The sequence below is a fragment of the Nycticebus coucang genome, chromosome 19 (assembly GCF_027406575.1).
Source record: "Nycticebus coucang isolate mNycCou1 chromosome 19, mNycCou1.pri, whole genome shotgun sequence".
NCBI classification, from domain to species: Eukaryota; Metazoa; Chordata; class Mammalia; order Primates; family Lorisidae; genus Nycticebus; species Nycticebus coucang.
Genome location: NC_069798.1, coordinates 53,487,267 through 53,625,161, shown reverse-complemented (window position 1 = coordinate 53,625,161; position 137,895 = coordinate 53,487,267). Strand labels below are relative to the sequence as shown.

General features: G+C 42.9%; 1 protein-coding gene and 1 pseudogene across 1 annotated transcript; one reads left to right on the top strand and one right to left on the bottom strand.

The window, feature by feature from the left end:
• Positions 1-20,265: 20,265 nt before the first annotated feature.
• Positions 20,266-24,237, top strand: LOC128571719 (DNA primase large subunit-like; annotated as a pseudogene).
• A 9,500-nt stretch (positions 24,238-33,737) lies between these two features.
• ONECUT2 (one cut homeobox 2) lies at positions 33,738-88,855 on the bottom strand. Its single transcript, XM_053571363.1, has 2 exons — positions 87,314-88,855; positions 33,738-48,752 (listed from the first exon to the last, which is right to left on the bottom strand). Exons 1-2 carry the CDS (start codon positions 88,539-88,541, stop codon positions 48,466-48,468), a joined length of 1,515 nt encoding a protein of 504 aa, XP_053427338.1. The 5' UTR covers positions 88,542-88,855; the 3' UTR covers positions 33,738-48,465.
• Positions 88,856-137,895: the final 49,040 nt, after the last annotated feature.

Genomic DNA, 137,895 nt, shown 5'->3' with positions numbered 1-137,895 from the left:
TTCTTATGTGTATTAGCCTGACATTTATTTTTTTCTCTTCTGTAAATTATCTATTCATAACCTTTACCCATTTTTCTGTTTCTTTTTGTTATTGATTTATATGGTTGCCTTATATAGTAAGAATATTAACCTTTTGCCTGTCATGTATGTGGCTAATATTTTTTCAGTTCATTGTTTGCTTTTAGTTTTTTTGACATCTGGATGTTTGAAATCTTTGTGTGATCTAATCTGTTAGTTTTTCCTTTGTGACTTTCTGCATTATTTTATGGTTAGGAAATTCTTTCAATGCAGGGATCAGATAAATATTTATCTCCATTTTCTTGTAGTTTTTAAAAATGTTTTCTAGGTCTTATAATTTTAATATGTCTGGAGTTTATTTTGTGATGCGGGATGAGGATTTAGATGCTTCTCACTACGAAGAGAGCCAACTTTTCTAAAATCACATTTGAGCAATTAACCCATTTCTCACCAACTTGTAATACCTGTTTCATTAGCTATGGGGCTCTTATTATGAAAATCGTACTAAGACTCAAAGTTGTCATGAAAATAGAATGAGACAAATTGATGTGAAATGGTTTCTTAAGCTCCAGAACATTCCACAAATGCGTTAGTGGCTAACAAAAGTTAAGAAAGAGAAAGAAAAGAGAAAGTGAATGGCAAGGTGCTTAGCATTTTTCTAAAGAAAATGTACATGATGATACACAATCAGCTATCACTTACATTGGCTTTGAGCTACTATGAAGATCATATGGCTTTTCTTCTTTTATAATTGTGCCTCTCTTTACTCACATTCACATCTAGACAAAGCCAGTAGAAGAAAAGGCAGACTCTTTTCTCTCAAGTCTTATAAAACGATGGGGGAGGCAATTAGTTCTTGGGGGACCCGTGGGGACAGGTAGAAGGTTATAGGATAGTATACCAGCCCAGATCTGCTTAAAGAAAACATTAACAGCAGCAAGTTTAATCTACCTATTGTCTAGAGATTCCAGTTCTCTCTTATAATCTTTACTCTTCAGGTCTCCAGATAAGAGCTGGCTGTATTTAACAGTTCAGTCAACGGAATAAGGATTTATCGAGGCTTTGCCAGGAGTACTAGTCATGGTGACAGACACTGATGTGTGTTTGAGGAGAGCAGGATGCACTCATGTGAAAGCCAAGTGAACTCAGGCAACCCATGGTCAAAATGGGGGGCACAGAAGAGCTGGTGTGAATCATGACTGTTCTTGGTGATGGGAAACAGAAAATAAAACAATAAATATATGTCACTTTGGGGGGTGAGGATCAGCTAGAAAAGAAGATGAAAAAAGTGACACAATAGGTAGGCTCAGATTTAAAAAAAGAATGACCTTGTTTAGGCCTGTTTTCAGGGGGGCGGAGGATGGCCTGAACGAAGTTCTTCTCCCAAGATACCTTCTCCCTGAGGAGAGTGACTAATGCTGGTAAGGGGGACCTGAGCGATGCATACTGGCTTCTCAGTCCCTAGAAAGCTGTTCCCCATGAGCCAAAACCTTAGGGATGGAAATTAGCTTGGGTGGAGAAGGGATAGAAGGAAAGGCAAGGTCATGGAAAAATTGCTGGACGTTTTTGTGGCATTTCGTTCCATCACATGAGATGGAATATGAATTCCATCATATTCCAGACTATGAAATGAAAGTGGTTTTCAGAAGATGACACGTTCTAAATCTTTAATTAGATCTGGGCAGGTTAAACTTGATGAGTGATTTTTCTAGAATTTTTGTCTCACTTGTGTTTTTTGTTTTGTTTTGAGAGTTTTTGCTCTGGTGCCTGCAGTACAGGGCAGTGGTGTCATCTTACCTCACAGCAACCTCAGACTCCTGGGCTCAAGTGATCCTCCTGCTTCAGCCTCCTGAATAGCTGGGACGACAGGTGCTCATCACAATGCCTGGGTAATTTTTTTATTTTTAGTAAAGTTGGGGTCTTGCTTTGCTCAGGCTAGTCTCTAACTCCTGAGCTGAAGAGATCCTCCTGCCTTGGCCTCCCTGAGTGCTAGGATTATAGGCATGAGTCACTGTACCCAGCTCTCACTTGGGGTTTGATGCTTCCTTCGAATAGAAAATCATCTACACCCACTCCCCTGTGGATTCTCTCACTACGTCCCTAGCATGCATATAATATCAACCTCAGGGTCAAGTGGTCACAGACTTCGTGTTTTCTTAGGTAGTTCTTCTATTTCAAAACCAAAGAAAGTCACGTTGCTCAGTATTCAGAAAGCTCTGAGTCTAGACAGGGGGTTATTAAGTGGTTTTTCTTTTTCATAGAGGACATTGGTGTTAAATGTAGCATCCATTCCATCCAGCCCCGCGTAATTTTTTTCCTGTCGTCTTTAAGGATGATGCACAATGTGTGAATATGGCCCACAACTGAGGCCTAATTACGATTCTCCAGCGAGTGCTGCATTTAGGAGGAAGTCTTAAACGAGCACTTAAGCAGCAAGGCCTCTGAGCGCGCCCTATGGATGTGGAGGAGGCTTTGACTCCTGCACCAGGAGCAGCGGACGCCCCGCTGCTCCCACAAGCACTTTCATTGCCAAGTTATTAGACCATTATGGTCTGCGCTTGGCCTTGGATTTTTTTTTCTGTTGTCAGATGTGAGGAAAATGACGTGTAATATGATCCAAAATGCTCTTGTTTGTTTTAATCTATTGTTTTACTGTATTATGGCTTTCTGCCATTACTCTGCTCTGGCAGGGCCTCAGGGCCCCTTGGAGACAGCAGGAGCCTGGAACGTGCTGGGCAGGCGGGGGCTTGGTGCAAAGCCTCGGCACACGTGTTCCTCCAGGTGGGACCCAGAGCCAGGCATGGACCTGGAAGCTGGATCTGGAGGCTGTGGAGGTCAATAGAAAGAGGAGTGGCCTGAGGACTGGCAGGTGGAACTAACTGTCCAAGAGAGCTCTTGTAGGCCATGAGTTCCAGCAGCCTTCTTGGACTTGAAGTAGGTTTAAGGCTGTTTCCTAAAACCTAGCTTGGCAATGTTGAGGAGAGATAGCCACCATGAAAATGTGCTTCAAAATGAAGCTATCATTGGGTGAGGTATGAAAGTTACTTACATAGAAAAACAACTAGTATCTTTAGGTGAAGCAATACACCATAAAGATAAAAAGATGATTCTAGACCTGTGCTATCCCATACAGTAGCCAGGAGCCACAGGTGGCCATTCAGCGCTTGAAATGTGGCCAGTCCAGACTGAGGTGTACTCTCAAAGACTTAGTAACAGAAAAATGATGGGAAGTATCTAAATAGTAACTTTTAAAATACCGAATACATGTTGAAATACTATTTTGGATGTACAGAAATGGGTTAAATAAAAATACTCTATAAAATTAATTTCACCTGTTTCTTTATATTTTTTAATGTTGCCACCAGAATATTTAAAATTACACATACGGCCCACATTCTGTTTCTCTTGTACAGCATTGTTCTAGAAGCATCCAGAGAGACAGAGAAAGAGAGAGAGAGAGAGATTACTAATAAAAGAATGAGAGTGTGACAGGCTTCACTGGAGGACAGAGACTATAGTCTTTAAATTTCTGGGGGCAGAGAAAAGACCATAAATCTAGAATTCAATATCCAGCCAAACTATCAATCAGGTAGGAACATGAAATAAAGGCTGGATTAAGAATGAATTCAGGGTCTTCTGTTCCAAACAGTCCATCTAGAGTATAGCCGGAGAAAAGCAGACCGTGGTCCAGGAAACAGGGCTACCATTCTAGGTATGAACAGGAAAGGAATTTCGGGTGGGCACCTCCACAGCAGGTCTCACCTCCACAGCTCAAATCAGAAGATGAATTCAGAGCACCCTGAAGAAATCTCTTCAGGAATAGAGAATCAGTTAACAGGCAGGGCAATTAAGAAGCTGCAGAAGCTCAGCCAGAAAGAAAGAAGACAGGTGCTTTCTTCCCCACCCCCAACAGTAAAAAGGAAGCACACTTGAATTGCCAAGAAAAATGTAGAAAAACTGGAGAAGAAAATTTTGGTTCAAATTTTACAAACCCAGCAAAAATGTGGCCTGATTTTGAGCAACTGATGGAATGTAAGAAAACAGAGTCCCTTTGCCCTTCTCCCAAGGACATTCTTCTTAAAGAGAATCAGCTGGTGACACACGGTCATATTCCTTTTTCAATGAATCTGATCACACTATTTGTACAGTGACTAAAAGTCATATAATCAGGCTCAGTGCCCATGCTCAGTGGTTAGAGACTAAAGCAGGTGGGTTTGAACCGGGCCCCGGCCTGCTAAACAACAATGAAAATTGCAACAACAACAAAAACAAAAATAGCCAGGCATCGTGGCAGGCGCCTGTAGTCCCAGCTGCTTGGGAGGTTGAAGCAAGAGAATCACTTAAGCCCAAGAGTTTGAGGTTGCTGTGAGCTGTGATGCTACGGCACTCGATTGAGGGCGACATAGTGAGACTCCGTCTTAAAAAAAAAAGTCATATAATCACATTTACTTAATTACAGTTAAATAGTTACTAGTTTCAATTTTTTTTTTTTTGAGACAGAGTCTCACTATGTCACCCTGGGTAGAGTGCCGTGGCGTCACAGCTCACAGCAACCTCAAACTCTTGGGCTTAAGCGATTCTCTTGCCTCAGCCTTCCAAGTAGCTGGGACTACAGGCATCTGCCACAATGCCCAGCTATTTTTTTGTTGCTGTTGTTTAGCTGGCCTGGTCCGGGCTTGAACCGGCCACCTTCAGTGTATGGGGCTGGCACCGTAACCACTGTACTACAGGCGCCAAGCCACTAATTTTAATTTTTATAATCAATACAAAAGACAATTATAGGTATAAATTGGAAAGTGCTGCATAATAGCTGATTCTCTGCAGACAGTGCTATAGCTGGCAGAATTTAAGTGGTGAGCTGCAGGGGCAAAGGGCAATTTTCTTCATTTTCAATTTTCTACATTTTCTTCATTTCTTCATATTGTATAAAGATGATGGAACAAAAGTAGAGGATTATGAGAAAAAAGAGGATTATGTATATTATTTAAAAGTATGAAGGCAACTAATTGAAGAACTGAATGTAATAATATAAATAACAAAACTCAGAATAGGGGCGAGATGGTTGGAAATGTTGCAAGGGAACTAAATTCCTCCTCTTTTAAAGAGTGGAAATGGGCTGAGTGTGGTGGCTCACTCCTATACTCCCAGCACTCTGGGAGGCAAGGCCAGAGGATCACTTGAGCTTAGGAGTTCCAGACCAGCATGAGCAAGAGCAAGACTCCGTCTTACACCATGGAATACTATGCAGCCTTAAAGAAAGGTGGAGACTTTACCTCTTTCATGTTTACATGGATGGAGCTGGAACATATTCTTCTTAGTAAAGTATCTCAAGAATGGAGGAAAAGTATCCAATGTACTCAGCCCTACTATGAAACTAATTTATGGCTTTCACATGAAAGCTATAACCCAGTTATAACCTAAGAATAACTGGGGGAAGGGAGAGGTAGGTGGAGGGAGGGTGATTGGTGGGATTACACCTGCGGTGCATCTTACAAGGGTACATGTGAAACTTAGTAAATGTAGAATGTAAATATCTTAACATAATAACTAAGAAAATGTCAGGAAGGCTATGTTAACCAGTGTGATGAAAATGTGTCAAGCGGTCTATAAAACCAGTGTATGGTGCCCCATGACCGCATTAATGTACACAGCTAAAGGGGCGGCACCTGTGGCTCAGTCGGTAAGGCGCTGGCCCCATATACCGAGGGTGATGGGTTCAAACCCTGCCGAACTGCAACAAAAAAATAGCTGGGTGTTGTGGCGGGCGCCTGTAGTCCCAGCTGCTCGGGAGGCTGAGGCAAGAGAATCGCTTAAGCCCAGGAGTTGGAGGTTGCTGTGAGCTGTGTGATGCCATGGCACTCCACCGAGGGCCATAAAGTGAGACTCTGTCTCTACAAAAAAAAAAAAAAATGTGCACAGCTATGACTTAATAAAAAAAAAAAATAATAATAATAGAAAAAGTAGCCAGGCATGTGGCAGGCGCCTATAGTTCCAGCTACTTGAGAGGCTGAAGCAGGAGGATGGCTTGAGCCCAGGAGTTAGAAGTTGCCGTGAGCTAGGCCGACAGACACCACAGCGCTTCAGCCTAGGCAACAGAGTGAGACTCTGTCTCAAAAATAAATAACACAGCTGGCAACTTTCTTAGTAAAGCATTGTAAGAATGGAGAAGCAAGAATCCTGAGTACTCAATTCTAATATGAAGGCAGTAGATGATCTAATACAAGCTGGGTGACAGGGGAATGAGGGAGCAGGGAGGGCACAGGAGGGAGGGACATGGGGGGGTCATGGTGTATGGCGCACCTCTTGGGGGCGGGACAAAATTATAACAGGGACTTTACCTAACAAATTCAATCAGTGTAACCTAATTTTTTGTACCCTCAGTGAATCCCAAACACTAAATAAATAAATAAAGCCAGCCCTGTGGCCCATGCCTGTGATCCTAGCACTCTGGTAGGCCGAGATGGATGGATCACCTGAGCTCTGGAGTTCGAGACTAGCCTGAGCAAGAGTGAGGCCCCCATCTCTTAAAAAAAAAAAAAAAAATAGCTAGGCATTGTGGCAGGCACCTATAGTCCTAGCTATTTACTCAAGAGGCTGAGGCAAGAGAATTGCTTGAGCTCAAGAGTTTGAGGTTGCTGTGAGCTGTGATGCCATAGCACTCTAACCAGGACGGCAAAGTGAGACTCTTTAAAAAAAAAATTAGTTAATTAAATAAAATGGAAATGACTTGATATTATCTTATGCTGATAAGCCAAGAAATTGAAGTCTAAGCATATTACTTAGAATTATAATGATATTTTATCAGAAGAATTTAAGACAAAAGGTTAAAAGTGTTTCCTCTGAAGTATAGGACTTGGCTGGGAGAGGCCACGTGGGCAGTTTACTTTTCATTTAATACCAGTCTGTACTGTTTGAATTTTTTAACCTTATACATATACATCTTTTTGTATGTCTTTTGAAAATATATTTACAAAAAATTGGTGTTAACAATAGGTATAAAGAAAGCCCTAATTAAAGAATTGTTCTTCCCTGCTGGTGACATTTATTTGTTGGCCTGGGTCTTTGGCTAATGATATATCTACTTGTCCTTTGGGGGTCCCTACTCTGCAGCTGAGTTCCCGTTCTTCGCACTGGCACACTCCATCATTCTAAATCAACGTGTGCACTTAACAGTGCTATTTAAGCCTTGATAAATATTGTATCAACATTTGTGGGGAAAGGCATGGACAGGGAGGGAAGCTCATGTATAAGAGAGGGACTTTTCTTGTCAGGGCCACGGAGTATGTACTCGGCAAAGAAATGGACACAGAAAGGAAACAAATTTTCATTGAGACTTTTGAAAACTTAATGGTGAAACTTAAAGCACCCTTATTCATTGTCTTAGGAATGGGAGAAGAGCCCAGGCTCTGTAGGCTGCCCAGAGCTTGTGCTCCTGGCCTCAGGCAAATTGCCTTAATCTGTTGGCTTACATCCCCTGAGTGTTCCCAGCAGCCTGGGAGCTGGGCACTCCCAGGTAGCCATGGTATCTGGGCACTGTTCAGAGCCTTCCCACAACAACTGAAGTTCCTCCCCTTCACTTGAGTCAACATCTGGACTTTCTCCAGCCTGCCATGGAATGGTGACACTTGGCTAGTGCTCCTCCTGACCTCACTCCTCAGTGTGGGATGGCTCCTGGCTCCCTGCTGGGTTTCAACCTTTCCATTCTCACTGTTCCCCACTTGCCTCTGAACCCCATTCCTTCCTAACTGGGGGCCCTTTCCACACAAACTCTCTTACGAAATGGTTGAATAAGTGTTTGGTTTCCTAAGGTAGCTGTTGTAAAAGCATCAACACACGTTTGGATGTATAAATTCTAATCAGTTAAAAAACAGTGGTATTGTTGTTGGGATTTTTAGTATGTTTCCTTATAGTCTTCTTTACTGAGTCCTCTTTTGGGTTCCAAGGGTCTTTGGACCATCTGGACCTTGAATCCTATCCCAGTACAAGTTAGCCTGAGAGCCCTCATGTAGAATTTTTCATAGAAGTCTCTTGTTTTACAGGACTCTTTTGGTTACAAGTCATAGAAACCCAAAAGAAATTAGCTTGAAGTCAAGGTGGGTATATTTTCAGTTGTAGCTGAATCCAGGGGCTCAGACAGTGTTTCCAGGGATCTGTCTCTCTCACCAGCTAAAGCTCTCTTTGTTCTGTGCACTGGCCCCATTTTCACATGACTCTACCTGTGGGAAGGAAGATGGCTTCTGGGATCATCAAGCTCATATTCTATGGGATGGGATACAAAAAGAAATCCAGGGGCTGGGCACAGTGGCTCATGCCTATAATCCCAGCACTTTGGGAGGCGGAGGTGGGCAGATCGCCTGAGCTCATGAGTTTGAGACCAACCTGAGTTAGCTGGAAACCCCATCTCTAAAAATAGCCGGGTGTTGTGGTGTGCAGCTGTAGTCCCAGCTACTCAGGAGGCTGAGGCAAGAGAATCACTTGAGCCAAAGAATTAGAGGTTGCTGTGAGTTATGACGCTAGGGTACTCTACTGAGGGCGACAAAGTGAGACTCTGTCTCAAAAAAATAAATAAAAATAAATAAATAAACCAACAAAAATCCGGTTCTTTCCCATTGTTCTTTGCACATTAGATTCTACAGAAGAATTCTGAATGGAGCCACTTGGGTTATAAGTACTGAGATTGGAAAGGGGAATAAATAGCAGAAAAGCCCGCCTGGGCTGCAGGACCCTGTGGGCAGGAATGCTGGACTGACAGCCTCACCAGCTTCACACCTCTGTATTCTTGATCCCATGTCATCAAATTTATTTTGATGTATATTTGTTGAACACCTATTGTGAGCCAAGCTCAATGCTCTGTGTTAAAGTTACAAAGATGAATACACAGAACGCCTCCTTTCAGGGTGTACAAATACAGCTGGGAAAATAAACACCCATATAACACAGTGGGTGTTTATTCCCACTGAGCGCTACAGTGGGAATCTGAGTAAGGTATGATGGGAGCCCAGGGCGGAGAGGGATACTTGTTAGTAGTGTAGGGATAAGGCGGAAAGGGAAGTCAAGAGGGTTGGAGTACAGCCAGTTTGACCAATAAGGCTGACCATCCTGACCCTGCTGATTAGGGAGGACTCTAGCAGGTCACCAGCCTGGGATTCGTTGAGTAAAGATGAATTACTAAGCTGGATGCCATACAGTTTGTGACAGCAGTTTATAAATAGTCTTTATGGCCTGACCACAAGACAATGCTGGTCACCTAGGGGCACTTTGAACATTCAAAAACATTACCATTGCCCCATAAGAGGTGCTCCTCCTGCTTGGGAAAGGACCCCTACTCTGTCCATGGAGTAGGGTCTATTTTCTCTCTTTCTCTCTCAATAAACTTTGTTGGTAGTTGGCTCACTCTTAAATTCTTTCCTGCACAAAGCCAACGACCCACTTGGTCAGTTCAGGCGTTTTCCTTCCTTCACTGGGACACTTCCTGCATCATTAGGGAAAGAGGGGACATCTGAGCTGGCCTTGAATAATCAGTATCTCTTCAATTTGTGCTCCCTACTCTGCGTTCACCTTTTTTCTTTCTTGCCTTCTTTTAGGTTGATTACTGTTACTGTCCCATTTTTTTCCTTGTTAAGAAGGTCTACTTTCTTTCCTGCTCCTGAGAAGCTGCTTTAAAAATAGAACAGGCACCCTTGAGTTATCCAACTCCAATGTTAATTCCTGGTTTTGTCCCACTCCTAGAGAAGCTTGGTTATTTTTATTGTGTGCTGAGCACTGTATTTAGAAGATTGTTTATAGAAGTATTTATAACTTCATATGATAGTATCTTCAACCAGAGAGATGTTCGTTTGTTTCTGCCTCACTCCTTGGGGATGCCAGCAGTCTGGGGAAACAGACTTGATCCACATTCAAGGCTTGACATTTTCTTGGCTGCACAGATGACCACATAAGGATGGATTTATTTCCAGCTACCTAAATGCCTCTGATGCATTCCTCAAGCATCCCAGCTATGGTGGGCCCACAAGATGCTATCTTTTGTTCCCCCAGCTTTTGAAAAACTGCCAAAAAGCACAGTCCAGCATCTCTTCTGCCTCAGTAAATACTCCCAGGACAAAAGCTGCCCAAGTCATATGCTTCACCCTCTGGGTACCAAGCCCCTTCCCACAATTACAAGTTAGTAGTTTTTCACCATCTTATTAGGTCTCTCGTGCTTTTAATAAATCCTTTATTTTGTGTTTCCTTCTGATTTTCTAATTACTGTCTTTCCTAAGGAAAGATGTGTCTGTACTACCTGGCCTGCCTTTCCCGATAGTAAGTACCTTGACAGGTGGATGAAATGGGGAGGACATTCCAGGCTGTGGGCAAAGCATTAACAAATACATGGAGTTGGGAAAGTGCCTGGGAGTGTTTGAGGAAGAAACAGTGGTGACTCATGGCTGGAGCACCAGATGCAAAAGAAAAGATGTAAGACCGGAGTCTGGGAGGCAGAAAGGATTGTGTTAAAAGGCTTTGAATACTACTTTACAGTATCTGGACCCTATTCTGGGGCCAACCGAGGAGACTGAAGGTTTCAGAGCAAGGGAAAGATATAGCCAGGTCTGTGTTCCAGCATCTTATCTTTACCTGTGGTGTGGATAATGTCTTAGGCAGCGGTTCTCAACCTATGGGTTGTGACCCACAGGAACTGTATTAAAGGGCCATGGCATTAGGAAGGTTGAGAACCACTGTCTTAGGGGAAGGGAGGGAAGATGAGATAGGAACAAGGCCAGTCAGGAGACAACTGTTTCAGCATTTGGAGATGAGGGAAGGCAGTGAGATGGGAAGGCAGTGGACAGAGTCATGGGAAGACCTTAAAGGAAGCATCCAGGAGACTTGCTGGCTTCCCTACGGTTCCTTACTGAGCGGCTAAGTTGGTGTGTAGTCACTTTTGAGTCTTGTTACAGACATAGAATAGGAGCAGAGGGATGAATTCATCCTTTTGCCTATAATCAAACCATCCTGGCACCTTGAGCAGTCAGAAAGTCAGTTCCCTGGAGCTCTAAGATCTGTAGAAAAGAAAGTAGCCCTGGTGGGTGGTGTGAAGGCGAGGGGGTACGCACACTGTTTCCCATAGCGCGTTGCCTTTCTCTGGCTGATGTGGCACCTCTCCTGCTGTGACAAAGTTGTTTTCTTTCTTTCTTTAATTTGCAAGTGAAAATATTTCTGGTCCCACTCCCAGACTAAGGAAACCTCAGAAAACTGAGTTTAGATTCTGTGATGGATGCAGTCACCAAGCTCAGATAGGAAAAGACACAAATCAATTGCAAAATTGCCTATCTTGAGCTTGGGGTTAGAAGGAACAGCTGACTCACCTTGACTCTAGAGCAGTGGTTCTCAACCTGTGGGTCATGACCCCTAGGAACTGTATTAAAGGATCATGGCATTAGGAAGATGCTGCTCTAGAGAATCATCTTTACCCAACCCCCAAATTTCCTCCTTGCTTTTGTTCTTCTCAGACCTAGGTCCTTGGAGGCATCATTCAACAAAATAATTTTAGATGATAACTTCAGTGCTCTTAAGGGGCTGTTTGTACCTGATGGCAAGAGCTGCAAAGAGCATGACATCATCAGTAGCCAATGAGGCATCACGGTGCTCTCTCTTGCCAGGCAGCAAAGGCTGTGCTGGGAATTCTTCTCTTGGAATGGCCTTTTAAAAGCCTGCAGCCTATTGTGACTGGGGCAGGTCACTTAAACTCTTTGTGAGCCATCTGTGAAACAAAAGATAACAATAGTTCTTCTCTCTGAGTATTCTTGTAATAATTAAAATGAGATAATACATGTAATGCAGAATAAGTTCTCCATAAGTATGAACTATCATTTTCCTTCCGAATGCCCTCCATGGCATCAAATCTTTTATTCATTCAACAAACACTTTTGTGTATGGACTATGTGGAAGATACTGTGCCAGCTTCTGGGGATACAAAAAGGAGAAGAATGCAGTGCTGGCTTCCAAGCGGCTCACGGTTCAGCAAGGAAGGTGGCCAGTCAATGGGCAGGTCTCTGATTGATAGGAAAACAGTACAGCATGGAAGAGTTCAGGAGAGACCTCCAATTCAGACACATTTTATAAAAGGTGAGTAGGAGTTCATCAGCCACAGAAAGGTATTCCAGAAGGAAGGGCATATGTGTACAAAGGGCAGGGGGCCAAAAAGTAAATGGAGCCAGTAGGTACCTGTGAGTGGCTCCCTAAGATGGGCCTTTGGTTGGATAGGAAGTGGTGAGGCTGGAGAAGTGGAGAGATTCCAGATCCAGAAAACCTTGAATGATATTCCAAAACTTTGGACTTTATCCTAAAACACTGGAGAATTGTCTTGGCGCCCGTAGCATAGTGGTTACGGCACCAGCCACATAACTGAGGGTGGCGGATTCGAACCTGACCTGGGCCAGCTAGACAACAATGACAGCTGCAACAAAAAAATAGCCAGGTGTTGTGGTGGGCGCCTGTAGTCCCAGCTCCTTGGGAGGCTGAAGCAAGATAATTTAGTAAGCCCAAGAGTTTGAGGTTGCTGTGAGCTATGATGCCACGACACTCTACCAAGGGCGACATAGTGAGACTCTGTCTCAAAAAAAAAAAAAAAAGCCCACTGGAGAATCACTGAAATCATTTATGTAAGGAAATGATTACATCTGATGAAATCAGATTAATGATTTAGAAAAAGTGGTGTGGCTGCAATGTAGACAATGGATTAGACAATGGACAGTTCCTTAGGCATGATCAGCCAGAACACCTTTTAAAGACCCAACGATGAGATGATGGGTGTAAGGCCTTGAGCCAGGGCAGTGGCTATGGGACAGAGACAAGGGCAGATCTGAGAGATACTGAGCAAGTGCAACTGTCACCAATTAGGTAATGAGATGAAGGAGAAAGAGAAGTCAAGGTTAACTGCCAGCATCTGGAGCAGGCAACTGAGTGGCGTGGTGCCACTCACTAGGACAGGCAGCGCGATTAGGGCGAGCATGGAGGAAGACGATGAGTAGAGTTTTAAGTAGAGTTTCAGATGTTTATGGGATATCTAATGGACAATTAGATATATTTATGTGAAGCCTAAGAGATTTGGCCTTAGGTAAAGATTTATGAGTCATCAGCACAGGGGTGAAAGCAGCCAGGAAGATTCCGTGGAGAAGGCAGAACGCTATGTGTTTTCAACAGCTGGTCTAGAAAGCTGGACGCTCAAGAGAGACTGAGAGAAGTCCAGGAGAGGATGGTGTCTGGGGAGCTGAAGGAGAAGGTTGTTTCAAAGAGGAGGGAGTGATCAGCAGTGTCAGGTGTTACGCAGAGGAACAGTAGATAAAAATTGAAGGGGTCCACTGGGTTTACCAAGTTCTGAGGGGTTTAGATTTCTCAGCAGGGCCGTTTCAGGAGTGTGTCCAGGTGGACGTGAGATTACAGGGGATTAAGAAGTGAGCATGGGTTCAGGCAGCCGTGAGTAGGAGAGGAAATGATTGTTTCAAGGATCTTGGTAGGTAGGGAAAGAGAGAAAGAAGTTGCTAGTGAGAGGGAGATCCAGGATAAGTAGACGGTTTTGAATTTTTACCTATTAAGGAGGGTGGAGGCAGACATGTGGAAGACAAGGCCGAAGGCAGAGGCCTGTTGATGGAGATGGGACCCAGAGGAGAAAAGAGCAGGGCCCACAGCATTGAGGCACGGGCTTGGGCAGGAGGGCAGTTCTTCCCTGAGATCAGTCAGCAGAATGAATGGAAGAATGGAGGCAAAGACAGCTAAACTTGGAGGTGGCAATTTGTTGAGAGCGTCCTTGCAGCCTAGGGCAGAAGCTGAGAGTGTGGCAGATGTGGAAATACAGCAGGCTGGAGGAGAGTAAGAGTTATTTCTAAAAACTGGGCCAGGGAGCAGGCAGTGGGGCTGGCCCTACGTGACAGTGAAGCCATGGCACGGGGCTGCTGACTTTGGAGCCCCCTCAATCTGTGCTGGTACCAACCTGCTCTGTTCTATGGTTTTCTCGTTCAGCCTGAGGACCCAGGTGTGGATGTGGGCTGCATCCCAGGCTGGAGGGTTACCAGGTGTGTGGAATGGAAACCCGTGGAAGTGAAGGAGTTGAAATGTTAGCAAAGGCATCACCGGAGACTAAGTTCAGGGCTCTAGACCAGCAGTCCCCAATTTTTTGGCACCAGCCACCAGTTTCATGGGAGACATTTTTTCCGTGGACTGGGGAGTGGGGTGGTGGGGCTGGTGAGGGGATGATTCAAGTGCATGACATCTGCACCTCAGATCATCAGGCATTAGATTCTCATGAGGAGTGGTGACCTAGATCCCTCACAGGCACAGTTTATGGTAGGGTTCACGCTCCTATAAGAATCTAATGCCACCACTGATGTGACAGCAGGCCAAGCTCAGGCGGTGATGCAAGCACTGGGGAGTGGCTGTAAATATAGAAGTTTCTCCTGCATGCCAGCTGCTCACTTTCTGCTGTGCAGCCTGGATCCTAACAGGCCCTGGACCAGTATTAGTCAGAGGCTAGCCTGGGGATGCTGGGGACCACTGTTCTAGACTGGATAGAAACCAAGATGGCTGCAGGCTGATGGATTGAGAGAACGGAATAAGTTAGAACAAATGCCTTTGAGAATACCTATTATTTTTGATTATAGTTTCAATAATTTCTAGTCAAATCTTCTGAAGAAAGTGGGTGATCAAATAGGAAGCAATACTATTAAAAGCAACCACAAAAACCAAGCTCTAGAGGGACTTTACCTAACAATTGTAATCAGTGTAACTGGCTTATTGTACCCTCAATGAATCCCCAACAATAAATAAAAAAAAAAAAAAAAAAAAAAACCAAGCTCTAATGTTGAAGAAGAGAAGTTGATTTTCTTTTGTGATTATTAAATTAGCAGTGGAGTTAGGCCTATGAAAGATCCATTAACTGGATCTTTCATTAATTGTAATTGAATGGTCCATTAATTGTAACAAATGTAAGCATTTGAGCCATGGCAGTACTGTTGGAATGAGGGTTTTGTCCCTCAAGTTGAGGACAAAGAGCATTTGTTTCAAACACATTCACGCTACTTTACAATGTTATTTGACCATATTATGTACCTTGACTCCCAACTGGATTATGAGATTCTGAAAGAAAGTGGGTTATTTTAAACCCACTTTAGTTGCTTTTAGTTGTCAAAAAGATTCCGTGGAGAAGGCAGAACACTATGGATGCTGGGCCCAAATGAGAGCGCTCGTAATTATTTATGAGAAGAATGAGACAATGTATTTGTCTTGAGGATAACTAGCAAGTAAATGCTGTGCTGCCTGGATTTTTCCCAATAGGCAAGGTGTGGAAGTGGGAATTTTTGATATTCTCTATTGTAAATCATTGAATGCAATCATTGACATTCAACTGCAGGGCCAGCACATTTGAAAGAAGTCTGATAAAAATGCAAAGTCCATGCTGTCTCCACTGACTTCAGCCAAGTAAAATAAGCCTGGAGGGGAAAATAAACCTTTTTCTAAAACATCACACAGGGAGATAGTTACCTAAATTTCTGAGAAATGACTAGTAGTTCCAAAGTGGATTTGGATTAGGAATGTGAGAAGCCAAAAGTAACCACTGTGGAAAATAATGGGGCGACTGGGAAGCACAGGTTATCTAACTCGGGCAAGGAGAGGAGTGATTGAAATGCAAATCTAAGCTGCCTCTGGATCCCCTGGCTGCATAGAAACACCTAGAGGCAGAATCAATTCTTCCTCTGTTCCAAGAGGGCTACATTTTCTATAGGTCGAAAGCGTAAAGGTCAGAAAGTTTCAAAGTTCTCAGGAAATGAAAGGTAAGTAGATTAATAATCATTGCTTTTGCCAACCCCCCACACTCCCTGGCCTCTCTCCTTCCCTGAGGAGGGTTTGGTGTCTCCATCCCACCCGTCCTGTCCTCCACACAGTTTGCAAACTCAGCTGCTCATTAGCTTGTGATTGTACCCTGGCTTAGGAGGGAGGTGAAGCAAAAAGATCCAGGGCTAGTGGAGAATAGATCAGCTTCAGCCTCTTGGCCATGGCATGGGGGCCTCTAGGGACATCCTGAAAAAGCAAGAGAGAGGGCACCAGGATAAATTCCATCAGCTTTAGAATTTTGCTGAAGGACTGCTCTATGTCACACTGTGTGTGTCTCTGTGTGTGTTTATGCACATTATTGGTCTGATGATTTTTTTTTTTTCCTGAATTGAGGATTAAAGCATATCTAGGGAATGCTGGACCAAATTGCTGAAATTTGGACTTTTTTTTTTTTTTTGAGACAAGATCTGACTCTGTTGCCTTGAGTAGAGTGCTGTGCCATCATAGCTCATAGCAACCTCAAACTCTTTGGCTTCAGCAATACTCTTGCCTCACCCTCCAATGACTACAGTCATGCACCACTACATCCAGCTAATTTTTCTATTTTTAGTAGAGACAGAGTCTCACTCTTGCTCAATCTGGTCTCAAACTCCTGAGCTCAAGGAATCCAAGGCCACTGCCTTGGCATCCCAGAATTCTAGGATTGCAGGCGTGAGTTACTGCACCTGGCTGTGATTGGGACTTTCTTAGAAAATCTGAGGCTGTTGTCTCCATTGCAATAGGAGATGGATAGAGTCGGGTAACTTTTCACAAAGACTGGGCTGCTCCTTCTGAAACCAAGCTTGAAAAGCGACAAGAGAGGAAGGAAGCAAGCAGCAGGTCTTTGTCACTGCAAATGGGCTGTTCACTCTCAGTCTAGCACTATACTGAGTTGAAGATTATGGAAAGATGAGAGACAGGGGGCAGAGAGTGGGGAAGAAGAAAGGTACCCACTCGGTAAGTGTGGGCCGTATGTAGTGACTTCCTTGAAGAGTGGATGGTGTGGAGGGGGAAAGAGTAACTTCACAGTGGAGGAAGCTGACAAACATCTCCTCAACCAGGCAACCAAGGTCAACATCAACAGCAACAAGTCATGTCAAGTACAGTCTATACCCTAGATAGGATGTGATAAGAATGGCGCATTACTTAGGTGGTTTCTCCTCAAACCCATAACCCTAGTCTAATCATGAGGAAAACATTAGGTAAATCCCAATAGAAGAGTCTACAAATACTTGGCCAGTCCTTCTCAAAACTGTCAAGATTGTTACAAATAAGGAAAGTCTGTGAAACTGTCTCAGCCTAGAGGGTCCTCAGGAGACATGGCGCCCAAATGTAACGTGGGATTCTAAGACAGGAAAGGGCCATCAAGCAAGAACTAAAGAAAACTGAATAAAATATGGACTCTAATAATAACGTGTCATTGGTTCATCAGTTGTAACAAATGTACTATACCAATGTAAGATGCCAATGATAATGGAAAATGGTTATGAGGTATATGTGAACTCTTCGTACTACTTTGGCGATTTTTCTGTAAATGTCAAACTGTTCTAAAAAATAAAATTTATTGTAAAAAATCTATATCCACATGAAAAGATGCTCAACAGTGTTAGTCCCTAGGGAAATACAAATTAAAATGACAATGGGGTGCTACTTCACACTCATGTAGGATAGTTTTAATCAGAGAGACAGGAAATAACAAATATTGGCCAAAATGAGGCAATATTGGAACCTGTACATATTGCTGGTAGAAATGTAAAGTGGTGCACTTACCAAGACAATTCGGGGGCCAAGAATAATCTTTTTTTTTTTTAATTTTAAATTGTCTATTTGTTTGTTATGGACCCAAGAAGCAAATCTAGTCTGAACAAGAATAGTGTTTTCAATAAAAATGGTGCTGGGACCATGTGTAGAGGCTAGTTCTCTACTTTATACTATGTACGAAACTTAAAGTGGATCAGAGATGTACATGTAAGAGCTAAAATTATCAAACCCTTAGAAGAAAATACAGGTGTCAATCTTCATGACCTTAATTTAGGGAATATTTTCTTGGCTATGACAGTAAAAGAATGAGTGATCAAAGAAGACGTGAATAGGGGAAGAAGGAGCAACTGGAACTCTGTGGACAAGCTGTCACCCTTGAAGTGAGCTGGAATCCACACCTGTCCCTCACTGCCTTTAGATCACCAACTTCTGCAATGCTGGTGCTGCAGGAAAACCTGTTTCCCATCATGGGCCTGTTGTCACCAGCCCAGGATTTGGAGCAACTAAGGAGGAGGAGTGAGGTTGGGGACAGAGTGCCTGTGTGCGTGACATGCAATAGCCTGGCATACACAGAGGCTGCTGCTTTACTTTTGATTTTCGACTCTTGTGCAGAATGTCTCTTCTGTTCCTGCTAATCCAGAACTAGGCAGGGAAGAAAATTCTGGGAAAGAAAGATGTAACTGTACAGAGCTCAAATCTACCATGGCATCTCCTCAGAGTTCTTTACATCCTAATCCCAGCCTAAGTTCCCTGCACCATCCTGATTCTCTCTCAAGAAAGGAGATTTTGCAAACCCCCTTTGTTTGTTTCTTTCACTGTGCTTATTGTAAATTTCAAGTAAACGCTCATTTAGTTGAGTCGTTAAACCATTTGTTTAATGGTTTTTATAAGTCTTTGTGCTACTCATCTATAAAATTCCTAAAAGAAAAGACTTGGTCTTATCCATGTCCGAATCCTCAGAATCTAATCATGATGATAAACAATTATAAGAGCAGTCACTTGTGTATCTTGTACCATGTGCTGGGCTGACCTGTAGCAGTTTTTGTATGTAAATTTTTGCCCCTATGAACATAAAGCCCAGTACCTGGCAAGGAGCAGGTGCTCTGTCTCTGACCTGGACCCCTGGGAGGTGCCCACTGGAATCTCCAGGGTTCATCTCAGTTCCCAGTGACCCTTGGGAGTTAATAAAAAGGGATTTCCTAGGGGCTATTCCTTGTTCTGAGGTGAAAAAGCTTATAATAAAGTACCTTCAGGGGTCGCAAAATCTCCTTTCTTACCTGTTTATTCTAGAAAAGAGGGAGCTGTTTATTCTGGACATTGTGCCCTCCAAAGGATGGCCATCAGGAGCATAGACCCTGCCTGGGGAATTCTTGCTGCCCCTCCAGTCCTCTGTCATCCCTAGATCACCTTCTTGGAGGCCCAGGCCCTTCTGTCTGACAGAGCTCATTGTCACCACTTGCTGACTTTTGAGGACAGGACTTTAGCTTCAGGACATTGGAGATGGCCAACTATAGCATAGATGTTATTGAGTCTTCTTTAAAAGTTGCTTTTAAACACACTTTGCTAATATATTGCTGATAGGCTCTTGTTATTTGTGGTTCTATTGTTGTATTGATCCCTGTGTCCCACGGGCAAGCTGAATGACTAAGGAGTCTGGAGCAAGAGTCTCAGCCCTGCGTACTTCTGTTTCCCTAGGTTGTTCCTCTTGATTTGTGCTCAGACTATTTGTAGGAAAAGGGAACACCCTTTAAGAGGAAGTTATAAAACTTAAAAATAAATTTAATAATGGCAATAAACGGGTGGCAGTGAATTCACGAGGGAAGAAATTCTCCTGGGGGGTGTCTGTCCTTGGTCCTTCCATCTCCCCTTTCTATTCATGTCCCTTACTTGAAGCCTTTCCAGCAGAGGCACCCAGGCCACCTAAACTACTTCCTGTGAGGAAGATGGGCTGATGGACTCTTCCAGAATGTGATGGTGATTTAATATGCTCATCTGAGCATGAGCTATGTGCATTTTAATGAGGGGCCTAGGAAGCCTCATACTCTGCTGGCGTGAGTGTAGACTGGAGTAATCTTTCTGGAGAGCCATCAGTCACCATTTGGTCAAGTTCACTATACCTCTGCCTTATATCCAGCGATTCCAATCTTGGCATTTACCCAACAGATGTTCTTGTACAGTCATAGAGAAACACACACAAGGATGGTCTCTGCAGCAGTGTTTACGGTGGCAGAGTGGGAGCCACCTGGGGGCTGCTTCTGGGGTGATGGATGAGAAAAATGGAGTGAGACACTGTATGGTTTACTATGTAGTACTTAGAAGCAAGGGGTTGTAGTATACACAGTCATATAAATGTTGAGTAGAAACTATAAGAAACAGAATGAGATAATCTTATTCAATAGTAGATGCATCAATTGGGTATTTACATGCACCCAGCAATGTACATCTAATGTGAACATATGCAAACAAAATAATAATGTTGCTGAGAGAGCAGGGCATTGTAGAAAGTGTCCCATCCTTGGACTACTGACATTTGGGGCCAGAGGACTCTTTGTAGTGGGTGGCAGTCCTGTGCATTATAGGATGGTTAGATTCCTGGTCTCTACCTACTAAATTCCAATAACATCTATTCAGCTATGAAAACCAAAAATGTCTCTGGGCATTGCCAAAGGTGCCCTTGGAGAAAAATTGCCCCTGCTGAGAACCACAGGTATAGAGAACAAGGAAAAAAACAGAATGAGTGAAAATATATATGGGAATAATAAACAAAAATGAATACCGAAAGACGGCAATGTTCAACTCACAGAATGCATTGTGAGAAGTGGGATTTCAGGCAGCAGTGTCAGAGCAGGTAACATTTTTCATCTCAGATGCCTTAATGGCTACAGTTCATTCTGTGAGTGTGTGAGGTTTTCCGCTGTGCATGTGGGAGGTGCAAAGCCATTCTTTGTTAGAATTGTGGTATTAGAAAGGAGCCACCCGGAATGAAATGTCTGAGCATGGCTTAATCTTAAGTGGCCAAATGGCTAGATTGGGTCTGGAAAATGCAACTGCTCCTCTGAGGGGATACCAGTTGCCCCGCTGGTACATGGAAGCATGAATGTCTCTCTTCAGCCCGGCAAGGAGCGAGGACCTGGGGCTTCCTGTCCTGCTCTACCCTGCAGGTCACTTTAATCTTGGAGAGCAGAAACATCACACAACCCACTGTTGACCTCCTTCCCTCGTGGCTGGACCAGCAATAGCCACTAAGCTGGCCGAGGTCCAGCCAACTGAGGACAGTGGGCTGCGGTGATCGTGGGAGGCAGGAGGGAAGCTGTCCATGGTGCTGACTTGATCTTCCCAGGGCAGATCTTAGCAACTTTTCACCTTAGGCAACTTTTCTCAAGAAGGGACTGCCTCTAATTGTAGAACAGGCCACTTTGGGGGGAGAAGAGGCCTAATAGCCTGCTCCTATCCATGACTTAGATCTTGTGAAATTCAAATTTTGCAAACACCGTAGTTAGTGTTTTGCGGTTGTGGCAGCATTGAAGGAGGGGCTCTTGCAGATGTAATTCATGCAGATGAGGTCATACTGGATGCCCTTAATATGATTTGCGTCCTTATAAAAAAAAAGAATTTTGGGAATAAACATACACATGGGAAGATTACCATGTGAAGAGGCAAAGGAAGAGATGGGATGGTGCTTTTACAAGCCAAAGAATGCCCAAGGTTGCCAGCAAGCCACTAGAAGGCAGAGATGGGCCTGGGCGAGATCCTTCCTCAGTACCTTCAGGAGATCATGGCCCTGCTAGTAGTCCCCCCAAGTAGCTGGGACTACAGGCGCCCACCACAACGCCCGGCTTGAAGATTATTTTAAATAGTCCACCAGGATCAGGGGATTATCATGGGTGCCCATTCCACCACAGTCACCCAGAGCTGTTGAAGCAGAAGTTACAGTCATACAAGATCTCTCCTGAGACGGTAAGCCAGATTTTGGATTTAGCAAAGGGCACACATGACCAGATAGCCTGTCAGAGATACTTCGAGATGACAATGTGATCTTGGACTGGTCTCCAGAACTTTGAGACAATGCATGTGTTTAGCCACCCAACTGTGGTACCTTGTTACAGTAATCGTAGGAAACTAACACACTGATGATTTCCCTTAAACTTTTTTTTGGAAAGGGTGCCCTTAAAACCTGTTTATTAGCCAATTACTAATTTCCCTAATTTCTTATTGACAGACTATAATTAGGATTATAAGCAACTTACTTTAAAAGTCTTAAACTAAATATTATGCTGGCAACAGAATTTTGTCCAGAGAGCTGTTCAAGTTCAGTCTGGCTGGTGGGCTGATTCTCAGAGTCTTTCTGCCTTTCATGGTGACCCTCTTCGGGTGATCTTAGGATATTATGTATCCAGGCTTCACAAAGGGGCTTCTCTGATCGCTACCAAATTATTAGCTTACCAGCTTGGTAGAGATTCCACTTAGGCCATGTGCTATTTTCCTGCTTAAGTCACAGTTCCAAATAGTTCAGGCTAAAATCTTAAAGAGGAGCAGAAGTTCTCAGCACTATCGTCATTCTTGTGTTCTTTGACACTTGATACAGTCTGAACAGTGTACTTCCTCGGCCTCCATCCCACCCCTTTTCTCACTAGAGAATTAGGAACGTGAAAAGCTGCACCTTCATACTCCTTTGTAGTTAGGCCCCTAGATGTAAGGCAGGTTCCTCCAATTAGATGTAGCTGCACGAGATATAGAAGGTACCATGGTTGGGAGCCTGAGGCAGGTGGATTGCTTGTGCTCAGAAGTTACAGCCTGAGCAAGAGTGAGAACCCGTCTCCACTAAAAATAGAAAAACAAGCGGGGCATTGTTTTGGGCACCTGTAGTCCCAGCTATTTTGGAGGCTGAGGCAAGAGGTTCGCTTGAGCCTGTGAGTTTGAGGGTGGTCTGAGCTACGACACCATGGCACTTTACCCAGAGTGGCAGAGTGACACTCTGTCTCAAGAAAACAAAACACACACACACAAACACAAACAAACAACACAAAAAGAAGGTAGCATGGAGTCAAGGCCATCATATTGCTCCCTTTTGGCTGTTTCTGCTAGCAAAGCAAGGCCATGGTAAGTATTTTCTGGATATTAAGAGATGTGGTGGCCGCAGTAATGGATTCTTTTTTTAGCCTGCTGATTCCTGGCTCAGGGTGCAGAGGGGCGGCACATAGATTCTTTCTTTCTTTCTTTCTTTTTTGACACAGAGTCTCACTATGTTGCCCTCAGTTGAGTGCTGTGGCATCACAGCTCACAGCAACCTCAAACACTTGGGCTTAAGTGACTCTCTTGCCTCAGTCTCCCAAGTAGGGGAGGTGCCTGCCACCGGCCTGGCTATTATTTTTTGTTGTTGTTGTGGTTGTCATTGTTGTGTAGCAGGCCCGGGCCGGGTTCAAACTTGCCAGCCCCTGTGTATGTGGCTGGTGCCGTAACCACTGAGCTACGGGCACCAAGCCATGGTGCAGAGATTCGTGATCCCAGTAGTTGGCATGGAGGCCTCCAGGTTGTCTGACTCCTAGTGGATTTGCTCTGTCTTCTTCGAGGCACTACTGCTGTTGGCCCTGCCAATGCCAGCTCCTCTTGCCTTTCTGGGAATGTAGTAGGCACCAATTCCCTGCATTAATCAGCACGCTTGCTCAAATACCTCAAGCAAGTGCATTCCGTTTGTTGCATCGAACTCTGACATATGCATAGAAAATGTGTGTTAATGATGCTGTGTATCTCTGCAGCATCTGCAGCTTGTTTGATACCATTATATTAGTTAATATAATAAATGCATATTATTTTAACCAGTTTACAGGTAAGGAATCAGAATCAGAGAGCTTTTAAAACATGCTTGCCCAAAGGAAAGATGGATTCAGACAAGTTTCATAAAGCTTACTCTTACAACATCCATCATAGCTTTGGAAAGGAAGGCAAGAGTATAGACCATACACCTTTTAGTTGTCTGAAGATTATTTTAAATAGTCCACCAGGATCAGGGGATTATCATGGGTGCCCATTCCACCACAGTGACCCAGAGCTGTTGAAGCAGAAGTTACAGTCATACAAGATCTCTCCTGAGACGGTAAGCCAGATTTTGGATTTAGCAAAGGGCACACATGACCAGATAGCCTGTCAGAGATACTTCGAGATGACAATGTGAATGAATGTGGCTTTTCTTGAAATCACCCTAACCAGTTCTTTGGTGCGAGTCAATGGAGGCAAAGACCTTAAGAAGGAAGCTGCCTAGCCAGAAACTCCTCAGCACAAACCAAGCACCCTGGTAGCCAAGGATACAGCATCTGCTCTGGCCGCTTTAAGTTCCTCCCTGGATAATTGGTGGGACCACACCTACCGTGAATCTTACAAGGATACATGTGAAACTTACTAGATGTAGACTATGAATGTCTTAACACAATAACTAAGAAAATGCCAGGAAGGCTATGTTAACCAGTGTGATGAGAAGATGTCAAATGGTCTATAAAACCAGTGCATGGTGCCCCATGATCGCATTAATGTACACAGCTATGATTTAATGAAAAAAAAAAAGAAAAAAATTCCTCCCTAGAAAGGGATATGGAGGGACTAGAAGATTACTTTAGTCAATGATTCTTGGGCAGTTTAGTGACCCCTTTCCTCTGTAGCTTTCATTTATTTCTGACATCTGCCTTTTTCTCTTTTAACTTTGTTGATCTTTTCCCTTCATCCCACCCCAGTCATCCACGTGTACACACACTCATTAAGACGGGACACTTGGGCGGAGCCCCTACCTCAGTGGGTAGGGCGCTGGCCATGTACACCAAGGCTGGAGGGTTTGAACCCGGCCTGGGCCAGCTAAAACAACAACGACAACTGCAACAACAGCCACAGCAACGGAAGGGACACTTGCAGGTAAAAACACAAACCCCTACTATGCTTTGCTTTGACGAAAGGGAGGAAGAAGAGTTTCTGAGAAAATCTGTCACTTGAGTGATGTCGTTTAAATTCTGTTGTAGGAGGTAAAAACATCTTTCTGAACTGATTAAAGTCCACAAATATAGCCAAAAACAACATTAATTTTAACCATTATCACTTTTTCAGTTTGACATAATCATTTGACCTTTTTTGTAAATAAATATTAAAATGGACATAACTATGTATGTAAAAAAAACATGCTTGCACAAATTCACGCTAATAATTAAGTGGCAGAGATAGAATAAGGTATTTCTGATTCCAAGTTCCTTTTTCTTCCTGTTTCCTTACCTGATATGCTCCTGTAGTATCAAGATCAAGTTCACAGATCCTCTTCAGGCATTAGTACTGCTGAGTATGGAGGGGAAAGGCCTGAAGTGGCTGGACGAGGATGGCTCTACAGAGATTTTGTTCATTTCCACGTCTCACTCTGGGGTGGACAGAACGCTAACACCCCCTCCACAGACCCCACTTCCCGTGAGGTACGCTCTAATAGAACTCCTTCCCTTGAATGTGGATGGGACCTGTGGCTTATTTCTAGCCAGTACACTATGGCAAAGTGATGGTGTGCCATTCCTGTGACTAAGTTACATTGGTGAGACTCTGTCATAGCAGACTGGAGGACACAGTCTCCCTTGTTGGCTTTGTAGAAGTGAACCGCCTCATCGTGAGAAGGTGACATGGCAGAGAACTGAGAGTGACTCGTAGGAACTGAGAGCAGCCCCTGGCTGGTAGCCAGAAAGGACATGGGGACCTCAGTCCTACAGTCACTAAGAACAGAATTCTGCCAAGGAGCATGTAGATTTGAAGAGGACCCTGAGCCTTCATTTGCATGAGTCCCAGCCTTGGCTGATCCCTTGATTTCAGCCTGGTGAGACCCTAAGCAGAGGACCCAGTGAGCTGTGTCCAGACTCCCATGGAAACAGTGAAATAGAAAATGTGCATTATCTTTTTTTTTTTTTAATTAAATCATAGCTATGTACATTAATATGATCATGGGGCACCATACCCTGGTTTCATACACCGTTTGACACATTTTCGTCACACTGGTTAACATAGCCTTCCTGGCATTTTCTTAGTTATTGTGTTAAGACATTTACATTCCACATTTACTAAGTTTCACATGTACCCTTGTAAGATGCACCACAGGTGTAATCCCACCAATTTCCCTCCCTCTGCCCCTCTCCCCCTCCCCCCTCCCTCCCCTCCCTTTCCTCCTTTCCCCTATTCTTAGGTTGTAACTGGGTTATAAATGTGTATTATCTTATGCTGCTAAGTGTGTGGTTATTTGTTGCACAGCAACAGAAAACCAATATGCACCCCAAGCCTCTCTCCCAGGTGACATTCCCACAGGAGAGTGGGAGGGACAGGGCTGAGCAGGACGGGGGATGGGGTGGCCTGCCCTGTTGATAATCGGAAGTGCGAGCACATAACAAAAGGGGTCCCCCCCTTGAAGATTCTGTCTGTTTTACAGGTTGCTTCCATGCTGCTTCCTTTAATGTCTATTCATTGTAGTCTTAACCATCAAGTCAACCCACTACCTTAGAAGAATGGTTGGAAAGATACAAGTTCTAGAAGATGTGTTAAGAGTAGCAGTGACTTCTCCATGTCCCCTGTCCTGTGCTTCAGCCTGCACACTGCGTCCACACGCTGCCTCCACACCCTCACACAGACAGAAGCTGGCCACACGCTTCCCTCTCTGGAGGGGACGTCCTTCTCCACAGCTCTGCCTCCCCCCCGGCTCCCTGGTGGCCTCTGACACTCAGGGCCTCAGCCTTCTTGCGTGGCTAGGTCACGGTTTTAACTTGAGTTACAGCTCATATATTTAAAAAGAATAAAGCCTCTTCATTTTCTATTTCTGACCTCCAAGAGTCTTATCCAGCTGCATAGTTGTTTTGTTTTTTTTTTTTTTATCATTTTGTGATATCTTAGTCTATTGCTGTTTGAACAATCTGTCTTTAGGAAATAGCTGATTTTTAAATTCTTCCCCCTCTTCTTAGCATCTGCTTTGGGGAGGGGTAGAGTAGGCATCATAGGTTAAGTTCCCTGGGAAACACTCTGAGAGGCCAAAATCACATGCAAGAGGTTTATCAGAAAGTGTTTCCGGGGGTACCTTGCCCTCCCTCCCTTTCCCCACCTGTGAGGGGCGAGGGAAAACTTGGCCTGCAGTTTGAGGAGAAAGTTCCACTCACATGGAGTGTATTAGAAAGACTCTCTGGTCACAAGTTCCATCCACGTTCTCCAATTCAGCTCTACCAATAAAACTGATTTTTAAAAGGCTCTGTTTCATTTTCGTGTCTTATTTCTAGTAGTTCTAAATTCAGAAGAAGACAGGGGTGCTATTTATTGGTCTTCCGAAAATCCAGCCAGAGTGGTGAAGGTGAAGATGATGATGGTGATAACAATCACAGTGATGGTATTAACTTCATTTAAAGCTCAAATAAGGTTATTCAAAAGCACCAGTTAGGAGCCACTGGTTCATCCCAACCCCAGGTTCTTTCTTTGTGGCTTCAGTTTGACAACTTAGTATCCTTTAAAAATTCACTTTCCTGCGTACGTTGAGTGTACACAGCCAACAGTGAAATCTTACCTGCACTCCTATAGGCGTCTGTGTGGTTTGGGATGTCCCAAATCACTGAGTGTCAGCGCCACGGAGTTCCATGTACATGTCCTGGGTGGAGGTCCCCCAAAGTGACAGGAAGATTGGAAATGAGAGCAAATCTGAGTAGGTGTAAACCACAGCATCATGGCTGTGAATGCATTTAGTGGAGATGTTGGAAGATGTTGGATTTGAACCGGTTACCTTCACTTCTACCCATCCCGGCTGCTTAGTGGTCAGGACTCTCTGCTGGAAGAACACAGCAGTAGGAATCCCACACTGTGAGTGCCAGTCTGAGCTTTGCCATGGATGGAAGAAAACTCTGCACAAGTGCAGCTCAGCCCTGGCGTCAGCCTGCCTAGTGTTTGCAGTGGCCAGCAGTCTAGCTAGCCTGCAGCAAGGATCTTATCTCTCTAAATGGCTTTCCTTCATCTGTAATGTGGGGATAATTATAGCACTTGCATCATAAGAGAGTTGGGAGAACAAGATGAGATAAGCCATGAAAAGTGTTTAGCACAATATCCGGCACACTGCAAATATCCACACGTGTTGTTAGATGAGGAAGTAGAAGATGATTTAAACTCTTAGCACTTAATTATTCAATGGGAATAGTAATAAGAATAATGATAATGCTTGCACCACAGGTTGTAGGAAAAAATAAGATAAATGAATGAATAGAAAAATTTAAAAAAATGCAAATACAGAATATCTTTATTTATAGTGAAATTAATGTTTGTTCCTCAGTCTTTTCTAAAATAGGATGGGTATAAATAGGAGGGTTTCTTGCAATGACTGTGACTTATTTGAGCAGACCCGATCACTGACAGGTGGGTGTTACTTGTGTGTCAGTTTGTTCAAGCTCTATTTTGGGGACAGGAAAGCTGCTAATGGAGACGGTAAACCTCAGGAGTCAGTGAGCATCATTTTAGGGGGTCTCATTCCAGGGCAGTCACTAAAAGTGCATTAGTCACTCATATCTCAGTCCACCCTGAGGCTCTGCTACGTAGCATACTGCATGCTAGAAGTGGGTTTTGATGGTGAAAATCGTCACCTATTCCTGATAGGAATGGATTCTGGATTCTGGTGACTGGTCAAATTGAAGGTATTCAAGATAGGAGGGCTGGAGAGGGCCTACCCTGCTCCCTTGCATGCAGAGGGTAGAAGCCTCTGGGCAGCCTGACTCCTAGATGTTGCTGGGTCAATGTGGAGTGTGGTTACAGGTCCCAATACAGAGACCTCAAACTTCAATGAACTCAGGTTGTATGCCTAGTTCCCTGCCTGATTTGCTAAATAAAACATGTTAAATAAATGTCTATATGTGGCAATATTTGGTCTTGGACTCACTTTTTTAAAAACCTGGTAAGGTGTCATGGAGAAGTAGATTATTCTTGCCCCTCTTAAAACCTTTGGATGGCTGCTATTAGCTACCAATAAGAATCTAACTGTTGTGCAAATTGGCTAAGATGGTTCATGACAATTTTAATGTATAACAATTTCAGGGCAGAACAAGCAAGTTTATAAATTATCTGACTAGTTACTCTTCCACTGTCAAGGCTAACTGTTAAGTAATGGCTTATGACTTGTGGCAGGCATTGCCTCAAGTGCCATGACATGACTCTGCACTTAGGGAATTCTGTTTAATAGACACTTTCACGTACTTACAGGTGGGCTTTAAAGCTGATGATCCTGGGTTCAAATCCTGCCTCCACTACTGTGTTACCCAGGGCAAGTTACCTAACCTCTCTGAGCATCCGATTTCTTGTTTATAAAATGTTAGTTGTCTTTGATAGCTATATAGTCACATATATCACACTGTTCGATACAATAACTTGGTGAGCCAGGCAGGACAGCAGTATAGTTTTAAATTATTTTCTGCAATTTATAGATGGGAAAACTGAAGCTATGAGAATTTAAGTGATTTTCCCACAGCTGCATAAGAGCTGTAACTAGCTGCATAACAGCTGTGGTCCCTACCCCCTGAGCTGCAACCAGGCCACACAGCAGGAGGTGAGCAGCGGCCAGAGAGTGAAGCTTCATCTGCGTTTACAGCTGCTCCTCATCACTCACATCACTGCCTGAGCTCTGCCGCCTATCAGATCAGTGGCACTGTCAGATTCTCATAGGAGCACAAATCCTACTTTGAACTGTGTGTATGAGGGATCTAGGCTGCAGGCTCCTTTATGAGAACCTAAGGTCTGATGATCTGAGGCAGAGATATAATGTGTTTGAATCATCCCCACATCATCCCTCCAAACCCCACCCCAGGCTGCAGAAGCCATCTTTCATGAAATAAGTTCCTGGGGCCAAAATGTTTGGGGACCTCTATAGAACAGGAATTAAAATCTTCTGACTCGAGGGTGGCACCTGTGGCTCAGTCAGTAAGGTGTCGGCCCCATATACCGAGGGTGGTGGGTTCAAACCCAGCCCCGGCTGAACTGCAACCAAAAAATAGCTGGGCGTTGTGGCGGGCGCCTGTAGTCCCAGCTACTCGGGAGGCTGAGGCAAGAGAATCGCTTAAGCCCAGGAGTTGGAGGTTGCTGTGAGCTGTGTGAGGCCACGGCACTCTACCCGAGGGTGGTACAGTGAGACTCTGTCTCTACAAAAAAAAAAAAAAAATCTTCTGACTCGAACCCCTTGTTTCTATCCCACATCAGAGCTAGAAATATAGATGGAAGCGTGATTTGGACATTTAAATATTAATAATCTGAAGAACATTCTGTATGTTGGAGGTTAGCTATGTGGGGGCAGAAATGTCATCTCTTTCTTGGCTACACACTGAGTTGTGCTCAGTTAGAGGTAGTAATAGAAAAGTAGGACAGGACTTGGAAATCTGAGTGAAAGGAGAGAAGCCTTTTTATTTGCCCAGCCTAGTTTGGTATGATCTCCATTTCTTCTGAACTTTTGGTATTTTTTGCTTGTTTGTGTGACTTACTTGGAATACAGCTGATATAGCACCACAGGAGAAGTGACTTGGTGGTAAGTGTTTATCACTCCAGCCAGAGGAAGAATGCCACTTCTCCATGGAGTGGCAATGAGTGACCAGTTGCATGGTGACCAATTCTGATGTCTAGTTCTGAATGCCAGTTCTGTCACTCGGTCCCCATGTTGCTGCACCCTGCCCCAATGGACGTGCCCTTCATGGTGGCTATGCAGAGTGAGGAGGGACGATTCTGGAGGTGAAAGCAGAGATGGTGGCTGCCTCTGAGGTTGGGCACCACCACCATTAATTCCAGAAATAAGAAGGCTTAATGAACTGTTGTGGACTGACCAAAGCTGCTTCATGCTTGATAAATCCATAAATAAATATGGATTTATTCCTGCTCTTTATTTTTTGCAAGCAATCCCCCTGCCTCTGCCTCTGAGAAATACCCACATTTAAGAAGGGAAGAATACAGGGAGCTGACAAAAGTTAGAGAGAAGGTATTTATTTCCAAGGGATGCTGCCAATAACAGAGCATTTTGACTAAAAGATGCTCTGTGCCGTTGAATGGCTAGACAAATGAGCTCCCAAAGAAAGGGAGCTTTTTCCCTCAAAGAGCCCAACTTGTCATTCAGAGGGTCCACATGGACTGTAAAATTCTCTCATTTTGGCTATCCAAATGTGCCTAAGCTGAGACCTGCAATTCTTAGTCTTAAAATCTGCCAGCTTTAGTTACTGTTATAGTTTTGAGTAGCAATGATGGGCCATTTGAGGCAGGGGGCAGCAGAAGTATGGCTGTGAATATTTATTCAACTGTTCTCTAAGATGACCCTCTCTGTCCAGAGGTCTGCAAATAAGTAAAAACACAGCACATGGGGAAGTATGGGGCCAGCAGTGGGTAAACAGAATTTCATATTAGAACCAAGGGCCAGGCTGCTTTGCATTCAAGACCATCATGGTTGGCCCCAAGGTGGCGCTAGGCCCAAGAATGTTCCCAGCAGGTGCCTAAGACAGCCCCGGGTGAGACGCCACCTGGGCTCCTGCCTCCCAGCCCCACCCAGGGAATGGCTTGGTGAGTCATTGCAGCCACCAGTAGCTGAGGCTGGGAATTCATATGCCAAAAAAATAAGCATTGGATTCACTCTGGATTGTGGAAGATTCTTTTTTCTGCTGTATAAATTTAGCCTGTAGGTGACACCTACTCTGCCAGTTTGGAAGCTTAAATTGTTTTTTCATAAAATGAGTTTAAGTTATACAATAAAGGCATTTGAGAGAGTTGACACTCAAATGTAGGAATTCAGGTTGTAGGGAAAAAAGGGAAACAGTAGTCTTTGCAGCACTGTTGGTTACACATTAGAATCTCTGGGAGAGTGTTAAAAAATATGAATTGCGGTAGATCAAAAACTGGCAGCAGGCTCCGCACCCATAGCTCAGTGAGTTGAGCGCCAGCCACATACACCAAGGCTGATGGGTTGGAACCCTGCTGGGGCCAGCTAAACAACAATGACAACTACAACAACAATAAAAAATAGCCGGGCATTGTGGTGGGCACCTGTAGTCACAGTTACTCGGGAGGCTGAGTCAAGAAAATAACTTAAGCCCCAGAGTTTAAGGTTGCTGTGAGCTGTGATGCTACGGCACTCTACCGAGATTGACATAATGAGACTCTCTCTGAAAACAAACAAAAGAACTGGCGGCAATTCTTCATCCCTCTCTTGCTAAGGTACTTTTGCAGCTTTTCCCATTAAGAAGTAGAGTTTCTTTTCACTCCTTCCCGTGTGCGTCTGGGCTTGACTTAAGGTTTCCTACAGTCAGCAGGTTGCAGCAGAAGTGATTCTACCCTTTCCAGGTCTAGGCCTCAGGGGACCTGGCATGCTTCACCTGCAACCCTGCTCAGGCCAGCCTGCCGGAGGATGAAAGACAACCGAGCTCCACTGTTCAAACTAAGGTCATCCTAGACTAGCCAGTTCCCAGCCCACTATGGCCTGACTGCAGGCATGTGAGTGGACCCAGCTCAGCCAGGCCAGAAGAACCACCTAGTCGAGATGACCCCAAATTGACAACCAGTAGAAATGTGAACTATAAACTTGTCGTTCTTTTAAGCCACAGTGAAAGCTAATGGATATACCACTGTTTGGGTCTGAGATGGACCTTAGTATCAGTATGCATTTATATACACACACTCAGAGAGGGTGCCAAAAATGTATATACACTTTAAGAAAGGAAAAAGTATTAAAATTGTAATACTCAACATATAGATAACATTTGTTATCCCATGTATGTATACTGTATCTTTTAATCTCTTCTAATAGCCCAAGCCAAACAGGACTTGAGTATTATAATTTTTTTTTTTTTGAGACAGTTTCATTTTGTCATCCTCTGTAGAGTACCATCATGTCATAGCTCACAGCAACCTCAAACTCTTGGGCTCAAGTGATCTTTTTGCCTCACAGCCTCCTGAGTAGCTGGGACTATAAGCACCCGCTACAATGCCCAGCTATTTTTAGAGACAGGGTTTTACTCTTGCTCAGGCTCATCTCTAACTCCTGAGTTCAAGCAATCCACCTGACTCAGCCTCCCAGAGTGCTAAGATTACAGGTGTGAGCCACTGTGTTGGCAATTATTAATTTTTTTTCATTTTTTGGAGACAGAGTCTTGCTTTATCACACTGAGTGCTATGGTGTCATCATAGGTCACTGAAACCTCAAACTCCTGAGCATGAGTGATCCTCCTGCCTCAGTCTCCTAAGTAGCTGAGACTACATACCTGTACCACCACATCTGTTTAATATTTTTATTTTTTGGTAGAGGCAGGGTTTTGTTCTTGCTCAGGCTGGATTTGAACTCCTAGCACTCTGGGAGGCTGAGGTGGGAGGGGCACTTGACCTCAGGAGCATAAACCTGTAACAGTGTATTTTAAAAGGTCTCTGAGTGATTCTAAAGTTGAGAACCCCTAATATAGATGAAGGTACTTAATGCTTCATGGGCTGGGTTATATGTGGGTTAGACCAAAGATTCACTTAATGGGACATCTTTAAAGAGTGTGGATATCTGAGTTTAAAATGAATTAAAGAACTTTTTAACTCACTAACTTATAGAAAATAATAAGCCAAGATAGGATCTGTACACCAAATACAAATGTATTAAAAAATTGGGGGCAAGTGAAAAGATGTAAGGGAATTTAGATAAAACCTTGACTTTGTACATTTGGAGAAGTGGAAGCCCAGAGGGTTTAAATGACTTGTTCAAGGCCAAATGGCTAATTTGTGACACAGTCTAGACTTCAATGAAGCTTCCTGGCTCCAAATTTGTTTGTCTGTTTTTCTTGATTCTTTTACAGTGTGACAGTAACATGATCCTTTTTTTGATTCACTACATGTAAGCTCACATGGAGCCTGTACAGAGACTAGGAATGGGTTAAGAGTAAGGTCATCTTTACAGAGCATCCCTAACCTTTTCTGATTTATATCAAGGGTGATAGGTTTGTTGATTCCAAAATGTGCCTTACTCACTGTCAGAAACAAAAGTTGTAGTCTCACGAAGGAGAGTAGCTTTCCTGTTCTTTATGAACCACAATGGAATGTAAGAGGAGGAAGTCTGCTTAATTCTTTCCAAGAAAAGACAAAGAAGAAAACTGATCCATGGTCAATGAATTAAAGCAGTTTATTTAACATTAATTGCAGAATTTACAGCACTACCATTTAATGATAGGAATAAAAATAGAAAGAATCCAGTGTAAGCAATGTTGCAGACAAAACATCGGGGTACGAAATGAGCAAAACTGAAAATGCAATTAACATCCAAAGAAATCTTCCAAAGGACTGGGAGCTCATTACAGGATGAGCGTCCTCTCCATGAACAAAGTGTGATCCACAACACTACCAGGACTTCAGGGCAGCCACTGAACATATACCCTGTTGACCATCCCTGGAAATTCTTTTAGCACAGTCTGATTCAACATGTCTGTGATGGGGCAAAATCTGGATTAGAATATGCTTTGGAAAGACATCTCAGGGCAAAAATTCAGTAAGAATGTGGGTTAGCATGTGTGGATTTTCTTTTTTAAAACAGAGGAGAGTGGGAGAGTATACAGTTTAGGGGTGTGTTTTCCTGATTTTAAACATGAGAGATGGTGTTAAAGGGATTAACTTAAAAAAAAAAAAAAAAACAGTTTAAAGTTTTCCCCTATGATTTTCCTGGAGATAACATCTACAAAAGCAAAGGACTAAAACAAGAGGTGAGCACGTGACTCTCCGATCTCTTGTCCTCTTGGGATCTGGAAAGAATCCTATAAAGGTAGTTGGGTTTCTACTAAAGAGCTAGGCTTCTGGAACAGTGACCTAGAAGGTAGGTGGCAGAGCACAGTCTTTGACAGCGGGGCTCAAGGTCTATAGCCATTTCCCTGTGGTATAATGGGTCTCTTTTCCATTTTAAAACTTTAAACAGAGCTGGGGCAAATTCTTCTCTCTTCACCTCATTGTAGTCACCTTTAAATACCATGAAGCAACCAACAGACAAAGGCTCTAAACCCAGCATGTGAAATTAAAAGGTATTTTTAATACCAAAATAAATACATTTGAGACCAGAGACTAAAGTGAGAAAAGATCCAGGACTGACTCAGATCCTTAGGACTAAACAGAATGGAAGAAAAGATATGGCAGCTTGTGTTAATTCACTTTGGCAGGAAGATAGCTTCTCTTATAAGAAGTCACTGAGAAAGCACCTACGGTACCTGTGCTAATAAAGTATTATTTGGGTGGAAATATTTGAATATTTGAACGATGAAAAATCTGACCTAGCTCTTTCTTGCTGGCCCAGGGAAACACCTTTGAGAAAAGTGAAGGGTGAAGAAGAGAACTAATTGCAGTGTTGGCCAATCCCTGATTATCTTTGCCTGTGAAGTTCTTCAGCATCCTAGACTAGGAGAGAAAAGACTGAATTGCTCTAGAAGTTAATAACATTTGGTGACTGAAGAGACACCAACACCAAGATCATGTCTGTATCATCTCAGACCTTCCTCCAAACTTCAGTGGCTTTTTATCAATTTGTCAGTGTGAAGCTCACGTTTTTGTTTCAGAAATTTCACTATGCTGGCTGCTTTACAACCTTTTATGGTAAGAAGTTTGCTGGCACCGCTTGGGATAGTGCTGCACAAAAGAACATGGTGAAAAAAGCAAATAATATTCTGCCTTTAGGGAAGTATCTGTTAATAATGTGACCACCCATCCAATGGGTTTGGATACTGGACCTTTCTTCCCAGATGGTAGGTTCCCTATCATAATCTGAAAAAAAATCTTTCCCAGACAGTAAGCTGACTCTTAAATACAAAGCTGAGACACAGGAAGGGGAATGGGGGAGAACTCCCACACGCTGCAGCTTTTTGCATAGGCCTTTCAAGCAGAGATCAAATGACTGTCGATGGGCCAGTGTTCTTGTTTGGTTCAGTAGCTGTGGTTCAGCCTGTCTCCCTAGAAAAAATCAACAGCATGTGCACAGCCCCAACATGGCAGCAAAGCTTGGAGCCATAGTGGGGTCCCCTTTTCCCTCTTGTATTTTTCCAGATCAAAGAATTGGGAACAGCTAAAATATAACTTTTAAAAAAATTAGAAAACCTCATTCCATACCTTCCTTTTTTCCTAAATAACCATTTCCAAAAGCATGGGTAAAAGGGAGCTTATGTAGAAGATCCCCACTAGATGGAGGGAACCTGAACGGTTTGAGAGTCAGGATGGAAGAAGATGCCTCCTCTGATGTCCCAGGTAACACCAGGCCGATGAGCTGCCATAGCCTTGGCTGGGTGGAGCCCGACATGGGAAAGGTGAGTGTCTGAGTGGATCACACAAGATCTCAAGTTGCTTGTTTTCTTTTTCCTGCCTTTCCTATAGGAATTGGGGTCTGCCTTTGTGCTGGCATGTGCTCAAGGCCAAGGGATGGCAGAAAAGTGTTGGGGTCCAGAGAGAAAGAGGTTAGAGAGTTTTGGCCCAGTTCTCTTTAAAGCTGACAGATAGGGAAATCTCTTCCTAGTGCCAAAACCTACCTTCTAGCCCATGGCCTGCCATTTCCCAGGCTAGGCCCACATCCCTCCCATGAGGGCGGGAGAGAAAAAAGAGGCCAAGCTGAGGTAATCCTACAGTTCCATGTCTCCAAGGAAAAGGATAGCCATTGGCACAAAGCATTGAGTACAAACCCTTTAATAACAAAATAACAATTACGATGTAGCTACCTCAGTTGTCTGGAAAACTCAGCTTACACTTGATTCAACATATCACTTTCCACAATGTTAAAGGAAAAAAAGGACATAAAATGGTCTAACAAAATATACCTTGGATTCAATTAGACAAGTCTTCTTGGCAAATCCTAGTAAGCCGGACTCATGGTTGCTTGTGATAAAAAGGGCTGGGCATGCTCATGTCTCAAACACCCCTCTGTTTTCTTTGGATCAAAAAATGCACTTGAACTTTGTAGATACTCCAAAATCTACATGAAGAGAAACAGTCTGTGGGTTTGTATGGGAGGAGAACTTTACTGAAATAAATATCCATTTTATTGTGGAAGAACATATAAAGCTTTCTGGAAGAGTAAACACTATTACAATCATCCAATGTCTTACAAAAGCCAATTTTAAAATGTTTGTATCCATTCCCATCTTTGGCAGATTAATAAGGGGAAAAATAAAAAGACCATATATTACAGAGCTTTCATTATCGCAATCTACCTTATAAGGCCAAATGAAAACATGTTTCTTTGTATTATTGAGAGCACATTCCCAATATATTCTCACTGACACATATGAATGCTCTACTGTCAGTGATTTCCAATATTTTGCATAGCAGATGGCTGCTTCTCTACCATTGTTTCCTAAGCTGCACTCTCCTATGCAAAATAAAGTGTGCTTGGCAGTTGATTTGGCTTCACGTCAAGCATACTGTTTGGGAAATAGGTATAAAACTTGACAATGGATCTTAGAACCCAAATAAGAACAAGTTTGCCCAATCCGCTGCCACTGAAAAATACTTTTTGAGATCCAGAGACCTCAGATAATTGGGGGATTTAAGGAAGTTGGTTTTCCTAAACCAGATCCCAACACTTTTTCTTTTATTCCCCTTTAGAAGGTAGATGTACCATGGGGCAGGTAAAAAGTAAGATCGAGTCACCTCTGACTCTGGGAGGAAGAACCATAATATAGCTGCCCAGGTCAAGTTTGGGGGAATGGCCATGCATTTTTGCCCAAATCACCAGAACAATTGGTGAGGATGTCCAGGAGGGTGGACAAAAATATCAGAGAAGGATTATTGATAGTAATGCCATTTGAGTTTCTACGAGGAACTGACCTAATAACAAAAACATTAGAAGAAACCACACATAGTTAAAAAAAATAACCATTCTCAAGAAGAGAGCCACGAGGGGCCGAGCTGGATGAATTAGCATCTCCAAATACATGGCCAGTTGGGTCTAAGGTCATGAACATAAGGTTAAAACACTTCTTTTAGTGAAAATTAAAAATGCAGTGGTGACTTGCTTCATTTCTTATTTTCAAACCCATCTAGGATATAGTGATATTATCTCATGAGGGCCTCAATTTGTGGAATGCAGGTTGGCTAGCTCAAACTTAGAATAACCTTTCTCATTCCAAAATTTGAATCCAATTCGATCTGACTCATTTCGAGATTCCCACAGATGTAAAGGTATTTTTGAGATGAGACATCTCCCAGTAAAACCAATATTACCACAGTCCGAGGTTGAACTGTGTACATTTTCACAGTTTAATGTATACACAACTGTTCCACAACTGCTAACAAACAATAGGAACCCATGCGTAAATAAAGTCCATTGAACCAAAGGGGAAGATCTAGTTCAAAATGAAAAATGTCGCTATTAGGACCACAATGCATCACACCGCTAAATTTTTAGCCTCATGCATAAAATTATATCACTGACTGGCAGTTGCTAATTATAATACTACACTGTTAGCACAGAACAATTAATTGTTCAGACCAAGTAGCACAAAGATAGAAAATAATTATTTTTTTCAACAGAGCAAATGAACACAGATTGTTTCTTCAGCAAAATATGAAACTGTAAACTTTGGGCTCATTCTGCAACTTTCCCCAATCCAGAATAAATAAAATCCAAAGGGGGAAAAAAAGAACATACATTTTTTTTTTTAAGCGCACCTTTTCATCTATTACAAAAGCACAACCTAAAACGTATAAAGCTTTTTTTTCTTTTTTCTTTTTTAAAATCACAGTTACCAAAAGAAACAGTGAATCATTTATTACATACGCTATAATAACATTACTCTAAACACTATTATCTATGAGGTATATCTGAGAAAGTTCGGTAAGGAATTGCGCGGTCTGCATTGCCAACATGCCCAGGTTCATAGTAAAGCTTTGGAACCGTGAAGAACTAGAAAAAAAGGGAAGAATGGGGGAGGCAGAGGAGGAGAGATAGAGAAAGAACCTTTGGTATTAGTATAAATCTTGTTCTTTGCAGGGTTGCATTGCAAAGCACCACAGTACAGTAAGCCAACCAATTGACATATGGAGGCCCAGTTGAAGCTGAGGTATTCACAGGAAGGATTAAAAAAGCACAGAGAGGTCCAGACTGGCTAAATCGTTGCTTTGGTTCAAGCAAGGCACTCGTCCCGTGGTTATGTCACACTTTGCAAGTGAAGCATGAGGCTAGGGGGATTGCTGAGGAGGGGTCTGCCAACTGGGGATGTTTTCTGTGTTCAGGCTGCCATCGCTTTTTCTAGATCCTCTCTCGTAGGGGTGTGGCAGTAAAGGGTGTGGGGAAGGTGACGTTTGCTTACAGGGAGCGCTCTGCTGCTCAGTGAATTAGGTGATCTTTTCTGTGTCTCCCAGGTATTCTGAGAACTCTGCTTCCAACAGGAATTTAGGAAGAAAACCAAAGCAATTTGCTGTTTGGAAGAAAGGCCTTACAGGTTTGCCTGGTATAGGGAGAAAATGGGGGTTTGAGCTTGTTTGGACTGCAGGGAACTTCAACCACAGGTCAGGGTGATGCTTGGCAACTTCAGAAAGAGGAAAAGTGTTTCCTACAGAGTGTCAATCTGTCTTCTCTAGTCCTCTGTCAGCTACGCTCTGTTAATGCATGGACCTGAGGAATTCCTTGGTCTTTTCCTTTCTTAGCTTCTTTGTCTAAATGGACTCTTAAAAAGCTCCAAGATAACTACACTACATGAAATACAAAATACTAGTATGCAATCCAGAGCTATGTAGACTATGGGTGGATCTTTTTATGTGTCTAAAACCCACCTGGTCGAATATTGAGAAAGACTCACCAGCTAACATTCAAATCACCTGGATGAATGGATCTTGATCGTGATTTAATCACTTAATGGAATAAAAAGGAACTTAAAGAGACCAATTCATTTCATGAGTCAGATGCCAAGAGAGAAGCAACTTTGTAAGTAACCGTTTTTTAAACTGGCATATCCATTCCTCTGAAATTTTGGAGTCATTTTTCATTTACAGGGAATAACCCTTTAACATCAGATGATATAAGGCTTCAACTTCTCTCATAAATACGCAGTTGGTTTAGAAATTAAATATAAATACCTACAAATGAAAAGGAAACAGCTGAAGAGCTTAAATACCACATGTGCAAATGGTGACCAAATTCCCTTTCTTGATAAATACTGACTTTAAAATATCTGTAATCATCAAAGTTAACAGGCTAAGAATGAGCTTTCTCCTCCCACCAAATCAAAAGCTTATTTATATAACACTTTGTAATGAGGAGGTTCAAAAGCCTTCACACTTTTTTTGGATCAATATGTACTTCCTAGGGTAAAACTCCCTGTATGAGCCCTGATCTTTCAAGGCAGGCCACCTTTACTGAGCAACTGATCATATGTGACTATGTTGAGATACTAACGTGATATTGAAAATGCTTGAGACTGCTTTTACCAGATGACAATGTTAAATGACAAGCCCCAGTTCCTGCCCATTGCTAAAGGATTGCCACTTCCTATTTGCCGACGTCTGACACAGCTCATGCAGAGGTCATCCCACATAACACGCGGAACACTGGGCAGGGTCCAGAAGGCTTGGGTGGGCTTTGCCTCTGGGTAGTTACTAACTTGACCTGGATAACTATTTCACTTCTCCAGACCACAGGGGCTTGGACTAAATGATTCCTAAGGTCCCTTCCAGCTCAACTATTCAATGGTCAGAGTTTCTACAGTTCAATAATTAGAACTATTTACAACTGTTGCTCCAAAGCAGGGGCAGGAGTCATGGATAGGACTGAAGGCCATTTCCAACCAGTTTTCTTCACCAATCTGGGATCAGAATTTAAGGAATCCAATTGCAGCAGCATCTGAACTTGCACCCCAAACGGGTTGAGGGGACAGCAAACAAATGAGAGAAACACAGAAAATATCCCTTTCCAAATCAGCAGCCACCGTCGCATAGATAATTATTTCTTTGGGGTATCTGAGCTGTGGCTGTACATACCATATGTCAGAGAGAATAGTTCAAATTATAAAAGAGCACAAGCAAAATGCAGACCGCACAGAGAAAGAAATCTTTGGTATCTTTGGTGTCATCAACACGATTATAATTACAAATGGAAAAAGTCAGTGAGGTAGCCTTCTTTGGTTCTCACTAGGAATAGAAAGTTTTTCCTTTTTCTGCTTTTTTTTTCCTTTTTTTGTTTTGTTGCTTTACACACACACAGAGTTCATTCTTGGAAGCAGCTAGTTTTAGGGTTTCTCTCTTTTCATGTATGATTTTTAAAAAATTTATTTTTTTCCAGTTTCTGTATAGAAGCCCCGAAATCCAGGCTGGTGAAGCAGGGTCTCGGCTTACGTTTTCTGAATGCACTGGTTCAGGATGAATATAGTCATTGCTTGTCCACAAAATTTGCTCTGTTGTTCTGACAGCAAACAAACTGTAGTGCTCTCTGTTGTTTTAAATAAAAAATATAAACTATACAGTGCACCTCTAACAGATGCTGAATAAGTTAAATAAATAAGTTACAATATGAAGCCTCTGAGGGCCACAATAATAATTAGGAGGTGAAGTTCGCCTGGTACCAGGTGGGGCTGCGAACTTAAATAATTTAATAATTGTTAGTTAGACTAAGGTTAATTTAAGAAGGAAAACTACCCCGAATTCTTTTGTCGTAACCTGTACTTTTTCCCTGTCTGTAACAGAATTTCACGGCTTTGTAAAGCAAACTAAACTTCGAGGGTATTCTAAATAGGATTTTGCATCTCTGATGCACCATTGGTCTGGGTTTTGATAAATAAGTACAAAGGGGTAAACACAAACTAAGAAAGGATAATTAAATACTTGCCCAAATCCTACACATTAATGTACTCAAAACTAATTTAAATAAATTAATTACATTACTGGTACGTAGCATGTGGGGTCATAACCCAAAGAGATAAGATAAAAAAATATTTTTTTTGGGGGGGGGTGTCTTCATTTCCTGACTGACAAAATGTATAACCTTTTCCCACACTTTAAATGAGAATAAAGCAGGAAATTATAACTTTGGAAGCTCGCTCGTGTTAAAGACCATATAGATGTGACAAGCGTGAAAAAAAACCCACCACTACCTCTCTCACTGCTCCCCACCCTAGCAACACAACACACTGTTGTCTCAATCATGGAAACTGGAGCCTACTCTCTCTCCCCATTGGTTTGAGCTTGACTTTGCTATTTTTTTTTCTTTTCCTTACTGTTTTTCTTTCTTTTTTTTTGGGGGGGGGGGGTCCTTTTTCAGGTCTTTGGATTTAGCTTAGTTATGAGAGATCCAGAATAAAGCTATTTAACCGAAGTTATCAAGCATAGGTGTCTTTCTAACATAGATGACTAAATAATATACAAGATTTCTTGAAAGTTGAATTTATCTTGGACATGCCCAAATGAAAATAATTCCAAGTGTACACAGTGAAGATGCTGGGATATGGTTCCCCCCCACCCCCGGACTTTGGTTTTTAATGTTACAATTAAAAACCAAAAGAAAAAAAAGAATATATATTGGAGAAGTACCATGTATTTGTTAAATGATGATTTAAAATGCATTTATTGTAACAGATTACAGTATATAGCATTAAGCAAGTCTGTATACACTTGCATGAACACAATCTAGACACCAACAGGTGATATGTGTTGCTATAAAGACAACTATGAGAAATGTTCAGGTATCTAAATCTGTTTACATCCAAGCTGGACAGACTGTCTAAGCTTTAGGCAAACTTATCTACCAAAATTTATGCTGTGTGAAATGCTTGCTGCTAAAAATGAAGCAGAGTGGAAGACACCCATGAAATGGACATACCTGTAGCAATGTGTTTTACTTTATATACGTTTTCTCCACTAAAAAGGTATTAGCTGGTCAATTCCATCAATCTAACTCAAAAGCCTCTAAGGAAAGCTGCTCTGGCCGTGTGACTGTCATAGTCATTTGGTATCTGAGAACATCAAGCAAGCATTTAAGGTCCTGCAGGAGTCACACAATAGTCCATCAGCCTCAATGTTAAGTTTTCTATCTACTAACGTGAGGTCCTATATATTATAATCTTGAGTATTTTTGCACTTTATAAGTATTCTGGGACTTTCTAAAAACAAATAAATTCTACCCTCTCCCCCTCCACCTAGGAAAGAAACAAATTATTGATAGAAAATAGGTACTGAGACATTCATGTTTAAAGCCAATGTCACTATCTTCTGAGATTTATACAACCAACTGGGGTGCCATTCTTCCCTTAGTAAGAATTTTTGTGGCCTTGTTTTAAAACTAGACTCTCATGCTATTGCAGAGGTGACTCAGTCTTAGCTAAGGGTATAAGATTATCAATCTATCCAGTTTTGCAGATAAGTATCAGAAAGTTATAGGAATACCAGCTCTATCCCTTCTTCGCCTATTATTTCTACTCATTCCTCCTGCTTAGGCTAATAAGTCAGAATCACACAGCATCAGTAACAACAACAATGAGAAGTCGGCCCTAATCTGTTAGGAATCTAGAGAGTTATCATCAAAGTATTTGTGTCTGAGCCTTGTGGTCAACCTTGACCACATGTATCATCTCCTTTTCTCCAGTTTTTAATAGAGTCCATTATTATTCAACAACAATGGAAACTACCCTGTTGTTCTTAGGTCTTTAAAAATCCAACTTTACTATGGGGGGGGGGGAAGCAGAAAGAGGGACGGAGGGAGGGGGGTGGGGCCTTGGTGTGTGTCACACTTTATGGGGGCAAGACATGATTGCAAGAGAGACTTTACCTAACAATTGCAATCAGTGTAACCTGGCTTATTGTACCCTCAATGAATCCCCAAAAATTAAAAAAAAAAAAATCCAACTTTACAACCTCCTGACAATCCAAGTGCACTATAAAGACAGACTGTCATGACACTTTGGTATTGAAGATCAAACAGACACTCCTATAAATCCTAGATTTTCAAAAGTGGGAAAGTTTCCTTCTCTACACAGGCGATAGTGATTTTTTTTTTTTAAAAAGAAAATAGGTTAAACTTTAACTTACTGGCACTAACAGGTGGGTGCCCAGCATAGACAGAGTCATTTAAAAGACAATGTATATTTGGCTTTGGAATGCATTATTTGATTTGGAAAATACATATGTGTGTATTGTGTTTGTCAGATTTGCCTTCCTAGTTTTGCTTTTATTTTAGCTTGAAATACAAATTGGTTTTCATTGCTTAAGCCCACAATTTCCAAGAGCTCGTGGGTATTAGGGGAAAGGAGCTATAGTGACAACTCTTTTTGGGTATCTCCAGAGAAAGCATCACACTTTCTGGCTCAGACTACTTTGTATCTTCACGTGTGATACAACCTCAACACTCTTTAACATTTTGGAAAAGCTTTTAAATGGTGTTGAGGCTTTGTTGTTGCTGCTGTTTTCCTTTTAAAAAGAAATGCATTGGCTCTGTGTTTGTTTATTATTCCTGAAATGAAAGAATTTATGTTCCTAATACCAAAATTACATTGAAACAAAAATAAAGCAAGCCTCTTTATAGAAAGGAATAAATAAAAATATCTTTTCACTTAATAACTGTGGGCATTTTGGGGTTTCTGTGGCTGGAAGAATGTGAAATTTGGTTGAGAACTGCTCCTTCACATTGTCGCTTTTGTTGCTGATGGCAGAGGAAGGCCTGGAATTTTTCTTGGATTGAGGAAATGGATCATAAACTATAATAAGACCAAATGGTTATTTTTTTCTGAAATGATGAACTTAGAATAAAATTTAAATTCTTGAGGGAACTTACTGTGTTAAATTCCATTACCTTTCAATATAGTAAATTTTTCTTTCAGATTTCTAATGAATTAAAATTCTTCAGGGCTTAAAATTTTAATATGTAAATGGATAGATACACATATTTATACATGTATACAAATACTTTTTTTTTTTTAAAGCAAGCAGTTCTTTCTAGTATGACATTATCTGCTATGAGACACTTCATCAGAAGTCCTGGGAGGAAAATTCTTGCCTTCTTTTACATTAGGGCATCTTCCTCTGATTACCAGAGAACTGATTTGACCAGTGTTGAAAAGTGAGGCCACAAGATCAGCCTCTTTTGATCCTAGACATCTTCAAAGGATGCCAGAGACACTCCAATACTGAGATTAGTGTATTAAAGAATCACTGACCAAATCAAGCAGGCTCCATTACTCAATCTAATCTCCAGACGGACAACTATTTCCATTGGCACAAGTCACAAGGACTCATCTATAAATACCCAAGATGCAATCAATCCGCATGGGAACACTTCTGCTGAAATATGCTCTTGTCTTGGTCCTTTGACAAAGGATACACAGAGTATGAGCAAGGGACAAAGGGACACAAGAGCAAAGTCAGGGAATAATCCCCCAGGCATGATGAATGACAAAAATCATAGACAGCCACATTCTCTGACAGCTCCAATGGCTGCTGTCCCTGCCAAGGGAGTGGGAATGAGTAAGCAGCACAAAGAATGACAACAGGGCTCTCCAGCAGCAGGACTCCGGGAGCCTTCCCAAAACCTGCTTTATATTTTCCCGCCAGGATTGAGACCATCCCCTCCGCCCACCCCTAGCAACACTACTGCCTGGTTGCACACAGGCTTGTCAATACACATTGGTAATTACCACCCTGAGGAAGCCTGATCAACCCATTGCAACAGGAGCTGGACCCCCTACGAGAAGTCCCTCTGGTGGAGCTACTCACTGAGGGGGATCTGGGACACTCAGGCGGGACAGGGAAGCTCCTGGAGAACAGATTTCTGGGATGGCCTCATATCTCAGAGCTGGTGAAAATGGACCACTGGCCTTTCCCAGCAGTTTCAGAAGATGAACACCCCCATGTCAGGGCCCAGTTCTGGCCAGGTCTTATGTATGTGGCTTGCTCACCACCTTGACCAAGGCTGAGGCATAGAACAGAGATGACTCCAAGTGCAAATGAAACTCATTTGATACCATGGATCCATTTATCCACAGGTTAAATGTTGAGATGCTTGAACTTGACTTTAAACCTTTCCCAGAAACTTTCATAGATATCTGAATACTCCAAATCATCCACAGTGGCAAGTTATCTCTAGAATGGCATGGGAAATGAGAACAATTCTGAACTGAATTCTTAACAAATGAAGCACTTGACAAAAACAAGACATGAATTTGGACAGCAATAATTTTGGGTTATCACCAATGTTAAGTTGATCTATATATGTGTTCATATATTATATATCTCTTTCTTTAGAAATGCAACTTTACAGATGATTTTTAAAAAGCTAATAGAAAAGTAGAAACTGGCAATTATTTTTACATGTTTCCCCCCCACACCCAAATGAAGCCCTGTTAGGATGCAAATCACATGAAGATGAGGCTGCAAATACCTCTATAAACTCTTTGGTTCTGTGGCTTGGGAGAGGTTGCATCGCCAAGACCCTTACCCCTGACCCTTGCTCCCTTCCCTCCCCTGATGATAAGACTCTGAACCCATACAACCAAGTCTAAGGGTTAAGCAAAGGACATTCAAGCAACAATGTAATTCCCCACCCTCTGTGAGCAGAGGGAAGAGAATTTTTCAATATCCCAACATCTTAAACTTGGAGTCCATGGACCCTTTTGAGAGATTCCATGTTGGGGTAAAAAGCCATAAAACAAACCTAAAGGGAAACAATAAAATCAAATAAATGACCTTTTCCTTTTGTTGCTCAGAGAAACGTAATTGATTACCTTTATACAGATCAATGGCGCTATTAGTATTTTAGCCAGGCAAGAAGAGATAATGAACTGAAACAAAAGGTATGAGAAATCCTCATCTTTGGTATTGTAGCTGTTGAGGTTTCTGTTGCTCTGTTCCGTGTTCTTTTGAAAAACTGCATAGGCACAAATTAAAGACAATCTTCAACTTTAAGATTACCACGTGAGTTGTCGAATGAAGCAGCAGCCACGGAGGCTTTTCCTTATTTCTTTGTCTCAACCCTTTTTTAAAAAATCTGCTTCCAAAAAATTGTCCCAAGAGGTCTGTCTGAACACAGTGTGTCTTGCTGTTTTACTTTTGTTTTTCTGGCGTGCTTCTTTCTTGTTGGTGGTGATTTCCATAGACTTACGAATTTATTTATTCTTTTTAATGGGACAGTTTTGTTTGTTGCAGAAGTAGGTGCAGAAAAAGTTTCTTTGGTTTCGATTAAGTAATTCATAAAAAAGTCAGTCTCAAGTGTCTGTAAAGAATCATTGCAGTGTTTGGCTTGCTTTGAACACCCCCATGGTGCCCACCTGGGGCCATTCACTGGTAAATATGCACGTTGTGACCTTTGCAATCTCTCAGAATTCTGTGGGCACTCTTCCACTTGCTAAGAGAAGGTGAAAGCCAGGAACCAGAGCTGGTGTGGCAAGACCACTCCCTGGGTGGCATGGCTAAATAACGTCCTTGGCACAGCTGGTCCGCTCAGCCCGATAGTGAGCCAAATGCAAGAGCTGAATGCCATCAGGAGTTGCAGAGGTTTTCTGATTTCTAAAAGTAATCACAGTACTTTTAGGCTAGAAAATGGCAAGTAATACATGTCTTTGGTTTGCAGTATTCTGCTTCTTTGGTGTGCTGTGTTTTATCCAGATTTATTAAGCTGTTTTGTAAGGATGATTCAACAGTGGAAGAGAGTTATGACTGGATGAGTCATGAATAACATGTATGGAGGTTTGATTGATGGATTTTTCCTGCTAGAAAACACCAAAAGCATCCTTACTAATAGGATGGATGAGGGAATAACCCAAATCAGAAAGAGTAAGAATGAATTACATGGTGATTGTGATGCATAATAGGAGGAACCAGATGACTGATAAACCAAGAAGGATATATTAATGATCTAAAAAAATCTAGATCTTTTAAAATGCTGCATTTGCTCTATGCACCGTAACAGTTAAATTGGCCTCCTGAGTGTGCGTCTGTATTATGTACAAACAGAATTTGTAGCAAACTGCAAAATGTGCTTGAAGCCATATTCCCAATGATTCCCTAATGACTTCACAATAGGTGTCTTGAAAATCCCGATGCGGTGAATCCAGAACTTTCTTTACTTCTGTTTATCTACGTTGTGCTTGATACTTTGAGCTCAAGTGAACTGATTTGTTTTTTGACGGATCCAAGACCATGTGAGATTTCCAGGAGGTAAAGAAAAGAAAATTGCAAATTGGATGAACTTAAAACATTCCAAACCATTCGATGAAAAGATGCCTGAGTTGGAAAAACAAGTCCTTGGATTTTTGGTTTTTTTTTTTTTCTTCCACATTTAAAACTTGTGCTCAGTAATTATCATTCTGATGTTTTTTATGTTATGGCTGTGAATTTTGGTGTACTGTGGTAGAATGAGGCCAAACACTTAGAAAGCAAATGAGGTCATTCTTGTTGTCACAATCTTTTCTTATGGTAGCATCTTGGAAACCTAAACTCAGGAGTTCTTACATAGGCCAAATTCCCATTGTTACTTGTGGGAACTCTGACTGTAAGAGGTTGTCAGGACCCAAAGTGGGATTGATGACATTTTTAGCAATCCTGAGCTTGGCTGACATCATACTAGAATTACTAACTCACTCCAGGCAGGCCCCATTTGGGTTTCTGGGATGCTTAGCATACTCAGAGGACAGTGTCTGGTTCAAAAGATGAATTTTCAGCTTGTACTTGGACTACATAGCCATTAAAAACAAAACAAAGCAAAACAAAAGAACACCTGGCCTATGATTACAGCTAGAATAAAAGTTTCTTTTCAAGAGAATTGTGCTTTCAAATCACCAGTGAAGGGCCCCAGCTAAGAATCCGGTGTTTTTTTCCTTTGTGTTTTCTTTTGCTATCTATTGTCCTCATTTGGAGGTGACTTGTGCCCAAGTGAGAGTCCTCCCATCATGCTTTGGTACAAGTGCCGGAGGTGGACGAGGAGCCCCCTGTACTCAGGTCATCCTGCCACTTCTCCAGGCTGCGGCGCCGGGCATTCATGAAGAAGTTGCTGACAGTCGTGAGCTCCAGGCCCAGCTGCTGGGAAATGGTGATCTGCATCTCCTTCGATGGGCGTTTGTTCTCCTTAAAGATGGCGAAGAGCGTTCGGCGTTGGAGGTCAGTGAACACCAGGCGGGATTTCTTCTGGGAATTGTTCCTGTCTTTATTTGGTTCTTGCTCTTTGCGTTTGCACGCTTGAAAGGAAAGAAAAGAGGGAGAAGAGTCAGTGGGATAACCTGAGAAGGTGATCTATGGAAAACATTGACAGTGCTGTACAAGGGGATGTAAACTGTTCAACTTTATTGTGCCAATTGCCCAGCTGTCAATAACTGGCCTCCCCACTTCATCTCAGGGTGATGGAAGGCATCAGGTAGTTAGTGGGGAATGGGAGGAAGGAGAGGGCAGCAGGGCTGCCTTATAGAGTCTAGTTTTGAGCCAACCACAGTTGATTTTCTCTTGTAGCCCCATATGCACACCCCCAATATTCTCTAAAAATCTGTTATCTTAACAATCAGGTGCTGTAAAGGTAGGAGAGACTCCAGATTCTCAGGGGGAGGCCTGTCTAGGCAACTCCCTTTTCATATTCACCTTCTAGAATTGTTTACAGCTGAGGTGAAATTACCTTCTGCAGTCAAAACTTAAAAGGTCATAGTTTCTTAAAATCAAAACTTCTACCCACGTGTCTCTGAAAATTGGTAACAGAAAAAATTAGAAGGGACAAAATGATGGTATCATCCTGCCTCTAATCCCATTCGTTCAGACTTCTGAATAATTAAAACTAAATAAAACAAAAAAGAGAAAGACTATGAAAACATTTGTTTGGCCAATTCTAATTTGACTAATTTGGAGTTTGCAGCCAGAACAAGATGACAGGAGGTAAGGGCAGGGGAAGAGGCCCAAAGTTACCACAACAGGACCTTAAGCTTCTAGGTATGTCAATTAGTGTACAAAGTCTTTGATTTAGTAGAAATGAGTATCTATACATGGATTGATATCAACTCATGTGTCACCCTCTTCCTGGGCCTATAAGTTCCCTGAAGGCTACAACCAGGTCTATGTAGTATTCTTGACTTTTTTGGGAACCATGGGCACAATGAATGTTTGGGGCAATGAGAACAAAATACACATTGACTCTCTCAGGGAAATCAGTACACTTTACAGACTTGGTGTTTCAGAAAAATGATGTACAAGGTTAAATAATACAGAACATGAAAATCACGACATTAAAATATGAGAACATGTGTTAACATAACATCACTTGAAAGAAATTCCAGTTCCCCCAGGGATGTTGTACACTGTCAAGAAAACACATTAGGGAAAGGCTGGGAGGGTAGTGAGGACCAGATTGGTCCCTCTCCCCCAGAAGCAGATTCCACTGGATATTTTCTGGTCCCCAGGTTGAGAAGTTCTTGGTAGTGGACTGGCATTTCCCCCTGGCTATAATTTAGGGTGTTGCTTGGATGTTTTTCTGTACTTCTCCAAGCCCAGGTGTATAAGTGTGGTCTTTGGTCAGGACATTTTCTACTCTTTACGTTCTGTAGTGGGCTTTGTGCGTGGAGGGTCTGCTCCAGTGTGTTGGTAACATCTTTTCAACCTAGGTTTAGAATTTGATATGGTCTGATTGGTTGTGTCCTTCTAACATTTACATGTTGAAATCTTAATACCCAAGGTGACGGTATTAAGAAGTGGGGTCTTTGGGATGTGATTCGCTCATAAGGATGGAGCCCTTATGAATGGGATTAGTGCCCTCATAAATGAAGCCTGACAGACTCCTTGACCCTTCCGCCATGCAGGGAAATGGTGAGAAAGTGACCCTGATGTTGGCCTTCCCAGACTCTGTTAACTGCACAAAATGAAAGTCTGTTGTTTACAAGCACTAATTTATGGCATTTGTTTGTTAGCCAACTGAATGTACTAAGACAGAATTTAATCTGAGGATAAACACTCAGAGAATATGTTCTAGAAGCTGAACTTCCTCCCATCTAACGGACCATCCTCCCTGTTGGACACTATGTACCGTAAAGGGACATATAGGAATCACTCCTGAAATGAATAAGATATGCTGACACTCCAAGGGCAGGACGGGAAGGGCCCCTAAGTGGACAGAGTGCTGGGCCACGTCAGATCTGCTAAACTCTTTCTTCCTGACTTTTCCCTCTCTCATTTTTAATAAAAAGTAAGCCTATTACCTTTGAAAATGAAATACACACACAAACACACACAATATGTTTCCATCTTTTTTTTTTTTTTTTTTTGAGACAGAGTCTCAAGCTGTTGCCCTGGGTAGAGTGCCGTAGTGTCATAGCTCACAGCAACCTCAAACTCTTGGGCTTAAGCGATTCTCTTGCCTTGGCCTCCCAAGTAGCTGGGACTACAGGTGCCCACCACGAAGTCCAGCTATTTTTTGGTTGTAGTTCTCACTGTTGTTTAGCAGGCCTAGGCTGGATTTGAACCCACCAGCTCCAGTGTATGTGGCTGGTGGCCTAGCCGCTGAGCTATAGGCACCGAGCCTTGTTTTCATCTTAAAACCCACTCTCTTGGGAGGGAGTTGGACTTTCTTGGATGAGAAGAGCTTTGCCTGTAATGAGAGCTCTGGCAGAAGGGCTACCCCTCTCTCCAGAGCTTTGTAGCAACAGTTTCTTCTTGGCTCATTCTTGTTATTACTGCACATTTTTGTTGGATTCTGACAATTCCTGTATGGTTAATATACTTCATTTTGAGACTAACTCCCTTTCGCTCAATCTGAAGTCTTTTTTTGGAGACAGAGTCTCACTTTGTCACCTTTGGTAGAGTGCAGAGGCATCATAGCTTATAGCAACCTCGAACTCTTGGGTTCAAGTGATCCTCTTGCCTCAGCCTCCTGAGTAGCTGGGACTACAGCACCTGCCACAACACCCGGCTATTTTTAGAAACGAGGTCTCATTCTGGCTCAGGCTGGTCTCGAACCTGTGAGCTCAGGCAATCCACCTGCCTTGGCCTCCCAAGTGCTGGGATTACAGGCAGGAGCCACCGTGCCCACCCTTCAATCTCAAGTCTTCTGGAGCAGCACGGCTAAATATAAAGTGCACAGGAATCGTCTGCAAGGCTCAGGAGAATGTGGATTCTGATACCGTACACCTGGGCTGGCTGAGGCGTTAGGTTCTATGCTGCTCACGAGGTGGCCATGCTGCTGGTCCCTACACCTCAGTCTGAGTACAAGGGTCTGCCTGATTTCCAGAAACTCAGAGGAGCATATAATGTGATGGAAAACTCTGGATTCAAGCCTGGGCTCCTCAGCCTCTAAGACAGAGAGGCTGTGGATTGTTTAACCTCTCAGTGTCTGTCTTCCTCATTTGAACAAGGAAATAAAAACCGCTTCCCTTTGAGAGGCTTTTAAGTGAGATGACATAGGTAAATCCCCACCTTCTATCTCACTGGATTACCCTAGTAACTCTAAGCTAGGCAAATCAGGTAGAATTATTTGCAATTTTTTTTTTTTTTTAGGGACAGAGTCTCACTATATTGCCCTCGGTAGAATGCTGTGGTGTCACAGGTCACACCAACCTCAAACTCTTGGGCTTTAGCGATTCTCTTGTCTCAGCCTCTGGAGTGGCTGGGACTACAGGCACCCAACATGCCTGGCTATTTTTTGTTGCAGTTGTCATTGTTTAGCTGGCCCAGGTTAGGTTTGAACCCACAGCCTCAGTGCATGTGGCTAGCACTGTAACCACTGTGCTATGGGCACTGAGGCAGAATTATTTCAATTTAAAAGGAAATACATGGAGACAGGAGTGAAAGTGATAGACTGAAGGCACAGTCTAGGTCTGCTGCAGGCCCAGGGCTCGAATCCACCCTCCTCCTGCACGGAGTGGTCCCACACCTGACTGCATATCACAGGGACCTCTTCTTGGGCAGCCCCTGGGGCTCCACGTGCAGAGATCTGATTTTTACCCTGTGGGGCCATGTTCTAGAATCTGTGCTTCCAAAGATCTCTGCAGGTCCTTCGGTGGTACAGGAACCAGTGTGATTGTTCCCACTGCCACTTCAGGTTCCCAGACTATGGTCCCTGCCCAGTCTCCTGGGACACCTGGTGCTGAGCTTCCATCCAGAGGATTCTGAATAAATAGTGATGTGTGATAATCTCCTGGCAACAAAATCCAGGCAAATATCTTCTGCAAACATTGGCTGCGGTCCTATTAATTCACACGCCTTTGGATTAACCAGACAGCTCTCAGTTTTCATCCTTATATTGATTATTCTTCAGATAATGCTGTATTTGTGCTTTTAATAGGGTGATTAGGCAGTGCTGGTACAGGTCCATATTGGCTTGCCAGATTTGGGGAGAGACAGATATTTAAAATTATATATATACACATATATATTTAATTTAAGAGAAAACTGTTAAGGACTTAACACTCAGCAAACTGCAGAGAATGAACAGATCAATATATCCTGCCCATGCTTCCCCCATAGCTTTCTGAAGCCACCTGATTCCACAGCAGCAAATGCAAAGCTGTAGCCTGGAGTCTGCCAGTGTACGGCAAGTCCCAAAGCCCAAAATAGCCAGGCAGTAGTCTTTAAGTTGCCCAGAGTTATTATAGGTAGCATTTTCTAGCTGATGATTCTTAAAAACACAGCTGGTCAGGAGCTGAAGAAAATAAACATGAGAGGGAGAACACCTACTTTGAAATTCTAGGAAAAAGTAGACCAATCCAGTGAAATCTGGAAGCCAGTTAAAGTTGTGAACCTCAGAATTCTCAGCACCACACTGCTAAGCCAGCTATCCCCGTAGGCACAAGCAGAATGGAAATGGTTTCGGTGTTGTTAAATTACTACATGCTGTAGTCAACATGTGCCCATTTCTGAACAGCCAGGGAAGTGCCAAGTAGCTCCCTACCACCCAGGAATGTGTTAGAGAGTCAAACAGCAGGTGCCAAGTAGCTCCCCTACAATCCAGAAATGTCAACTCAGAAAGTCAAAACAGCAGGTGTTCATCAGAGATGTTGACTGATCAAATCTCACCACAAACACATGGTTGTCAGTGGGTTCCACCAACCCGCTCCTCACGTTAAAGTCTGTGGTGGAAGGAGCCCGGCCTCCTCTAGACAATTGGATCTGTTTCTTCTCCTATCTCTTCTGGGAAAAAAGCAGGGGCGGGCATGCCAAGCGCGGGGAGGTGAGGTGTGGGTCCCAGAAGCTCTTGGCCATTCCTGACCCACCCTCCTCTCAGGCAAGAGCTTCCTACGTGGGGCCATGTGGAGGGCTGAGGGATCATTTCTGTTTCGAAGACTAGTAGAAATTGTGTGTTTACCTACAATGAGGATACCGAGGCAGGCGGTACTTTTGACCCCAGTCTTTGAAAGAAATAAGAGATCCGTCATGCTGGCTGTGTCTTTTGCCAGGACAGGGACTAGAAGATCCTCATAGATCTGCATATAATCTGGGGTTAACAACAAAGTGACAGAAAGCTACTGCCTAAAAATGTAGACCAAGTTTTCAAACCACTGGGTTTCCAGGGTAAAATAATGAGAGGGAAAGCTCTCATCTCTGGCATAGGCCCCTGAGTTCTTGAGACACCAACTTGCCTTTTCCCTGCTGGCCTCTCTATTTTTCTCTCATCTTTTCTTTATTGCCTGGGGGAGAGAGAGAGATGTCTCTCCACAGTTGAGCTCTTCACACCCCCAACCCCAAGTCTGCCATGAGATCGAGATTTATTTGCTGGGGCCCATAGCCTGAACATTCCTTTGACACGCAGGTAACTGGCCCTTAGCTCTGTCTACTGCCCAGGCCCGAGCAGCACAAAGGTATATGGTCAGAGACATGTGGTGAAGCTTACCCAGCTGGGGATTATTCCGGGGAGGTAGGGGGGAGGGCAGGACAGAGTCGGGATGGTGTGAGGGACAGGGGAGAATCTTCAAGTAGGGCAGGAAGGCCACGCATGGTGAGGAGCTGCTCACTGCAGAGACCAGTAACCAGGAAAGAGGTTCCAGTGACAGAGGTCTTTGGATATTTGCATGCTGAGCAATAAAGGGGTGCTGCAAGTCAGGGCCTCTGTGCTGCTGAGGGAGATGCAAGAAGAGTGTGTGTGTGTGGGGACTGTGTTCAGGGCCCCAGCTGCCTGGTGCCTGCCCTGTTTCTCCTTGTGTGTCGCCCAGGACACAGGGTGGTGGGGCCTCCATCGTATGTGTGTGTGGGAGGGAGGTGGGGGGGTGCAAAGTAGAGGGATTGGTTCTGGGAAGCAGATACAGGTTGGGGAGTGGAACCTGGAACCACACCTGGCCTTGACATCTGGCTCATAGGCACCAAGTGCCTTGGTGTAAGCTCTTCACAGTTGAACATCTTTTCCCTCCCATATTTGTTCCTCTTCACAGTCTGGCCCTGGGTGGTCAGTTTCACTCAGGGAACTGACATTTAGGGAACTCACCAATGGGTTGAGTCTGAGCTGAAGCCAAGGTCTGCATTCCCCACAGAGCCTTTCTTTCCACATCTTTGAGAGGAAGGTGGGGCAGAGGCGTGATTCCCACTTCACTGGTGGCAAAGGTACAATGATACAGGTTTGCTTAGGGTGACACTATTAGCACAGGAGTCTGGATTTAGGTTTGGAAGACCCATTCCCAGCCTCCTTTACCCCTAGGGAACAACCTAATACGGTGTTGGAATCTTTTCATTCTCCCAGTTCTGGGGTGGAAACTCCCCTCACCACTTGGATTTCGTGCCAAGAATGCAGATCGCCACTGAACAACCTTTTTTGTACTGGACCACAACTTTCCCATTTGTGTTTGGAGAATTCAGCCTGATGATTTGCTACAAATTATTAGCACTGGGACAATTAGGGCGACTAGAACGCTTGTAGATAGTTTTATGGGTTTTTGACACAACTGGTGCAGGAAGAAGATTGAAATGGGTAAGTGTGAGGAGGTTCCTCGTCAGTCCTAAGCGCAGAGCCCTGCTTTGCCATTCACTAGCTGTGAGACCTGGGTAGTGCCTCACTTTCCCTAGTGGCAACTGGACCAGAAATGATGGCACAGGTCCTTGTCACCTTTGTGCCAGATTTGCCTCCCTTGGTCTCCCCCTCCATGTAGTACAGTTTTACTTATTTTCTCAAGTCTAAGGCAAATGCTGTTTTTCTTGGTGACACTCTCCTCCTCTCCCCTCCAGCGGTCAGAGAGTCGTGGAAACTGCAGGCAGCTGTGTGTGACGTACTTTCATACACATTCCCAGGCCCTGCTGTCTCTGAAGTCGCATTCTGAGCAGGCACCTCTCTTGGGGTACTGACCTCGGCCACCCACACTAGGAAGGCAGGCATCAGGACATGGCTTCGCTTTGCTCCCATACTAGAAGTGTCATTGATCTCTGGGACCCCCTAGTGGCAGTCCGAGTGAGTGCTTGTGAGTTGTTTGCTGGGGCCCATGGTCTGAACAAGCCTCCAGTGAGAGTCAGCAGCAGGGCGAAGTGTGATCTGCTTTGGTCTCCAGTGTCCTCCTGTCTCTAATCTTTCACATTTGATTTTCAAACTCCTGTCTCTCCCATTTCCTCTCAACTCTCGCTCACTCCTTGGCCCATCCATGCCCTCCTGCAGTTCAGTGGTGCTCCCTTTCTCTCCACTCTGCCTCCGCCTGCCCCCGACCTGGTTGGCACAGGGAGGCTGGTGGAAACGACTCTTCCTTCCTGCCCTCCTCCTGAAACCACAAGCAAGTGTGCTAAAGAGAGATCTTTGCAGAGACCTCAGGAAGACCAGAGGGGCCCTTGGCTCCCCAAGCAAAACAACGTCAGGCAAAGGAGCTGGGGTGGGCAGAGGCCACAGAAAGCAGCCCCTTCACTGCAGGCTGGCACTGTCACCCTGCTTTAGCCAAGATAGGTTGGCTGAAGGTATAACCTCTGCCATACTCAAACACTGTCCCCTTCCTCTTGGGCAAAGGGTCATTTTAATCTTTCCCCATGGTGACCTCCCTGAAGCCATTCTGCCCTTAGTACAGTGGTTCTCAACCTTCCTAATGCCACGGCCCTTTAATACAGCTCCTGTGGGTCGCTGAGCAGTTTAGAACTGCTACCTTAGTATAGAACTGCTTAGTTTAGAACTGCTGCCTTAGTATAAATGGAAAGGACACTCCTAGAACAGGTGTTAAGAGGATGGAGCCTGGAGAACCAAGGCTGATGAGAAGCAGGTGCCACTGACAGGGCACAGCAGCCCCACAGAGGGAGCTGAGGGAGACTGCAAAAGCAGCCCCAGTTCTTCCCCATGCAATGTGACTGTAGCTCCTCCAACAAGAGGGACAGTTTATTCATCTTCCTCGTGGATCTGGGCTGGCTTCATGGCTTACTTTGGCCAAAGAATGTGGTGGAAGTGACTGCATGGCAGTTCTGAGACCAGGCCTCAAGAAGCCGTCCGTGTGTTTAGCTCATGCTCTTGGAACTCTGCCTAGCTGTGGAGCAAACAAGCCCAGGCCAGCCTGCAGAAGATGGGCTGTCCCAACCTGAGCCATCCTGGATGAGCAGGCCCCAGCTGACCCAGCAGCTGATGACAGGTGCACAAATGAGCCAAGATAAGACCAGCCAAGCATGGCTTCCATTAGCAGAACCCAACCAGCCCATAGACTCCAGAGCAAAAATTGATGTTTTTTGTTTTATGTTACCCATTTTGTGGTTCTGTGTCATGCGGCATTATTGTGGCAGTAGATAACTGATGTAGAAGCCAAGAACGACCTCTGCCTTCCGGTCCCGGGGCTGAGCCAAAAAGTGGAGTTAGAAACCTCAGCTGAAAGTTAAGACCACTGGTCTCCAAGTCCATGTTGGCCAGTTATCAGCTGCATGACCTTGAGACTTGGTTTCCCCATCTATAAAGTGGGGATATTAATGCCCATGCTCCGGGACATGAAAAAGCTCACTGTAACACTTAGCACACAGTAGGTGTTCAGTAAATTTTCTGCCTTCATAGGGAAAGAAAGAAGGTGTGGAAGAAGGTGAGGTTAAGGATGCACGATTCCAAGTCTTACCCAACAGTAGATGAACTGCCCAGAGGACTAATTGCAAATAAAAGATTAAAGATTTTTGTTTTCCTTGTAAAGGTGTCTCAGAGCCAATTCCCAGCCTCATACAGGAGGTAAAGTGTTTTTATATATGTGTCAGAGATCCTAATAGGTTTTGGGCCACTGGTGTTTCCTAACATCACTAATTTATGTCCAAATATATTCTGCATATGATGGGTATTGTTAGCCCATAATAAATAATGCAGAAGTGCTGTATTCTCCTTGCATTCAGTAAATACTTTCTCTAATAGTTCAACTTGGTCTTGCCAGGGCAGAGGGTGGGGGTGGGGAAGGAAACCATCCCAGGCCTGCATTTGTCAGCAGACACTTAACCCTCACGTACACAGGTTTGTAAAGTACGCCCTTTCATCTGTCAGCTGGAGAGCCCGAAGCTGCCCCTCCTAAAAGGGCTTGTGCAAAGAGGGGAGAGTGACCTTCTTCAGTAAGGAGGGAACACTCCAGGGAGAACACAGGGCCTGCACTTGTGTTAGAAAGATCAACTAAGGCAATCAACTGAGGTTATGGTGGAAAAATCAATTACAAAAGTAACTTCACATTTGTACCTCTGGTTTCCCTGAGCAACTTATGGCCATGTCTTTGAGGTAAAAAGAAGGGAAAGAAGAACAAGCTCCCTTTACCTTCCTGGGTACCCTCTGGTGCTGACAGAATAACAAGCCCATGGGAGAGCTGATGATGTGTGTGAAAGCACCTGTCCTCTGCCACTAATTTGTACATTCAGGAGCCTTGGAAATAAAAAGAATAGGATTCCCTGCATTCAAACAAGGAATCAAGAAAGTAGAAGAATTACACACCCTGATAATGCACCTTTAATAGTCAGTGTTTGTAAATCTCAATAATGCATGCTTCTTGGGGCCATCAAAGGGTTAGGTGCCAGCACATTGCCACAGGGACCTGGGAGGAGAGGCTACCCCACAAGCCTTAGGGCTCAGGCTCTAAGTAGTTCCACTGGCCACTCAGGGCCATCTGGTGCCAGAGGCACTGATCACCCCCCTGAACGGGGTAAGGCTGGGTGAAGGGGGAAGGGCTATTTTTTAAAAATCACATTATTTGGGTGGCACCTGTGGCTCAAGGAGTAGGGTGCCAGCCCATATACTGGAGGTGGTGAGTTCAATCCCGGCCCCGGCCAAAAACTGCAACAACAACAACAACAACAACAAACAACATCACATTATTTTGTGCTCCCTCAATTTTGAAAGCTCTGAATAGTTCACAGTTAGACGCCCTGCCATTTTCCCTGCTTCTTTGTGACTCCTGCCTCATCACTAATGGCAACTCTGGTCCAGACTATGATGGAGCCAGTATGGTGAACATGGCCCCTAAGAGCTAAACTGTAACCTTACCCTTGTTTCTCTAAACATCTCTGGCCTAAGTCAGATGAGAAACATAATGGCTTTGTCTCAAGGATGAGAGCTGGCTTTCCTCAGACACTTGGTCTTCAGGGCCAGACTCCAGGCAGGACCAATGTCCATTCGGGAGCAGAGATGGGGGGACGTGCAGTGTAAATGGACTTGGAACCATTCTTGGTGGTTGGGTTTGCCTCTCCTACCCTCATTATATTCTAATTGTGGGTGGAGGCAAAACCTTGGCCAGACAAATCTCTATCCCATTTGGCAAGAGGGCAAGGAGAGAAAGGAAGGAAAGAGGAATGAGAAGGAAGGGAGGGCAAAGAGGTGGCATTCCTCCCTCAATGTGGAGTGCAGGAGTCACGTCCCCAGTTCAGAGATGCCCAAAGCCCCAGGAGGGTTGGCATTGCCCTGAGTGTCTGTCTGAGCCATGTCTCAGGCTTCACCTGTGACATAGGGCAAAATCCTGACCATATGGGTCTCTCCTGCTGTAACTTCTTCCTCCCATTTGGAAAATGTGGACGATAAATTGAAAAACCTCTGCTCTTTCCCCATACCACCACCTCTGCTTCCTCTTGGGTGTGGGAAGTGTATGAGCAAATTGTTTTTGACAAACCTTACAGCAACTCTCGAAAGTCCACTTTCTGTCAAATGGAAGGCAGACCGCTGGCGTAGCAACTGTGACCATTCTGGGTTCCCAAGCCTCAGAGATGTTCGCTAGAGAACACCTTTTATATCCTGTACTTATTTTTACTCTCAATGCAAAGTCACTGAAGGGGACACAGGAAGTGCCAGCTCTTGCATGTCTAAAAACTTGCTTACATGGGGGTGGGGCCTGATGTTGTGGCCCCCCCCAGGGGGCGGGGCCGGATGTCATGGCCTTAGGGGGCAAATCTCCAGAGGTGAGGAAGGTGCAGGCCTCCTCCCTGCTGTCAGTAGGCAGCAGTCTGGAGCAAGCAGGCTGGAGCTTGCGGGAGAGTGGGTGGGTGGGGATAAGTACCTCCTGCCTTGATGTCCTTTCCGTAGAGGCTCTGACATCAAAAGGAAGAAGCCCCAAAAAACAGCACATGGTCCATCTGACAGCTGATAAAACCAGAGTCCTGGAAGGGCAGGACTTTAGAGATCACTTGGTCCAATCCCCTATTTTAGAGATAAAGAGACTGGAACTCGCAGAGCCGACATAATTTGCACACCACTGATTGCAGCCAGGCAGTGACAGAGCCCTGAGAACTCAGATGCCCTCCCGTCTGGTCCAGCATGGCTTTTTTTCCCCACTTGCCTAATTAGAATAAATCTTTTGGGGCACAAAGCCTTTGAAATCACAATTCCATGCCACATATTCTGCCAATGCAGAAGCCTGGAAAAGAGGGAAATGTAGCCCTGCTGCCCAGCCGCGTTCCTCCAAGCCATCCTGGAAGTCCTGTGTTGCTAAAGCAAATATTTAATTATAGATAGAAACATCTGGCTTAAAAATGCCTAGGAGAGCCCGGATGTTGTCTTCAACTTCCTGTTAAAATCATCTCAAAGACATATAGTAAACGATAAAAGTTACCACACTGAAAACTAGGACTGCAGTCAACATGTTTTTGGCATTTCTCGGGAATTTTCACCTAAATGTAAGGCCAACAGAACTATATTGAAAAATAGCATCTGCACCAAAATAAATAAATAAATAACATGAGTCCTCCAACTGTTCAGAAGTTCGGCAGCCATCAATCTGGCAGGTGCTGCCTTTCAAAAGAGCCAGAGTGCTGCCCACTCCCCTCTGCCTGCGGAGGGTGTAACTCTCAGAGAGAATTGTAATTCTTAGAGCGCAATTGGGCAGAAAACTTAGGGGGTGGAAAAGGGACATCAGCGATGGTGTATCACTCTCTGAAAGATGTAGTTCCCAGAGTGCTCTGGGTGAGGCAGGGACCAGAGCACCGTGTGATATGCAGTGTCTTGGGGACTGCTGTACACACTGTATTTGCTCAGCACCCCAGGAATGGAGGCAGGAGATGAGTTCCCATGGGCCCCGCAGGGCCGAATGACAAGGAAGCTGGTTAGGTGTGTCTGTTAAGTGTGTCAATTCATGATCTAGAGCAGGTCTAGAGGAAGAGGGCACTAACATCCAGAAAGGAGGTCGTGAGCAAGACACACACCCTTTCTATTTGCCCACATTAAACTTGAATGAGTCTTTTTTCATTTGAGAATGAATAAATGGACAAAAGAGACAGATGAAAAAATAGTGGAAAATACAAAAAAGGACTTATTATTTGAAAATCAGGGGCGGCGCCTGTGGCTCAGTCGGTGAGGCGCCGGCCCCATATACCAAGGGTGGCTGGTTCAAACCCGGCCCCGGCCAAACTGCAACCAAAAAATAGCTGGGCGTTGTGGCAGGCGCCTGTAGTCCCAGCTACTTGGGAGGCTGAGGCAAGAGAATCGCTTAAGCCCAGGAGTTGGAGGTTGCTGTGAGCTGTGTGAGGCCACGGCACTCTGCCGAGGACCATAAAGTGAGACTCTGTCTCTAAGAAAAAAAAAAAAAAAAAGAAAATCAGAGAAAATTCATGTGATCAGATCTGCCAGGAACTTAAAAGAATATTTTAGAGAATCACGTGGTATCACAGTATGATGCAAAAAGAGTTGGCTTTTGAGGCTGGGAGAGGTGGCTCACGCCTGTAATCTCAGCACTCTGGGAGGCTGAGGTGGGTGGATTGCTTGAGCTCTGGTGTTCCAGCCCAGCCTGAGCAAGAGGGAGACCTTGTCTCTAAAAATAGCCAGGCATTGTGGCAGGCACCTGTAGTCCCAGCTACTTGGGAGGCTGAGGCAAAAGGATCTCTTGAGCTCAAGAGTTTGAGCTGTGAGCGACACCATAGCACTCTACCGAGGCAGACAAAGTGAGACTCTGTCTCCAAAAAACAAAAATAAAAAAGGAGAGATAGTTTTTCTAAAACAGGAACAAGAAATGATTAAGAAGAAAACAGAAATCTGTCAGTAACTGTATATAATGGCAAAAGCAGGAGAAAAGGGATGAGTAAAATAAACAAATCTACAAGAAAATGAGAAATACAGTGGTAGCATTACAGGAAATTCAAAGCAAAACCAACACTGTGGCTGTCATGCTAGGATTTTCTGTAGTTCAAGCAGTCATTTCTTTAGAAGGGTACTTTTTATTAATGACTCAAAAACTATATTTATGCACTTTTTAAGAAAAAGAACTTGAAGGTCAGGCATGGTAGCTCACACCTATAATTCCAGCACTTTTGCAATCCAAGGTAAAAGGATCACTAGAAGCCAGGAGTTCAAGATCAACTTGGGCAATAGAGTGGAAAATCTGTCTCTACAAAAAATAAAAATCAATTAATTAAAAAACAAGCCAGGTGCAATACTTCATACCTGTAGCCCCAGCTACTTGAGAAGCTGAGGCAGGAGGATTCCTTGAGCCTAGAAGTTTGAGGCTGCAGTGAGCTATGATCTTGTCACTGCACTCTAGCCAAAAAAAAGAAGGAAAAAAAAAAGCACAATTAAATTTAAAAGCTCAAGAATGTGACATTGTCCTAAAATAGAATTGGCAAATAATCCTATGTGGCTATGAATACCCCTGAAGTCATCCCAAACGTGCTAAGGAGTGTTATTACATTAACAAGAGTCCCTTCTTGTTAAAGCTACACTAATGAATCTGCAGGAAAGGAGAAAGGTGGTATCTCCCTTCCCAACAGGATCTCAGGGATGTTTATAAACATATCACTTCATTATTGTTTTCCATCTTTAGGTGAATAACACAGTTTCAACAAAAGAAATTCCCTTGGCAAAATATCTCTCTCTTGCAGAGTTTAACACCAGATATTGAAATACAACCAGGTTTTAGATATGTCAAATGTGAAAAGCAAAACAAAACAATATACCTTCAAAAAAAAAAAAAAACTAGAAAGAAATGTTTCAAAGTGTTAAAATTTCAGATAATACGTGCAAACACAATGCATTACTAGTCAATGTTATGTTGGAAAATTAGCCAATACGATATAATAAGAAAAAATAAGTCAAGAAGTGAAAATTTAAAAAGGAATGAAAGAATTGATGAAATGACAAAAGCTTATCTAAGCAGAGTGCTCTTTATCCGACAGGCACAATTTTAAGTATAAATTCACTTAATTTTTACAACCAGCCTATGACATGGTTTATAATGAATGATATTGAGGTATAGAGGATTTGGTAAATTACTTAAGGTTACATAGTAAGTAATGGAGCTGAGATTCAAATTTAGGTCATCGTGACTCCAGACCTAACAGCTACCTTATACTTCTCCAGGAAGCAACAGAATCCTCTTAATTATAAGTTAATGTGATTTTTTTTACCTAGAAAACCCAAGAACCTGAAAGACAAATTACTAGAATGAATAAGACAGTTCAATAAGGTGGTCAGTTTCAAGACAAATATAGAAAATCAAGAGTGATTGATTGTCCATAAAAATCCAAGAGAATATACAGATAAACTGTTAGAATTAATATGACAATTTAGCAAGCTTCTTAGACTAAAATCAGTAGACAAAAATTAACTTTATTTCTATGTAACACAACAACCAGAAATTGAAGAAGCATTTATAATAGAAACAAAACAGTAAGTATGTACATAGAATAAATCTAACAATAGTTATGCAAGACTTTGACAGAGAACACCATAAAACTTCTTTAGAGAAATTAAGATACTTAAATAAATGGATCAGAAGACTTGATATTATAAATAGTGTAATTCTTTCCATATTAATCTATAGATACAACATGATCTGTAACCAAAATTTCAGCAGATTTCTCTCCCTCTCTTTCTTCTTCTTTCTTTGAGTCTTTAGAATTGACAACCTGATTCTGCAATTTATATGGGAATGAAAAAATCAAAGAATAGTCAAGTTATTCCTAATAAACAAAACAAAATGGGAAGACTCACTGTACCAACTATGAAGACCTTCAAGAAGGGTGCAATGGGATACCACACTCTAGTGGAACCGAACAGAAAACCCAGAAATAGATCCATACACCTATGGATACTTCATTTAATGACAAGGTTGGATGTGCAGAATGCCAGGAAAGTATGTTCTCTCCAATAATGGAGCTGGGATAACTGGGTAGGCATTGTAGAAGGCGTTAATTCCTGACCCTACTTCATGTTGCACATGCAAAAATAGGTTCCGCATGGACTGCAGACCTCACTGTGAAGGGCGAAACTAAAAAGCTTTTACAAACTAGCATACACAGGGTAATATCTTCATAATCACAGGAAAGATTTCTTAAGACTCAAAAAAGTACTTAACCCAAAGGAAAAAGATTTTCTAATATATTAGGGCCCATTAAAATTAAGAACTGTTTACTAAAAGACACTAATGAAAGGAAAAAGGAGAGCCATGGGTATTTGCAACACTCACGATTGACAAAGGGCTTGTATCCAGAATACATAAAGTCTTTTGCAAATCAGTAAGAAAAAACCAGACATCCCAACACAAAAATAAGCAAAAGACTTAAACAGGCATTTCCCCACAATGATATAAAAAGATGCTTGAAATTATCAGTAATCCAGGAATTACAAATCGAAACAACATTACAAATCCACCAAAATGGCTTAAATGTAAAAGTCTCTTACTACCAAGAGCTGGTAAGAATATGGCCCCATGTGAATTCTCCTACGCTGCTGGTGAGAGTGTTATTTGGAATAACAGGTTGGAAAATTGGTAGTATCTGCAATAGTTGAACATATAGTATGTTTGTGCCTTGTGACCCAGAAATGCTGATCTGGGATAGAGTCCCTTGTGGCAGATGCTGTCAAGTGCTGGCATGCTGTCTTGGCCTTCACTGCTGCAGGGCATACCAGCCCAACTTCTAACTGCCAGCACCTTTCTCTCTTTGCTTGAGGACTTTCTCTGGCTGCTAAGACCCATATGCAGAGCAGGCCAAAAGGACTAGGGAATTAATGTCTTTTCCAGGAGCTTTGCCCAAGCAGTGAATAACTGGCGCTGCCAGAGAACCCTGCTTTTCAGCTGGCACAACTCTGAGGCATGTGTTCCATGGAGTTTCACAGTTATTCAGTTGCCCGCATCAGGGATGTGCTTCCTAAAGCTACTCTTACTGGGCTTTCTCCCTTCTCAGTCTTGTTTCTCCACTCTTCTACTAGTGAAATCACATTTCAATTAAACTACCTATACTTGAATTCTTGTTTCAGGGTCTGCTTCTGAGGAAACCCAAATAAGGAAACCCGACAGAAACACCTGCTTATGCATGTTAGGGATTCACAAATAAGAGTGTCTGGAATGGCTCTGCTTGTAATAAAACTGGAAAGAACCCAGGTGGCGCCTGTGACTCAAAGGAGTAGGGCACCAGCCCCATATCCTGGAGGTGGTGGGTTCAGACCCGGCACCATGCAAAAAAAAAAACTGGAAAGAATGCAAGTGTCCAGCAACAGGAGAATGGATTAATTGTAGCATATTTGTTTAATGGAATATTATATAGCTATAAAAGAATGAACTATTATCACTTTTGCTACTATGTATAACATATAACAAAAATATATGCATAGCATGTTTCTATGAAGTTAAAAAAATATATAAAAACTGCACTATTGCAGGCAGGGACACATATGTGAGTGTCAAGAACTATGGGACAAAGCCAGGAGGTGATTATCACAAAAGGTAGGTTATTGCTTATCTCTACGATTGAGGGAGGGGATTTTGATAAAGAATTTTGATAAGGAATGCTGCTTACTTCTCCTAGAGTACTGGCAATATTCAATTTGCTTTACAATCATTCATTAAGCTATGAATTTATGTTTTATGCACTCCTTGAATCCATGTTTTATTTTACAATAGTATATTTTTAAAAGCTATAACTTTCCTATACATCAGAAGTAACCTATTCAAAAATTCAGAAAATAAACCCTTCATGATAGTCACTAGAAATAACTTTAACCAACAAATGGAAAAACCAAAACTAAAACATTTTTCTCAGTGAGGACATAAATAAAGATTTGAATATATAGAACTTTGTGCTCCACGTATAATTGAGAGGATCAAAATAACATCAAGATGATTCTGTATTTCCTATGGAAAAGTAAAAGTGCAAAGAAAGCTAACAAAATGTAGAAACGAAAGATGAGGAAGGAAGACATCTGCTAGCAAAGTTCAAGACAAAAGTAATTATAAAGCAAAAGTAATTTGAATAGTGTGATGTTGACATGGGAATGAATAGACTTAGACTAGAAGTCCACCCAGGTATATAAGGGAACATAATGTGAGATAGATATATATATATATATATATACACACACACACACACCACATTTTGCTTATCTGTTCACCCATCCACAGACTTCCCCTTGTTGGTTACTGTGAATGAGGCTGCACTGAACACAGGTGTATAAATACCTCTTTGAGACCCTGCTTTCCGTTCTTTTGGAGTACATACCCAGAAGTGGCATTTCTGGGTCACATGCCAGTTTGAGTTTTACATTTTTTTTTTTTTTGTAGAGACAGAGTCTCACCCCATGGCCCTCTGTAGAGTGCCGTGGCCTCACACAGCTCACAGCAACCTCCAACTCCCGGGCTCAAGCGATTCTCTTGCCTCAGCCTCCTGAGCAGCTGGGACTACAGGCGCCCGCCACAACGCCCGGCTATTTTTTTTGGTTGCAGTTTGGCCGGGGCTGGGCTTGAACCCGCCACCCTCAGTATATGGGGCCGGCGCCTTACCAACTGAGCCACAGGCGCCGCCTGAGTTTTACATTTTCTGAGCAACTGCCATACTATTTCCGTAGCGGCTGCACCATTTTATATTCCTAACAATGGTGTACAACTTTCCAATTTCTCCGCATCCTTGCCAACACTTCTTATTTTCTGTTTCTGACAGCAACTATTCTAATGGGTATGAGAACACATAAACTTTTAACTGGAAGAACTGGATGTCAGAGCTCTGGGAGGGAACTGGGCTTCCCAAGTCTAGCTCTGGGCCTGGTCAAGCTGAAACATCTGCTGAAACTGAAGAGACTCTGCCTTCCTTACTCTCCCCAATGTACAAGTTCTCAGGGCAGATTTCACTCCATCCTGTCCTGACCCCTGGTCCCAGAAGATATTAAAGTGACACTCAAACCCCTCAGCTCCCTCCTGGCTTCCTGACTTCCTCTTCTCCAAGATGTCCCTCCCCTCTGCAGCCCTGGAGCCCTCCCAGGGGCCAGTCTTCTTCCCTCCTTCCCTGCGTCCAAAGGGCAGAGACAAGGGTGCAGCTGTAACCAGACCCCATCAGAGCTGGCCGAGACGTGCCTGTGGATCAGAACTAATGGCATTAGGAGATCACTCAGGGAATAGAGCTGCAATTACCTCTTGGATGCTTTCTCTAGAATGACCACATGCAGAACACCAGAGCGGGGAGAGCAATGAATCACTGAGGGAACTAACTGGAAGCCGCTCTAATTAGTGTTATAATTTTTCATGAAAACACTAATGAATATGAAATAATGTGGCCGTGAAACCACTAGGACAATTAATGCTTGAGAGTAATTTGGGGTCAGGGAAGGATACTAGAGACTGTTTAAACAGACTGGCAGGTTGAGGATTCAGAGGCCCAGGGCTTCAAAATCATATATTAGCAAGTAAGTTAGAACTTTCAGACAAGCAACAGCTGGGTGCTGGGGGTTTTCTTTCTTTTCTCTGTTCTTGTTATGGTGTCCCTTCAGGGAGTCTGATGAGCACCCAAGTGAATGGATTTAGGGAACATAATAAAGAAGCAGGGCCTGGACTTGATGAAACTAGAAAAGATGTTAAAGAGGAAACCAGTTTCCTCAGTACTTTTAATTTGACCACCACCTGAGTGTCTATGAAAATAACTTTCTGACAAGATCCCTTGAACCTGTGACCATTAGACAGATGGATGATTTGAACCTTGTTGGCTCAGCTGCAATTTTTTGTTTGTTTGTTTGTTTTAGAGACAAAGTCTGACTTTGTTACCTAGGCTAGAGGATAGTAGTGCAATCGTAGCTTGCTGTAACTTGAACTCCTTGGCTCAATCAATCCTTCCACCTCAGCCTCCTGAGTAGCTGGGACTACAGGCATAAACCGCCATGCCCAGCCAATTTTTAAAAATGTTTTTGTAGAAATGCAGTCTTTTGTTGCCCAGGCTGGTCTTGAACCTCTGACCAGGTTCAAGACGTGCACATGTACTAGATGAGGTCTGTACCAATGCTGCCTCCCTTCTTCTGAAGGGAACAGAAGCTCTCTGAGCTTAGTCTCTTGCCTTAGGTCGCAGAACTAGTAAAAGGTCTTTGGGACCCAAACTGGATCTGTCTGACTCCAAAACTCATGCTTTCTATGACAAGGCCATGCCATACTCTAAATGTTTAAAAAGCTATGGGAAAACCAGTGACTCAAGCCAAATCTGCTGATATACAGAGAAGTTACAAAAGGTATTATTTATCAATTAATAATAATAGCTGCTAAAGTAGCAAGTCTCCACAAGATAACCAATAGTTCTAAGCATCTATCTGCATTAGCTCATTTAAGGCTCATAATAACCTTACCATGTGCCACTGTTGTTTGAGACACAGACATAAATGAGATAAACCTAGAAGACCTTGACAGACCTTGAAGATTCCATTGAATTCTCAAACGTTCAATGGCTAATTAACAATGTAACCAAAGGTGGTTCTTTGGGACTATTTCTTACAAATATTAAAGCAGTGCTTACGAAATGCCAATTCTCCAATTACAGCTCTATCACCATGGGCTCCCTCACCATAGAATTGAATGGAATGGCAGGATAAAAGAGGAGGAGGCCCTATTTTTCTGTCTTCAATAGCAAGATGGGTGGAGTTGAGAGGTAAGACTTTTTGCTCCTCAGCTTTGTTTCCAAAGATGCAATGGGAATAAACCTGACAATTTACCCTATTTGTTTTCAAATCCAAGCTGGAATTCTACCCCTTTGGCTATGCAAATAAGATGTCTGTATGTGCCAAAGGAAGCTAGCTGCCCTGAGCTGAACTGCGAACTTGTAAATAGGGGTCCCAGGACACTAGCTAATCCATGAAAGAAGTTTTCGGATTTTGATCACGATGCTCAACATCTGAATAAATCAGCATGCCAAACCACAGGCACAAAAACACAGCACCTTTTGGAATTACAGGGTAAACATGTTTAATAACTGGAGACAGCTTGTTATAAATAACAGGGGACTATATCTGCCTATTAAGGTGCCATTTCTTCACATCCAGGGGCAGTATAAGCACTGAGTATTGATTCATCAGATGCCATTTCATATATATGCAGAACAAATCCAGCCAAACAAAGTTATCTGCCCAATGGAACTCAAGAATATTTCTCAATTTAATTTTAAACAGACCTCGACGTGAAGGAAATTTAATTATGAAAGTAATATAGGACACAATGAAATGTCCATCAAAATTGCTTCCAAAGGTTGGAAATGTTTTCCTTTTCAGACAACGTAGTTAGAGCAGCTAAGATATCCATGTTAGTACAATATCTTAAAAAGTAGGGTCTGGAAATCAATGTGATCACCTCTCCGAATTAAGTATGCACAAATAAGAGTGACTGAGATCCATATACATCAGCTCAAGTTTCCTCTGTGTACTAGATAATTAGAGGATAGGCAGAGAAAGAAGAGGCACTAAACACATGATGGGGCCATGTTCACTAGTGGAAGGCATCCCTTAGCACATGCATTAAGACTCTAGACAAAACTGCCAAGTGTTTTTTTAATACTGTTTATGATTGTTAAAAAAGCATTCCCCAGATGTAGAACCTCAGGTCAAAAACCATCTCCAACACTTAGGCATTGTTAACGTCATAAACGAGCAAATCTTTTTGATATCATCTCCAACTTGCCTCTACATTCATTGGCAAACCCTAAGGAATGTTCACATTGTTTAGATTTTATATCCATAGAATAACCGAGATCTGAACTGGAAGCCTTAACTTCCGTAAGCAACAGGCTTGGGTGTCTGGTCCTCAAATGTTTGGTGATTATTTTAGTGGAAGAAAATATAAAAGTTAAAAATTAAACCTTATTCTAAAATCCATGCAATCAGCAGGTGGGGCTAGAGGAGACCTTCCATTAGGACACTAGAGCTGTGTGACCCTGGGGATCATTTAGCTTTACACATATCTTGAGTGCCGACTATGTGTTAGGCATTGTGGGAGGGCTACAGGGAAGAGACTGGAGAAGGAAGCTCAGGGCTCTTGCTTGCTACCATCTACTAGAGAAGATCAAACATATTACAAATCATCACAGTACAGGGATGTGGCTCCTGTCAAGACAGGCATGGGAATGTGAAATACTTCCACATTTAACTTCTATCTGTGGCCAAAATTAGTCCTACCTTATTAGACTGCTCTTGATGTCTATATATCACCATGGGAGTTGCTTCCTCCAAAAATAAATAAACTAAAAAATGCAATATGAAGAAGTGTACAAAAAAACCCTCCAATTTTTCAGCTTTTCCTTCTCTGTACCCATGCTTTTTGCCACGTAACCTTGTAGTGCCCTCCCACTCCATCTCTGGGCTTGGCCATGTGACTTGCTGTCACCAATGGAATATTACCGAATATGTTATTGCTTGTGCTCTTTACTCTTTACTTGTCATGAGAAGGACATGCCCGGTTCACCCTGTGGTCCCGAGAGAATATTGGAAATGTGGATCAAAGACACCCAACACATGATCAAGTCAGTTGAACTACAGATGCCTGGGCAAACCCAGCTGAGACCAGCCTAACTCCTACTGACACATGAGCAATAAATGGTTATTGCTGAATGCCATGAGTTTTGGGGTATTCAGCCTTATTATGACCATAGATAATTGATACATAATAGAATTTCAATGAAATCTGTACTTTATATCCTTCTCTCCCCTTCCCCAACATCCCAAGCCACCTGTCCCTTAAGTCCCGTTCTAGGCAAAGGACTCTGTGGGGAAAACCTGAAGACAGTTCATATCAGCTTGTTACCTGACAATTACTTTACAGAGCTCATCTCTTATACTAACACCTGCTCTCCAAGGTAGATGCTCCGCTCCTATTTTATAAAGGAAAAAATCTGAGACTCAGAGACATTAGAGCTAGGAACTGATAGAGGTAGAATTAATTCCCAAGACCGATTGATTCTAAAGCCAAAGACTCTTCATTCCACTCTGCCATCTTGCCGCTGGCACTGCCTGTGTAAGGGCAGTTCTGAGAGAGAGTGGGGAGGAGAGGAGGAGAAGACGGGAGGGGGTACTTATTGTCCCCAATCCTTTTCCAACAGCTTGAGAGAGAGCAAGATCTTGGTCACGCAGACACCGTTCTCAGGATCTGCTATAGACTCACTGTCTTCTCATCCTAGGCTCCTCTCTCATCTCAGATAGGGTTATTCATATTCTAGGGATTTCCATAGCTCTAAAGAAGCAGAATATTTGGGTTCTTGAGTTAGTGGACCTTACAGTCCACCTATCTTTTCCTCTCTAATTCCATTACCTACATATGTCCCATCCTGCCCTTTTAACTGACTTTCCAGAATCTGCTTATGGAAGCCTGAATGAGGTCAGGAAGCGGGGTTGACTCCTCCTGGTCCCACCTGCTTTCTTTGGGAGAATGGCAGGAAAGGAAGCTAAGAAAGCACCGGCCTCTGGTGCCAGTCATGTCTACTTCCAGCCCAAGAGGAGGGTGGCCTCTGAAACCTCTCTGCCCAGTCCCCACTTCCCCACTGGTGGGAGTTTAAGGCCTTTCAGAAAAGCTTCAGAGCTGCTTCCTGTTCCACAGCCTCAGTGTCAAAGGCAACTTGGTTTGGCTATACAAGGCACACAAATGACAGTCACCTAAGTCAGTTGTTGTCTATGTATACCTGAGGATCATGCAGCATAGCAATGCATTCAATTAAAGGCATCAAAAATCAAATCTGGAATATTTTAATTTTAACTCTAAATTCTGTTCATGTATGCTTGATCTTTGTATCTCATTACTCATGGTGCAATACAAATGTTGAAACATAACAAAAATAAAAATCCCAAAATAATATATAATTTCCATATTAGATGTATAATAAATTATCTTAGTTGCAGCTTCTCATTAAAGTTATGATCATAAGAAAATCTGTTATCATTCAATCCCACAAGGATATTGTAAAGGTTAAATGAACATTTATTCACTCAAATCTTTCAAATTCAATAAAATCAAATGGGATGAGGGCTAGTTAATGTTTTCTCCTCTTAGCCAGTCAGTTCAGTACTATGTAGGCAGAACTCTAGTCACCAAAGGGAGAAGAAAAAATGTTAATCTCTGGCTTTTTTATTTACAGGTAAATTTAAGTCAATAATAATCTAAGAATTTGTAGCATGTCCAGTAATGGCCATTCACATGCAATTTTAGTTTACTAATAATTAAAATGACTTAAAAGAGGAAACTGATTCTCTGATTCTCTGGCTGATGGGATTGCTGGTTCAATTGCTCTGAGGTAGGTAACATTTTGGCTTTGCATGGAAGCAGAATAACAACTTTTGCTATTTTTTTTTTTTTTTGAGATAGGGTCTTGCTCAGCCAGGACAGCCTTGTCACCCAGGCTGGAGTGCAGTGGCACAATCATAGCTCAGGGCAACCCTCAAACTCCTGGGCTCAAGAGATCCTCCTGACTCAGTCTCCTATATAGTTAGGACTACAGGTGCAAGTCACCAATGCCCAAATAATTCTTAATTCTTCTTCTTCTTCTTCTTCTTCTTCTTCTTATTATTATTATTATTTTTGTGAAGATAGGGTCCACTATGTTACCCAGGCTGGTCCTGAACTCCTGGGCTCAAACTATCCTCCAGCCTTGGCCTCCCAAAGTGCTGGGATTACAGATGTGAGCAACCATAGCCAATTGACTTTGATAATTAAACAAACCATCATGAACACTGTTTTCTCCCCATTAAGCTTATTGCAGGTTAATCATATGGATAATATCGTTGATGAGGAAAAGGAAAAGGAAAGAGTCTGAGTTGACTTTCTGATTTCTGGCTTGAGAATTTGTGAATGTATGTTTATTTGGTGGTGATGGTGAGCAGGGCCAGAGAGTAAGGAAATGAGCTCATTTGAGAAAGGGTGAGTTTGAAGGCATGCAGACAAGGATGTCCAGATGCAGAAGGAACAGAGACCTGGAGATCAGAAGACAGATGTCAGGGCTGTAGGGAGACGTAGAAGTCATCTCCATAGAAGGATGGTAACCAATGGATGGATGAGATCTTCCAGGGTGAGCATGCTGAGGGAAAAAAATGGAATAGCCTAGGCCAGAACACTGGGCTAGACAGACAGAGCAAGAGCAGGCCAGAAAAGAGACTAAGAAGGAATGGCCAGAGTGTTAAAAAGAAAAATAAGAGAGTATAGTACTTCAGAAATCAAGGGAAGAAAAAGCTAGGAGGAAAGAGTGATCAGCAATGTGTCAAATGCTGTGGAGAGGCCAAGTTAATATAAAAACTCAGAGTGTCCACTGGATTTAGCTACACAGACCTCAACAGAAACACTGTCAAGAGCAGGTTGGTACACAGGGGTGGCTGGAACCATTTTAAAAAAGCTGAGGCTGAGAGGGAAGGTAAGAAACAGACACTGAATTATAACAACTCTTTCCAAAAGTGAAGAGAGGGAAGAGATAAAGGCATAACAGGTATTGGGGGGTAACATTTTATATTTATTTAGAGACACAGTCTCACTACGTCACCCTCAGTAGAGTGCTGTCCTGTGACAGCTCACAGCATCCTCAAATTCTTGGGCTTAAGGGATTCTCTTGCCTCAGCCCCCCAAGTAGCTGGGACAGGCGCCCACAACACCTGGCTGTTTTTTTTTTTGTTGTTGTTGTAGTTGTCATTGTTGTTTAGCAGGCCTGGTCTGGGTTCAAACCTGCCAGCCCTGATATGTGGCCAGCACCCTAACCACTAAGCGACGGGCACCAAGCCTGGGGTAGCCACCAAGCCTGGGGTAGCATTTAAAAAAGACTAGAACACAAAAATGCTGATGGGAAAAAGAAAATGAGAGGAAGATGTTATACATAAAGGAAAGGATGGGATCTTGCTAAGGCAGGAGAGGCAGGGGCCCAGACAAAATAGAGGAGTTGGCCTTCAGTGGGAAGACCAGCTCTTTAAAAGAACGGAAGAAAGGATGAGAGGGTCTTGCTCACCCAGGATAATCTTGTCACCCAGGCTGGAGTGCATATTCTTTATTAAAAGTGGATAAAGAGTTCACTCTTGTCCCTTGACTATGAACTCATATACTTTAGGAGGCAACTGCACCCAAGAAGATTTTTGTCCCTATATCTTTTAGATTTGGAGATTTGTAGCACTGAGTCAGAAAAGGATAAAGTTATCTTACTCTACACATTTTTTGCATTTAGAATAAAAAAAGACTATAGAAAAGATGTTTACATGGCAGTCCTGTTGAAATACTACAAAGAAAATGCATTCAGTACAAGTCCTTGCAGGTGATGCATACACAATTGGCTTTTAAAAAGGCTATGCACACTGTGAAATCTATGTTTTAATAGAAATGATAGTGCAACCCCCAAACACCTAAGAAGTATATATCTGCAAAAGATCACATGACTTTAAGAAACTTCTTCATTCAAAACTTACCAAATAGATTTAAAACTGGGGTGCAGAGGTGGCAACCACCCACAGGTGCTCTGGGCCAGGGGCTCCTGGCAGTGATCAATAGGAGGAAAGTCTGGTGACAGCTGCCCCTCAGAGAGCTACAGTCAGCTCCACAGTTTGGCTCCACGTGGAGCTCCCTGGCTCACTTCTTTGTAACTGCAAAAGGGCTAGTTCAGGTTTTAGATCGATTCAGGTAAGTTCCTGCTTATTTTTTGAGCAAAATTTTAGGTGTTTAGACATAGAAAATTTTTTCAACATTGAGTTTGAGTGCTCTACCAGGTTTGTTTGGGGCTAGAATTTTCTTCTTTTCACACTAGAGCCATCTTGAAACTTAAAGATGAACCGTCACATTTATCATCTCATTTATCATTCCTTTTTTTTTGAGACAAAGTCTCACTTTGTCGCCCTCAGTAGAGTGCTGTGGCATCATAGCTCACCTCAACCTCAAACTCTTAATGATTCTCTTGCCTCAGCCTCCTGAGTAGCTGGGGCTACAGGCACCTGCCACAATGCCCAGCTATTTTTAGATGGGGGGTCTCACTCTGGCTCACATGAGTCTTGAACCTGTGAGCTCAGGCAATCCACCTGCCTCAGCCTTCCAGAGTGCTAGGCTTACAGGCATGAGCCACTGCTCCTGGCCATACCCTTGACTTTCTTTTAAAGGAGACATATTTGTCTGTTCCTATGCTCCACCACTGAGAATCTCTTTAGCAAGAAATTAGGCCTGAACTAAAGTTCCTTGAACTAAAGCAAAAGTTTCACATTTTAATTAGTTTTGGGAATTCAAAACCCATTTTACTAGAAGCCCAAAGGGATATATGAGTTTTGCCCTATCATTGGCCCAAAGGATCCACCTGTCTCTTTTCTCTGGAATAAAAACACAAATGAAGGCTCGACACCTATAGCACAGTGGTTATGGCACCAGTCACATACACCAAGGCTGGTGGGTTTGAGCCCAACCCTGGACCAGCTAAACAACAATGACAACTGTAATAAAAAAAAATGGCTGGGTGTTGTGGCGGGCACCTATAGTCCCAGCTGCTTGGGAGGTTGAGGCAAGAGAATTGCTTATGCCCATGAGTTTGAGGTTGCTGTGAGCTGTGACAGCACGACACTCTACCATGGGGCAACATAGTGAGACTCTAAAAAACCCCCCAAAAACACACACAAATGAAGCAGAGCTAGTGATTGAAAGAAAAAAAGACAGAGTCAGGGACCAGTGCCTAATGTAAGCTCTCACTTTGCCAGGACCACAGGTCTCCACTGTGTGGCCTGAGGGAAGTGACTCAACATCTCTGGTTCTTCGTGTGTGTGTGAGGGTTGGTGGGAAGAAGAAGTGGTGACAACATTTTTCTTAAAAAGAGCTTTATCAACAGAATCTCAAGAAATCAAACCCAGTTTCTAGATTTATCAGAAGTAGTAATGCCCCATAGTTGGCTCTCCCTACAACATTATGGCTGATATAATGTGAGAATATTGTTCAATATGATGAAAACTATGTCTTCAAAAATCAGGAGCACGTAGATGGGGAAAGCAAAGCATTCATTTGTGCACACCCGTGTGTGTATGTGGGGTAGGGCAGGCTGACAATAAACCTTGAAAACAAATCTTAAATCTAGAATATCCCATCAAGAGCAGCAATCACGGCTGCAGAAGGCAGCATCACGGCGAAAATAGTTCAATTGCCCCACTCCCGACAGAGGTAACGCCCCTCCTCCTCTTCAGCATCTCTTGCCCCGCCCCCACAGAGGTAACGCCCCTCCCCCCTTCAGCATCTCTTGCCCCGCCCCCGACAGAGGTAATGCCCCTCCCCCTCTTCAGCATCTCTTGCCCCGCCCCCGACAGAGGTAACGCCCCCCCTTAGCATCTCTTGCCCCTTCCCCTCTTCAGCATCTCTTGCCCCGCCCCCACAGAGGTAATGCCCCTCCCTCTCTTCAGCATCTCTTGCCCCACCCCCAACAGCGGTAACGCCCCTCCCCCTCTTCAGCATCTCTTGCCCCGCCCCAGACAGAGGTAACGCCCCTCCTCCTCTTCAGCATCTCTTGCCCCGCCCCCGACAGAGGTAACACCCCTCCTCCTCTTCAGCATCTCTTGCCCCGCCCCCGACAGAGGTAACGCCCCTCCTCCTCTTCAGCATCTCTTGCCCCGCCCCCGACAGAGGTAACGCCCCTCCTCCTCTTCAGCATCTCTTGCCCCGCCCCCGACAGAGGTAACGCCCCTCCTCCTCTTCAGCATCTCTTGCCCCGCCCCCGACAGAGGTAACGCCCCTCCTCCTCTTCAGCATCTCTTGCCCCGCCCCCGACAGAGGTAACGCCCCTCCTCCTCTTCAGCATCTCTTGCCCCGCCCCCGACAGAGGTAACGCCCCTCCTCCTCTTCAGCATCTCTTGCCCCGCCCCCGACAGAGGTAACGCCCCTCCTCCTCTTCAGCATCTTTTGTCTTCTCACCCGGATGCCGCCTCTTGGCCCTTTATAATTGCTGACCTCACACAGAGAACCTGCAGCCATGGGGAGCGAGAGGAAAATCTGAGGCCCTGCTCTGTCTCGGGCGCCCAGAGCTACCGGTCAGGGTCCTTCCCGGGCAGAGGGTCCATCTCCTTTGTCTAGATTGAGCTGGAAACTCGCTCAGATGGCGCTCCCGGCGAGCCGGCTCTCCGATGCTCCATGCGCTGTTCGTGGTGCTGAAGGCCGCGTCGGGGCCCGAGGCAGCAGCCTACCCACCCACACACCGGCGCTCTGCTGCCAGGGGCTCCCGCAGGGACAACGTGGGACGAGGGTCGCACAGCTGACGCTCACAGAGCGCCATAGTTTGGCTCCACGTCTAACTCAGCTCATTTGCTCACTCGTTTGCAAATGCAAAGCGGCTGGTTCATTTTTTCTCCTGGAAGGGGGTTTCCCCAGCTCACCAGCTTGCGGATTTGACGTATCTTCTTCTCAATGTCCTTCCTACAGATACTAATTCTTTTCTATACTCTCCTTTATACAATATTTTACCTTTGCAGAGGACCTTACAGTTGGCACAGTCCTCACTGGCACCATCAACTCAGCCATTTCTCTTCCATATACTTCTCTTCCCAAGGATACTTTTTTTTTCTTCCTCTCCTCCCCCAAGCACTCTCCAACGAAGGAGACTATTATATCTCAACGTGTAGGATGGGCAAATCATCGCACCTAGGACTGCAGAACTGTTGATTTCTCCTTGGCAATGAATTAGAAGAGGCAGAGATTAGAGTCCCAAAGGACCGGGGGAACATCCCTTAAGCAATTTCTAAGAAGATAATGTTGGCAGGGGTGGTGGTCTGGAGGGGAATGAGATCATAGACACGAGGAGCAGAGTGAAGAAAGGGTGGACCTTGTTGGAGGTGCAAGGCGTTAGACGTCTCCCAGCAGGTGGCACTCTAGTTCTTATGCTGGCTGAGGAAACCTTGACTATGCTCCCCTGATCCTCTTCAACCTTCCCATTATATAAGAACCGCCCCCCGCCCCCCGCCATGTTTGGAGGTCGGCTTCTTGATCCAAGCAGTTATCCAGACTGTATTCCTGTTAAAAGCACCGTTTGCACTATTCTATTTACTGTAATGCATAGTAATGAAGGTAATATAAATAGAAAATAGAGGAATGGTGGGAGGATTTTTTCAGTGTGTGTGATTGATAGGCTCAGATGAAAACTGTTTAATCATCAAAACATGATTCAGCAGTTGGGAAATGTAAACAAGTCGCGCAACTGTTTGCTTTGGCCAAACCCCTGGAGGGGCCTACAGGGCGGTGGGAGGGTAATGCCAGCAGGATGTGCACCTCACCCCTCCTACCAGGGCAGCACTGGCTATGCCTACAGACTGGCGGGCTGACCTTTGGCTTTTGCAGCACACAAGCAGTTGGGCCGGGGTTAATGGCACTTTGCAGGGAGCTCCAATTGAGTAAACAAAAAATGCCTTGCCCTGTTCTAATGGAGCACATTATTCTGAGGCCCAAGCCTTCATCCAGGCCCCTGCAGCTGCTCTGCAGGTCAGTGCTACCAATAAAGCAATTAGCCAATGAGAAAACTCTTCTTCCCTGAGGGGGACCAGAGTTTGCAGTAGCTAGGCCTTGCTTTGGGTTTTAAAACAGGCAATCCCAGTTGATCTGAGCCTCTTACATCAGATTCCAGGATGAGGACAGAGAAATTGTATGTTTGCTGAGTGTGATATTTTAAGGGACTGGTCCCTTGTTCAACACAGCCTGGAGAGCTCACTGCTTCCTGTGCAATTAACCTGAACCATAGATGAACTCTGCCCTTTGAACTTGCTCAGCAGATAAATACATTAGCTCACCTAAGGAATCATTAATATTTTTCAATCACATAAAACAAACATGAATGTCTAAAAACAACCCAAGAGATAGCCAATTAGGAATAGCTCATGTACTGTGTTGAAAAAAAATCACAAATGCATGTTATTTAGAGAGCATAAAAAGGATCAGGGAAGAAATGAAATGGATCATGCCAACATTTCTGGAGACAAAGGAGATTTTCACTTTCATATCTGCAAGCAAGAGGGATACAGAGTAGTATTTAGCAATTCCTATTCCCTCTACACTACTCTACAACAAAAGTTGTACCCTGCTCTTAGATAGCTTCTTCCCACTTCCATCAGAATACAGAACTCCAAGCCTGTCCCTTCTTAAGTGACTACATTGTTTATGCATATCCAGAGTCCAAAATATTATTTCTGGGGGAAATCCTATTCCTCATTTGAACCAAAATAATTGTTGTGACAGTATTACTGCTTTTAAGTGAACCAGCTTAAATGAACCAAGCTAGTGGCTTGACTGAAATAATTTTATACAGGAGAAAGCAATGTTCCTAAGACATTTTTACTCTATGCATATAAACAGATTTTCTTTTGTGGGGAAAAAAAAGAGAGAGATGTTAAATGCATCTATTTTGTCTTTATCCCTGCATGTCATCTTAGAAGAATGAGAAAAATATCCCCAACTGGGTCATTACACATTTCAGTTTGATTTAATTTCACTTCCCACAATTCCGCCTCCTGACCCCCTCTCTCCTCCCACCCTGTTTTCATTTTTGTTTGGTTTGGAGTGTGGGCTTAATGCCCAGCTATCCTAGATGAGAACACTTAAAGGAATATCACAAGCATGAAGGGTAAATCTATTGAACGAGGGTCTTTAACTATGTGGTTTCCTTAAAGGGAAAGGTTGGATCAATAAGATCAATATGAAAGGTTTCCCTGGCCCTGCATAAAAGGGTAAGGGCTTCTCTTTTCACTGGTTTAACTTTACTCTCTGACAAATGCAAATCAATGGATCTGTGTTTACAACAGATTCCCTAACAGACTCGACTTGGGCACATGGTGGGGGGGCCCTCCAAGCTTGCTCCAGGGGGATGCTCTAGGAGAGAGCTTTGTGTTCAAAGCCCTGGAGTAGAGCAGAGAGCAAACTGGTGATGGCATACTAAGTGCCCTTAAAAAAGAAGAGTTTTTGCTGCCCACCCAGATCCTACTGGAACTCCAGGAGCTGCCGCTGCCTGTGGCCTCTCCAAATAGGGTAGAAAAATGTAACACCACTTTTCTCCAAGGATATTGATGCACACACAAATATAGAGCCCACATTCTAGGCTCTAGTGAGCCAGTCAACCTAATTTCTATCAATCTGTATCTCAGAGGCTGACTTCATAGAGGAAGCTGCAGTGAAATATCTACAGTTGTTGCAGCATGAGGATCTGAGCTCTAAGAATGCTCTTCCTTCCCTTTCTTCAGTGGTAACTGGCTCTTCTTAGTAATGACAAGGCAAACCACTAACACTGTGGGTTCTTCCCCCCTTAATTTTACCTTTCCCTTTAAAAATGTGATGCTTTCCAGAGATTACATGACTTCAAGTCAATACCAGTTACTGAGAAATTATTTTTCTTCCTGCAATAGAAAGTATATGTATATTTGATTACAGGAGCCAAAGTCCAATGCTGATTAAATTACGTTGGAGGTGTGCTTCCAACCCAAACAAAGTCTGCTTTCTACAGAAGAGTAATGGATCCTCAAACAGTGAGAGAGGCGCCAAGGTGGAATGCAAAGCCTCCCTTTCCTCTGGGACAATTTGTGTGGGACAGTTTTTCATAACACATGTCTGCACCTTCTAGGAGTCCTGTTCCCCAAGTGAGACCATCTCTATCTACCCAGCCCACAGCCTACCTCCACTCCTTGCCTGTGTTACCCAACCGACTTCCCTAATTGCCCCCCTACCAATCCCTACAAATAGCTATGCACATTTTCAGTCATTACCTCACATGAGACTTGGAAATCAAAAAGCCTTTCCCCCAAAACACTGAGGTTTGCTGGCAATGAGGGATGAGAATGGGCCATCCAGGACTAGCCAGCCTGGCTGGGCTATGCACCTGACAACAAAAATTACTCCATGGGCTCCCTCATAATGGACTTGTCCCCCCGCCCCAGCAGAGTTACCTCCCTGGAGGAAGCATCCTTCCTCATGTCACAAAAAATAAGGGTTCCTAAAAGGGTCAGGGATAAGCAAAGCCTAGACAGTCCACAGACAAGTTCAAGGTCTAGAATGCTACCATCTTCACCCTTTTCCCCAGGGCCCTTTATCCACGCAATTATTTCTATTTATTCCCTCCTCATTTCCCTTCCTTTGGCAAGAACCCAGAAACTAAATCTCTCTGCTTCTCCTTTGAGGTTTGCCTTCCTCAAGGGATCCCCTTACACAGTACCACTTTTCATGAAGACAGTTTCTGCCAACACTAGCCACCAGTCCTGGTGTGGTATAGCCCAGGACTTTTCTCCCCAAGAACTCTTCAACCCTCCTTCTCTAGTCTTCCTTTGTAAGCAGGTTTCTAAAGGTCAGAAAACCCGGGGGGCTCCCTCCCATCTGATGAGGTGACCCTCAAATGAAGTTTTGGTTTGAAGACAGAAGGAGAGATTGGCTCTCCTTCTCTTAGATCTCAGATGTGGAGCTTGAGGAGGTAAAATTGGGCACCCAGTGGTGTCTCAGGGCAGACCTGGCTCAAGAGAAGAATGGAGCAAATGCTGGCACCTGGGCTAATCAGTGCATCCTCTGCCCTCTCTGGGGATTCCAAAATGGAAGTGTGGGAGAGTCTAAGACCACACCCTCCAAAAGCCACTCACCTCCCACCCCCAGGGCCTTCATGAGAGAGCTGTGGGGAGGAGGCCAGGTGTCTTCTAGGCAAAAAGGAAATAATCCACCCTTCTCAAATTTCTGTATCTGATCACCTGACCTACCCTCTTTACTGTTTTTAGGGGGCCATAGGGCACTTTCTGACTAGGAACCAAGAGGATGTATCAAAGCTCCCTTATTTAAGAAAAACCACTGGTAGGAAGAAGAGAAAGAAATACCCATTCACTCCCTGCCTCGTCTCAAAGCTGAACAATACAGGATTTGTTTCTCTCTCCCCTTCCCCTTTCCTTTCCCTTTTTACTTATTGTTCTTGGAAAAGGAAGGAAAACATTTTCCCCCTTCCAGATTGAGACCTCCCCTTGAAGGAAAAGTTTAGCTTCCTCTAACTAAAAGATTTGTAATTTTTTTTTAAAGCCCTAGAACAATTTAGTTCTCATCTGATCTTCACTTCGGTTTTTGCTCTTTCATTCTTCCCTTAAAATTCACCTTAGTGTTCCTCCTGGAAGGAGCCATAGGAGCTGTGGGCAGGGTGTTGTGGTGTCCCGCACGTACAACGCAGCTGTTTCAGAGAAACAACCCACCCTGCCCACGATGGGCCTGTGATCCGGCCTCAGAGCGCAGGAACTGCTGTCCTGCTGGGGGTCAGGGGTGGAGGGGGGCTCTTCACTTTGAATTTCCTTTCTTCTTGCCACAGCAAAGGTAGGAAATAAGATTCTTCCCTGGTTGACCTAGCTAGCTCAGAACAGAGCTATATTCTCAGGGACGAAGCCCAGGTTTTTGTTACTGAGGCTCGGTTTAATTTAAAGAACTTTCGTGAAAAGTCTGCGAGTCGAGTGGGACTTCTAGTAGAAAACGGACAGCATCGGAGGGGGTCTGTGAACCGTTAAGCTGACGGTTAGCAGGCAGCTTTAGCGAGTCATTTCCAAACTCGGGCTTGGTCACTGGAGCAGATCTAGACCGAATGTCGAAATCAGCGGGGATTTCCTGGACGGTTTCGATGGAAAAAAGAAGTTACCTTCGGCCCTACTGGACAAGGTTTGGGTCAAACGGACCCAGGACAGGAAAGCTGGGAGGACTGGGGCAGGGGGCGCAGCGCTTTCTGGATCCTAGCCCTCATAGTCTGCTGGGAGCTCAAGGAGCCGTGTGAGCATGCTGGGGGCTGGTGGAAAGGGCAGGGAGTCCTGGGGGAGGAGGAGAAAACCTCGGGGAATAGGGGCAGGCTGGGACCACGTCGGGGTGGAGCTGCGGACAGAAATCTCTCCGTGAGCTGTGAGAGAGGCGCGGCAGGAGCACCGGGGAGCCTGGGCGCTGGCGAGCGCTCTGCTGGGAAGAGTGCGCCGTCGGGCTTACTGGAAACGCGCCGGATCAGGTTCCAGATCAATGAAATCTGGGTCCACACGTTTACGTTATTGTTGCCAGCATTAATGCTCTTTTAATCTTCTAAACATTATCAGCATCGATCTCCCTCCATATACACATTTGTTTGAGAAAGTGACATAACCACACCGTGGAAAGCCTGGAACAAAAATAAATGCCCAGCCTCTCACATGCAGGGCGCCGGGCGCCTGGACACTTACCGCGCTGGAGTTCACTCCCCTCCCTCGCGTCCCGCCTCCTCCGCCCGCTCCCTCCCTATGCGTGTTAGGAAGGTGTTTTCCGGGTACCCGGGACTTGACGAAGCAAGGACTCTAGCGAGCTTTTCAATCATTAATCTAACCTGCCAGCAGGCGAACAAACGCATCGTCTGTTCCAAGCTGGCGTAGGCTGCGTTCGGCCTCTGGGTTTCGGATCCCTAATTTAGCCGCCAGGAGAGGTGGGCTGAGCCAAGAGCCAAAGCAAGGAGAGAGGGTAAGACAAGGCAAGTAGGTACCCTTCCTGCTCCTCGGCTTCTGGGATGCACTCCTTTCCCAAAGACGCCTCCAGCGCAGCAAGAGACTCTCATACACCTGGTGCTTCTCGCAGGAGCCACAGTGCGCTGCCTTGGCCATGTCCCGCCAACTGCGGCGTCAGATGGCCCCAGAGACGTCTCCGCGGGTTGGATAAGGGTCCTCGGCCGCCTGAACAGAGTTTGCTCCAGACTGGCCGCTGCGGCGCTGCCTGGAGAACCTGGAGGGGGCCGTGCGACGGTCCGTGGCGGGGACTGGAAGCAGGGTCTCGGGCAGGCCGCTGGGAGAGCCGGGCTCTCTTCGGGCGGAGACCTCTGCAGAATTTAGTGTGTGTGCGTGTGCGCCCGTGCCCCCGCGCGCGCGCTTTGGGCGGGAGCAGGCTCTGCTGTTTTCCCGGCTTTGTAAGAGATCAAGCTTACCCTTGGGGCCTTGCATTTCCTCTGCAGGACGCTGTTCAGATTCTTGACTGGGTTCCTTCAGTCCCTCTTTATTCCCGGTACTGCTTGGTTGAGAGGCCCTTGGGCTCAAAGCCGGAGAGTGTGCATGTCCGAACTCGCGCGGAATTTGTCTTTCCCACCTCTTGCTAAATTAATAAAAACTGCCCCGTGAGGCTGGCCTTGGGAACCGCCAAGGGGGACTGACAGGAAGGTGTGCAACCACATGCTGCCCTAGACACCTTTTCCAAAGGAAACCATGCGTTTGGAGTCTGTTTCTTGACATCTAAGGCTGGGGCACTCTGAATTTCCCCTACGTTTTCTGAAAAAGCAGGGAGCAGAGGACAGAGCTGCCTCTGCTGTGACAGCATGTAGTTCTTTGCCTAAGAGCAGGGTTTGCAGGCACTGGCCGAATCAGACAACTTCACTCTGAGGTCCCTAAACCCTGCATGCTTGACGCTCTGGCAGGACTCAGAGGGACCCCAGAGTTAGAAAAAGAAAGGGAAGCTAAAAGGAGGCAGAGAGAGAAAGAGGCTGGGTCTGAGTGGATGAGAAGCAGGGTCTTGGTGTCTAGGGACAGCGGGCTCAGCCTCCCAGCCAGTTAAACCCCCTCCCCACCCTGGGGCCCAATGGGGAGGGACCTCAGTGGCATCCCTGTGGGGATTCAGATCAATACTTGGGGCTGGTGTAGATCTCTGCTTTTCACATCCATTTGCTTCTGTCCCCTAGAGCTCCTGAGCACATAATACCTACTTACCCAGTCCTGCTTCTGTGTCAGTGTCTGAAGAGACTGATCTACTGACCCCAAACTGAAAAGCCTCCTATGTAATAATAACCTCTCAACACACTTGTAGTTGCTGATAAAATGGCCAGATAAAAAGGCTAAAGCTCTTGTCCCTTTTCAACCCAAGGTAATAAAACAGACACACATTTCAATGCTTACGCAAAGTGGGGTCCTCAGCAGGCAAACTCATTCACTCTGGGAGGCGTTCAGTCTCCCACAGAGAAGGCTCAGAGCTCCTGTTGAAAAGCCAGCGCCTTGGGCCATGCTCCCTAAGGTCAGCCTCTGGTGAGCCGCACCCTGGGCTGAGGAACCCTCGGGATAATGCCACACTCTTCCTGATCCCAACAATGCTTGAGGTCCTTGTAAAAGCCATAATTTGCTACTAAGCGAAGCATTACTTTCCACTTTACTTTCAGACTTAAATAGACAGAAGCAAGTGTTTTTTAAAAGCTGTGTTTTGCCGCCACAGGCATGTGGGGGCGGCAGCGCTCTGACATGGCCCTGAGTAGAATAGTTGTCATTCTGCCTTTAACTGTACTCCCCAAGACCAGCTGCCAAGTTCCTTCTAGCCCCCTGTGCCCAGAAAGCCAGCTGGTACTGGAGCCTGCAGGAGAGGGCCTGAGGCATTTGGGGGCCTCTAGACAAAGGGGTATTACAATGTCAGCCTCCACTTTCTTCCCGCTGCTCTGTACACATTGCTCTATCTTTGCCAGGAAACAAGAGCAATTAGGAGAAAATTATAGGAAAGGATCAAGAGTAGACTAAAGAAGAAAGAAAGATTAGGATTCCACCAATTTGGGGGAAGATCTTTAAAGGGAAAACTGGTTTTCTTTACCATCTTACATCAAAATTGCGGGGCAATTACTGACTGGAGATCAGAATTCTCTTAACTGCGGGCTAAGGAGAGAGCTGTCAGAGCGGAAACACCCCCTCCCAAACCGGGGTGAACATGCTATCTGTCACATCCCCCAGTTCCGTGGGGCATTTGTTGAGAGTACCCCACAAGCTAGGTCCAGCGGTGCGGGGGAAAGCCCTGGGGAGAGGGAGTGGGAGCCTGAGCTCGCAGCTCTTGGAAACGCGCTGTGCGCAATTGGCTCAGATACGCGTGCATCCCCATATCCACGCTATGCCAATCAGTGCCACCACGCTATGCCAATCAGTTCCCCCAGATCTTCCGACAATCCCGAGACACTCCTCCGGCCCCCAGTTCAACAGAAGCCGCCCACTGTGGCTTGCAGTAGGGTATTGTGTCTTCCCCAGTGGGGGGTCTGGACATTTTGCCCCTCCGAGTCCGTGGCTCGGTCCAGGGGACAGCGCAATCGCCACGCGCGCCGCGCGGCGTCTGTGAGTGCAAAAGCGCGCAAGAGCGTGCACTAAGCAGCCAGGGCAGTGTGTTTCCCTCAGCTCCAGCTCCCGCCGCCCAAACAGGAGGTTTCTGTGCTCCTAGAACAATAGAGGGCTGTACCTCGCGACTCGACCGCTAGAGGAGGCACAAAGAGCCAAGCACGCTCCAGAACAATGTAACCCGCGCGTCTACCGGTCCCCTCCCGCGGGCCGCCGGGCCCTCCCCGCCGCACAATCAGCGCCCGCTTAATGCAAAGGCGGAGCCAGCAGCCAGCGGCCGACCGAGATGCATTAACTAACCTGCATCTTTAATTTGGCAGCACCTCTTCCCCCAAGCGGCTAGCGTCTCCTAGAGTACTGGCAAACCTCGGCAAATCCCAGCAAACGCTAAGAGTTGGGCCAGGGCGGCCGGCGAGTGAGGCAGGGCGCTTTCCAGCCTCAGTTTCTCCTCCCACGTCCTTCCAAAGCGATGAATGTATAACAGTCCCAACCTTCGTCCTTGCATTCTCCCCTTGCTGTAGGCAGTGACACTGGAGCTGGCCCGAGCCCGCTTTTTCAGTCAAGCCCGGTCATAAAGTCTGCGCCAACGCCGAGGCCAGAGACAGGCTCCGGGAGAGCTGTTGTATCGTGGCCGCCCGTTCCCCGCGCGACCAAGGCTGTGCCTCCTACCAATGACTAAAGAAGTTTGCCTGATATAGTGGGTAGCAGAGCGGAGAGCTCTTTTTCCCTTCTTAAGAGCAAAGCCCCACACTTGCCTCCATACAGGGAGACTAGGCAGCCTGTAAAACTGAAATGTGTTATCTTTAAACAAGAAGAGAAGAGTTGAAGTGCGAAAGGTTTTGCACAAGAGCAGCTCCTAGTTTCTGCGAGTTTTGGAAAGCGAGTGTTCTTAGCCGACGCCGCGCACCCCCACCCGAAGGTTGGAAAGAGAGGGTGGCGGTTGGCACACTGAGAATAGGGTCAATGAACGGGGAGGGGAGGACGGTCCGTAAATGAAAGCTCAGAGACAAGAAGGGAGGGAGGAAGGGAAGAAAAAAGGAGAGTCGAAAAAGCGAAGAGAAAGAGAAAATGAAAGACGAAATTAAAAACGGGAAGAAAGAAGCAGCTTATATAGGGGAGAGGAGAAGAGACTCCACAGAAGTGACTCTGCACACAGACAAGCTCTCCCCGGCAGTCTGGCCCTTGCCTTACCTGCCAGGCGTAAGGCGGACATGCGCTGAAACTCCGGCTCCTGCAGCCACTTCCACATCCTGCGGAAGGTCTCCCTGCCAGATTTGAGTTTACTCCACGGTTTTGGATTCCGGAGCAGGTCAGAGAGAGTCCCCTGAGACCGGCACAGCACCCTTTGCGCGAAGATCGCCTGCGGGATGCTGTAGCGCTTCAGCTCGGCGGTAATGCGCTGGGCTACCTCTTTGGTGTTGATCTCTTCCAGCTGGCCCGACGTGGCCACTTGCGAGCTGGAGGAGGACGAGGGCGGTCGCTCCCGACTGGGTGCCAGCACTGGCCCGTGGGACTGAGTGTGGCCCGGGTGGTGTAGGCCGTTGAGGTGCGACATCATGGCCGCGGGCGGGGTGCCCAGACCTCGGGACAGGTGTTGCTCACCGCGGGTCAGCATGGCAGTGTGGTGCGCCTCGAAGTTGGGGCTGAGCATTTTATCGTGGCCCGGCGGACCGTAGTTAGGCAGACTCTGCTGCGCGTTGTGGAGGCCGCCTAGCCCGTTGCCCAGCGGCGTGGCGGCCAGCGGGGACAGGCTCTGGCTCATGCCCGGCATCTCCTTGTAGGGACTGTAGAGGTTGTTCATGGCCGGGAGCCCGCGCTCGTCGCGCATGAGGGTGAAGCTGCCGCTGACGTTGCCCGACAGACGCTGGTGGTGGTGGTGGTGGTGGTGGTGAGGGTGGTGGTGAGGGTGAGGGTGGTGGAACTTGTCGGACACGGTAGAGATGGGTGGCAGCGGTTGGAGCGGCGTCAGCGTGGTGTAGGTGTTGCTCATGCCCATGCCGGGCGGGGACGAGTCGCAGGACATACTCATGGCGTGGTGCAACGGGATGGAGAGCTCGGGCCGGTAGTCGCCGCCGTCCAGGATCGAGGCCATGCTGGTGACCATGGCCGAGCGCGACGCCGCCGCCGCCGCCGCCGCTGCCGCCGTGCCCAGCTCCTGGTGCGCTGTTGGCGGCGGCGGGCCCCGCAGAGAGCCGGCGGCGCCGCGGCCAGCGTGGTGGGGGCTGGGGCTGGCCAGCAGCTCTTGTTCATGGCCCGGACCCCCGCCGCCTCCCCCGCCGCCCCCGCCGCCGCCCCCGCCGCTGCCGCCGCCGGCCGGCCCGTGCAAAGTGCCCAGACTTTCCATTGTCAGCTCCAGGTTCATGGCGCAGCCTTCTAGGTCTTTGGTGAGGCATCGATAGGCGGTGTAGGCAGCCTTCATTCAGTCCATCGGGGCCCGGGGGCGGCGGGGTCGGCGGGGGCGGCCGGCTGGCTGGCAAAGCGCGCGTGGCTGGGTTCGGCCGCTGGAGCGGGGGCCGGCGCGGGAGTACGCGAGTGTGCGGAGGGGGAACGTGCGTGAGGGTGTGCTCCCCGGGCTGCGGGCTCGCCCGGGGTGGGGGCGGGGTGGGGGCTGCGGGGAGTGCGTGCGGGAGAGGGGAGGGGATGGGAAGGGAGGGAAGGATCACCGGGCCCCGCCGCTCGGGCCGGCACGCTGCCTCGCCATGTCCGAGCCCGCTCCGGCGCCGACGTCTTCTGTTTGGGTGAGCGGGAGCTGTCCAGAAGGGCTCTGCCGCTCGCCGGGGCAGCCAACCTACCCTTCCGGACCTGGGGCGGAGCCTCACCCGACAGGCGCTGCGAGCAGCTATTCCGCGGCTGCAGCTGCCCTGAGGGGCGGGCCTTGTGCAGTCATCTACCAATGGCCGTGTAGAGGGCGGGGCCGTGTGTTTCATGTTTGGCTGACGGTTCGGTGCCTTTTTTCCTCCTTTGCTACTGGAATCAAAACGTCAAGGAGAGGGAGGGAGGAGGAGGGGGTGGTGGGAAGAGAAAGATCCCGGAGCGCAAGCGAAGGAGAGAGATTAAGTGAAAGATGCTGCGCTCTGTCCCTCCCGGGTAGCTGCGATCTGGGGAAAGGAGCTTTGCTTCAGTCCCCTTCGTCTCCACCTCAAAGCTTTTCTCTAGGCTAGTAAGCCTGGAGGAAAAGACTCCGCTACCATCGGGTGTAAAAACAAACACGCGTCGCTTAGCAAGCCACTTCTCCGGAGTCCCTAGCCTTTTAAAATGCAGGCGCTAATGTATTCTAATGCACGGTAAACTCCCGGGACTGGGGCGTGAATATCTATGGGTCCAGAGGAACTCCAGCGCCCTCGCCGCCTGCGAGCCTCTGCCGGCCAGCGGCCCCAGCGCGTCGCGAGCAGCCGTACTGCATGCAAAGTTAACACAATAACATCATTTAATTACCCGGCGAGCCCATAAATCTCCCAGTTATGAGGCTTCAGAAGGGCCTTGCTAGATTGCACAACAAAGCTAGAATTCCGGGAGCTTCTGTTTCAAGGTGATCAAGTGCCTACTCCATCAGCGACTTGGAAAGAAAGGGGACGGTGTACAACTGGTGGGGTAGAGGTGAGGAATGTTGCTAGTGTCCGCAATGAGCAAACTTCTCTAGGGGTCAGAGAGTGTGCAAACCAGCTGGGATGACACCGCCACTCTTTCCCCTAACACACACACACACACACACACACACACACCCCTTCTCTCAAATCCCAGGAGACGCACGCACAGGTTGTGAGGGCGGGTAGTTGATCCGGAGCCTCGTCAGACATCTGTATATTCAACCCTTGTTTCTGATAACACCAGCGCCCGGGTCAGCTCCGGAATACTCACAAGCCTTAGCTTTAAAAAGTGCACCTTAGTCTTCCTAGAATATCCGCCGTTTGGCAATCCCAGGTCGGGAGGTGGGAGTGGAGCTGGGGGGATGGGGGTGGAGACGAGGTGGAGATTTCCTTGGCCTGGGTGGAGGTCGAGAGGTTGGTTGAAAACAGCCAGAGAGGCCAACACCCAGCGTAAATCCTAAAAAGTAACAGATTCCACCGAAGCAGGTTGCGCTGTGTTTGCCTCGGAAGCTTCAAGCTAGCTGAGGTTGCGCAGATGCTGCCTTTGTTTAAAGAGACAGTAATTAAGGACAGGGTGGACATAAGTTTGAGAAGCGTGACCTATTTTCTTTTGATCAGCTGTCAAAAGAAGAGTAGGGGGTCTCCTTAAGACAGTCCCCACCACCACTTCCAGCTGTTAGAGAAAACTTGATAAGGAAACAATAACACAACCTAAAATACTACATGTGCCTTCTTGGCTCTGGGTTTAATTCACGTGGAAAACAGTTCTTTTCTCCGTGACCTTTGTTGCTGGCCTCTTCTCTCTTCTAGTTTCAGAGCACCCCCTCCCATCCTGTCACATGAATGTACAGTGATGTTATTCATAGATCAACTTTATTGAGCTCTGGCCAATACGTTGCCAATTATTCTTTCAAATATCATCTTCTCTGTGATATCAAAGCCTAGGTAAGAAGCAGCGGCAGATCCCCTGCTCTGCCAGGCACACTTTTCTGGCTTCTGGCTGCCCACATCTTTACCGTCACACCAGGAAAACAGGTAAAATAATTCGGCGTTCTGTTTCTTTGGTTTTCCTCTGCCCTTCTTACTGTCTGCCTTCCCGCTCCCTACCTTATATATGGTGGCAAGACACTTGGAATAATTCAAATCAGTTAATGTTTGAAACACTCACTGAGTTGAACAAAAGTTCACAAGAGTGCAACCTGGGATTGGTCTGAAATATGGTAGAAGAGCAGGACTGGGTAATAGTCTGATGTACCCCAGTGCCAAAGGTAGCCTCTTTCACTGCCCTGGTTTCAGGCTCCAGGAGTGACCAGTAACCCCAAGCTGATACAGCCTCCATACAGAAGCCTAAGTATATAAATTGCCATTTAAATAACTTTTTCAGAATGATACGTTCATTTACCAGGCCACCAAGATAAATCTGCTCCTGGGGATTGCCTTTCAGTGTGCCTGGGAGGAGAAAGGTGAGCAGCTTTTTCTCGCTGCCTGGCTTCCTTCCTTCCTCCCTCCTCCCTGCCTCTCTTCCACCATCCCTCCCACTTCCCTCGATCAATATTGGCGATCTCAGGGAAATCATGAAATCGTATTGGCTTCTTTGTATATAATTTCATTGGGCTAGATTAAAGCAGATTTTTCACGTTGTTTTTCTAATGGTGGTTTGAGGTTTTACGTTTCAACCCAAAACCCATTTAAAAGGAAAATGAATGTACTTACTCACTGAGCACCCTAATTCTTACTGAATTAGACTTAGATGGTCTTTTCTTTTTTTTTCTAAAAAGGAAAAATATTTATTTTCTACCTCAAGATAATTGTAAGACTATCAATACTGAAAGATTTTCGTATATATTTTGAAATGTTTTGATGTTTCTTTCTCTATAGTTTTGATGTTTCTTTCTCTCTAGTTCTTTAAGAAAATAGACTTGTTTTTTAACCACCCCTTGTTTAGCATCTATAACCTTCAGAAGTTATGCAAATGAGATTTAAAAAATACATATTTTGAAGTTACACTCCTGGTCTCTGCCCAACCCACAACGTTTGATTTACAAATAGATTGTGGTCTCATGAATGTCAGTTCATGACTATTAGAATCTGGACAAATAGTCTACCAAGCATTGTATCAGAACCAGCATATACACTCATACACTACTTAGCACACCACACCTGCAGGTCCACTCTTCCTTAAGACCAGAAATTTGAATGGATCTAAACAAGTGTGAAAATAAAATGTAACTTTGACAACAAATGTAGGTTATTGCAATGTAAAAGAAAAAAAAACTGAACTTGAGTTAGCAATTACAGGAAACAACTGAAAATATCTACTGTCAGAGTTTCCATATGTGTTTTCACATTAAAATTCTTTTTAGGGAGAGAGACAGAGAAAGGAATATTCAATTAAAATAGAGACTTTATAAATTATTCACGAAAAAAATAAACAGACCACAAATAAACCCAATCTGGATAAGAGGCCCAACAGCTTTGTTTTTACTAAACAATAGTAACCACAACACAGATCTGGTTAAGACAGGGGCTGCTTATTTCGACCCCAAAGCTCAAAATCTCTCCGGGTTTTGTGTTGGACAGAACACATTTGTGCTACAACTAGGTTTATCAGAGCAATACAAAAAGACATAATGGTGGGTTGATTTGGACGATTTTATTTTTGTCCTTCCCCAAACCATCTGGCGTGTGAGTGTAGGGGTATTGATCAGGATCTGTGAGCTGCAGACCCCATACCAATCCATAGCGTTTCTGGCAATCAGCGTCGCCCATGAATTGCAGCTGTCTGTGCAGCTCCCGAAGAGAAATCTTCAAAAAAGGTCCCCCCCTTATCAAACACGTCATGCGTTCGGGGGTAAGTCAATATCATTTCTTTGTCATTCTGGGAGCAAGGATTATGCGGGAGAAAGTTTTTGTTGTCTGTTGTAGCTGCTGCTGCACCGGCTTTTTTTTTTTTTAAAGGAAGGAGAGCAATTTTCTAGCCATTGAATGGTAATGGTTTTCCAGAAAGGCCTCAAGCGTTTGCATGAATCGGAAAACAAATGCTGTTTCAATATTGTGGGGGAATTTTAAGAGGAGAAAAAAATTCGTATGTTGCTATACACAAATACTAGTAGTGATTATACAGGGTTCTTTTTCGCGACGGAAAATTTTCTCCCTTTTCCTCGGAGCCCCTGGTGATGAGGACGCCGCAAGTTTCTGTGATCACACGTGCAGATGGACGGTGGGTGCTTGTGGCAGAAAAAGAGCCCTTCGGAATTGTGGCTCTGTTTGATATCTCCATTAGCTTTAATTTTCTTCTTTCTGAAAGCTCAGGCTGGTTGAGCACAGGGAGAAGAAAACTAAAAACCCAAACCCAGCCCCACTAACTCTAGACAGCCTCACAGCTCAGAAAATCACCCACTCTTTTCAGATTCCCACTAGGACCTGGGAAAGTTTTTGGTTGTTGTTTGTTTGCTTTTGTTTTGTAAGTTTTCTGGGTGGTGAGACTAAACTGGTTCTTTTTCTTCTTTCCTCTCTACGTTGATCGGGTTTAAAATACCAAAAGTCAGGTTAACAGAGCTTACAGGGACTGTCCCCAAGTTTTTGGTTCATAAAATTTACTTTGTGTGGAGATGGAGAGAAATAAGAAGGTGGGGAGTGAGGCTGCGGGAAGGAAACCCCGCAAAGTCCTCAGTAGTTCGGACGCAGAGAGTGTCAGGCTTGAGGGAGGAGGAGGAAGGGCGATGCCCCCTCCAAGAGCGCTGGCACCTGCTCCAGGGACTGTTAGTCTGGAGGGGCAGCCGCAGCCAGAATCCCCAACACTGCCAACTAAGCTGCTAGCGCGTCCACTTGCCTAGTTTTAAAGAAAGCGAGAGACTAGGGCTGCCGACCTTGATCGCCCTCCTTTACTCTCGTCAGTAGGGGCTGTTGAAGTTTTGTGTCGTCGGACGAGACCGCTTGCATCTCTCTCTCTCTCTCTCTCTCTCACACACACACACACACACACACACACACACACACACACACACACACACACACTTCTTTGCTTTTCCCCACTCTCTGCTCTCTGGGTTCCCTAGCCCCCCTCGCTTGAAGGGTTTGGTGGGGGTAGCGGAGCCCGGGACCTTTGATCCCGAGCAGCAGAGGAGGTCCCCGGGACTGGGTCCCTGCCAGGGTATTATCCTTTCCCCGAATTTGGGACCCACAGCAGACCATTTCGACACACCCCTCCCCCTACTCATCTGTTTTGTTTTCGTGGCTGCTAACACTGGAGAAGCTGGTGCGAGAAATAATTTTTGTCTTTGGGGAACAGGCGATTTTTAAAAGGGAAAGGGAAGTTGAGGATTCGAACACCTAAAGACTTCTTTTGAGGAAAGGCAGAAGGGAGCATGGCTCTAACGAGAACCGGGATTTTTCTGTAAAAGAACTTTGCATTTTAAATAAGCAACTTGTTAGCCTGAGAATGAAGGCAAATTCTCCTCTGCCACACTTTGAGTTCCCTTCTCACTATTTGTCCCCTCTCTCCCTAAGCCGCACGGCCCCAATTTTTTGAGTCAAGTGCACCTGTAGTCCCATTTTCTCTTTAAAGGTGCTTTCTAAAAGTACAACTCAAGTATGCTTAAAATAAAGTTTTCCTCTCCTCCAGTTGTCCCCCACAAAAGAAAAACCGGCGTGATGTCCCTTTGTTCAGGTCAAGTTGTGCGTGAAATCTTTTTGTTGTTCTTTCCAAAGGAAGCAAAAGTTGCAGTTGATTGTAAAAAGGACATATTTAACTCTCTGAAAGTGGAGCTGTTTTCAAGTTGCCCCGAGACACTAAGCACGGACTTGCTTTTTATTTACCACTCTCTTAAAACTATCATTTATTTTCTCTAGAAATAATGATTTTTGATTGAGGATTCATATTGTTTAGGCATTATTACAAATACCTACTGTCTCCTCCCAATGAAAATGGGAGTTTAAAAATCTCTGTGTTTAATTTCAATTGCGTAGCTACTGTGGAAAAAAATTTAATACGGAGTATTAAGAAACCGTTGTCCAGATTTTAAGCTTGAGAAGTATTATTTCCGATTTCAAAAGGTAATATTTCTATTTGAAAACTAACAAAGCCAACCGAAGGGTTTAAAATAATTGCAAGAGTCAGATTTTTAAAAATCGTACGATGTCTTTTTTCAGAGTCCTCAAGTATCAGTTCCCTTAAAATTAAAGAATCAAGTGAATCTGAGCTGATCTTTCAGGATAACACGATCAAAAGTACTAGAGCACATTCAGATCATTTTAGGAGCATTTTACTTTTTGGAAAATTGCCTCCATGACTCTATAGGGATTTTGAATTGTTTTGTTTGCAAACGGAGTTTGGAGACGGCGGCTTCGTAGCTGCGGCCGCCGGGGACGGAGGAGCCGAACTCACGCCCCGCCGCCCGCGCGAACCAGAGCCCGGGCCCCACGCAGCTGGTTTGGCTGCTACTGAGGAAGCCGAGCTCGGGGGTGCCCAGCGGCCCGGGTTGGGGGGCAACACTGCGGGCCGTGGGAGACCTGTTGGCCCCCGGGAAGCGGCGCCTGCGGGGCGGATTTGGGGGGGGGCGGCGTCGAGGCCGCGGGCGGCTCCCCTCGGGGTTCTGCAGACCTCGGCGGCCCCCGGGGCCCGCGCCGAGCCGCGTCCCGGGGAGGGTGGGGGCGCGGCCGGGCAGGCTCTGGAGAAGGAGGGAGCCGGCCAGGATTGATGTCTAAATCAATGCGGTTTCTAGGCGCTTCTCGCTGCTCCTCTCCATCTTCCTCAAAGGCAGATGGCCTCCGAGGGTGGGTTCCTCTCCCTTCGCAAACTCGGCCAGAGGAGGGTGCCGGCACGAATTGCCAATGCCGGCCCCGCGAGGTTCCCGAGCGCCGGAGGGTGGGACGCGGCCTGTGTACCCAGGGACTTGCTGACGCGGGAGCCGCGCGCCTCCTTGGCCTCCCAGGCGGGGTCCCCCACGTGGCGGCCCCCGGAGCGTGAGGAGCCGCGGCCGGGCCCGGGCCGCCCTTCCGGCCTCTCTGCCCGCGCAGCTCCCCACGGGCCACCCCAGTCTGGCGGGATCTGCGCCGGGAACCCTCGTCTCCGACACCGGGCAGGCCTGGCTGCCTCTGATTTAATTATTCGCTGATGAATTAGACAGCTGCAACTGTCGTGAAAAATAAGCGGCTACTATTGATTCCGGGCCCGAGTGGGGGCTGGGGAGGCCGCGGGCGCGGGAAGAGTCGGCTGGGCCTCGGGTGCCTTCGACCGGTGCCCCCGCTCGGCCCGGCCGCCGAGGCCCAGGCGCCTCTCCTAGCACTAGGCCCGGAGGGTCGAGCCTGGGAAGCGGGTGGGCGCCTCGGGCCTGCTCCGGAGACGGACGGGACACTGGAGGCCGAAGGCCCGAGGGTGGAGAGGCGCCCCCGGGGAGCCGGGGCGGGAGGGCGGCCCCAGGGCCCCCAGGCCCCGCGCGGCCTCTGCAGGCGGAAGGGCGCACGGCGGGCGCTTCCGGTCCCCGCGGAGCCGGGCGTCTGGCCTGCGAGGCCGCGGCGCGCTCCAGGCCGGGCGGGCGAAGGTCAGGGCCTTGTAGGGACTACCCGGCCGGGTCCGGCGCCCCTCGGTCGCTGCCCTCCTCGTGGACAGGGCGCGCCCTTGACGGTCCTGGGGGTTCCCGCCCGAGCAACTAGTCCTCGGGTCTGGAGAGCCCCGAGGGCTGCAGGTTTCCCGTCTTTGCCCCGGGCCTGTATCCGAAGGTCATTTCGGAGCAGGAGGAACCTCCGTGTGTCCTCAGAACAAGGAGACAGCACCATTGTGAGAATACACACTAAAAAGCCACTCCAGTCTCACACTGGGCACGAAAACGAGGAAGTGATGTGTACCAAAAGCCTTTTGTGGGGGTGGGGGGAGTTATACAGAGCCAGATGATTAAAGCAAAGATTTCTGTACTTTGAAGGGACATTTTGCCTTTGCCGATGCTATTCTCAGTGCATGAACCATTTCCACTACCCAGAGCGAATGCCAGCTCCTATATTAAGTTTTTGTTCTTATTTTTAGACCTCTTCTTTGAAGCTAATTGCATATGGATTTTCCTTTGAAAATTAAAAAAATTTTTTTCATACCTCTACTTTCTAGTTCTTACTCCTCATCTCATATCCTGCTTCCTTTTTTAGGATTTCCATATTACTCAGTGAGATCTTATAGCATACTTTGGAAAAATAATGTTTAAGCCTAGTTTAGATTTAAAAACACTTCTGTTGTTGTTGTTGTTGTTATGTTTTAACCTTCCTCTTGCATCAGGAAAGACTTGCCAGAGCAGGAAGGGGCCCTCACCAGACCCTGAACCGGCCAGCGTCCTGACCCTGGACTTCTCAGCTTCCCAAGTGAGAAATCGCCCCAAGGTGTTTTGTCTAGCAGCCCACTTGGACTGGGGGACATGTGCTCCTGCCCCATTTTGGTGAAGAGCACAGATTTTGGAAACATGCCACAGATCAGAAAAGAAAAAAAGAAAGACTTGCCTTTGTTAAATATTGTAGCTTACCTGAAACATAAACGAGGCAGTAACCAGATGCAAGGACTGGGATATGGGAGAGTGCTTGGAAATTGTAAAATGCTATGGAAAAAATGATAATGATGGTCAGTTGATTAATTTACTTTTTCATTTTAGAAATATTTGAGTGCCTACTATATGCCTATTAGAGATGTTGGTTGCAAGCAACAGAAGCTGCTTTAGACTAAAGTGGAAAACAATGTCCAGAGAAGAAATTAAGTAGCTCACTGAAGTGATAGGAAGGCAGGAGAGTCAAGCAGGAACCAAGGGAACTAAGGTCAGGCCATGCAAGAAACCGGGTAGGAAGCTTTGTTAATACCCTGTCTCTGCTGTTGCCAACAGTAACTTTCATGCTATCCCTTGAGTGACCTATGTAGGAGCCAGTTGGAGGGTGACCTCGCCCAGGACGTACACTAGGGTTCAAGTTACCAAGCATTGAGAAAGGGGGCGCTATGTTCCACCTCCACTGCATACTGTGAGGACTGACCTCAAATGGGAAATGTATTTGAATAATGGGCAGCAAAACACCACACGAAACAAAAAGCACCCCAAAATGTATCACCATGTAGGTACTGGGGATAGAACAAAGAATAAAAAAGCTGTGGTTCCTATTCTCTTGGATCTCAAGTTTTATGTGGTGGTGAATAACAACAATGACAAAAACATCAAATTCAGACCCCATCTCAGAGCAACGGATTGGGTCTCTTTTTTTTCATTTTTGTTCTTTTGTGGTATGGGTTGATGTTAGTCATAGGAGTTAGAAATGACTAGGAAGTGCTGTGTCTAACTAGTCCATCACCCTAAATCTCAAGGTTAAAAGTGTAGTGGAAACAAGTTCTGGGTCTAGAGGCAGGGACCTTTATTCTAGTCCCAATTCTATCATTGTCTAGCTGTATGGTGAATAGCTCAATTTCCTTCTGTAGGTAGATGCTTTTCAAAGTTACTTTCATGCTTAAAGTTTGTTTTGATATGGACCGCCTTTTACCAAATTGGGGTCTTTATGAGGATTTGGGGCTCTTTAGATATCCTAAATCTGAATCCAAGTAGTTTTGGAGCTTATACTCTTAAAAAGCTATTTCTGATGGAATAAATTTATAAAGATTGACTTCATATTCCAAAACACTTTCAGTGTTCCCTTTTTTTAAAAATGAACTTTTCTTGTATTTCTAATTCTGAATGATCTACTTCAGTGAATGGGTTGTGAATTATGTTTGAGCTTTTGGCGCCTCTCTGTAAGTAATTTTCAGAACAAGAAAAGCAGAAGGAACAGAGGACAAAGAATAAGATAAAAACAGAAACTACCATGATTTAAAGTGATTGCTGAGACCAGAATCACTTCAGAGTTACATCACTTCTTGGAGTTTACTACAGATTTTTCAGTGGGTATTTCTCTTGAAAAAGATTTTAAGTTCTGTGTGAAAACATATTTGATGGGGCAAAATCCTTGTTTAAATCCTGTTTCTTCAAAGTGGAGCTATAGTAATATTTACTATCTCATCAAAGTACCTGGGCAAGATGCGAGGACAGTTTCAAGGGTCATGTTTAAATTAGGTTTGTTACACAAGGTAAGCAAACAGCAGTAACCGTGGATATTTTTGGTTCTTGGTGTTCTGGAAAGAATTAGTTGTCAATCAGATGAACCCATATTAAACCAAAGTCATTTGCCTTATAAATGAGCCCTCTAGATGACCAGCTTTAAAAGTGAATAATTTCTTAAAATACCAATCATTGATAAATACATATTTAAAGCATTGATTTCTGCATATTGGGGTTGCTCACAGTGGTGAGTATTTGGGGTGGAGTGAGTGCAGTGAAATGGGCAGTGGAGAAGATATACTTTTTAAGAGTTTATTGATCTTTAATGGAGTTTATCTTCAATTTTGGTTTATCCTCCTTTTTTTTATACTACTTCCAACCCTGTTCATCTGTTAATACTGCATTTGTAAACTTTCTGGGCCAGATTCATGGTAGGAAATGGATTTTATTTTGTGATCCTGGTATGTATATATTTAAACATTTCAGGAAGGAAATTTTTTTTCTAATTTGTTTTTTAAATTGACAAATAAAAAATGTATATATTTATGGTGTAAAACATGATGTTTTGAAATTTGTATTTTAAATTTGTCTTGCAGAATGGTTAGATGGAGCTAATTCATGTATGTGTTTCCTCTTTATTTTTTTGTGGCAAGAATATTTAAATATTAATTTCCTAGTGATTTTCAAGTACGTGATATGTCTCTTGTCTTTTACTATAGCAGAAATGTTATACAATGTATTTCTTGAAGTTATTCCTCCTGTCAAACTGAAATTTTGTATCATGTGACCATCTTCCTCACTCTCAACCCCTCAGCATCCCTTACCATCCTTCCACTCTCTGCTTCTATGAGTTCAACTTTTTTAGATTTCACATATAAAAGTGAGATCATGCAGTATTTATCTTTGTGTGCCTGGCTTATTTCATTTAACATATGCCTTCCAGGTTCACCCATGTGGTTGCAAATGAAAGGACTTCTGCCTTTTTAAAGGCCAAATAGTATTCCACTGTGTTTGCATATCACAATCTCTATTCATTCATCTGTTGATGGACACTTAGATTGATTCCATATCTAGTTATTGTGAATAATGCTGCAATGAACATGAAAATACAGACATTCCTCTAACATACTGACTTTATTTCCTTTGGATATATATATCTAGTAGTAGGATTGCCAGGTCATATGGTAGTTCTGTTTTTATTTATTTTTTCTTTCTTTTCAAATTTCAGATTAATATAAGGGTACAAATGTTTAGGTTACATTCTTTTCAGTTCTAAGGTAAAGTTCAAGTTGTAGTTGACCTTCACCTGGGGGGGGGGTGGTGTGTGTGCTGAACACCCTCACATTGTGCACATGAGGTGAGATCCTGCCATTCACCTTCCCTCCTCTGTTTTTAATTTTTTGGGAAAGGAATGAGATCTCCTCAAATGCCTTATTCTAGCCAAACTTGTAATTAATTATTAAAGTATAGAACCTCTCCTGATTTCTTATGGTTCTGGAATGTGTTATTTTCTTCTCTGCATACCATTTATTATTTTTTTCTTTCTTTCTTTTTTTTTTTTTTTTTGTAGAGACAGAGTCTCACTTTATGGCCCTAGGTAGAGTGCCGTGGCCTCACACAGCTCATGGCAACCTCCAACTCCTGGGCTTACACGATTCTCCTGCCTCAGCCTCCCGAGCAGCTGGGACTACAGGCTCCCGCCACAACGCCCGGCTATTTTTTGGTTGCAGTTCAGCTGGGGCCGGGTTTGAACCCGCCACCCTCGGTATATGGGGCCAGCGCCTTACCGACTGAGCCACAGGCGCCGCCCCTCTGCATACCATTTATTTGTTTTCGCTTGCTTGTTGAGTTCATAAAGTTTGGTATTGCTATTTGTGTATGCAGATTGTTGCTTGTTCAGATAGCAACCACTTGAGGATGGCGGCCTAGAGGGAAGTCTCAAGGTCCATGATATAGTGGTCTTGATCCTATCTTGTCCAATACTTTTAGCAGCATCTTTACTGAAGATTAAATGTACTGCTCATCAAATTCACAGGTGACACAGAGCAAATATTTTGGCTATAGCTAACCTATCAAGAGGCAAAATCAAGACTGAGAATGAAATATACATGTTAGAACTAATACTGACATGATGTAATTTAAGGACTAAACTTTAGCCTTTATTTAGGCTAAAAAAGATAAATTAAGGGAGGTCCCTGGATTGTGACAATAACGCATGTGAAAAAGAAAGAAGTATTTATATACTCTAAATTCAGATGACCCAACAGTATTCTGATGCACAAAAAACATAACGGAGTTTTAGGCTGCATTAATGGAAATATGGTATATAGATTACAAGGAAGGGAACAAGTTCCCTGTATTCTGGGTTGAGATTTATCTAACTTTAGTCACCTAAATTTTTTTGTTTTTGTTTTTTGAGACAGAGTCTCACTTTGTTGCCCTCGTTAGAGTGCTGTGGCATCACAGCTCACAGCAACCTCAAAGTCTTGGGCACAAACGATTCTCTAGCCTCAGCCTCTTGAGTAGCTGGGACTACAGGCACCTGCCACAGTGACCAGCTGTTTTTAGAGATGGGGTCTTGCTATGGCTCAGGGTGGTCCAAACTCCTGTGCTCAGGCAATCTACCCACCTTGGCCTCCCAGAGTTAGGCACCTAATTTTTAATACAGATGTTGATAAGTTAAGATTAGCCCGGGCCCTTAAGATGTGAAGGAAGAGGAAACCATGCTTTATGTGGAAGAGTTAGAACAAATGCTTAGCCCAGGAAGAGGCGAATGGTGTACCTGGCTGCCACTTCAAATATTTGCTTAGCTGTCACATGACAGAGGGGGCATTTGTTTTTACTCCCAAGTTAGAGTTAGAATCAGAGGATAAAAGTGACAGAGGAGCTGATTTTAATGATCAAATATAGCTAAGAATATGGCAAGTTACTTTATGAAGGAGTCATTAACTGGCTTGGATGCTGTTAGTAAGGATCGACTGAATTAGGCAGCAAGTTGAAATAGATAAATTCTTTGCTTGAATTCTAGGTCTTGCTGAATTGACCATTAAAAAATAATATTGTTGCTCTCTACTTCTATAAGGTCAACATTTTTAGAGTCCATAGATGAGGGAGATCATACTGTATTTGTCTTTCTGCGCCTAGTCTAATGTCTTCTAGGTTCATCTATGTTGTCTCAAATGACAGAATTTCTTTTTAAAAAAGTAACTGAGTAATATTTCATTGCATCTCTCTCTCTCTCTTTTTATACACACACACACCAATTTTAAATCCACTCATTCGTTAATAGACAGTTTGTTTCCATATCTTAGCTACTAGGAATAATGTTGTAATGAACTTGAGAGAGCAAACATCTCTACGGCACACTGATTTCGATTCCTTTGGGTATATACCCGGTAGTGGAATTACTGGATCATATGGTAATTCTAGTTTTAGTTTTTCGAAGGAACTCCATACTGTTTTCCAAAATGGCTGTGCTACAAATGGCCAACAAATATGTGAAAAAAAATGTTCAACATCACTGACTAATCACCAGAGAAATACAAATTAAAACGACTGTGAGATACGATTATATCTTGTGCCAATTAGAATGGCCATAGACATTGGCATGGATGCAGCGAAACACTTACACCCTGTTGGTGAGAGTGCAAATTAATTCGACCTCTGTGGACAAGACTATGGAGATTTGTCAAAGAACTGAAAGTAGATTTACCTCAATCCTGCAATCCCACTAATGCATACCCACCAGAAGAAGGCAAAAGATGCCTGCACATGTATGTTTACTGCAGCACCGTTCACGTTCCTGAAAGTATTGAATCTACCTAAGTGCTCATCAACTGATGAGTGGATAAAGAAAACGTGATAAATATGTATATGCTAATAAATACACACATCCTGTGGAGTACTACACAGCCTTAAGAAAGAAGGGAATAATATCACAGCAACTTGGATGAAACCAGAGGCCGTTATCCTAAGTGAGGTAACTCAGAAAAAGTAAATGCTAAGTGTTCTCACTTACAAATGGGGGCTAAACTATGGCTACACAAGGGCACACAGAATGGCGTAAGGGACATTGGAGACTCATAAGGGGGAAGGGTTGAGGGATGAGAGATAAAAAATCACCACTGGGGGCTCAGCACTCATAATTCAGTGGTTAGAGCACCTGCCACATACACCGAGGCTGGAGGGTTTGAACCCAGCCCAAGACTGCTAAAACAACTGTGACAACTGCAATGACAAAATAGCTGGGCTTTGTGGCGGGCACCTGTAGTCCCAGCTACTTGGGAGGCTGAAGCAAGAGACTCGCTTAAGCCCAACAGTTTGAGGTTGCTGCAAGCTGTGACATCATGGCCCTCTACCGTGGGTGACATAGTGAGACTCTGTCTCAAAAAAAAAAATCACCAGTGGGGTACAATGTACACTACTCTGTTGATGTGTATACTAAAACCCCAGACTTCACCACTATTCAATATATACATGTAATGGAATTCACTTTGTAGTTCCTAAATCTATTTTTAAAAGGGGGGCCCAAAAGAGCTATATTAATTTACAATATCATTAACAATGTATATGGGTTCACTTTTCTTCCTATCCTCACTTATACTTTATCTTTTTGATGATAGCTGATCTAACAGGTATGAAGGGTTGTGTTGTTGTGCTTTTAATTTGCATTTCTCTGATGATTAGAGATGTTGAACATTTTTTAATGTATCTGCTGCTCATTTGTATGTGTTCCTTTGAGAAATGTCTATTCAAATCCTTTGCCCATTTTTAAACAGGGTTATTTGTTATTGAGTAGTTTGAATTCCTTGTTTATTTATGATATTAGATGCTTATTGGACATATGACTGGCAAACTTTTTCTCTCATTCTGTAGGTAGTCTCTTCACTCTATTGATTATTTCTTTTGCTGTGCTTTTTGGTGTGGTATAATCTCATTTGTCTATTTTTGCTTTTGCTGCCTTTGCTTTGAAGTCTTATCAAAAAGTGACTAACCAGACCTATGTCATGAAGATTATATCCTATGTTTTCTTCTAGAAATGTCACACTTTTGCATCTTAAACTTAAATGTTGCATTCATTTTTAGTTGATTTTTGTATATGGTGAGAGATAAAGGTCTAATTTTATTCTTCTGCATGTGCATATCCAGTTTTTCAACACAGCTTACTCAAGTGACTGTCCTTTCTCCATTGTGTGTTTTTGTCACATCTGTCAAAAATCAGTTGGTTGTAGATGTATGGATTTGTTTTTGAGTTCTCTCTTCTGTTCCATTGATCTATGTGTTTGTTTTTATGACAATATCATGCTGTTTTGGTTACTATAACTTATATTTCAAAGTAAGTTGTTGTAAATGTCTCCAGCTTTGTTCTTTTTGCTCAAGAATGCTTTGGCTATTGGGGTCGTTTGTGTGTGTGTGTGTGTGTGTGTGTGTGTGTTTTAATCAATCTGATGATATTGTTTTCTATTTGTTAAGGACATCATTGGTAGTTTGACAAAGATTGTGTTGATCTTGTAGATAACTTTGGATAGTATTGACATTTTAACAATATCAATTCTACTGATACATGAACTCAGAATACCTTTCCACTTATTTGTGTTTTCTTTAATTTTCTTCATCAACATTTTATAGTTTTCATTGTAGAAACCTTGTTCCTTCTTGGTTAAATTTATTCATAATAACTTAATTTTTGTAGCAATTATAAATGAGATTGTTTTCTCAATTTCTTTTTCAGATAGTTGGTTATTAGTATACAGAAATGCTACTGATTTTTGTCTATTGATTTTGTATCATGCAACTTTACTAAATTTGTTTATTAGTTCTAACAGTTTTTTTTTTTTTAGTGCAGTGTGTAGGTTTTTTTGTTCTTTTTTCTTTTTTTTTTTTATTGTTAGGGATTCATTGAGGGTACAATAAGCCAGGTTACACTGATTGCAATTGTTAGGTAAAGTCCCTCTTGCAATCATGTCTTGCCCCCATAAAGTGTGACACACACCAAGGAGTGTGTAGGTTTTTTTAAATATATAAGATCATGTTGTCTGAAAACAGTGATAATTTAGTTTCTTCCTTCCCATTTTGGATGTCTTTTATTTCTACCTCTTGCTTAATAGTTCTGGCTGGGACTTCCAGTACTATTTTGAATAGAAGTGGTGAAGGCGTCTTATTCTGGATCTTAGAGGATAATCTTTTACCTTTTCTCTGTTAGGTATGACATTAGCTGTAAATCTGTCATATGTGGCCTTATTGTGACCAACAACTGGGGGCAAAGAGTAAAGAGGAACCAGAAGATGTTAGTTAACAGGTACAAAATTATAGTTAGATAGGAGGAATTATCTGGCATTCTATTGCTCAGTAGAATGACTATAGTTAATAATAATGTATTGTACATTTCAAAATAGTTAGAAAAGAGGATTTTGAATGTTCTCAGTACAAAGAAATGACAAATGTATGAGTGACAAATACGCTAATTATTCTAATTTGATGATTACAAATTGTAAACATGTACTTCACATCATACTCCATAAATATGGATAATAATAATATTATCCAAACATCACATTATACTCCATAAATATGGATAATAATTATTATTATTATTTTCTCTTTTTTAATAATAATAACAATGTTTAAAATAAGGACTAGAAACAAAAACCTCGTAAAGAATGAAGGAACATAAATACATTCAGAAAAGGAATTAGACAATTGCTACATTGAAATATTAAGCAATAGGGGCGGCGCCTGTGGCTCAAGGAGTAGGGCGCCGGTCCCATATGCCGGAGGTGGCGAGTTCAAACCCAGCCCCGGCCAAAAACCACACACACACAAAAAAAACAAAATGAAATATTAAGCAATAATAATAATGTAAAGTAACATTCACATTGTCAAATAAGAGTATGTCTATTATAGAATGCTTTGACTCTGAGATTCAGTATGGAGTCATCAGTTAACTTCTTCTTACTATTTTTTTTAAGTCTCAAAAAATAGACAACTAATATTTATAAATAAAAGTAAAAGATAATTTCGAAAAACAGATCATGCCAAATCTTATAGACAATAGAAAAAGAAGAAATACTTCAAAATCATTCTACTTGATCTGGGTACACCTGATATTAAAATTGGAGAACATATATTATTATAAAGGGGAAATTACAACATATGTCACTTATAAATGAGGATACAATATCCTAAACAACATATTAACAAGTTGAATTAAAAATTAATGTTTAAGTAATGTACTTTCTCTTTAAGTAATGTATTTGTTTAAGTAATGTATTTTCTCTTTTTAGTAGATATGGGGTCTCACTCTTGTTCAGGCTGGTATTGAACTCTTAAGCTCAAGCAATCCACCCACCTTAGCCTTCCAAAGTGCTAGGATTATAGGAGTGAGCCACCACAATCAGCTAATTATTATTTTTCAATTAAAATAAAATTAAAATAGAAAAATAATATTCCAAAGTGATTTTACATAGATGACTTTAAGATGTTGATTAATACTAGTATTCAAGATTATAAAAACTTTAAATGTATATAGTAGAGCATTTTTTATGTCAAAGCACTATAATATCATTTCTTTATGAAAAGTACAAGTTTATTATTTCCTATCTGCATTTCTTTTTCTTTTTTTGCGTTTTTGGCCAGGGCTGGGTTTGAACCCACCACCTCCGGCATATGGGGCTGGCGCCCTACTCCTTTGAGCCTATCTGCATTTCTAAAATACAAAAATTTCTAAAAACCAGGTTTTAAAAATCTCATATGTTGAAATAGCCTTAGCTGAACTGATATGAGATTATTTCATAGTCTTTATTCCACTTAGAATTTAATATTCATACATACCTTTGCAAAGGTAAATTATGTTTGATAAGAGAATCCTATCCAAGACTCTGTTGGGGGTTTAAGTAATAGATAATTTTCCCGCTGAAACCTTTCAAATACCTGAAAAATTCTCAGTTGATAAACCATCTATCTCCAAAGGATTTGGTGAAGGGATTGTGCACTTGTATCATTAGTTATTCTTTAATTAAATAGTTCTTGTCATTTTAGGGTAACTGGAATCTATTGAACAGAATGTACAGAATAGGCTATATTATTTCCTAGTATTAGAATAATTCTCAAGGACTATTAATGAGTCCCTAAAACCATGTCAAAGAAAAAAAATTGCTATATTAACGAAATTTATGCTATATAAGAAAGTAATAAGTTGCTCTGCCATTTCCATATTTATTTTATAAAAATGTCAGTGGCAAAAATTGTCAGTGTTAAGGGTCTCCTCTCAAAGTATATTTGATATTACTTAAGGCTGGCTTTTGGTGACAACATCACACTTTTTCTGGCCTAGATGGAAGATTTAGTAGCTATCGATTAATTAATGGGTTTCATTTCATAAATCCTTTCTATAACTGTTACTTATCCTGCAGACATTTATGGAACACCTACTCCAGGCTGGCCTTACCCTAGGCAACCATGTTACAAAGATGAGAGGCTAAGATAGTGGAAGTGAAGTATCACACACTCATTCAATCCTCAAAACAATATGTAAGATAAGAAGGGCAGATGCTATGGTTCCCATTTTAAAGATGCAAAAACGCAGGGAATTTAAGTGACTTACCAAGGTTCACCCATTCAGTGGGTTCTAGTGGTAGAACAGGGCTTAAATCAATAGGACTGAAGTCATAGTCTAGTTATATTTCCAACCTTGTAACTTGTGAAATCCTTTTGTTTGCTACAGAAAATGTTTCATTTTTCTCCTCATTCAACCCTCATTATAGACATTTACTTTTACTTTGCTATTCAGAATTTGTTTCCACTTTTTTGTTTAGAGACTGCATTATGAAGTGACTTTTAAATGGGAGACAGAACTCTATTTCTTACCGTGAAATCCCAAAAGCCGGAACCTTCCTTTTTTCCATTGCCCGGCAGCTGTGTCTCCAAGACATCATTTAGCTCAACTAATAAGATGTGCATCTTTGAAGGTAGATGCCAAAGAGACCAAAGTGTGGAGACAACCGCAAGCTCCTGCTGGTGAGGTGGTGCATTCAGTCGACAGCCGTGTTGGGGCTGTGATTCCTTCTGCCTAAACTTCCTTGGTTTCCGATGGTTTTCTGAAGCTAGTTCTCATCCCTTTCAGTCTATTCTGTGAGCCATCTGATTTTCCCCCCACTATTTTTTATCTGTGGTAATTAGCCCAAGTCAGTTTCTGTTGTTTCCCACAAAGAAATCTGCCAAGGAAAGTTCCATTTTTATAGATGAGATATTGGTAAGAATTGTCAGATTGGTGAGAACTGGGGTATATTTTGAAGAGAGGGCTGATAGGATTTGCTAGTGGATTGGCCATGGACTGTAAGAGAAACAAAGGAATCAAGGAAGATGCCTTTAGACTTTTTGATCTGAATAATTGAAAGATTAAACCTACCATCAGTTCCAGTTCTCTATTACTGTGAATCAATAGTAGAGGACTTAACCAGTTTTACTAGTGCCTTGGGCTTCTCATAGCATGACGACTGGGTTTTAAGAGGGAGCATTCCTGGGGGAAATGTCTACAAAAGGAATATTCCCGGAGGACCAGGAAAAAGCTGCATGGTCTTTCATGACTGCCAGGGGTCCTCAAACTGTGGCCCTTGGGCCACATGAGGCAGTGTGATTGCATTTGTTCCTGTTTTGTTTTTTTACTTCAAAATAAGATATGTGCAGTGTGCATAGGAATTTGTTCATAGTTTTTTTTTTTTAAAACTATAGTCCGGCCCTCCAACGGTCTGAGGGACAGTGAACTGGCCCCCTGTTTAAAAAGTTTGAGGACCCCTGATAGCATCACTTCCCCATATTCTATATTTAGAATTATTCACAGGCCCATCCAGATTCAAGGAAGAGGTGACATTGGCACATTGGAGAATTTGGGACTATATTTTAAAACGATCATACCATTTGTTAGGGAGCTCCAGGAAAGCTGGAGCAGGGAGAGGAACAGGTGGGGAGTGGGTAGAAATCACGTGCTTGTCCATATTCTGTTCAGATGTCCAGTAGCCCTTCCAGAGGACACGGGGGTCAGGCAGTTAGCTGTGAGTCGGGGTTGAGGTGAGAAGTTGGGGCTAAAGATAGAAATTTAACAATTGTCTGTGTAGAGGTAGTATTTGAAGCCAGAGAGCTGGTTGAGATCAGAGAATGGGTATAAATTGGGAAAATGTAAGGAATTACTTTGTTGGAAACATAAGAAGAAAGTACAAAAAGAGGCGAAGAAGGAAAAGCCGGTGAGGCGTGTAGGCAGCGTGTTTGAGCACAGTGAGCAGAATGGCAGGACATGATGTGGGCAGGAGAAGAGCAGACGCCAAGTCAAATGAACATAAAGCACAGTGAGTGGAAGCGCCAATGTTTCTAGTAAAGTTGGAATGTTCTTGTCAGGAAGTAGCTTTGGCAGTGGCTATGAAACCCATGTATAACTGGTGCCAAAAAGGGAGCCCGTAATTTCCCTTCTTTCGTTATGTCCAGGAAAAAATGAGAAAAATGAAAGCCTGCAGATTGCATAGGTGGTTTTGCCTTCAATCATGCAACTCATCGCTAATATGTCTGTGCTGGTTCTGTTATCTTGTATTGACATTTCCTCACCTGTAGTTTGTGAATGACGCCTTTGCATTCTTGAAATGCTCTTCTATTCTTTCTGTGACAACATGTTCTTACTGCAAAGTCTTTCTCCTTTATTTGACTTCTAATGGTGAAATTTCCTAAGGCTCAATCTTAGGTTCTCCCCTATTTTGATTCTATATTCTTTTTCCCTCTATGCCAGCAGTTCTCAATCTGTGGGTCGCCCCCCACAGGAACTGTGTTAAACCCACGTGGCATTAGGAAGGTTGAGAACCACTGCTCTATGCAAAGAGATCTTGCATAGCTTTAAGTAATATTTATTTGCCAATAATATTCATGTTCATATATATATAGTCCAGAGCTATTTTCTGAACTCCAGTCACATATATCCAACTGCTCACTTGGTATTTGGGTGTCTAATAAGGACCTACAACTCAAGAAATCCTTATTTTTACTTCCCACAATTGCTCTTGTAGTCTTCCCCATCTAAGTAACTGTGTTCTTCCATATATATTTTATATATATATATATCATATATATATATTTTCTTTTTTAAGATAGAGTCTCAAGCTGTTGTCCTGGGTAGAGTACCATGTCATCATCATAGCTCACAGCAACCTCCAATTTTTGGGCTCAAGTGGTCCTCCTGCCTCACTTCTTAAATTTTTTTTAGTAGAGATGGAGTCTTACTCTTGCTCAGGCTGGTCTCGAACTCCTGAGCTCAAGCAATCCACCTACCTCAGCCTCCCGGAGTGCTAGGATTACAGGCGTGAGCCACCATGCCTGGTCTGTCCTTCCATATTTTTAAAATTAAGTTACACTTTTAATTTTGAGAGAATTATAGACATGTGTTAATTGAAGAGATGATACAGAGAGATCTCATGTATACTTTACCCAGTTTCCCACAATAAACACAGCTGGCAGAAGTAAGTACACTATCACAGTCCTGATATTGACATCAATATAATCAAGATAGAAAACATTTTCATTATCACAAGACTCACCTTGTGTTGTGATTTTTATAGCCACACTTATGCCCCCAACACGTCCACACCTTTATTAGCCCTGGCAACCCACTGATCCATTCTCTGTTTATATAATTTCGTCATATTTCATATTTTGTCATAATTTCAAGCATATTATGTAAGTGCAAAATCATATAGTATGTAACCCAGTGGGACTGGATTTTCATTCATTTTATTTCTCTGGAGATTCATCTAGGTTGTTGTGTGTATGAATAATATATTCCTTTTCATTGCTAATATTCCACGATATAAATGTACCACAGTTTGTTTAAATATTCAGCCTTTGAAAGTGGTATCCAGTTATTGGCTCCTACGAATAGAGCTTCTATGAACATGCATGCATAGGTTTTCATGTGAACATTAAGTCTTCATTTATCTAGGAAAAGTGCCCCGTAGTGCAGTTGCTGGATCATCTGACAGTTCTATGTTTCATTTTTTTTAATTAAATAAACTGCACAATTTTTTCCAGACTGACTATATGATTTTACTTTCCCATCACCAATGCATGGTTCAGTTTCTTCACATCTTTCAGCTTAAGTGTTTATATTTTCATTCTAGACATTCTGCTAATTGTGTAATGTTTTGTTGTAATTTTAGTTTATATTTCTTTTCTTTTTTTCTTAATTACTAAATTATAGCTGTGTACATTAATGCGATCATGGGGCACCATACACTGGTTTTATAGACGATTTGACATATTTTGATCACACTGGTTAACATAGCCTTCCTGGCATTTTCTTAGTTATTGTGTTAAGACATTTATATTCTACATTTACTAAGTTTCAATGTACCCTTGTAAGATGCACTGTAGGTGTAATCCCATCAATCACCCTCCCTCTGCCCATCCTCCCCCTCCTTCTTCCCCTTCCCCACATTCTTAGGTTATAACTGGGTTATAGCTTTCATATGAAAGCCATAAATTAGTTTCATAGTAGGGCTGAGTACATTGGATACTTTTTCTTCATTCTTGAGATACTTTACTAAGAAGAATATGTTCCAGCTCCATCCATGTAAACATGAAAGAGGTAAAGTCTCCATCTTTCTTTAAGGCTGCATAGTATTCTATGGTGTACATATACCACAATTTATTAATCCATTCATGGATCGATGGCCACTTGGGCTTCTTCCATGACTTAGCAATTATGAATTGGGCTGCAAAAAACTTTCTGGTACAAATATCATTGTTATAATGTGATTTTTGGTCTTGTGGGTATATACTTAGTAGAGGAATTATAGGATTGAATGGCAGATCTATTTTAAGATCTCTAGGTGTTCTCCAAACATCTTTCTAAAGGGAATGTATTAATTTGCATTCCCACCATCAGTGTAGAAGTGTTCCCTTTTCTCCACATCCACGCCAACATCTCTGGTCTTGAGATTTTGTGATATGGGCTAATCTTACTGGAGTTAGATGATATCTCAAAGTAGTTTTGATTTGCATTTGTCTGATGATTAAGGATGATGAGCATTTTTTCATATGTCTGTAGGCCGTGCACCTGTCTTCTTCAGAGAAGTTTCTCTTCAAGTCCCTTGCCCAGCCTGCGATGGGATCACTTGTTCTTTTCTTGCTTATATGTTTGAGTTCTCTGTGGATTCTGGTTATTAAACCTTGTCGGAGACATAACATGCAAATATCTTCTCCCATTCTGAGGGCTGTCTGGCTTGCTTTACTTACTGTGTTCTTGGCTGTGCACAAGCTTTTGAGTTTGACCAGGTCCCAGTAGTGTATTTTTGAAGCTGCTTCAATTTCCTGGGGGTGGGGGTGGGGTTCTTCTCATAAAATACTCACCCAGACCGATTTCTTCAAGAGTTTTCCCTGCACTCTCTTCTAGTATTTTTTTTTTCCTGAGTGCAATATATTTTTTTTCTTTTCTATTTTTTTTTTTATTGTTGGGGATTCATTGAGGGTACAATAAGCCAGGTTACACTGATTGCAATTGTTAGGTAAAGTCCCTCTTGCAATCATGTCTTGCCCCCATAAAGTGTGACACACACCAAGGAGCCACCCCCCTCCCTCCATCCCACTTTCTGCTTCCCCCCCCATAACCTTAATTGTCATTAATTGTCCTCATATCAAGACTGAGTACATAGGATTCATGCTTCTCCATTCTTGTGATGCTTTACTAAGAATAATGTCTTCCACGTCCATCCAGGTTAATACGAAGGATGTAAAGTCTCCATTTTTTTTAATGGCTGAATAGTATTCCATGGTATACATATACCACAGCTTGTTAATCCATTCCTGGGTTGGTGGGCATTTAGGCTGTTTCCACATTTTGGCTATTGTAAATTGAGCTGCAATAAACAGTCTAGTACAAGTGTCCTTATGATAAAAGGATTTCTTTCCTTCTGGATAGATGCCCAGTAATGGGATTGCAGGATCAAATGGGAGGTCTAGCTTGAGTGCTTTGAGGTTTCTCCATACTTCCTTCCAGAAAGGTTGTACTAGTTTGCAGTCCCACCAGCAGTGTAAAGGTGTTCCCTTCTCTCCACATCCACGCCAGCATCTGCAGTTTTGAGATTTTGTGATGTGGGCCATTCTCACTGGGGTTAGATGATATCTCAGGGTTGTTTTGATTTGCATTTTTCTAATATATAGAGATGATGAACATTTTTTCATGTGTTTGTTAGCCATTCATCTGTCATCTTTAGAGAAGGTTCTATTCATGTCTTTTGCCCATTGATATATGGGATTGTTGGCCTTTTTCATGTGGATTAATTTGAGTTCTCTATAGATCCTAGTTATCAAGCTTTTGTCTGATTGAAAATATGCAAATATTCTTTCCCATTGTGTAGGTTGTCTCTTTGCTTTGGTTATTGTCTCCTTAGCTGTACAGAAGCTTTTCAGTTTAATGAAGTCCCATTTGTTTATTTTTGTTGTTGTTGCAATTGCCATGGCAGTCTTCTTCATGAAGTCTTTCCCCAGGCCAATATCTTCCAGTGTTTTTCCTATGCTTTCTTGGAGGACTTTTATTGTTTCATGCCTTAAATTTAAGTCCTTTATCCATTTTGAATCAATTTTTGTGAGTGGGGAAAGGTGTGGGTCCAGTTTCAGTCTTTTACATGTAGACATCCAGTTCTCCCAACACCATTTATTGAATAGGGAGTCTTTCCCCTAAGGTATGTTCTTGTTTGGTTTATCAAAGATTAGGTGGTTGTAAGATGTTAGTTTCATTTCTTGGTTTTCAATTCGATTCCAAGTGTCTATGTCTCTGTTTTTGTGCCAGTACCATGCTGTCTTGACCACTATGACTGTAGTACAGACTAAAATCTGGTATGCTGATGCCCCCAGCTTTATTTTTATTACTAAGAACTGCCTTAGCTATATGGGTTTTTCTCCGGTTCCATACAAAACGCAGAATCATTTTTTCCAAATCTTGAAAGTACGATGTTGGTATTTTGATAGGAATGGCATTGAATAGGTAGATTGCTTTGGGAAGTATAGACATTTTAACAATGTTGATTCTTCCCGTCCATGAGCATGGTATGTTCTTCCATTTGTTAAAATCCTCTGCTATTTCCTTTCTGAGGATTTCATAGTTTTCTTTATAGAGGTCCTTCACCTCCTTCGTTAGGTATATTCCTAGGTATTTCATTTCTTTGAAACTATGGTGAAGCGAGTTGTGTCCTTAATTAGCTTCTCATCTTGACTGTTATTGGTGTATACAAAGGCTACTGACTTGTGGACATAGATTTTATATCCTGAAACATTACTGTATTTTTTGATGACTTCTAGGAGTCTTGTGGTTGAGTCTTTGGGGTTCTCTAAGTATAAGATCATGTCGTCAGCAAAGAGGGAGAGTTTGACCTCCTCTGCTTCCATTTGCATTCCCTTGATTTCCTTGTCTTGCCTAATTGTATTGGCTAGAACTTCCAGCACCATGTTGAATAGTAAAGGTGACAGAGGACAACCTTGTCTGGTTCCAGTTCTAAGAGGAAAAGCTTTCAGTTTTACTCCATTCAGTAAAATACTAGCTGTGGGTTTGTCATAGATAGCTTCAATCAGTTTTAGAAATGTGCCACCTCTGCCTATACTCTTCAGTATTCTAATTAGAAAAGGATGCTGGATTTTATCCAATGCTTTTTCTGCATCTATTGAGAGGATCATGTGATCTTTATTTTTGCCTCTGTTAATATGGTGGATAGCGTTTATGGACTTGCATATGTTAAACCAGCCTTGCATCCCTGGGATGAAGCCTACTTGATCATGATGAATGACTTTTTTGATGATAAGCTGTAATCTATTGGCTAGGATTTTGTTGAGAATTTTTGCATCTATATTCATGAGTGAGATTGGTCTGAAATTCTCCTTTATGTTTGGGTCTTTTCCTGGTTTTGGTATCAGGGTGATGTTTGCTTCATAGAATGTGTTGGGGAAGATTCCTTCTTCCTCAATTTTTTGGAATAATTTCTGCAGCTCTTCCTTGAAGGTTTGATAGAATTCTGGTGTGAAGCCATCTGGACCAGGGCATTTTTTGGTTGGAAGATTTTTATTGTTTCTTTGATTTCAGTGCTTGAAATTGGTCTGTTCAGGAGCTCCATTTCTTCCTGGCTGAGTGTAGGGAGAGGGTGTGATTCCAAATATTGATCCAGTTCCTTCACATTGTCAAATTTCTGGGCATACAGTTTCTGGTAGTATTCAGAGATGATCTCTTGTATCTCTGTGGGATCAGTTGTTATTTCCCCTTTATCATTTCTGATTGAGGTTACTAGAGATTTTACTTTTCTATTTCTCGTTAGTCTGGCCAATGGTTTATCTATTTTATTTATTTTTTCGAAAAACCAACTCCTTGTTTCATTAATTTTCTGAATGATTCTTTTGTTTTCAATTTCATTGATCTCTGATTTGATTTTGGATATTTCTTTTCTTCTACTGAGTTTAGGCTTAGATTGTTCTCCTTTTTCCAATTCCATAAGATGGCTTATGAGATTGTTGATGCGCTCTCTTTCTGTTTTTCAAATGTAGGCATCTAAAGCAATGCATTTTCCTCTCAAAACTGCTTTTGCAGTATCCCACAGGTTTTGGTAGCTTGTGTCTTCATTGTTGTTATGCTCAAGGAAGTTAATGATTTCCTGTTTTATTTCTTCCTGCACCCATTTGTTATTCAACAGAATATTGTTTAATTTCCATGCCTTTGTGTGGGGTTGAGCGTTTTTGTTAGATTTGAGTTCCACCTTTAGTGCCTTATGGTCTGAGAAGATGCAAGGTAAAATTTCAATTCTTTTGATTCTGTTGATATTTGTTTTGTGTCCCAGGATATGATCAATTTTGGAGAATGTTCCATGGGGTGATGAGAAGAATGTATATTCTTTATCTCTGGGATGGAGTGTTCTATATGGGTCTATGAAGCACAGTTGTTCTAGGGTCTTATTTAAATCTCTTATATCTTTGTTTAATTTCTGTTTAGAGGATCTGTCCAGCTCTGTAAGAGGAGTGTTAAAGTCCCCTGTTATTATGGTATTATCAGATATCATATTGCTCAGACTGAGTAAGGTCTGTTTTAAGAATCTGGGAGCATTTAAATTGGGTGCATAAATATTTAGAATTGAAACGTCTTCTTGTTGTATTTTTCCCTTGACCAATATAAAGTGACCATCTTTGTCTTTTTTGAATTTAGTTGCTTTAAATTGATATGAATCTGAAAATAAGATTGCAACTCCTCTTTTCTGCTGAATGCCATTTGCCTGAAAAATTGTCTTCCAACCCTTGACTCGGAGCTTTAATTTGTCTTTTGAAGCCAGGTGTGTTTCTTGCAGACAGCAAATGGATGGCTAGTGTTTTTTAATCCAGTCAGCCAATCTATGTCTCTTCAGTGGGGAATTCAAGCCATTAGCATTTATTGAGATAATTGATAAGTGTGGTAGTATTCTATTCATCTTATTTTGTGAGAGTCCATTGCTTAGTTTTATCTTTTGCATCAGTGTGGAGGTTAGGTTCTGTCCTTTGATTTCTGAGTTCTTACTTTGCTGCTGATCCATTGTGGTGGTCAGTGTGCAGAACAGGTTGAAGTATTTCCTGTAGAGCTGGTCTTATTGTGGCGAATTTTCTCAATGTTTGTATATTCGTAAATGATTTGATTTCTCCATCAATTTTTAAGCTTAGCTTAGCAGGGTACAGAATTCTGGGCTGGAAATTGTTCTGTTTAAGTAGATTAAAGGTAGATGACCATTGTCTTCTTGCTTGGAAAGTTTCATTAGACAAGTCTGCAGTCACTCTGATGGATTTGCCCCTGTAGGTCAACTGGCGCTTACTCCTGGCAGCTTGCAGAATCTTTTCTTTTGTCTTGACTTTGGACAGGTTCATCACAATGTGTCTTGGAGAAGCTTGGTTAGAGTTCAGGTGACCTGGGGTCCGATAGCCCTCTGAAAGCAGTGTGTCGGAATCTTTGGTGATGTTTGGGAAATTTTCTTTTATAATATTCTCTAGTATGGCTTCCATTCCTCTGGGGCATTCTTCTTCCCCTTCTGGAATTCCTATAACTCATATGTTGGAATGCTTCATAAAGTCCCATAATTCTGACAGTGAACGTTCTGCTTTCTCTCTCTTCTTTTCTGCCTCTTTTACTATCTGAGTTATCTCAAGAACTTTGTCTTCTGCCTCTGAAATTCTTTCTTCTTCATGGTCTAACCTGTTGCTGATACTTTCCATTGCACCTTTAAGTTCCCTAATTGACTGTTTCAGTTCCTTCAGCTCTGCTATATCCTTTTTATATTCTTCATATTGTTCATCTCTTATTTGATTCTGTTTTTGGGTTTCCTTTTGGTTATTTTCCACTTTATTAGTAGTTTCCTTCATTATTTCCATCATTTCTTTCATTGTTTTCAACATGTATATTCTAAATTCCCTTTTTGTCATTCCTAACATTTCTTTACAGGTGGAATCCTCTGGAGTAGCTACCTCATGGTCCCTTCGTGGGCTTGTTCTGGACTGGTTCTTCATGTTGCCTGTAGTTTTCTGCTGATTCTTCCTCATGTATGATTTCTTTTATCTGTTTCCTTGCCCTAATTTTCCTTTCACTTCCTCTTGCTCTTGAAGTTCTCATGCCTGTGGACTAAGGGTTACAGAACCAGAAGGTGAGAAGGTTGAAGAGCAAAAAAGGGATGAAAGAAAGGAGGACCGAGTGATAAGAAAAAAAAAGAAAAATAGAGAAAGGAGAGGGGGTGGGTAAAAGGAATATTGACAAAAAGAAGAGAGGCACAGAAAGAGGGAGACAGAGCAATATAGGTGTACAGTAGGGTACTTTGACACAACCTTAAAAAAAACCCCACCTTCTGGGGGTGCCCGGTTGTGTGGTTCCCTTGAGGTCAGCAGTTCTTTGCTAACCTGATGAAACACATTACCCCACCTCCACCAAGTAGAGAGGAAAGACAAAAATGCTGTAAATCAAACCAAAACAAGCAAACAGAAAACTTTACTGGATAAATTTGGGTGAAAAACCAAATAATAGGTGTAGAAACAGTAGCGAAAATGAAGTTCTATTTATTAAAAAAGGCAGCAATGGGAAATTGTAATTAAACTAGAAAAATTGAGAAAGAAAAAAGATCTGTATGGAAAGGTTTAAATTAAAAAAGAAAACAACATGAACAACATCAAAATAAACAAAAAAACAACCAAACCAAAAAAACCCCCCAAAAACCCAAAACACAACCAAAAACAAAGCAGTATGTATATGTTGTTGAATATTGTCTGGTCAACACATGGTCTTCTGGGGTATGAGATGTTAATCACAGTTCTGATATGACTGGAGGCTGCTGATTTCTCAAATCCCAGCAGGTAGACACCTGAAATCTCTCTTCAGCCCACTTAAAAGGCACTTTGAACATATAAACTTGCTGAGCAGAAGCTTTCCCAGGAAAGTGCTTGTCGCTGGAATCACTGCTGAAGTGGCTATCCACTTACCCTGTGTGTCAAAACTGGTCTCCCTCTGCCCCCGAGGGTTAGGGCTGAAGGCGGCTCAGACCCCGCCCTTAGGCTACTTGGTTGCTGGGTTACCAGCTCCCACCCAATTCCAGCTCTGCGACCTGAGGGCGGAGCTTGCCGGGGCAGATTGCTCACAATGGCTTCCTGTGACCCAGAGCCAAACTCTATTAGCTCCGTCTGGCTCAGCGGCTCAGACTGGGGCCCTAGACAAAAGCCAAAATTCTCCGCACTCCCGCTCAGGCTCTCCCCAAGGCAGTTCAGTTGAGTGCCAAGTCCAAAGACACCAAAACAGTTCACAGGTAAGGCCTTTCTGGTTTGCAGTCTCGCTGCTACTGAACTTACAGTTGCGGGCGGGTTTAAACCGATTGAGCACATGCTACCACTTGCCATTTTTACACTGTTTTATTCTTCCTCTTGGGGTCCAGACGTCTCTTGCTGACTCTCTGTATCCTTGCAGGAGTGATTTTAGGCAGATCCCACCAGCCAGAGATGTCTGGAGTCCTATCTCCCCGGACTCATGGTGCCCAGATGCAAGGAAGCTGTTACTCGGCTGCCATCTTGCTCTCCTCTCCTCTTCTAGTATTTTTATAGTTTCCTGTCTTAAGTTTAAATCTTTAATCCAGTGAGAGTCTATCTCAGTTAATGCTGAAATGTGTTGGTCCAGTTTCAGTCTTCTACAGGTTGCCAGCCAGTTCACCCAGCACCATTTGTTAAATAGGGAATCTTTTCCCCACTGACTGTTTTTAATTGGCTTGTCAAAGGTCAAAGAATGGTAAGTAGCTGGGTTCTTCTCTTGGTTCTCTATTCTGTTCCAGACATCTACCTCTCTGTTTTTGTGCCAGTACCATGCTGTTTTGATCACTATTGATTTATAGTATAGTCTGAGGTATCCTGAAGACCTGGTTTGGTTATGGCAAATTTCTTCAACATATGAATGTCATTAAAGTATTTACTTTCTCTGTCATAAATGAAACTCAGTTTTGCTGGATACACGAGCCGGGGTTGAAAGTTATTTCATTTTAGGAGATTAAAAGTCCATGAGCACCCTCTTCTGGCTTGAAAAGTTTCAGCAGAGAGATCTGCAGTCATTCTAATATTCTTCCCTTTGTAGATAATGTTTTTCTTATGTCTGGCTACTTTCAGAATTTTCTCCTTCATATTAACTTTAGTGAAGTTAATTATGATGTGCCTGGGGGATGTCTTATTTGGGTTGAGTCGTGCTGGGTTTCTGAAACTGTCTGCTATTTGAATTTCAGAATCTCTTGGCATGTCTGGAAAATTCTCTTTCATAATTTCATGGAGAAGGGCCTCTGTGCCTTGCGAGGCCACTTCATCACTTTCAGGGAGTCCAATGAGGCAGATATTCGCCTTCTTCGAATTATCCCAGAGCTCTCTGAAAGAATGATCCATTTTTGCTCTCCATTTCTCTTCCTCTTTGAGAGTTTGGGAGTTTTCAAAAGCTTTGTCTTCAATGTCAGAAATCCTTTCTTCTGCTTGCTCCACTCTGTTACTGAGGGATTCTACTGTATTTTTCAGATCTTGAGGACTGCAAATTCATGTTTCAGTGTGTCAAAGTCTGTGGTGTTTTGTCTTTAAATTCTTTGAATTCTTGAGACAACTTTTGAATTTCTCCTTGAATTTCTACTTCTGACTTTTGAATTGCTCCTCAAAATTTCTAATTCCAAATTTTACTCCATTCTATTAATCTTGTTCGCAATCCAAATTCTGAATTCGATTTCTGACATCTTGGCCATCTGTTTATGAATGGAATCTTCAGTGACATCTGCCATATCTTTCCTTGGGGGGGTTGATTTACTCTGGTTATTCATGTTACCAGAGTTTTTCCGCTGATTCCACCACATGATTATTTTACATTGTTTGACTTTTCCCCGGAGCTTCGCTGAGGACACGTACAGTGCTACAGCCTGAGAAACTGGGGACCTGTTTGGTGTGGTGTAGCTAAGTGGCTCTGTCTTGTTTTCAGCTGGTCTGTTTGACCCTAGTGAAACAGTTACTCTGGGTTGAAGTCTCAGCTGTGGAGAAATACCAGCAATTAAGTCACCCCATCCCCCATAGGCAACAATTGGAAAAGGAAAATCAAACCTTCCTACAACCACACACCCAGGGCACTATTTGGATAGTCCTTGGGCCAATGGCTCAGTTCAAAAGGTCCAAATCAATTGTCTCAGTCAGCACCTGTCTCAGTGGAAGAGTTTAAAAGTTCTCTGGCAACTATATCACAGGGTTTGCTGACCACTCAAATATGAGTTGCTCCAGTGCTCTGTGAGGTCAGGAGGACCCACCTAGCAAATAGATTAGTCTGGGATGTTTGATACCTCCTTCCCCACCTTGCACCTCTGTCACACCCAGTTACTGATAACCCTGCAGGGCTGTGACCCAGTTGCCTCCAATGAGGAGATACTCCAGCGGTTTGCACCTGCCTGAATCACAAGGAAATCTATGTCTCTTTAGCCAGGCCACTGCTCTCTGCCTCTATCAGGCAGGGGGAGGTGAGGCCTGACAATGTCAGTGCTTGATAGAGGCTGGGGGTATTCACTCAGTTCTAGCCCCGCACCTGATTGATGTTACTGACAGAACAACTTTGGGGAATTTGTTTCTGTCCCTGCTAAATTCCCCTGCAGAAGAGAAGCTGTGTTGAGTTCATAGAACCTGTGCATCAAGACCTGTCTTCACTGCTGCCTGGTGGTTTGTATTCGCAGCACAGGTAGCTGTCAGTTCTAGCCTCCTGCCCTTCTTTTCTGGGCTGATGATCCTCTGGGGGCCACATATGTCTTAGGCTCAGTAATGTGGTCCTCTGGGTCAACCCCACCCTGGGAGTCAGCCAACACTGCCCATGCATTTTCTAGTCCCTGTAGTCCACCTAGGCCGGTACCGCCTCAGGCAAACCCTTTTCTCACAGGGCCTATGTTTCCATCCCAGATCTGTTCTGCCAGTGGTTGCACCTGGGAAGATGCCTGGCCTTCTCTGGTTGCCCAGAGAGACAGGGGGTGTGACTCCAGAATATCCAGAGGTGAACCCTATTGTTGCCAAAAATGGCTGCTGCTCTGCACCTCGGGGTACCACTGCTCCAGCGTGGTTTTCTCTCAGGCGACTGTCCTCTCCTTACTCCTGTGCTGCAGAATCAGCACTCACCAGCAGCATTCCACGCCCTGTCCACACCCCTTAGAAATCACCCAAAAATCTGCACTCTTGGGGGACAGGCCTCCAGATCTCAGAGTGAGAGTGGAGGGGAGTGCTGCGAGCTCAGAATTGCAGGTAGAGAATATATACAGTTTTACACAATTTTATGCCTGGCAGGAGAGCACCATGGCACCCTAGTAGGGGAAGTAGGTCCAGTTTTTAGAGGGTCTCTCCCTTGGAGTATAATGGGAGGACTTTTGAACTCTGCTTTGTTTATGGGGTACTCCAAGCCATTCTCATGGGGGAGGGGACTCCTGTCCACTTAGTGATGGATTTTGTACCCTTTGTTTTTATCCTTGGGGTCGCAGCTCACCTCGGCAGGGTTGATGTGCATTCTTCAACCTTCTCTCTTAGCCTAGCTCTAATCTGCCAGGTTACTTGCTAAATTTCTGTCCTTTAACTCTCCTTCTGGACAGCAGCCTCTGTGGAAAGCTGGCTTCAGTCATCCATCTTGTCTCCACCCCCAGTTTATATTTCTCCAGTGACTAATTATGTTGAAAAGCTTTTCATGTGCTTATATGCCTTTTTTTTTTTTTAGACAGAATCTCACCCTGTTGCCCTAAGTAGAGAGTGTGATGGCATCATTGTAACTCACAAAAGTCTCAAACTCTTGAGCTCAAGCAATCCTCTTGTCTCAGCTTCCCAAGCAGCTGGGACTACAGATGTGTGCCACCACGCCCAGCTAGTTTTGCTATTTTTAGTAGAAACCAGGGACTCACCTTGCTCAGGCTGATCTCGAACTCATAAAGTCAAGGGATCCATTTGCCTCAGCCTCCCAGAATGTTAGGATTACAGGCGTGATCCACTGCACCCAGCCTTTATATGGTGTCTTTATATTCACTTCAATACAGGTCTGTTCATGTCTTTTGCCCATTTTTCTAATGGAATTTTTTAAAACTGTTTTTAGATCATAATTTTACTGCTGAATTTTGAGAGTTCTTTTATTTTCCAGATAGTAGTTCTTTGTCAGATGTGTAGTTTTCAGTTGTTTTCTTTTAGTGTGTAACTTGTTTATTCACCCTGTTAACAGCACCTTCACCAAGTAAATATTGCTAATTTTGATGAAGTTCAGTTAATTAATTTTTTCTTTTATGGACTGTGCTTTTGGTTTCAAAGCTAAGAACATTTTGCCTAGCCCTGGATCCTGAAGATAGTCTCATGTTTTTTTTTTCCCCCTTATGGTTTCATAATTTTATGTTTAACATTTAAGTCTGTGAACCATTTTGAGTTAATTCTGTATAAGGTGTGAGTTAGGTCTAGGTTCTTTTTATCTTATTTTACTGTTTGCCTGTGGAAGCCCAATTGCTTCAGCTGCATTCCTTGAAAATCTGTTTGCATCTTTCCTCCATTGAATTGTGTTTGCACCTTGGTGAAAAATCAGTTGAGCACAAATATATGGGTCTCGTTCTGGGTTCTCTATTCTGCTGCACTGATCCATGTCTTCATCTTTCCACCAGTGTCTCAAAGTCTTGATTATTTTAGAAAGACAATATCTTGAAATCAGACTCATTTTTTTCACTTTATTCTTTCCTTTAAAGATTGTTTTATCTATTTTACTCCTTTATTTTTCCAAATAAAGTTTAGGATAATCACGTTTGTGTCTACAAAAAATAGCACAATTACACATTTAAAAACGTATTATAGTGAAAGTTATGTAAATGTGGTCTCTTTCTCTAAATATCTGATTGTATATATGTTTGGACTGAGCTGATTGTAGGTAACTGAAAGTGCAGAAAGTCAAACAATGAGGGAGATGATTAAGTTCACACACACACACACACACACACACACACACTGAACTACTTCAGCCTTACAGAGGGGGGAAATCTTGTTGTTTGTGACAAGATTTGGTTAAATCCGGAAGACATTATGCTAAGTGAAATAAGCCAGGCACAGAAAGACAAACACTGCATGATCTCCATTATATGAGGAATCTTAAAAATTGACCTTATTTTTAAATTAAATTTAATAAAAACATTTTTAGTTTTTTTGTCTAAAAAGACAGGTGTTTTGCTGTCTTGCTGAAGCTGGTCTCAAATGCCAGCCATTAAATGATCTTCCTTCCTTAGCCTCCCAATGTGCTGATACTACAGACAAGAGTCCCACCATGCCCAACAAAAAACTGATTTTATAGAAGCAGAAAATTGGTGGTTACCAGGGGCTTAGGGTGTGGTGAATTGGGGAAGTATTGGTCAAAAGATACAAAATTTCATTTAGACAGGAAGAATAAATTCATGAGATTACTGAATAAAGAATACAGTACTACTGAGTTACTGAATACAAGAATAAATTCATAAGACCACAACATGGTCATTATAGTTAATAGCAGTGCCTTGTATACTTGAGAATTGCTGAGAGTAGCTATCAAATAAAATGGTAAGTATGTGAGATAACGCATACATTAATTAGCTTGTGTTCCCCATTCTGTAACGTATACATATGCCAAAACATCATGTTGTGTGCCATAAATATATGTAATTTTTGTCAATTAGATAACTAAAAGCTATAAAGAAGAAATTGATGTTAATTCTTTGAAAAGTTGGTAGAATTCTCTGGTAAAATCACCTGGGCCTGAAGATTTATTGTTGGGGAGTTTTTAAGTTGCAAATTCAATCTCTTTAATGGTTAAAACACTATTCAATCTATTTTATATTGGATGCTAATTTGTGCTTTTTGAAGCATTGGTACATTTCATCCAAGTTTTTAAAGTTATGTGTGTATAATTATTCATATTATTTCCATATTGTCCTTTTGATGTCTGCAGGATCTGAAGGTACTGCTGTTACAATTCCTGATTTGCTAATTTGTGTCTTCTCTCATTTTTCTTTGTTAGTGAGTTAGAGGTGTGTCAATTTTGTTGATCTGTTTTCAAAGAACTAGCTTTTTGTTTCATTGATTTTCTCTATTGCATTCTGTTTTCAATTTCATTGATTTCTGCTCCTTATTGCTTTCCTTCCATTTACTTTGGGTTTATTTTGTTCTTCTTTTTCTAGTTTCTTGAGGTGGGAATTTAGATTATTTATTTGAATCTTTCCCTCTTTTGTAATGTAAGCATTTTTGCTATAAATTACTAATGCCGTACTTAAAAGTACTTTAAGTACGGCTTTAGTAATATCCTACATTTTGATACATTGGATTTTCATTTTCATTCTGTTCTAGTATTTTTAAGTTTCCTTTGAGACTTCTTGATGAGTTATTTAGGAATGTGCTGTTTTGTGTACACATGTTTGGAGATTTCCTGTTAGCTTTTCTGTTATTGATTTCTAGTTTGGTTTCTTTGTGGACGAAGAATGCACTTTATTATTTCAATTGTTTTAAATTTATTGAGGTTTGCTTTATGGCTCATAATATGATCTATGTTCCGTGGATGCTGGACAATAATGGGTATCCTTCTGCTTTTCAGTGGTGTGCTCTATAAATGCTGATTAGTTTCTGTTGGTTGGTGATATTGAATTTTGTATCCTTGCTTATTTTTTTTTTACTTGTTCTATCAATTGTTGAGAGAGGGCTATTGAAGTTTCAAAATATACTTGTGGATTTTTTAGTTCTATCAGTTTTTGCTTAACATATTTTGCCACTCTGATTTTGGCAAAAACTCCTTTAGGGTTGCTGTATCTTATTAAATTGATCTTATCATTATGTAAGGTCCCTCTTGCTGGTAATTTTCTTTTCTCTAAAGTTTACTTTTCTGATATTAACATATCCATACCTGCTTTCTTTGATGATTGTTTACATGGCATATCCTTTTCTATCATTTTATTTTCAACCTATCTATAGTGTTATATGTTAATTGAGTTTCTTGTAGAAAGCATATAGTTGGGTCATTTTTTAAAATCCACTCTGCCAATCTGTCTTTTAAGTTTTTTATTTAAACTATTTATATTTTATATAATTATTGATACATTAGGATTAAATTTTTGTTTTCTCTGTTTTTTTTTCTGTTTGTTCTGCCTTTGCGTGTTTCACTTGAAAATTTATTAAAATTCTATTTTGATTTATGTATTTTTTTGAGTTTATAGATTTATATAGTACTTTTAATGGTTGCCATAGGTATTATGTTCCACATAAAAACTTCTGTTAATGTTGATCTTTTGCCGATTCAAGTGACATGTAGAAATCTTACTTCCTTTTACATACTTTAACTGCCCTCATTTATAATGTATTTGTTTTAACCTCCCTCATTTATAGTGTATTTGTTTTACATTTACTTAACACCACATGATACAGTCTTATAATTTTAGCTTACAACTGTCAACTATGATTTTAAGAAATCAAGAGGAGAAGGAAAACATAGTGTATTTACTTGTATTTTTGCTTTTTTATATTTTTATTGCTTCTTAATATTTCAAGATTTTTTTCTTTTATAATTGTTTGTGTTTAGGGAATTCTTTTAGATATTCTTTTAAGGAAGGTCTGCTAGCAAAAACAAAAATTATCCTAGGTTTTTGTTTTTTACCTGAGAATGCTTCTATTTATCCCACATTACTGAAGGATGTTTTATCCAGATGTAAAATTCTGGGTTGACAGTTCTTTTTCTTTATCTGTTGAAGAATATTGTGCCACTTTTTTCTACCTTCCATGTTTTCTGAAAAGAAATCCATTGCTGTGTGAGTGGCTTTTCCTCTATAGGTAAAATATCATTTCTCTCTACTTTCAGTTTTTTTCTTTGTCTTTAGCATTTAGAAGTTTGGCTATGATTTATCTCAGTATGTACATCTTTGGGTTTGTACTGTTGGGGTTTACTGTGTTTCTTGAATCTGTAGGTGAATGTTAATGGGAAATTTTGGAAGTTTTCTGCCATTATTTAAGTACATTTTCAGCACTGCCCGGGACTCTAATTACGTAAATGTTAGCTCTATTGTTATGCTCTCACAAGTCCCTGAGGCTCTATTCATCTTTCTCCAGTCTATTTTCTTTCTGCCATTCAGATAGGGTAATTACTATTATTCTATCTTCTGTTCCGCTGATTCTTTCCTCCACTTACTACATTTTGCTGTCTATTTCATCAATTGAGTTCTTAAAAAGTGTTGATTATTTTATTGTTCATTTCTGTAATTTCCATTCCCTTATTCATATCTTGCACTTCTTCCCTGAGATTTTTTTTTTTCAAGTGAAGGGTAGTTATAATGAAGGTTTTAAAGTCTTTGTCAGAAAATTCTAACATCTCTGTCATCTCAGTGTTGGTGATTATTGCTTTTCTTTTTAAATTAATGTTAAGATTTTCTTGGTTATTTGTATAAGTTATTTTCCACTGAAACATGGATATTTTGTGTATTGTGTTATGAAACCTTGGATGTTATTTAAACATCTTATTTTAGCTATTTTCTGACATTTCCCAAGGACGAGGAGAAGGACTGCCTTGTTATTGGCAGGTGGTAGTAGAAGGTCAGGTTGTTGCCTTGGGAAACTGGAATATTAGTGAGTATAAAACAGACAGGCTTAAACATGGGAGGGAAAATATATAAATACAAGAATATATATAATATATAAGAAATTTATATAGCTTGTCTGGGCATGGTGGCTCATACCATAATCCTAGCACTCTGGGATGCCAAGGTGGGAGGATTGTTTGAGCTTAGGAGTTCAAGACCAGCCTGAGCAAAAGCAGGTACTTTTTTAGGTTGCTGTGAGTTAGGCTGATGCATGGCACTCTAGTCTGGCCAACAAAGCGAGACTCTGTCTCAAAAACAAAACAAACAAAAACAAAAAGAAAAAATAAATGAATTTCTATAATTCAATGAAAAGGCCTAACATACATATAAGTGGAATTTAAGAATAGCAGGAGGGGAAAAAATGGGGTAGAAGAAATATTTGAAGAGTTAATGTCACAAATCATCCAAAACCTAGATGAAATGCATTAAGTAACAGTTTTAAAAGCTCTATGAACTTCTAAAAGGATGAATACAAACAAAAGTATCTCATAATAAGGTTGCTAAAAAATCTTAAAGAAAGCCTTAGGTAAAAAGACAATGCATAAAAAGAATTCAAAGATACAATTGGCATAGCTGGGCATTGTGGCGGGCACCTGTAGTCCCAGCTATTTGGGAGGCTGAGGCAAGAGAATCGCCTAAGACCAGGAGTTGGAGGTTGCTGTGAGCGGTGTGACGCCACAGCACTCTACGGAGGGCGATAAAGTGAGACTCTGTCTCTACAAAAAAAAAAAAAAAAAAAGATACAATTGGTAGAATAATAATATAGGAGCTAGAGTCAGTGAAATGGCATCTTTAAGGTGCTTGGAGGAGAGGCAAATTTAGAATTTTATACTCAGTGAAAAATTATCCTTCAAATGTGAAATTGAAATAAAGACATTTCTGTGTAAATAAAATGGAAAGATTTTGTTTCTAGTAGACCTGCAGACTTCTTCAGGCAGAAGGAAAATGGTCACATATGGAAACACAGAAATGTAGAAAGGTGTGAAGAGTGTTGGAAAGAACAAGAATGCAGGCAAATAGAAATCAACATTGATTACACAAAATAATAATGTGGGATTTAACATATATAGAGTTAAAATGGTATGGTGAAATAAAAGACGGGAAATGGGAAAATTGAGATAAGGTGTTCTACATTCATAGCATGTCATGAGAAGTAAAAAAGTACCAATTCATTTTAGATTGTGTGTCAAATTAGTCAGATTTATTTTAAGGAATTGGCTTTTGTCAAACAGATAGCCTTTAGAACAGGAGAAGATTTTTGCATGTTATGGATCTGACAAAAGCTCGAATCTATAGAGAACTCAAATTAAACAATGAGAAAAGTGCAAACAACCCTCTCTATAAGTGGGCAAGAGATGTGAACAGAAACTTCTCCAAGGATGACAGACGAATGGCCAACAAACGCATGAAAAACTGCTCATCGTCTTTAATCATCAGAGAAATGCAAATCAAAACCACTCTAAGATATCACCTAATCTCAGCAAGATTAGCCTACATCACAAAGTCCCAAAACACCAGATGCTGGTGTGGATGTAGAAAGAAGGGAACACTTTTACACTGCTGGTGGTATCGCAAACTAATACAGCCTTTTTGGAAAGAAGTATAGAGAATCCTCAAAGATCTAAAAGTAGACCAGACCTTCGATTCAACCCTGCAACCCCATTACTAGGTATCTACCCAGAAGAACAAAAATCATTTTACCACAAAGACATTTACAGTAGACTGTTTATTGCAGCTCAATTCATAATTGCCAAGTTGTGAAAGCAACCTAAGTGCCCATCAATCCATGAATGGATCAATAAACTATGGTATAGGTATACCATGGAATATTATTTAGCCGTTAAAAAAGATGAAGACTTCACATCTTTTACATTTACCTGGATGGAGTTGAAATACGTTCTTCGTAGTAAAGTATCACAAGAATGGTAAAATAAATATCCAATGTACTCCATACTAATATGAAATCAATATATAAACAATTACACATTCATAAGAATAATAAAACACTAATATAGTCCAGTTTGAGAGTTGAGGGAAGTAGGAGGGAGAAGGGGGGAAGACGTTGGCAGAAGGAAGGAGGTCATGAGGTGGGATCTCACCTAATGTGTGCAGTGTGAAGGGGGTGTTACACACGCCCTGGGTGAGGGGCTTTTCTACAAACAGAACATTACCCTGGAAGTGAGAACAATGTAACCTAAAAATGGTACCCTCATATGAATTTGAATAAAGTTAAAAAAAACCAAAGGAATTGGCTTTTGTGATTGTGTAGGTTGGAATGTCTGAAATCTGTACTGCAGTGTAGCAGGCCAAGACAATGTTGCAGTCTTCAGGCAGATTTTTTTTTTTTCTTCAGGAAAACCTCAGTCTTGCTCTTAAAGACTTTGAGCTGATTGTTGGAGTAATCATTTTCATCAGCATCAATTGATTATAGATATTAACCACATCTACAAAATACCTTCTAGTAACATCTAGAGTCGTGTTTGAAAGAATAACACTGGGTACTATAGTCTGGCCAACTTGATACATGGAACTAAACATTACAGATTGTAAGAGGTCAAGAATGCTGATCGGCCAGGTGCAGTGGCATGTGCTCATAAAGCCAGCTACCCTGAGACAGTGAGCCCAGAAGTTCAAGACTAGCCTGGGCAGCATAATGAAAAAAAAAAATGCTTATATATTCCTTAGGATAGCCACTAGAAGAATAGTTTTTTAAAAAGCATAACTAACAATCTAATATAAGGAGAAAATTGTATAATAAATACTTATTTAAAATAAAGCAAGAAAAGAAAGGGAACATAAAACAGGAAAAAGTAATAAATAATAAGATGTATGATACTAGTAACATCAGTGATTGCTTTAGATATAAGTGGACTTAATGCTTTAGCTAAAAGACAGCTAGTGTAAAACTGGATAAAAACATTACCCTAAACCAGGCACGAGGGCTTGCATCTATAATCTCAGCTACTCTGGAAGATGAGGTGGGAGGATCTCTTGAGCCTGATAGTTGGAGCCTGCAGTGATTTGTGATTGTGCCACTGTACCCCATCCACACTGAGAAATGTGGGTGATGGAGGGAGAACAAATTTCCAAAAACAAACAAATGAAAAAACCCTCAAAGCCTATTACATGTTATTTATAAAAGAAATATCTTCACCATAAAGGCACAAAAAGATTGAAAGAAAAAGGATGGAAAATATACAATACTCAGCAAGAAGCTGCATTTTATGATGACAAAAGTGCCAATCTAATAGGAACGAAGAAAAATTACAAATTATTTGTATCCAGTAACTTAGCTTTAAATTAAAAAGTAAAAGCTTGATAAAACTAAGAGGAAAAATAGAGAAATACACAATCAAAGTGGGAAACTTTAACACACCTCTGTCAATAACTCATAATGATAGATAAGAAAATATATCAGGAAGGCTATGGAAGATCTAAGCAACATGATAAAAAAACTTCACATAATTGCCATACACAGTGGCAGGGGTATGTTCCAAGACCCCTAGCAAATCTTAAAATCATGGATAGTACCAAACCCTCTACCTACTATGTTTTTTTTTGTACATGCACAACTACGATAAAGGCTAATTTATAAATTGGCATAGAAAGAGATTAACAACAGTAACTAATAATAAAAGAACAATTATAACAACATACTGTAAAAAAGTTATGTGAATGTGGTATCTTTCTCAACATCTCTTAAAGTAATCTACTCACTACTTTTGAACTACAGGTGACAGTGGGTAATTGACATTGCAGGGAGCAAAATGACAGGTAAGGGTAGGCTATTGTTTAGAACCCTGCAATCAACGGTAATGAGGATGTATGTTGTATTTAATAGCACCAGGAATGTTTGCTAAAATTCATATTATGCTGGGGCCTAAATCAGGTCTCAAAAGATGTCACGTTTTTAATCATTCAGAGTATCTCCTCTGACAACAGGGCATTTTACACCTGAAAACAATTATTAAAAAAAAATCTAAAAAATTCTCCAAAGTTTTGGAATTTGTGCAGTATGCTTTTTAAATAGTCCTTGAATCAAAGAAGAAATAAAAATAATTTTTTATTAAATGTTAATGGAAATACTTTCTGGCATGCAGCTTAAACTATTATGCTTAGAGATACATTTATTACGTGCAAATTTTAGAGAAGAAAGTTAATGAAAATAAATGATCTAAGTATTCATGTCAAGATAGGATGAAATAATAGGAAATTAAGCTCAAATTAATGTGAACAATAAAGGTAGAAGAAATCAATAAAATAAGATTCAGGACATCTGCTACACCAAAATATACCGCTTTTCAGGCAGGTTTATGTTATGTTTCAGTCAGAGAAAAGGAGCCAAGTTAAAGACTACAGATGGGTATTGGAGAACTCTGGCTTAGGAATCAGCACACTTAGATTCTAGTCCAAGTCAGGTCATCATTGACTCACATGTCATCTTCATGATCATTTTGTCAAATAGGATTTTTATACCCAATCGATTTCATAGGACTTTAGATCTTGTATTGGGATAAATTAGAAGATAAGGTAAAAATTTAAATCTAGAATCTCAGGTTCTAGTCTTGCCTCTTTTAGCAATTTTATGCTAGTAAGTCACCTCTCCACTTACTGACTTTCATTTATAAAAGAGGAGGAATCTACTGACTTCTAGCTTTCTGCATGAGGAGGTAAGCTATAATTACCTATTTCATAAATGAGATATAAAAGATCCAGAGAGGCTAAGTCCTGTCTAAGGGCATCTTGTCTAGGATAGGACTAGAAATAGGTCTCCTGCTTCCTGGCCAATTCTCTGCCCTCCACCTAATATTTATATATTCATTTGATCAATATGTAAAAATTGTTAAATTACTCTGCTCATCACTGGGCTACAAAATCAAATGAAACAAGACAGATTTTACTGTGAAAATTCCAGATGGGGATCATTTTAAAGTGTTTCACAATAGGAAGGTTTCTCTATAAACAAAACTATTATTGTTACTGAAAATAACTAACTAGCCACTTGAAATTTATGTTGCTTTAAGACTGCAATGAAGAATCTCAACATTGAGAAGACATTTTTGTTACTGAGAGAGAGAGGAGAGTTAGTCTCTTGATTAGAATAGCATCCTGCAGACTATTGCTGTGATATACTCTTTCCAAAAATTTCATAATAGTAAATACATTTATATGTCGTTTTATAACACTATTATTCATTGGGGGAAATGGGGGAAAGTATTATTATTCCTGGTTTATCTGTGAAGAAACTGCAGCTTAGAAAAGGTCACTGAGCCACTAAAGTAAGTAGTTAAGCAAAGACTAACTTAGTCTAGTAAGTTAGACTAGTAAGCAGCTAAGCAAAGACTAACTTATTTCAGTTTCTGTTCCTAGCTCAGGGCTCCCCCTGCCTCACACCCTACCCAGTGGTTCTCAACCTGTGGGTCGCAACCCCTTTGTAACAATGAAAACACATAGGAAGGCTAAGAACCACTGTAAGCTGTCTCTACGACTAAAATCAGACAGGCAAGACTGTCAGTAGTTTTGCAGCTGGCATATTTTGGTGGTGGCTGGATTTCTGAGTAGCCAAATGTTGGCTGAAACAATACAACACTAGAACCAACACTGTGCAATGTCCTATGTAACGACTTCACCTATTTGATCTCATTTAATCCTTACAAGAAGCCTATCAGATAGGAGCTGCTATTATCTCTGTTGTACAGAAGGGAAAACTGAGGATTAGGTTAAGTAATCTGATCTCACTTCTAGTATGTCGTAAAGGTAGGATTGGAAAGGAGGTCTGCCTGACCATACCTTTAAGTACCACACTGTACAGTAGCTCTAGTCTGACTTTGTTATTTAATAGTATTAGTGTCACATGTGGAAGTCATCTGAAGGTGAAAGGAGAAGCAGCCAAGAGTGAACATCTGGGACAGGAACATCACGAGCACTTGGACACTGTTCCTCCCCTCTCCATCTGGCTGATGAATGTTTCTTCCTAGCCCTGAAACTTTCCAGTCTCGTGATCCACTGTGTGTTCACACAACTGGGTCATTTGTACACCGGGGAAAAAAACATCTAAAAAGCATTGCAGAATCTGCTTGCCATAAAAGTGACCATTTACATGGTATGGTCTGATGAAGTTTCTGAACTTTATGCTCAAAAATGACTCTTTGGCTTGTCATAGCATCTGAAATTTCTAATTCCTTCTCATTTCTCTAAGATCAGTGAAAACCTTGTGAAAAAACAGGTGCCATCCTGAAAAGGCATACATACAATCAGCCATCGAGACCTCAATGCTCATGCTTCTGGCATAGGGCAGTAACTCAGAGAATGGAACCCGGCAAAGATACGTTTTCAGGTGCTACATACAGTTGGCTTGAGACGTAGCTGCTGGAATTTATGGTGATCACTTTCCCAAGTTAATCAAGTGTGAGTGAATCTCACAGGTCTCCAAGGGCAATATTGATGTAGATGGTTAATATAAAGAAACAACATTTTATAATAGGAATGAATAAAAAAATTCCATAGTTATATTTCCTCTGTGAAAAGGAGACCTGTCATTCAAACACCAAATGCTACTCAGTGTCTTAGGGGATTTTTAGATAATGATTATGACTGTTTTCATGATAGCCAGCGTCTACTCACGCCTTTGACTCAGTCTTGAGGGGGAACCCAGGATGAACACAGTTTCTATCCTAGCACTCTGCAGTGATCATTTACATGGGGGGAAATGTGAAGTTTCACAAGTGAGATGATTTCTGGAAATTAATATGTATTAAGAAGGCAGAAACAGAAAGTAAGACTAGAGGTATTTCTGGAAAAGGAATCTATCTGGCTGATACAGAGAGAACACAGATAAAGAGAAGGAGATGAACAGATGAGGGATAGGAGACAAAGTTAGCCTCGTCCATGGGAGGGGAATACACAGCTTAGGGCTGCCTACCCTGCCCCTGTCTAGAGAGAGCTGCCATTTGTTTGAGTGTTTTTTTAATTTCGATCAATGTGTTTCCTCATAATATATATGCCACTGTTGATGTGATCAGTGACACAGAAAGCCAAAGTCATGGAATCACTTTAAGGAGACAGATAGGCATGTTTCTAACCACACAGCTATTTGGCCAAATTCAGGTCCCACTTAAAAATATTACCCGGATTTAAGATAATCCTTAGAGGATTTTGATTCCATTAAAAAGTTTGAGCTTAGGATAGATGTAATCCTTGATTTCTCATTTAATAAAATATAAAGGAAAATGAGTGAACGTACACCAGCACCCTGAAATATCAACTATCAGGTGGTTGGAAATAACGCTTGGACAGAGTACATTCAGACAAAACAGGAATGCATTTGAAATCATTGGGTGGTATTTCAGAGGGGTTGGAGAAATGTAGCTCTTTCTCTCCTTTGTCAGTCTAATGCAAAAAATAAATCTCTCTTCCACAGAGCATCACGGAAGCATTTGGACTTCTTGTGGTCATAAGGTGCCAAGGCCTAGTATTACTCACAGATCCCTGCCTTGCAAGTCAGGGAAAGGTTTGAAGCATTTACCAAGCGGCAAATGCTGCCCTGGGTGCTTTGAACTTAAATGAAATGGAAGAAAGATAGATCCTGCTCTTTTTAAAGAAGGATCCTGTTCTTGTTTAGGGGACAAAAGGAACCATCTGAAAATATATAAAATGTTACATATTAAATATAGTGTTTTGTGCATATAAATTTTTGAAGCATGTTAGAATTTTCAAAGTCATTTTGCAATATCTTCTCATGTCACACTGACCATACATGGCGTGTTTGCTATTTGCCAGATGTTGAAATATATTACCTTGTTTAGTCTTTCTAAGAACCATGTGGTGTAAGCACTGTTGTTTCTATAGTCTCAGGACAGAGGTAGTCAGAACAAGCTTGTTAAATAGGTGTGGAAGCAGGCTCATGGAGGTTAAATGACTTCCATAGTCACTGACCCTCATGACCTAGTCTTTCTAACTCTTTCTCACAAACCAGGCTACCAGGACACCTGCATGTGAACTTCCTGATTTTAAAATGTCCTTACCTTACTATCTTTAGTGGCCACTTCTGTGGGAAGAGGCAGCGTGCTCTGCAAAGGGTTCACTTCATCTGTGTAGCCTCGTAGATTCAGAAGGAGGCATGGGTGGAGTATTACCCACCTAGATGTTGAGAGGGCAGGTAGGTTTGATTAAACAGAGAATGGACTTGAGGAGATGGAGCCAACACAAGAAACTCCCCTGCCCTCTGTTCCAGTGCAGTCTGCTCAGGCCATGTGAGGTTGTCTGTGAACGTGAGATTGTGCACTGGGAAACAGACACTGAGACACAGAAAGCTTATCGTGTTTTCGGGAGGTATGTCTATAAAGTAGTAGAGAAATGGACCTGTATTCCTGTGGCAAAGGAGGTCTCAGCTAAATTCTACAGGAAGCTTTGGAGGTGGGATGGCTTTTCAGAGCTGTTCTGTATTGATGCCTGGGAACCAGACATTCATATCCCTTCATTAGCCAGCCTTAGGCCATCGGCTGTCCCCTAGGAGGGGCTGTCATCCTGAAAGAGGCAGCTCTGTGCCTGAGGTAATTCCCAGTGAGTCCCAGGAGCTCAGTATTCTTAGAGCAGGGGTGAGGGTGGGGGTGTCAGTCCCAAAGAGGGATCTGAGTGGGGCACCTTAGCACCACAGTCTGTCCCTTTGTCTCTCAAATCCACTTCTTCTGATACATTCACCCTATATTTGGGAACACCGTGTATTGAATTTTGGCTGGACTTGCTTCCCGGGAGCTTAAGGTGAAGGTTGAGTAGGAAATACCACAGTTCTTGGTGCGGCTCTTGATTGCTCAAGCCTCATCATTGCCCTTCTTTACCACTCATTCTATATTCCCTGCAACTCAGGCTGGCCCCCGTGCTGGTCGGGGCGGCCCACCTCATCCCAGAGGCTCCTGAGCCCCTGGTGACTGTGCCTGTCTCAGTCTCTGACTGCTGTTCTTATTTATTTAACATTAAATGGTGAGCAGGACAGCATCACCGGACTCCTTGTAGACCCCTGATTGCAGGAAGCACAATCTTCCCTGCTTTTATTGTGCAGCTGAAGCAAAGCCCCTCCTGCTGGCCGGGGTCAATCACCCTTGACAACCGGTTGATTCCTTTACTTTCTGGCTGGTCTCTTGGCTTGAGGACCCCAAAGTAATTGGGTGGCAGCTATAGATTAATGTTCAAAGGGACTCTTAACTGTGTAGAAGGGTTCCTCCTTCAGGAATTAGGAACTTTGGGCCTACAGACCCCAAACTTGAGTGGTTAGAAAGCATAAACATGCCAAGTGGGTTCTTGGAGGCAGGGTTGGTAAAGAGTTCCATCTCGTGGTTCCTGGACCTGTGTGTTCCACTAGTGTCTACCTCCTAGGGTCATAGTGAGGGATTCATGAGTTAGCCTTGTAAAGGGCAGAGCATCGTGCCTCACACGTAGGAGGCACCCTCTACACGCTGAATCAGCGACCCAGACTCTCATGCTTGTGTTTGGGGTCCCACATCTAGCCTTTGTCCCTCTTGTTGTCTCATCCTTCCACAGCTATTCCCGACTTTTCTTCAGTCTTCTGTTCCCTATTCCTCTTTCCTGCACCACTTCTGATGTGTTTCTCTGTTGGGATTGCTCTCCTGACTTTCACGGAAATCCTACTCATCTGTCTCCTCCATTCACTCTTGTGGGATGGATCGACTACTTGAATCCTTCCCTTTTCCTTTTCTTTATTACTTTGTATCAAATAGTTCTCTGCTAACTTCATTTGTATCAAATAGTTCTCTGCTAACTTCAAATGGGTCTCTGCTAACTTCATTTACGTATTTCTCATTTCCCTGTAAAGAGTTCAGGCTTCTGCAGAGCAGCCATCACAGTGCTAAAAAAAATAAATAAAATAAAATAAAAGAAAGAAAGAAAAAAGAAAGAAATAATAAGAGAAGTTCTGGCTCAATTCATATTTATTGAGTAATTACCATTCTGTCCATTTAGGCCTTCCAGCAAATAGGGAAGTCCCTGCGGAATTCTCAGCATGACTTTGAAGATACCATGTTACTTCCTTGGGCCTCAATTTCATCACACGAAAAATTGAGTGTTGAGTGTGATCACTAAGGTCCCCTCCAGTTAGAAAAGTACATGGTTCTGTGAAATCGGAGGCAATATCTCATAGCTGTCACTCAGGTATTTGCATAACCGGCTTCTTGTCCATCAGGTCTTAGTCTCTCCAACTTTTAATTTTACATAGTGATAAGTGCAAGAAAAATTGCCTCCTCCCCTTCCTTCCTTTTTTCTTTTCTTCTGATACCTGTTTATTGTCTGTCTTCTCTGGGAGCCCAAAGCTCATGTTTGACTTATGATTGTAACTCCAAGACCTACAACACTGCCCAGAACGTAGCAGGCACTCTGTAAATATTTATTCAGTGAGTGAACAAGGTCCAGTCAACTGGATAAATGCAATTATATGTAGACTGTTGGTAGTCCAGGCTCCTTACTGCTGGGAGAGTTCTTATAGGTCATCCCATTTTCCATTTAGAACTGCACAGAAGTTGGGCAGGGCAAATGGTGGGAAGAGGTGCCCAGGCATTATGTTTGCCTTGTGCTCTTGCCTTTATATCAGCACAGTGGTTTCTTACAGCCCTAGCGTCAGGAATCCTAAATGAAGCTGGCTCCAGCCTTGCAGAGGTGATTTGAGGATTTGTTAAATTCTTGCATTCTTTGGACCAGTATTCTCTCCCTCTCAAAGTAGTCTGGAATCATCACCTAGTAAACCCTGTGGATACCTTGTCATCCCCCACTGGCTGGTTCCTTGCACTGCCTCCTTGACTTGGTCTCCCAAAAGGCTGTTGGCGTTGTGGTTTGTTCCATCTGCAGTGCTTCATTATTTTCAAAGAAAGGTAAGATCAGGCTGGGCACGGTAGCTCACACCTGTAATCCTAGCACTCTGGGAGGCCAAGGCTGGTGGATTGCTTGAGCTCACAAGTTCAAGACCAGCCTGAGCAAGAGCG

Coding starts and splice junctions, on each gene's coding strand:
- ONECUT2 (XM_053571363.1), bottom strand. CDS start 88,541: ATGAAGGCTGCCTACACCGCCTATCGATGCCTCACCAAAGACCTAGAA. Junction 48,753..87,313: donor GTCCGCCTTACGCCTGGCAG/GTAAGGCAAGGG, acceptor TTTCCTTTCAAG/CGTGCAAACGCAAAGAGCAA.